The 144,179-nt window shown below is 35.3% G+C and overlaps 6 protein-coding genes, 1 long non-coding RNA gene and 1 pseudogene across 8 annotated transcripts; 5 read left to right on the top strand and 3 right to left on the bottom strand.

Moving 5' to 3' along the window:
* The first annotated feature begins 7,231 nt into the window (after positions 1–7,231).
* LOC128220638 (iduronate 2-sulfatase-like) lies at positions 7,232–11,016 on the top strand. Its single transcript, XM_052929116.1, has 3 exons — positions 7,232–7,501; positions 8,571–8,707; positions 9,202–11,016. Exons 1-3 carry the CDS (start codon positions 7,243–7,245, stop codon positions 10,333–10,335), a joined length of 1,530 nt encoding a protein of 509 aa, XP_052785076.1. The 5' UTR covers positions 7,232–7,242; the 3' UTR covers positions 10,336–11,016.
* Positions 11,017–16,621: 5,605 nt separating this feature from the next.
* On the top strand, positions 16,622–24,527 carry LOC128219343 (NFX1-type zinc finger-containing protein 1-like). Its single transcript, XM_052927152.1, has 3 exons — positions 16,622–22,938; positions 23,749–23,983; positions 24,154–24,527. Exons 1-2 carry the CDS (start codon positions 16,791–16,793, stop codon positions 23,946–23,948), a joined length of 6,348 nt encoding a protein of 2,115 aa, XP_052783112.1. The 5' UTR covers positions 16,622–16,790; the 3' UTR covers positions 23,949–23,983; positions 24,154–24,527.
* A 28,908-nt stretch (positions 24,528–53,435) lies between these two features.
* Positions 53,436–66,578, bottom strand: LOC128220650 (uncharacterized). The gene is made up of 4 exons (XR_008258826.1): positions 66,059–66,578; positions 60,892–60,965; positions 55,529–55,651; positions 53,436–55,121 (listed from the first exon to the last, which is right to left on the bottom strand). It is a non-coding gene; the product is annotated as an uncharacterized LOC128220650 (long non-coding RNA).
* A 2,872-nt stretch (positions 66,579–69,450) lies between these two features.
* On the bottom strand, positions 69,451–84,070 carry LOC128219342 (uncharacterized). Its single transcript, XM_052927151.1, has 7 exons — positions 83,867–84,070; positions 82,578–82,767; positions 74,453–74,579; positions 73,460–73,587; positions 71,740–71,866; positions 70,272–70,399; positions 69,451–69,631 (listed from the first exon to the last, which is right to left on the bottom strand). Exons 1-7 carry the CDS (start codon positions 83,958–83,960, stop codon positions 69,451–69,453), a joined length of 975 nt encoding a protein of 324 aa, XP_052783111.1. The 5' UTR covers positions 83,961–84,070.
* An 8,730-nt stretch (positions 84,071–92,800) lies between these two features.
* LOC128219341 (iduronate 2-sulfatase-like) lies at positions 92,801–96,345 on the top strand. The gene is made up of 3 exons (XM_052927150.1): positions 92,801–93,059; positions 94,123–94,259; positions 94,753–96,345. Exons 1-3 carry the CDS (start codon positions 92,801–92,803, stop codon positions 95,884–95,886), a joined length of 1,530 nt encoding a protein of 509 aa, XP_052783110.1. The 3' UTR covers positions 95,887–96,345.
* Positions 96,346–100,662: 4,317 nt separating this feature from the next.
* Positions 100,663–112,282, top strand: LOC128219941 (NFX1-type zinc finger-containing protein 1-like; annotated as a pseudogene).
* A 3,496-nt stretch (positions 112,283–115,778) lies between these two features.
* LOC128219942 (ras-related protein Rab-11B-like) lies at positions 115,779–120,601 on the bottom strand. The gene is made up of 6 exons (XM_052928128.1): positions 120,151–120,601; positions 119,806–119,917; positions 118,994–119,077; positions 118,088–118,284; positions 117,219–117,299; positions 115,779–116,932 (listed from the first exon to the last, which is right to left on the bottom strand). The coding sequence occupies exons 1-6, from the start codon at positions 120,233–120,235 to the stop codon at positions 116,787–116,789; spliced, it is 705 nt and encodes a 234-aa protein (XP_052784088.1). The 5' UTR covers positions 120,236–120,601; the 3' UTR covers positions 115,779–116,786.
* Positions 120,602–123,138: 2,537 nt separating this feature from the next.
* On the top strand, positions 123,139–141,367 carry LOC128220382 (protein FAM124A-like). 2 transcript variants are annotated; one of them, XM_052928753.1, is made up of 4 exons: positions 123,139–123,248; positions 123,912–124,160; positions 139,443–139,504; positions 139,914–141,367. In XM_052928753.1, exons 2-4 carry the CDS (start codon positions 124,054–124,056, stop codon positions 141,152–141,154), a joined length of 1,410 nt encoding a protein of 469 aa, XP_052784713.1. In that variant the 5' UTR covers positions 123,139–123,248; positions 123,912–124,053; the 3' UTR covers positions 141,155–141,367. The 2 variants fall into 2 exon arrangements, with proteins under 2 accessions (XP_052784713.1, XP_052784714.1); XM_052928754.1 differs by lacking the exon at positions 123,139–123,248 and adding an exon at positions 123,414–123,631.
* Positions 141,368–144,179: the final 2,812 nt, after the last annotated feature.

Here is a 144,179-nt window from a genome sequence, read left to right as displayed (position 1 = left end):
CGTATATATAGAGTATATGCAACTACACGTATATATAGAGTATATGCACGTATATATAGAGTATATGCAACTACACGTATATATAGAGTATATGCAACTATAGATACTATATGCAACTACACGTATATATAGAGTATATGCAACTATATATACTATATGCAACTACACGTATATATAGAGTATATGCAACTATATATACTATATGCAACTACACGTATATATAGAGTATATGCAACTATATATACTATATGCAACTACACGTATATATAGAGTATATGCAACTATATATACTATATGCAACTACACGTATATATACAGTATATGCAACTATATATACTATATGCAACTACACGTATATATACAGTATATGCAACTATATATACTATATGCAACTACACGTATATATACAGTATATGCAACTATATATACTATATGCAACTACACGTATATATAGAGTATATGCAACTATATATATACTATATGCAACTACACGTATAAATAGAGTATATGCAACAATATATACAATATGCAACTACACGTATATATAGAGTATATAAAACTATATATATACTATATGCAACTACACGTATATATAGAGTATATAAAACTATATATATACTATATGCAACTACACGTATATATACAGTATATAAAACTATATATACTATATGCAACTACACGTAGATATACAGTATATAAAACTATATATACTTTATGCAACTACACGTATATATAGAGTATATGCAACTATATATACTTTATGCAACTACACGTATATATAGAGTATATGCAACTATATATACTATATGCAACTACGTGTATATATAGAGTATATGCAACTATATATACTATATGCAACTACACGTATATATAGAGTATATGCAACTATATATATACCATATGCAACTACACGTATATATAGAGTATATGCAACTATATATACCATATGCAACTACATGTATACACCATATGCAACTACATGTATGTATAGAGTATATGCAACTATATACACCATATGCAACTACATGTATATATAGAGTATATGCAACTATATACACCATATGCAAATACATGTATGTATAGAGTATATGCAACTATATACACCATATGCAACTACATGTATGTATAGAGTATATGCAACTATATACACCATATGCAACTACATGTATGTATAGAGTATATGCAACTATATACCCCATATGCAACTACATGTATATATAGAGTATATGCAACTATATACACCATATGCAACTACACGTATATATAGAGTATATGCAACTATGTATACCATATGCAACTACATGTATGTATAGAGTATATGCAACTATATACCCCATATGCAACTACATGTATATATAGAGTATATGCAACTATATACACCATATGCAACTATATACACCATATGCAACTACATGTATGTATAGAGTATATGCAACTATATACACCATATGCAACTACATGTATATATAGAGTATATGCAACTATATACCCCATATGCAAATACATGTATGTATAGAGTATATGCAACTATATACACCATATGCAACTACATGTATATATAGAGTATATGCAACTATATACACCATATGCAACTACATGTATATATAGAGTATATGCAACTATATACACCATATGCAACTACATGTATGTATAGAGTATATGCAACTATATACACCATATGCAACTACATGTATGTATAGAGTATATGCAACTATATATACTATATGCAACTACATGTATATATAGAGTATATGCAACTATATACACCATATGCAACTACATGTATGTATAGAGTGTATGCAACTATATACACCATATGCAACTACACGTATATATAGAGTATATGCAACTATATACACCATATGCAACTACACGTATATATAGAGTATATGCAACTATATACACCATATGCAACTACACGTATATATAGAGTATATGCAACTATATACCCCATATGCAACTACATGTATATATAGAGTATATGCAACTATATACACCATATGCAACTACATGTATGTATAGAGTATATGCAACTATATACACCATATGCAACTACATGTATATATAGAGTGTATGCAACTATATATACCATATGCAACTACACGTATATATAGAGTATATGCAACTATATACACCATATGCAACTACATGTATGTATAGAGTATATGCAGCTATATACCCCATATGCAACTACATGTATGTATAGAGTAACTGCAACTATATACCCCATATGCAACTACATGTATGTATAGAGTATATGCAACTATATGCATCATATGCAACTACATGTATGTATAGAATATATGCAACTATATACCACATATGCAACTACATGTATATATAGAGTATATGCAACTATATATACCATATGCAACTACACGTATATATAGAGTATATGCAACTATATACACCATATGCAACTACATTTATACCCCATATGCAACTACATGTATATATAGAGTATATGCAACTATATACACCATATGCAACTACATGTATGTATAGAGTATATGCAACTATATACACCATATGCAACTACATGTATGTATAGAGTATATGCAACTATATACACCATATGCAACTACATGTATGTATAGAGTATATGCAACTATATACACCATATGCAACTACATGTATCTATAGAGTATATGCAACTATATACACCATATGCAACTACATGTATGTATAGAGTATATGCAACTATATACACCATATGCAACTACATGTATATATAGAGTATATGCAACTATATACACCATATGCAACTACATGTATGTATAGAGTATATGCAACTATATACACCATATGCAACTACATGTATGTATAGAGTATATGCAACTATATACACCATATGCAACTACATGTATGTATAGAATATATGCAACTATATACACCATATGCAACTACATGTATATATAGAGTATATGCAACTATATACACCATATGCAACTACATGTATGTATAGAGTATATGCAACTATATACCCCATATGCAACTACATGTATATATAGAGTATATGCAACTATATATACCATATGCAACTACATGTATATATAGAGTATATGCAACTATATACACTTTATGCAACTACATGTATATATAGAGTATATGCAACTATATACACCATATGCAACTACATGTATGTATAGAGTATATGCAACTATATACACCATATGCAACTACATGTATGTATAGAGTATATGCAACTATATACACTATATGCAACTACATGTATATATAGAGTATATGCAACTATATACCCCATATGCAACTACATGTATATATAGAGTATATGCAACTATATACACCATATGCAACTACGTGTATATATAGAGTATATGCAACTATATATACTATATGCAACTACACGCATATATAGAGTATATGCAACTATATATATACCATATGCAACTACATGTATATATAGAGTATATGCAACTATATACACCATATGCAACTACATGTATATATAGAGTATATGCAACTATATATACTATATGCAACTACACGCATATATAGAGTATATGCAACTATATATATACCATATGCAACTACATGTATATATAGATTATATGCAACTATATACCCCATATGCAACTACACGTATATATAGAGTATATGCAACTATATACCCCATATGCAACTACATGTATATATAGAGTATATGCAACTATATACACCATATGCAACTACATGTATGTATAGAGTATATGCAACTATATACCCCATATGCAACTACATGTATATATAGAGTATATGCAACTATATACACCATATGCAACTACATGTATATATAGAGTATATGCAACTATATACCCCATATGCAACTACATGTATCTATAGAGTATATGCAACTATATACCCCATATGCAACTACACGTGTATATAGAGTATATGCAACTATATACCCCATATGCAACTACACGTATATATAGAGTATATGCAACTATATACCCCATATGCAACTACACGTATATATAGAGTATATGCAACTATATACCCCATATGCAACTACACGTATATATAGAGTATATGCAACTATATACCCCATATGCAACTACATGTATCTATAGAGTATATGCAACTATATACCCCATATGCAACTACACGTGTATATAGAGTATATGCAACTATATATACCATATGCAACTACATGTATACACCATATGCAACTACATGTATGTATAGAGTATATGCAACTATATATACTATATGCAACTACACGTATATATAGAGTATATGCAACTACACGTATATATAGAGTATATGCACGTATATATAGAGTATATGCAACTACACGTATATATAGAGTATATGCAACTATATATACTATATGCAACTACACGTATATATAGAGTATATGCAACTATTTATACTATATGCAACTACACGTATATATAGAGTATATGCAACTATATATAATATATGCAACTACACGTATATATAGAGTATATGCAACTATATATACTATATGCAACTACACGTATATATAGAGTATATGCAACTATATATATACTATATGCAACTACACGTATATATAGAGTATATGCAACTATATATATACTATATGCAACTACACGTATATATAGAGTATATGCAACTATATATATACTATATGCAACTACACGTATATATAGAGTATATGCAACTATATATACTATATGCAACTACACGTATATATACAGTATATGCAACTATATATATACTATATGCAACTACACGTATATATACAGTATATGCAACTATATATACTATATGCAACTACACGTATATATAGAGTATATGCAACTATATATATACTATATGCAACTACACGTATATATAGAGTATATGCAACTATATATATACTATATGCAACTACGTGTATATATAGAGTATATGCAACTATATATACCATATGCAACTACATTTATACCCCATATGCAACTACATGTATATATAGAGTATATGCAACTATATACACCATATGCAACTACATGTATGTATAGAGTATATGCAACTCTATACACCATATGCAACTACATGTATGTATAGAGTATATGCAACTATATACCCCATATGCAACTACATGTATATATAGAGTATATGCAACTATATACACCATATGCAACTACACGTATATATAGAGTATATGCAACTATATACACCATATGCAACTACATGTATATATAGAGTATATGCAACTATATACACCATATGCAACTACATGTATGTATAGAGTATATGCAACTATATACACCATATGCAACTACATGTATATATAGAGTATATGCAACTATATACACCATATGCAACTACATGTATATATAGAGTATATGCAACTATATACACCATATGCAACTACATGTATATATAGAGTATATGCAACTATATACACCATATGCAACTACATGTATGTATAGAGTATATGCAACTATATACACCATATGCAACTACATGTATGTATAGAGTATATGCAACTATATACACCATATGCAACTACATGTATGTATAGAATATATGCAACTATATACACCATATGCAACTACATGTATATATAGAGTATATGCAACTATATACACCATATGCAACTACATGTATATATAGAGTATATGCAACTATATATACCATATGCAACTACATGTATATATAGAGTATATGCAACTATATACACTTTATGCAACTACATGTATATATAGAGTATATGCAACTATATACACCATATGCAACTACATGTATGTATAGAGTATATGCAACTATATACACCATATGCAACTACATGTATGTATAGAGTATATGCAACTATATACACTATATGCAACTACATGTATATATAGAGTATATGCAACTATATACCCCATATGCAACTACATGTATATATAGAGTATATGCAACTATATACACCATATGCAACTACGTGTATATATAGAGTATATGCAACTATATATACTATATGCAACTACACGCATATATAGAGTATATGCAACTATATACACCATATGCAACTACATGTATGTATAGAGTATATGCAACTATATACACCATATGCAACTACATGTATATATAGAGTATATGCAACTATATATACCATATGCAACTACATGTATATATAGAGTATATGCAACTATATACACCATATGCAACTACATGTATATATAGAGTATATGCAACTATATATACCATATGCAACTACATGTATATATAGAGTATATGCAACTATATACCCCATATGCAACTACATGTATATATAGAGTATATGCAACTATATACACCATATGCAACTACATGTATATATAGAGTATATGCAACTATATACCCCATATGCAACTACATGTATCTATAGAGTATATGCAACTATATACCCCATATGCAACTACACGTGTATATAGAGTATATGCAACTATATACCCCATATGCAACTACACGTATAAATAGAGTATATGCAACTATATACACCATATGCAACTACATGTATATATAGAGTATATGCAACTACACGTGTATATAGAGTATATGCAACTATATACCCCATATGCAACTACACGTATATATAGAGTATATGCAACTATATACCCCATATGCAACTACACGTATATATAGAGTATATGCAACTATATACCCCATATGCAACTACACGTATATATAGAGTATATGCAACTATATACACCATATGCAACTACACGTATATATAGAGTATATGCAACTATATACACCATATGCAACTACATGTATATATAGAGTATATGCAACTATATACACCATATGCAACTACATGTATATATAGAGTATATGCAACTATATACACCATATGCAACTACATGTATGTATAGTGTATATGCAACTATATACACCATATGCAAATACATGTATATATAGAGTATATGCAACTATATATACTATATGCAACAATATATATACATGTGTTGTTGCATATATATATGCAACTTTTTTTGGGGCGCATTTGTCAAAATCGCTCGACGTAACATTAACGAACAGGACATTTGAAAAATCCTCGATTGTCACTGGCCGTCACAAAAAATTCAACGCTATTATATTTTATAACATTATTTTTCTTGTTCAGTAGTCATTAATACCATGTTTTTTGGTTTGTTTAATATTCCAACAGTTATCTCCCGTAGATGAATTTAACGTACAATAACATAATTATCTTGTCTTCCGATTAAAGGTCAATAACAAGACCACAATGTCTTATCAACTCACATTTAACAACTCGTGGTCCTGTTTTATCGGCTAAGTTTAACAATGAATAGAGCACACACATTGTTATTCTTACTATACGGATTCTTCTTGCAATGTGGCGCCCGAAAGAATGTATTGTTTATCATCGTGGATGACCTCCGCCCTGACCTCGGCTGCTTCCGGGGCGCCGATTTCCCGACCCATGACGATCCGCCGCCACACACGCCCCACATGGACGCTCTGGCCGGAAGTTCCCTTCTCGTGCGCCGCGCGTATGTGCAGCAGGCCGTATGTAGTCCCAGCAGGACATCCTTCCTAACAGGTTACATACTACTTATTGTTTATAGGTTTTCGTCTTTACTTTATAGAGTTTAAACTCGATCGGGGGGAAATAACCAATAAAAACATTAACTTTTGCAAAATCTGTACGCCTAAAATAGGATTCAATCACCAGTCATTGAAATAAGAACTCCGTAACATACAATCAAAACTCGCTATGTCGATTTCTTGGGGACCTCGGGGAAAACTTCGAGATAACGAATATTTAATATAACATACAAATTACCAATCTCTAACTCATCCCAAACTATTCGAAAAAAGTTCGACATAACCACAACATCGAGATAACAGAGTTCGACATAACGGGTTTCGACTGTTACATAAACATATAGCAAAAAAGTGTTTTATCGGCTTCTTAATTTAATTTCTTTTTGTTCTTTTTTGTTCTGATGTTCAAAGTCAACAGATCAAGGTATTGTCAAAGCTTTGATTGTGTTCTAGGCTTCGTCAGCGGCGGTGTTCGAAACAAACTATAACCTAAGCCATAGCTCAACGTATGTTCAAGATATTCATATCAAATATGGGTGGGATGTTATGAGAGACCCAATGTACATGTAGTATAGTATGTAGTCCCTTTAATCATCGTCAAGTTAGGCCCCTTGTTAGACTGAGAAATAACATCAACAGACGAACGGTGGAGTTCGCTCCGCAGCGTTCTTGTCGTAAATTCAGTGTGTTGTTATAAACATAAAGAAAAATTGTTACTGCTAGTGTATCACAATTAGAGAAACAAAGGATAAAACAAATCATACATACTTTAACACTAATCCAATGTTGTCCGTTTAGCGAAGTGATTAGCTCACTCGCTTTTAACTATGGCGTCCCGGGTTCGTTTTCCGGACTTGGCGTACGTATAGATATGTGTGGTTCGTGGTTACTAAGCCAGACAAGTGGGCTTTCTACAGGCACCCCCCCCCCCCCCCCCACAACACAAAAATTCTCACGCAAAATATCGGATAAGAGTCTTTTATATTAGCATAAATTAATATTACTTTCTCTACAATCATTGAACTTTTCGAAACTTTTCTCCAATGACACTTGCATTTATCCAGGCCGGCGACCGGACACCACGCGCGTGTACGACCTGGAGACGCATTTCCGGTCTGCGGGCGGAAACTTCACCACTCTGCCACAGTACTTTCGGAATCATGGCCGCAGGTCTATCGGCATCGGCAAGATCTTTCATCAGGTAGTCATAATATCGATGATCGATTATAATAAAACAATCTACCGATCTATAATCGATATCTGATGTGTCAAAGTCATCTTGATTTGTGATTGTTGAAAGTTATCCGCACAGTTTTTATAAAACTAATTGTGTGTTGCATTTGTGTTATTGGTTCTTTAAACACAAAAAAAAAACATACAGTCGAAATTCGTTTTGTCGAACTCTGTTATTTCGATGTTCCGGTTATGTCGAACTATTTCAAATAATTTGGATTGAATGAGAGATTTGTGGTATTTTGTTTTTTAACGTGTGCGCGTTATCTCGAGGGTTTTTTCTTAGGTCACAACGAATTCGACATTGCAAGTTTTGACTGTATGTTCATATTCCTATGATTTGAAATATTCCATTGTATTTCATTTTTGAAAGGCATTTTTCGGAAATAAGCCCTTCAAGATAATATCTGACGTGAAAAGAGATTTGTATACATTATTTCTTACTTTTCATTGTTTCCACAGGGCATTAAAGACCCCCTGTCCTGGTCTGAGCCCGACATCTACCCCGGCTCTTCCAACTGGGACCGGCAGAATGCCTCCTGGCAGTTCGTGCCCGATAATCTTCTCCATGCCAATCCCCTTATCGACTACAAGATAGCCCAGAGCGCCACCAAGAAACTTGGCGAGTTCGCAACGGGCGGGAAATATGCGCACATCCCATTCTTCCTCGCCGTGGGGTTTATTCGCCCCCACTTGCCGTTTGTCTCGCCGGCATCCTTCGGTGACCTGTATCCCTTAAACACTTTGAAACTTCCCAGCAATAATAAAGCACCCGTGGGTATGCCAGAAGTCGCCTGGTTTAAGAGTAATGAGATTCGAACACAGTATGAAGATATTCATAGGTCAAGTTTTACTGGCGAAATCAACAATACGATACCAAACAATATTGCACTAGACTTAAGACGGGCTTACTACTCGGCGGTGAGTTGGGTAGACTCCCAGGTAGGTGTAGTTCTAGACGAGCTGAACAGACTGGGCCTCGCAGATAGCACAGTGATTTCACTAGTTGGCGACCACGGCTGGCAGCTGGGAGAACACGGCATCTGGGGGAAATCTACCAATTTCGAGCTGGCTACCCATGCTCCGATGATACTGAAGATTCCCGGTTTAACTGACTCCGGCCTTAGCACCAGGCGTATTGTGGAGTTTGTGGACCTATTTCCAACGTTGGTAGAGGCTGTAGGCTTGCCCAAAGTTTCCATTTGCCCCGAAAATTCAGCCCATGTGAGCACATGTACGGAAGGGGAGAGTTTCATGCCCCTCGTTCACAACACGTCAGCAGACTGGAAGCATGTCGCGTTTTCTCAGTACCAGCGGCACCAACACCGAACGAACATTATGGGCTACTCGCTCCGCACGGAGCGCTACCGCTACACTGAGTGGCCCGAGTTTTCCTACCAGACTTTCAAACCTGACTGGACCAAGCTGCATGGTGTAGAACTGTACGATCACACCGTAGACCCTGACGAGAATCACAACAGGGCTGACGACACCGCGTATGCCACGCTGCGGGCAAACCTTAGTTGGCGGTTACATGCCGGCTGGAGGCACGCCAGTCCGTCCCTACATCAGGCCGGCCCGGCGTTAGTTGGGTGAAGTAACAAGACATACTTTTGTGTCCATCTTGACTTAAATGTCATTGTGACTAGGGCTTCATTATCACACAAATTATTAAATCAGTTTACCCCATAAGCTCCTTTTCTACACCACACAGCACTGCATGATTCAAAATTTAACATTTTAGTCTTTCTCAAAGTATATTCCCTTCACATTCAGAGTTTTAAATGAAAATATTCTATAGCAAAAATTGCACAACAGTTTTCAATATTGATCTTATCATCATCCTTAGACATCAGCCTCAGTGACTCCATTCAGCCTACTGGTCAGCTAAATATACAGACCAATCAAAACACTTTATTTCTAATCTTAACTTTTAATTGAATCTAAGTTGCTCATTAAATAGGGCGCTGGTTAATTGTCTTACAGAAACCATACAATACGTCTATAAATAATATGTTTTATTATTTGTTAATATGTTTTGTCCGTTTGCATTATATATACTATTAAAAATATGTTCTCATTTGAGACAAGGCTTAAGTATTTCTGGAATTTCGAGGTATTGTAATTTAAAAGTCGATACTTTTGAGATGTTAATAAGTTGATATTGAATTGATATCTATACAATAAATGTATAAATCATACTGAAATGTTGCTATGGAAGGGATTGACAACTACGTCACTTAATTCTGCCATGTGTAACACGAAATACACATTATCTTGAGGGGTCGTACAAACATGTGTCATTGTTAGGAATCTTTATGTAAAATATTCAATTACAAATGATATATCCCCTTATTACCAGTATCTAAATTCCATATACTAATAAATTATTATAATTGTGACTTTGTTGTTTGGTATCCGAGGGAAATGATAATTAACCAGTGTTTCCCTCATGATTTATTTAAGGGATGTCGGGTGTTTTTAGTATTTCATTCACCGATGGTTCAATTATACGTATTCTTCAGATCTTTTGAGTTCAAATAGTGGCTGTTTGTTTGTTTTGTTTATTTGAGTTTATCAATGTCTGTCCGCGCCCATTGGCTGCATTATGGCTTGAACCCGCCGTGACGCCATCTCGACATAAAGTGTGTTTAAATGCCATAAGTGACATGAGATAGAAGTAACAGCAGTCAAATCCAGACATTCGAAGACTTGAAACAAAGTGAGATACAAGAGATCAGGGTGCGATACCTTAGCTCTTTGCGAAGAGACCGCTTGGTTCCTTAACGTGCTCGATGTAAAGCACCGATACACGGGATACAACTTTCCTGGGTTGAACCAGTACTGAGTACACCACTTTTCCAAGCGCTACCCTTTAAATGCCGAGCGCCCGGCAAGGGATCTACTTGTACCAACTTTTAACGTCTTTCGGTATGACGCGGCCCGGGTTCGAACCCACGAGCCCCGCTCCGTAGGCGGACGCCTTAACACTGGGCCTCGGAGACGGTATGTTCAAATAGTCAGTGCTCCAGCTAGGCCAGGATAGCAGGAAAGGGCACCTCACTGCTCTTTTCCGGTAGCCTGCTATCATTTCACTACTGATCCCTGATGTGCCCTTCTGTTTGACAGAGACAACTTTTCAGAAATGAGTATAAAAAATAAAATTATACATCATTTGGACACTAAAGTAGAGATAACAACTAAGGTGTTCATAACAAACTATAAGTATTGAGAACGGTTACAACACGTACATAATAAGAATTGAACATTGGCCCTTCCAAGTGCCCCATTAAGGATCATTGAATGTGCATCAGACGTGCCCTTTCTGACCTAGCAGCCTGTTTTATTTACGTATCGTCAACCTCTCATGTTGGATATCTCTGGTTTATCAGCAAATCATTGATTAAAGTAAATCAAACAAGTTCGTCATTTAAGTAGACAAAGGAAGATATATGTATGAGTTACAATAAGTAAATTACAATCTAAGAGTGTTGATAATAAATCAGTTTTAAAAACAGTGTAGATATAGATATTAAATTCAAATCTGTTCAGTTGCCCTGATAGTTATTACATTTTTTAAATATATAATACACATTTTTTGCCTAAATATTTTCTTATTATCATTTTCGTCATTACAATAATGAAACTAATGTCACGTTATAACTATCAGGCGCGTCTTAGCTGTAGCCGCAGGTGCCGCTGCCGCGTCCCCAATATTTGAAAAGAAGCAGCTCCGCGCTAAAACCTTTGGGGTGTTTAAAAAGTGCTATACCATGATATGCTATTCATATTGAACTTTATTCATTAAAATGACACTCTTATTTAAAATCAATACATACATATATGAAACAAATATAAATTTTGTGTAAAACACCCAAAACTACCTACTAAATATTGCATTTATGAAAAATATCAATTACTATAAACAATATTATAACCGTGTATTTATTTGAAGCTTAAAATGCAAAAATATTAAATGATTGGTGAATGCTAAAAGATTTACTGCGATCTACTATGGTCTGATAAGGTAGCAAGCAATATTGTGTTTTCTGCTCATTTCTTTTAAACTAAACTCGGTATCCTTCATAAGGATCAATGTTTTTGACATTTGTTCATCCTCTTTGGCATATTAAAACTATTGTATTAAATGTGTTAAATCTTATTTGGGAGTAATTGTGCATCTTTAAATGTTTATTATGTGCTATCTGTATTGAGCTTTTTTAAAACAGTACATATTTACTAATTTAATGCATAAATGATGACGTTTTTTTATTAATGTGATTAAATGAGGTGTCCTTTAATGAGATTGAAATCGCTTTAAACCTCTTTTAAAATAATGCTGCAAATTGAGTGTTAGAGAGGCGGCTTTTAAAAACAAATCGCGGCACGATGGAATGCCAAATCCACACCCACCACTTCCGCTGCCCCAACGTTCCGTGCCTTCCGACTAACCTGAACTAATCAAGTTGAAATGCTGTGGATTTGTTTTTCAATATATATTTTCTATTATACTTGACCGAAACAACTTTGTATTCTTGGACATGCCAATCTTCCTTGTAGTTCCTTACTGAACTTTTTTCACATCTTGTTCTTTTCCTCGGCTTAGCAATATTAGCCACATTGTTTTATTGGCAAGATAGTCTGAAAGATGGATCAATATATCGATACATTAGCGCGGTAGTAAAGACGGGCCAAGGATTTGTCGGCAGAGGTGACGAAATTTGGGACGAGCGCCAAATCCCCGAGAATGGAAACGAAAATAAAGAATAGACTCCTTCCCTATTATGGAAGAAAGGAAGTCCCTTACTAATAGAAATTTCACTAAATAAATTCGGCTAAATTTGTTTTACAATTGCGATATCGAGAGTTTTCTTAGTGCATATCTAATTCCATATTTGATAAATGTTTATTTGATAAAAACAGATCAGGTCGGTTCTCAACCATTCAGTAATCTTCATCATGACATGGGATTTCTGAAACCAGTTTGAACCTTGTTTTCCGATATAGATAAATCGTTGATGATAAAACACAATTGCATGACGCACACTGCGATAAGCCATATCATCGCCTGGCCGTCTGAAACATTCCCCTAGTTTGAAGTGAATATGGAATGTGTTACTTTTGTCCATATATAAATTAGTTAAGCTTTAATTTAATCTTGATTTTATATACATTTTTGCATAATCAATATATTTATGAATATGTGTTTATAGGAGACGAACACATTAAACTGAATATTAATAACGCTCGGGTCTGTTTTTTGGATAGATGTGGTGTGATCTTATTTCGGAAAATAATATTGTTGTTTTTTTAAAAAAAACCTAGTTTGTCGACGTTTTTCTAGTACGTGTGGAACCGATTCAGCACGTGCGCGTGACGTACGTTCCTACCAGTTGACTACTTTTAAAGCGGACGCGGAAAACATCTAGATATCTGACGGAAGCATCAAAGCTACATGACTGAAGCCTAGCGCAGCGGTTTAAAATGGTGAGCGTTCGTTTTAATTAAGCTTGTACTTAAGTTCTTAATGCGATTAGGGACTTACACAGCACAGTAGTTTGATTGAAAGGAATTCCTGCTTTAGTGTCATATGACGTGTAAAAAATAGTGACTTTTAACCGAAAACATTTTTATCAGATTTATCAAATGGGTCATTTCTTTTTACGGTCTTGCATAGAAAACTATGAATTACTGCAGTAACAATGTCAGAAAATCTCAGAATGCCTTAGTAAACTTACTTAAATCTCAACAAGCGATATGGTTCACTGACCAATACAACTACAATCATTCGAAGGGATTGTACTCCCGGTCAGAGAGACAGACGGACAAAGCGACAACTATCTTCTTTTAAATCGAAGAGCATAACAACCGAACGTTCGGTAGGGAATATTGGTCTTATCATTGAACAAATCACCGTGAACAGACTGTTTTCGCGTAATGTGGCTCATGTTTAGAAAATAATTCACGATTCGTTTGTTTAAAACGCCCTGATACTGTTTTTAGAAAATTGGAATCGATAAATTCAATGAAGTTATATAAGAAGCGCCTTCTATCTATGACGACATCGAGCCGTCGCGATGCGTTTAGTCAATCGTGCTGGATATGGCGCTTGAAATAAACAAGAAAGATTAGATTATGTCAAAATTGGTACGTATTGCTTTTATTCTAAATGTGTGATTACAAGAACAATGTTTTAAATAGCAAATTAAAGTTAATGTAATCTTCTAAGCCTTTTAAAAGAAAAACGATACAAATACAAACTTTGGATTCAATAATTAATTTGTATCGTTGACAATGTGAATATATAAGATAAATAGTTTCCATTAAATGCACTCGTTCGTGTACAAAGGGTTAGACATCGAATAAAATGATATCGTGTGAAACTTAAACGAAACGTTTGTATCAATAAATACACATTTTCACAAGTTCTAAAAGAGCTCTATTGTTAACATATATTGAACAATGTAATATAGAATGCACTGTATTGTCGAAAGGCGTTCGTAACACTATTGAAAATTGAAATATTTAATGTTAAAATTACCAAAATCCGTTTAAATGATTGTCTGACAAATGCTTTTCTGTGTTTATAAATAAAAGAAGGTAAATTCAATACGCTTTATATAAAGGTTTGAAACAATGACAGCAATACAAAATGATTAATTGCGTAGGTCACTAGGTCAAATCTAGGAGAAAAAATAATCCCTTATATAAATTCAATAGTTTTAATCATTTGTTATGCTTGGTCAGAATATTTGTCTGCATTTGTCTTGAATAATTACGAATATGGGTCACATCCGGTCATAAATTATGTCCCTAGATTTTATCTTAACAAAACACCGTCATAAATCAGTAGTTTTTATCGAATCGTTATACAACTTTTTAAACATCTGTACTGCTCTGGACGTTTAATAGAGAGACTTGTTATCTGCAGCATTTCTAACAAGCTGTACTTATTTTTTTATGAATATGCGAGCACATCATCAAATATTTCACGATTAAAAGTTGACAACAATGCCGATAACAATGTTGTTACGTTTAACAAAGAGCTGAACAATCGGCCCAAATTATTTGTTGCTCAACCTTATAAACATCAAGTATCGCAAATTTACCGTTTGATTCCGGTTGCTTATATATATTTATCAATGAAATAAAATTGATACTTCACTGTTACTAACAGCAGAAATATCAATTTATTATTCTGTTTTGAAATTTCTTACTTCTAAATCAAACACAGGGCTGTTACACGTCATTTGACATTACGTGCGCATAAAGTATGTCGCGTATTATTTTAAAATAAAATTAAATTTCTTTTAATAACAGCAACAGGCTTGGTTTAACAGAAAGAAAAAAATGTTTGTTTCATGTAAGATCGCCATATTCTACCCCGTGAACTCCAAAAGTGAATATTTAACTTGTGACAACACCACTTAAAAATATAGCTTTTGACTCTCATTCGGTGAAATATACTTCGTTCGCACACTGAAACAAACAATAATGTTTTGTATATTTTATTCTTGTTAGTGGTTAACGACACTTTAAAATTAATGATCTGATTTAAGTCTCAGGTCAATTGATATGTTTTCAAAGGAAATCTAGATAGCCATGCATGATAAAGTGATAATGATTTAGCTTATCAAGCGAATGTATTGCTTATGTTTATGACATATATAGACCCTAAGAACATGCTGCGTAATACATGTTATTTGAAACTATGAATCTGTCTAATTAAACAAAAGAGTAATCGCTTTTTTAAATATTGCTCTTTAACAGACACACAGCGCATAATGAAAAGACAAACTGCAGAAAATAAAACGACATCTGAAAGTAAAAGTTCTTCAAATAATGACAAAACAAAACCTAAACATTATACTTCCGAAGCCGAGATTTTAAAAGACAATGAAAATAGCACAGAAAACGAAAATCTATCATCCAGTTTTTTCTTTGATAGAAGAAAAGAAAGAAATGTAAGTATACCTTATACTGCAAACGATTCAGTACCAACATCGAATGAATCAGTGAGCCAAAATGAGAACGGAAGACATTTTAAAAGAATGCCAGAAAAACAACCTTTTCGTGGCGCCAACAAAGTAAGAGATTCAAAAACTAGCAAATATCCAGCAAACGCGAAAGATAATTATCGATCGAGAAATCCACCGGATTCTTCCGATTTTCGGACTGAACAAATATATAAGAATTCGCAAAACCTGGACATAGGGGAAAAAAGAAAGACACGAGTAAAGCCTCCTAAAGAAGCGGATACAGTTCGGAAAACCCCAGATACACCAAAGAAGTCTGCAAAAATACGCTCTGAAAAAGCGCCTTTGGACACGTGTAGGGAAAGACAACACCAACCACCGTCTGATAAAACTAAACTTGTTTATGTCCATGGATGCAGACCAAAGACCTTTTACAATCAAAACCCTAAAAAGCAATGGGAGGACAAGGCAGCCCAAAAGGTCGACAATGGAAATGGAGTCACATCAGTGATTCAACAGCTGCCCATACAGTCAGACATAGAAGAGAAAAGAAAACCCCACGCATGTGCACCAAAAGCACACACAATTCAAAGCAACACACGCCCCATAACGGTGCAATCAGACACGTATAGTAAAATACATCTCTTACAACCGTCAGATAAAACCGATTCTCGTTATGTCAATGAATGCAGACCAAAGACCACTTACAATCAAAATAGTAAAGGTCATTGGACGGACAAAGCTGCCAAACACATACCCAAAACGGTGCAATCAGACACGTATAGTAAAAGACATCTCTTACAACCGTCAGATAAAACCGATTCTCGTTATGTCAATGAATGCAGACCAAAGACCACTTATAACTTTGGTAAGCATGGTAAACAATCAGAAAAAGACCCTTTTAACCATCAAGATAAGGAAAGAGACAGCAATCCAAAAACAGCAAGGAGTATGAATTCTAAAGATTTAAGTATGCAAACGCTAAAGCGACTTCTTAAAGAACATCCACCACAGGTTAGCTTTAAATTAACCTCTTCCGAAGATAATCTCGTCGATGCAATTCAAAAAACTGCAGAGCAAACAGAATATCTTGAAGTGTTCTTAGAAGTAATTGCACATGCTTTCACAAGTCAGTCCAGCACACTAACAATGTTGTTTGAGGTACTTATGAAGGAACATTTCTTTACAACTCTACTGGACTACCTTCTAGATACACTTTCACACTTTCAAGATGAATCGGATTCAGTAAAACATGCGGTAAAACTTACAAGAGCTGCAATCAACACTTTCACGATCATCTGGGAGCAAACCGCCAGAAGCCTACTCTCATATCGCCAATTTTCCCGAGTGTTCACAGTAACTAAACAGATAATAGAAACACCTCAGCTATCGATGGAAATCCCAAAAAGGGTAAAAGATGATTGTGCAGAATATTCAGAACTAAAAAGGCAATTCGAAAGAGCTAACAAATGTAAGAACACAGCGCAATCGAATCGGCCAGCCGACGATTTCAGAATGATACCCGTTTTGCCAACGAACGATGAAATCAAGGGTTACGTTCTACCCTTTTTACGTAAGAATGTGACAGAAGGGGACTATATGGACTTAGACCATTACCTCGATGTTCAGTTTCGGCTTTTGCGCGAGGATTATGTTGGACCACTTCGGGAAGGTATTATTCAATATACTACGCAACTCCAAGATAAATCGTACGCTGAAAAAGGCAAACGGAATTCTGATTTGAAAATGTACGAACGCATACGAGTCCTCTCGCCTCACATTTCAGAACAAGGATTGTGTTACAACATGAACCTAGCGATGACAGATCGTTTACAAAATGTAAACTGGAAATTAGGAAAGCGATTAAAGTTTGGTTCTCTTGTTTGCTTGTCAGAAGATGATTTTGACACAATGTATTTAGCAACCATTATTGACAGCGACAAAATCGATGAAGGGCAGTTTGTTGTTCGGTTTGAAGATGACATCAAAACTGTCGACTTAATTCATAGGAACTTTAAAATGGCTGAAACGCCCGCCTACTTTGAATCGTACAAGCACGTCCTAGCTGGAATACAGACATTTCGAGATGGAGACCTTCCATTTGAAAGACATATTGTGTTTTGCGAGCAAAAAGTCAAACCACCGATTTACGTAAGTGATGAAACTACTTATGACTTTGGACCAATTGTAAGTAAAGAAACTAAAACTGATTCTCGTTCGAGGAATCGGAAAACAACAATTGAAAAGCCTGAACTGAGGGTGCCAATTTTGGACAAACAAAAATGGCCGTCTAGGCTATGTTTCGGTTTAGACGAGTCACAGATGAGAGCGCTTCAGAATGCGCTCACACGAGAATTTGCACTTATTCAAGGTCCTCCAGGAACAGGTAAAACATATATTGGCCTCAAAATAGCGAAGATACTTCTGCATAATAAGGCAAAGTGGGCTAGCTCCAATACAAATGCATCAACCACTTGCAGCCCAATGGTCATTGTATGTTACACAAATCACGCACTTGATCAATTTCTTGAGGGAATAAAACTGTTTTACAGGCACAACATCTTGCGAGTAGGAGGTCGTTCGTCTAGTGAACTGCTGAAAGAAGACACATTGAAAACACGAAAGAGAAATAAATGGTCAAATAATTCGCTTGTTGGCAAAATGCAAGACCTTCAAACTGACGCTAAATCTGCCATTAAAGATATTCAGTCAACAATACTTGAATTGACATTGTCAATTGATGTTTATTTGCGGAACATTATTCATGAAAATTCCCTACGCTCTGCAATAGCAGAGCCTCATTTCAGACAACTAAAGCAGTTCGATAACGGACGTTATCCGGCTATAGTTAGTTGGCTTGGCATAGAGACTTTGGAAACTCGATGTCGACAAACGGCAGCTGGTGCCGCACCTAAAGATGACGAAGTGACAGTCGATCTTGTGGATATTTCAAATGAAGGTATACAACGAAATCCGGCGTTGATGTTGAATGATATTCTCACAGACGATCCAATCACAATGCAGAAACGTGATGAGGTAATGCAGAAATTACAAAAAGAAAATGTTGCATACAGGGTAAGTAACAAGAAGGAGCAAGAGTTACATCAAGAATATACCACTTTGAGTAAAAAAATCGAAAGATTACAGAATGATCTTAAAGACAAAAAACGCATGCGGTTTCAAAATGAAGTTGAGGAAATTATTATGGATCTAAAGGACACACTCAAGCGGCTGCGACAGAAGGAGAAGATAATTGGACGAGAAATTAAGGTTGAAAAACGATTTCTATCAGAATTGAGGAAAGTTGTTCACAACCATATCCAGTCAGATGAAAAGATGAGACAAGATGAAGCTGCTTTCATACACGATATAAGTAAACTGAATTTAAACGACAAATGGAGTCTATATCGATTTTGGATACAATGTGCGATCGATCAAAATCTTGAACGCATTGATGGAAAGCGTGATGAATTCAATGCTGCCGCAGAGAGGCTTCGTGAAGCCACAATGTTGGTCGACATGGAGATAATGCGCAGTTCATCGGTTGTTGGTATGACAACAACGTGTGCAGCAAGGTATCTACCAGCATTGCGTGACATCAAACCAAAAATAGTCATTGTAGAAGAGGCAGCAGAGGTTCTGGAAGCACACATCATCACAACCTTAAGCAAAGGATGTGAACATTTAATACTCATTGGCGATCACAAACAACTGCGTCCAAACCCTACAGTGTACAAGTTGGCTGTAAAATACAATCTCGACGTATCTCTTTTCGAACGAATGATAAAAAATGGAGTTCAGTACGATTGCCTAGAACTGCAGCATAGAATGAGGCCAGACATTGCTGACATAGTTCGTCACATATACCCACAACTCCGCGATCATGCAAATGTGCAACGATACGAAGATGTGAAAGGTGTGGCAAAGAACATGCAATTCATCAACCACGGTCACCTTGAAGCGTTTGGAGATGAACTCAAATCTTACTCGAACGCCTTTGAGGCAGAATTTGCAACAAAATTGTGCAAACATTTTCTGCTTCAGGGGTACAGTCCGTTTCAGCTTACAGTTCTAACGACGTATAATGGCCAGCTTTTAGCTTTGCAAAAGCTTATGCCAAAAGACGTGTTTGAAGGGGTCAGGCTAACAGTAGTTGATAACTACCAAGGCGAGGAAAACGATATTATTATTCTTTCGCTTGTGAGAAGTAGTTCTGAAAACCGGATTGGATTTTTGAAAACGGAGAACCGAATATGTGTAGCACTTTCTCGAGCAAAAATTGGACTTTTTGTCATCGGAAATTTTGATTTACTTTCAAAATGTTCAAGGTTATGGCACAATATTTACACGGAAGTACAAAACAAAGGCGCTCTTGCCGATGGCATTCTGTTAAAGAGGGAAAACCACCCAGAAGAGCATGCAGTCCTGGCGAAAGACTCGAAATACTTTCTACAAGCCCCATTAGGGTGTTGCAATCGTGATTGTAATACAAGACTGGACTGTGGTCATCAATGTGCACAGAAGTGTCATGTTATTGATCCCAATCACGAACAATATAGATGCATGAAGATGTGCACTTTAGCATGTGAACAAAACCATCCGTGTAAGGCAAGATGCTATGAGAAATGCCCCAACTGCATGGTTCGAATTGAAAAGGTCATACCATTGTGCAATCATACACAAAAGGTACCATGTAGCCTTGACCCAGCGAAATTCTCGTGTGGTTACAAACCTTGCCCGGCAAAACTACGGTGTGGTCATCTCTGTCCAAATAAGTGTGGGGAAATTCACGAAGCAAAGTGTGTGGTAATAGTTAGAAAGTCATTTGAGTGTGGTCATTCGACAGAAGTGAAATGTTGCGATTATTCAACAGCTAAATGTCCATTTCCATGCCAGGCATTGCTCAAATGTGAGCATCGATGTAGTGGTACATGCGGCTCATGTCTGAGAGGAAGATTCCACAATCAGTGTAGTGTTGACTGCAAACGAATCCTCGTGTGTGGACACCAGTGCAAATCAGCTTGTGATGATTGTCCTCCATGCTCACGAAGGTGTGAAAACCGTTGTCCGCATAGCTATTGTGACAATCTTTGCGGCTTTCCATGTAAGCCTTGCATAGAACCATGTCTTTGGAAATGTAAACATTACAAATGCACGAACCTTTGCAGCGAACCATGCAACAGACCTCCGTGCAATGAACCTTGTCAGAAGCTACTGAAATGCAAACACCCGTGTATAGGTTTGTGTGGAGAGCCGTGTCCAAAACAGTGTAGAATATGCGACGAGCAGGAAGTAACTGAAATTCTGTTCGGAAGCGAAGATGAGCCCGATTCCCGATTCGTGTGCTTGAATGATTGCGGCCATATTATTGAACACAAAGCACTTGACAAGTATATGATGATGACAAATGATTCTAATATCATCAACTTTAAGGGATGCCCAAAATGCAAAACGCCCATTCGGAAGTGTGTCAGGTACGGAAGCGACATAAATGAATGCATCCGAAACATAGAATTGGTGAAACAACAGTATATAGGTGATAAAAAAAGAAAGAAAACATTGTCAACAGAACTGTTTCACAATTTAATGAAAGAGTATAAGACAAAGGATACGGCGGTGTACAAGAATGGAAAGCCATGCTTTCCTCCAACAACTAGGGGACGTGCCATGGAAACCTTAAACGATTGTTTGCTAGAACTTGAAATCGGTAGAAATATTGAGGCATGTGTACAACAACTGGAAACGTTAACAGAGCAATATAAACTCGCGGCATCAGTATTCAAGCAAGCTCAAAAATTTAAAAAGTTGAAATTGTCTGCAAATCAGGATGTAGAGATGAAGAAAGGTGTTAAAGTTTTGACTGACTTTCTGAATGAGACGCTCGAAAAGGTCATGATACCTAGATTGTTTCTCAGTGAACAGGAAAAAGAAGATTTTGAAAGAGAGCTTTATCGCTGTTCTTGGTATTGCAAAATACTTACAGTAGAACAGAAGCTAACAGCTAAACAAAGGGTTGAAGGAGAAAAGTACATCTTTGAGATGAAAGGTATCCTTAATAGCGAACAAATTCGCAGTGATTCGATGAGAGAAAAAATGGAGGAGACCAGTAAGCTTCTGAACGACGTGCTGAAGGTCGATGGTTTGGACATTACTGAAGAAGAAAGAATATCCATAGTGTCTGCCGTGGGTCTGTCCAAAGGTCATTGGTTCAAGTGTCCAAACGGTAGGGAATTCTAAATGAGTTTAGATAAACTGTAAATATGTAACCACTTACTGTCTAACAATTGGACTGCCGATAAGTATTTTCGTAATGATTTATCAACTTTGAAATACTATATAGCAAAATTATTGTCTTTGGGGTTTTCGATAATCGAATTTTGCACAATCGTCGCCTACAAAAGTATTTAAATGGCCGAACGTTAAGAAATGCAATACACATATACACTATTGTGGTAATAATGCACATTATTACACGATGCCCTATATAATTGTTATTCACTATTTTCGACTGTTTTAAAAATAGTAATAAACATTACAACGTCAGAGGTACGTCATGGGTTTTACCCAGATTCTAAAAATAAATTGCATATCGTTTAAACTCGTGAATTTCTTGTATTGGTTTTGTAACTTTATTTGGTTCACGGAGAATACTAAAGAAATTTAAGCGCTCAATTGTCTATACGATCAAGATCATTACCAGACGTAAACAAATCATTATCATATTTGTTTGTTGTGAAATTTCAGTAAATTCGCTTTACAAAGGTATTTGGTTTTTTTCGCGTTTGAACAAATATATGATCAGGTTATAAAACAGTTGTTGCATGGGCATTTGTGTAATAGTCAAAACTGTTGTCCCGAGGTAGAGGGGATGGCATTCTGAGCTATCGGCCTCGGGACAACAGTTCAGAAGTCATCCCCTCCACCTCGGGACAACATTTTTGACTGTTACACAAATGCCCATGCAGCAGTTATATAATGTTGTTTTTAAACCAATAACATGTAGAACATAACTTTATGTTATCTTTAATTAAAGGCCACGTGTACTGTATTGGTGAGTGCGGTGGGGCGATTCAGAAGTCAAAATGTCCCGAATGCGGAGTTGAAATAGGCGGCGAGAGGAATCAACTGACGACCGGCAACACCATTGCACCCGAAATGGATGGAGCGCGTTTTGCTGCGTATTCTGAGGAAGCTAACAACCTTGCCAATTTCAACTTTAATGACCTTTACTAAACGAAGTACGCGAGAGCAGAACATGCGTTTATAAGGTACATGAATAACCATATACTGTGCAAGTAAATAGTTCGTTCAATAATCAATGCATTGGATTAAACTTATATGTTAATGAATTCCTGCCTGAAAGAACCATTAGTTCATATATTATTTAATCTTATTACAAATCATGGCAAAACAGTCCGAATTGTAATTACCTTTTCAGATTGGTGAGAATTTAGGGTTCATGTTCCAGTCATCGTAGATGTTCACAGTTGTTGACCAGACTGTCTCACAGTTTCAAATACGGATGTTGAGATTCAATGAACTCCACTAGACTTTTCCATATCCTCGTGTTTGTTGATGGAACAGTGTGGACAAGTGTTCTGTATTTTAAACCATTTGGCTGGATGAATATTCGTAGTCGTTTCATTTTGTATATATAATCGTTCGCTAAGATGATTTATCTTACTGTATGTTCAAAGCTATAATATTAAACAGAATTATTGTGGCTTTCTATGTGACCTTTGTGTCCCAAGTATTAAATTTTGTTAAACTTGAGCCTCTTAATGTCTGCTTGTGGTTTGACAATGTGCTTGTGCTTGTCCTTGTTGTTCCCAATGATTTATTAATATTATTATATTGTTTGTAAATTTGTTGATGAAACTTGAAGGTTGAACCTCTGCTAGTTATAAAAGATAATTAGTTTTATAATGGGTGTACTTCCAAATATAATCGAACAATATGGTCATATTTAATAATATTGAATGCTTATGAAAAGTAAATTGGTTTTGATTGTATGTTGAATAAAATTTTAGTTGTCACATAGTGGTTCTTTAATGTTTCAGTTTGTTATGATTACTTGCAATTTTGTCGAACGCGATATATCTGTTTTGTACATCTTGTTAAGAGTTGCACCATTTTTTAAAACAATTTGGTAGGTATGGATTTTAATAGTGTCATGTAAATGCGTGATGTTTGCCATTTTATCTTTTTGTCCGTTATATATTTTTTTTAATTTTAACAATTGTTTAGGTTTTGCTGTTGTTGTTGTTTTTTTGTGTGTTTTTGCATACGAATACGTTTGAATTTGTATTTATCTGAATGCTTACATAAGTGTTGTTAGCATGTGTTTATTTAGAATATTAGACTGTTGATGATTGCCTTGTCTTATATGGGGGTTGGGGACCTACCTATCATCTTTAGCTGCCATATTTTTTCATTATTGTGCGATGGGAGACTATAATAAATGTATAGAGGATAATTGTATACTTTAGAGTAAAATCATAACGTATTTCACCAAGTGAGCATGCAAAATCACGACTTGTGTTATATTCACTTTTTCACGGTGTTTTATATATAGAGATCTTATTCTGAAACATACATATGTTCATTTTTGTTATATGCCTCAATTTGTAATAAATAAATTGAATTACATTAGAGGAATGCACCAAAATGTATGTCCACGTAACGTCGTTTCGGAAATGACGTCCTTCATATTGTGTTACAGCCCTGTTTGATTTTGATAGCAAAACGAGCTTAAACTTCAAAAAGAGTATTAAATATATCAATTTGATATTTTCATTGTTTGAAACTGTGAAAATTGTTTATATTTCACTGATATATCTCTGTAAACAACCTGGATATTATGACGGTTTATGGCTTTATGAACGTCTATATGTTATTTCCATTATGTAATGTAAAAAATAGCCCTAACGCACCAGTATTGTTCGCCACCCCTATATGTAATAGTTAGATGACATGAACTACAATCTTTATGATTGGGAATGGGCGGATTGAGCGTAGCGAACGAGCCCTTCTTCATCATTAAAATTTAATTCAGGTCATCTTACTGATTAAGAATACAACCTCATTGGCTGATGCATTGTCAACGCAAAATCTGACGTAGGGATTGTGGGCCGAATGAGTGACAGTAGGCTGACCTTTAACACCCACGAAAGTTGAAATTCCTAATGATTAACCCTTGCAGTACTGAATGATTGCTTCTCTGCATTGCATTGGCTGGAAATGTAGGTTGTATTCTAACATTTGTTTGTAAAACATGTGACAATAATAACTAGATAAATGATATTTTTACTTGCATACTAGATTGATGATAATGATTTATGATCGTGTCTATCTGATTATTGTTGTTGTTAATGTATTAACCATTTCTATTTACATATATGTACCTTTGGCTTTGAAATTGATTTTTTAAAATCCTACAATCATACGCTACTTTTTCTCTTTCTTATGTTTGGAATAATCAAACTACTTTTAAGAATTCCTTGATTTGACAATTGATTTGACATACATGTGTATCATAACCACTGTGTACGTCTGTAGTTAAAATGAATAAACTAATGATGAATATTCTATCAATCGTTTGTCAACATTGTATCAAGACATGGTACTTTGGCCGAAGCCTAATTTAAATGTGAGAGTGGTCATGTAGTAACGTGTCAGCTTCTCACCCCACACCATCCGGTCGTCAGTTCGAGGCCAATACTGGTTTTCATTCAGATAGAAGACAGTTTTACTATGCGCTTGTTAGAAACACTAGGTCGGAGGAGCAACAGAGGAAGGAGGAGAGGAAAGCCTTAAATGCTGAAAGACAAATTTTACATCAATATTAAAGCGACACTCGTATTTAAAATTAATACATACACATGTATTACAAGCATAATTGTTGAGCCTTTACTACTTACTAAATAATGCAATTATGGAAAGTTTTAATTATTGATAACAAGATTGTAAGCTGAAAACTAACAAATATTTAAGACTGGTGGGTCCTAAAAGGTTTACAGTAATCAACTGTCGCCTTAAAGGTAGAAAACCCGATTTTTCTGCAAGTTTCTTTCAAATTTAACACGGTATCCTTCATTAGAATTATTGTTTTCTATATGTTTTCATCCTTTTCGATAAAACTTATTTATGAGTACGAGTGCATCTTTGAAATATCACAAGCCATACATAATGGAGTAGCGACAACAGAACGGCCATTGCAGATTCAAATTACCTTACATAAAACAGCACAGACTCAACGTTACGTGCATTGAATACGTGTGTGCGAACAGAAATTGTTTAGGAATACTTTAGTTCTGATTACTTTGTATTGTAATTGAAATCATATTACAAAGAATATTCATATGAAAAACTACAGAAACAATCTCAGTAGTCGATAGTTTAAACTTAAACATAAACATAAACCCCGTTTAATGGCACAGGGTAAACGCCAAAGACATAGAACACAAAAACAAGCAATCAAAACTAGAAAGATAGAACAACAGCACAAAACTCCACAAACAACACAGTGCATACATACTACATGTATATAACAAATGCTTCGTCACACTTGGCCACATATGTTTCAACTACGTCCTCATAATTCTGGTAGGAGGCAGTCAGAACTTGATCAACGTAGAAGAAACAAAGTAGACATCTATAAGGACGTGGTAAGGTCTTTTTGGTCGTGAAGGACGTGAGCGGCCTTTGAACATGTTCAATAAAACGTAGTGACGACGTGGTCGAATCAGGACGTAGTAAGAACTTAATGAGAACGTATTAACGACGTAATGTTTGTAGTAAAAGCGTAAATAAAACCTAAAAGGAACTTTATTGACGTAGTACGAGCGTGGTACTGGTCGGAAAATATTGAATAGCGTTCTCATCGCGTTGTCTCTAGGTGGCATTGCGTTCTTGCTACGTCAATGGAGTTCTCACCACAACCTCTCCACGCTTTACTACGACTATGGTACGTTCGTGCCACGTTGAAGAAGACCTCATTCGGTTGTTTATACATTCTTTCGGTGCTTAACACGCCTAAGACACGTTTATATCAGGTTCTTACCACGTCCTGTCAGGTTCTGAACAGTGATCATGTATAAATACGGGATTCAACTCGCCTATAACTTCATTTTATACCAACACTAGATATGAATGAAAAATAGGCCAGTTATAGATAGAACACGATAATTCAATCTCGATCACATTTACAAATAAATTCAAGTCATAAGAACGTAGTGAGGACGTAATAAGAACTTGGTAAGCGCGTGGTGCAATCTTAATAGTCGTAGTAAAAACGTACAAAGAACGCATTGGACGTGGTGCGCGCATATTAAGAACGCATTGGACGTGGTGCGCGCATATTAAGAACGCATTGGACGTGGTGCGCGCATATTAAGAACGCATTGGACGTGGTGCGCGCATATTAAGAACGCATTGGACGTGGTGCGCGCATATTAAGAATGCATTGGACGTGGTGTGTGCGTGAATATGCGTGCAGTAAGAATGCATTTGGAACGTGTGAGCACAGTGAATGCCCGGCAGGGACTTAGTAAGGACGTAGTATGAACCTGATAATTTACCCGCTTTCTCGCTGCGTTCGTCGAATTTGGCAGAAGGTAGTGCGGTCTTCATGGTCTTCGTCTAGTGTGATGGGGGTATTACTTTTAAAAGTACAGTTACAAGCCCAGAGGCAAACATTTAACAAAGATACTGTTTAAATGCACAAGCATTATGTCCAGACAGACTAAGGACAAAAGTCCAAATGAGAGACACACGACAAACTAGCAAAACACATGAAATATTGTGGGACATTTTCTTTATAAATCACTACAGTCAAACCTGGTTGAACGGTCACCTGCTTTAAATAGCCACCTGCCTTAACGGGCCACTCCATATTCCCCCCGTACATTTTTACTATATAATGTACGTGCATTAAGCGGTCAACTGTCTAGCGCGGCCACTAATTTTTGTCCCCATGAAGCCATATAATCACTAATTAGCGGCCACTAATCCCTTATCACTGACACTTCCGCTTATAAGCTTTTTCCAATACACAGCTTTAATTGCATATAGAAGTTTACGGAAAAGAACGACTGCCTCGGGTATCTCCGTCATCCAATGAAAATGAATATTGCATCACACGATTGCCATGCTTGTTTACTCATCGAGAAATCAGGTTTATAACACGTCGGCGAAAGTTTTGATCAGAATTGACACAATTAATACGATAATTAAATAATTAAGAAGTTAATTATTAAATACCGACAAAAACACCGGTTATTATGAATTCACAGTGTGCATTGTTATTCGACGGCGTGAAACGAGCTACGATTTTTATTCACTTCAATATTATTTTTCTAAGTGCACGGATTTATATTTCTACGAACGGATATTTACAATGCATTGTTCTTGATATTTTTTTAACTTTGATTATGGCTGAAAAAAAAGACTAATCGAAAGTGTTTGACTCTAAAAGAACGTGTCGAGTGTATTAAGTTATTAGAAAACGGCTGTAGTGCAAGAAGTGTTGCCAAGGATTTTAACTGTGGACGGACTCAAATTAATTTCTTACTTAAGCGTAAGCGTGAAATTGTGGAGGAATATAACAGCAATGGAAATCCAAACACAAAAGGACAGAGTAAAATTACAGGAAATGTGTATGCACATGTAGTTTTGTAAATGTGTAGACTGATCTGTGGTGTGTTTTGTTTATGCTATGCATTAACATTTTTTTAATATACGGACTACTTTAAAAAGTGAACTAAAATGTGTATGTACATGTAGTTGTGTAAATGTGTAGACTGATATGTGGTGTGTTTTGTTTATGCCTTGTATCAACATTTATCTAAAGTATTTTATTTATAAAATTGAAATAAAGTGTTTTATCTATACACATGTATTTGTATTCAACCTTTTTCAATAATATTGATACAGATGTTATTGATTGTGGTGTGAGGTGGTGGTTAAGATACATACTCCATCTCTGAATAAAGCTAAAGTGGCGGAAATGTCAAACCTGGATTAAGTGGCCACCTGTCTTAAGCAGCCACGTTGATCATTTCCCAAGGGTGGCCACTTAAGACAGGTTTGACTGTTATTAACAATGTGTTCACACCTATTTAGGCAATTATATCATATTAACCATGAGATATACTCTATAAAAGGTAAATAATAACGCAGCAAGTATGATGATGTTTATTTTGCAAGGATTTCATTACATAAATTGAAATTTATCTTCATTTACCATTTTTTAACAAAACTATTTGATCAAACCCATGTTTATTTACATTTCTTTACACATCAAACAGGAGTGGGAGCGTAATTTCGGTTTATTGCAAACATTAAGTGAGAGAAATGATTCAGTGCAAACATGGAAACGTGCCGATTCTGGTACCAACTTTTGCCTTGCTTTAGATATTGAATAATTTATGCCGATCAGCATCTTAGTTTGGTATCATAACTTTAAAGATAGAAAAGTTATTGAACAGATTGCAGATTACAGGTTACGAGACAATGTTTACAAATAAATGTGTTGTTTTTGTCCACGTATTTTTAGAATTTTTTTAGCGAATGTGGCATTTCATTGTATCAATATTTCATGATTACTGCGCATGCGTCGGCTTGTTTACATCGTTCGAAATTTGCTCCTCATAAATTTCGGTTTAAAAACATTGCAAACTTATCTGATGTGACGATTTTCCATGTCAATCAGTACATTTTGGAAATATAACATTAGTTTCATTCAAAACTTTGCATAATTTGCTATTTTAAGACCAAAAGATAACTTTTTTCTGTCAACTGTGGCTTTGGCCTTGACCTTTGTTTTGTATTCCCGCACTTCCGGCGGTGAAAAATCGTCATCTTTACAGGTATCTTGTTACAATTTGTGCTGTTATCAGCAGCTATGTCTGTATGTCATACTCCAAACATCTTTCAAAATGCAAAATCCATACACACCTTGTCTCGTGGAGCTTCATACTGCTTACCATCCAAAAACTCACTCTCTTGTCGAACAATTTTTGTTGGTTTGAGATCGAGATTTAAATTCCATAAGCCACTTCCAATTCATATAAATAATAACAGAACACTTTCCCACTTGGCAATACTGCTTCTCTCTATATCCTGTGTCGTTGAGTTGAACCCAGGTCCAGACTTCCCATGTGGATCCTGTGGAAACGAGGTCTTGGACTCAGATCATGCTGTTGAATGTGACAAGTGCAACACTTGGTTCCACATTACATGTCAAAATCTAGATACAAACTGGTACAGCCAACTAGTTGAGAATGATCTGTCCTTTGTATGGACATGTACCCTCTGTGAATGCCTAAACCTTTCAAATTCCTCTAGTATGTCCGTATCGACAAATAATAGCTTCAGCTCTCTTGTTGACGAAAACTTTCCCACACAAAATTCCTTACCCACATATCCACAACAAAATAATAAATCCATACCAAAACAACCCAGATTTGTATCAAAACTTAAAATACTCTGTATAAATTGCCAGTCAGTTGTTAACAAAAAAATGGAACTTCAGAATCTTATATATAATGAAAATCCAGACATAGTTGCAGGCACTGAGTCCTGGCTAAAAAAGGACCATTATACAAGTGAGTTTTTTCCTCCGTCCTTAGGTTATACTGCCTTGAGAAACGATAGATTGAAAGGTAAAGGCGGGGGTGTGTTTCTTATTGTTAAAAACAACTTGGTGGTCTCTGAGCAATCAAAATTACAAACAAATTGCGAAATTGTGTGGGTTAAACATGAAATAAAGGATTGTAAACCCATGTATATTTCATCCTACTATAGGCCACATGAGTCTGACCTTCAGAGCCTTCTTGAACTTGAAAAGTCACTGGACCTGGAGATTTTAACTTTCCAAAGCTTACCTGGGATTCAGAACATATGCCACACTTAAAACCAGGTTTCAGTACCACAACTGTCTATGGAAAATTCCTTGACATCATAAATGATCAAAACATGACACAGATGGTCAGTGAAAACACTAGAAATGATAACATCCTGGATCTTTTTCTAACAACCAACCTTACATTTGTAGACAAAGTAAATATCATACCTGGAATTAGTGACCATGACATCATTTCAACCATTGTTAATGCCCGTCCAAACATACTCAAACAAAAGCCAAGAATTGTACCCCTTTATCGAAAAGCAAACTGGGATGACTTCAAACAATTCATGAACACTACCAAGTCTGACATCCTACAAGGTTCAGTCAGTCTATCAGTTGAGGAGACCTGGCTTAGATTCACAGATGCTATCAAAAAAGGTATTACTCAATTTATACCTGTCAAGAAAATTGGTTGTAAAAGAGCACTGCCTTGGATTACAAAAAAATTTAAGAGACTTATTCATAAAAGAGATAAACTATATACAAAATTGAAAAAGAATCGCACTGATTCAAAGATTAGTGACAAATTCAAATCATTAAAGGCAACCATCAAAAGTAAAATAAAAACGTCTCATTTAACCTACATTGAAAACATCCTTGATATTGCTAATAATGAGCAATCGGTTGAAAAACCAAGCAAGTTCTGCACCAAAAAGTTATACTCATTACTAAAAATCTCTAAACAAGACTCTCAGAGTGTGTCATCGCTCAAAGATCCCGTTACAGATAGCCTGTAATCTGATAACACGGAAAAAGCAAACATTCTGAATAACCAATTTCAATCGGTATTTTCAAAAACACCCCCTCTATCTTTAAAACAAGCTTGTTTGCAGAAATTGAGATCCCTTGTACCACAAAATTATTGCAGTTACCCCCAGATGAGTGATATAACCATTCACAGAAATGGCATACTGAAACTTCTTGCCAATTTAAAACCCAACAAAGCTGCAGGGCCAGACCGTATAAGCCCTCTTGTCCTTAAAGAGTTAAAAAACGAGATTGCTGATATTATAACAGTCCTCTTTCAAAAGTCACTAACAACAAACTCTATCCCTGTTGCCTGGACGAAGGCTTTTGTATGCCCACTATTTAAAAAGGGTGATTCCAGCAACCCAGCAAACTATCGACCTATCTCACTTACATGTATTGGGGATGAACCTAGGTTCTAAAAATGTACAGAATAAACCAGCAAGAATTTTCGTAAATGAGCCGATTTAACTCCAAAAGTGGCTGTCTGCATTCGGAAAACAATAGCAATACTGTTATTGTCCAAAACAAAGCATCGGGTGGGGTTTATATGCAAGAGAACGGTATTAAATAGTTGTTTTGAAGCAAAAAATACATTGAGTGAGTCGGGAAGCCTAGTAAGAACGTGCATTGTTTTCACGAGATATTTTAATACAGACATTATTTTTATCTAAAACAAGCGTCTTCGTAAACGATCAATTGCTCTACATTCGGTGCACAGGGTCGTTTCTAAAAATTATCGTTGAAACATATACAAAACAGTGGTAATACTCACCGAATCGAGGACGTTTATCACTCAAAACAATGAACCGGTAAGCATGGACGCACCTGATATTACTGCCCTTGATGCAGCTTAAAGAGACCCGCCTTCGTTTTGATACTTGAATTTGCTTTGGTGATTAGTTTCCATAAACACGTTGACAAACCTCTTTCCGAAACAATGTTTGACAAAGTTTCATCAGGCGGCCGAAGTGTTTGAAGAAACTAAACTCTCAATCTAACTCTGGTAAACACAGAATGCGGGGCTCCGTAAGCGGCGTAGACTGTACTTAATTTCAATTAAAATGGTAAAGAAATAGTTAAGATTATTCTTTGTTTTAAGTCTTCAATCGAAGTAAAATGTTGCCTTCCGAAGAAGAATTTATGACGTAATTTATCACGTGGTATAAACACACTGAATAAGTTGGCCCCCATTTGATCAACACATGCTATCTTACGACGTTTTATTTCTTTTTCAAATTGATATTTCTGAAGAGTGTTAATATCCGTCTCGAAAATAAGAGCTTTTAATAAAGGTTTGGGCAAATATCGTTTGATTTTGTAAGTTAAAGTTTTAATTTGTTACATTTACTCAATATTTAACTGAAATTCTTCATTTTACTATATTTGGTCGTACGCCCGATGATAAAGTGGACCAAATAACCCCATCTTATCAATGATCGTATCTTACTATCCCTTTTTCAAATAAACATAACTGTATTGTGATAAGATATATTTTTGAAACAAACCTTTAGAATTGAAATGATAGACTGTTTTTTTCTTCTTAAAAATAAAATCTTTATTCGATTTCTCCCTCTTAGTCAATTAATTGAATTTCCTAAGAAAGTTCATATGATGACCCCATTCAGTGCATATAAAATCAAAGTCAACTCTGAATACATTCATTGAATTTCCTTAAATCGCGCTAAAAGTAAAATGTAATTGTTTTATGCCATGTAATCTGCTACATATTTAAACAAAATATTTGAAAATATAGATACCACGGCACGTATTTAGGTCTGAACAACAGAGAAATGTTAACACAACCATCGTATAGAATATTATTAATTACACTCCTTTTCATTTTGTTTTTGTTCTTGTCATTTCAAAGAAGTAACAACAACAACATCAAAGAACAACACCACCAACAACAGCAACAGCATCCTCTTGTATGCCAGTAAGGTCAATGTGGTGAACTCTGACGTTTCTGTGCCATTTAAATGTCATCGTCAGTATCAATGTTCTTGCCATTAAACCACAGTGTGCAGACGAACGCTGAAACAAAGGCATTGATGATTGAGCCACAAGGTGCAGACGAACATAAATTGAATTCTAAACGTCATTGTGCAGCAACACGCTGAAACAATACCAGGAATCATAAAATCACGGTGTGCAGACACACGCTGAAACAAAGTCATTGATCATTAAACCACATCGGCAGACGAACAATGAATCAAAATGAGTGATCATTAAACACTTGTGTGCAAACCAAAGCTGAAAGAAAGTCAGTTAGTGATAATTAAATACAGTGTATAGACGAACACTGAACAAAAATAAGCGACCATGTAAAACTTGTGTGCAGACGAAAGCTGAAGGAAAGTCAGTGTTCATTAAACACAGTGTGCAGACGCACGCTGAACCAAAACCAGGGTAATTAAACACCAGTGTGCACACGAACGCTGAAATAAAATCAGTGATAATTAAACACAGTGTGTAGACTAATACTGAAACAAAGTCATTACTCATTGGACCTCATTGTACAGACGAACGTTAAAGCAAAAGTCATTGTTCATTGGACTTCAGTGTACGGACAAGTAATTGTTCTTTGAACGACAATTAACAGACACACGCTTAAACAAAAGTAATCGTCCATTGGACAGCGTGCAGACGAAAGCAGACACAAATTCATTGTTAATTGGACCACAGTGTAAAGGCGAGCACTGAAACAAAGCTGACTGTTCATTGAACCACAATGTACAAGCGAACGTTGACACAAAATTAGTTGTTTATTGAACCACTGTGTACAGGAAAAGTCCGAAACAAAAGTCAGTGTTCATTGAACCACAATGTACAGGCGAACGTTGACACAAAATTAGTTGTTTATTGAACCACTGTGTACAGGAGAAGTCTGAAACAAAAATAAACGTCATTGTTCATTGAATCACAGTGTATTGGAGAGGTCTGAACCAAATGTCATTGTTCATTGAACCACAGTGTACTGGAGAAGCCTGAAACAAAAGTCATTGTTCATTGAGCCACAGTGTTTAGGAGAAGTCTTAAACAATAGTCAGTGTTCATTGAGCCACAGTGTATAGGAGAAGTATAAAACAAAAGTCAGTGTTCATTGAACCACAGTGTATAAGAGAAGTCTAAAACAAACGTCAGTGTTCATTGAACCACAGTGTATAGGAGAAGTCTAAAACAAACGTCAGTGTTCATTGAACCACAGTGTATATGAGAAGTCTAAAACAAACGTCAGTGTTCATTGAACCACAGTGTATATGAGAAGTCTAAAACAAACGTCAGTGTTCATTGAACCACAGTGTATAGGAGAAGTCTAAAACAAAAGTCAGTGTTCATTGAACTACAGTGTATATGAGAAGTCTAAAACAAACGTCAGTGTTCATTGAACCACAGTGCATATGAGAAGTCTAAAACAAACGTCAGTGTTCATTGAACCACAGTGCATATGAGAAGTCTAAAACAAACGTCAGTGTTCATTGAACCACAGTGTATAGGAGAAATCTAAAACAAACGTCAGTGTTCATTGAACCACAGTGTATAGGAGAAGTCTAAAACAAACGTCAGTGTTCATTGAACCACAGTGTATATGAGAAGTCTAAAACAAACGTCAGTGTTCATTGAGCCACAGTGTACATGAGAAGTTCAAAACAAAAGACAGGGTTCATTGAGCCACAGTGTATATGAGAAGTCTAAAACAAACGTCAGTGTTCATTAAACCACAGTGTATATGAGAAGTCTAAAACAAAAGTAATTGTTCATTGAGCAACAGTGTATATGAGAAGTCTAAAACAAACGTCAGTGTTCATTGAACCACAGTGTATATGAGAAGTCTAAAACAAACGTCAGTGTTCATTGAACCACAGTGTACATGAGAAGTTTAAAACAAACGTCAGTGTTCATTGAACCACAGTGTATATGAGAAGTCTAAAACAAAAGTAATTGTTCATTGAGCCACAGTGTATATGAGAAGTCTAAAACAAACGTCAGTGTTCATTGAACCACAATGTATTGGAGAAGTCTAAAACAAACGTCAGTGTTCATTGAACCACAGTGTATAGGAGAAGTCTAAAAAAAAAGTGAGTGTTCATTGAACCACAATGTATTGGAGAAGTCTGAAACAAACGTCGTTGTTCATTCAACCACATTGTACTTGAGAAGTCTAAAACAAAAGTCAGTGTTCATTTAACCACAGTGTACTTGAGAAGTCTAAAACAAAAGTCATTGTTCATTGAACCACAGTATATAGGAGAAGTCTAAAACAAACGTCAGTGTTCATTGAACCAATGTGTACACGCAATCGCTATAAAACAATTTACTAAAACAATATTCAGACAAACGCTGAAACAAAATAAAATGATATCGTCCATTTCACAAATGTGTACAGACAATCGCCAAAGCAATGTCATTGCTTATTTTTTATATCCGGAACATTAAAATCGTTTTTCTGAACGAAAACATGACAGATACGATTTATATTTTAGACATTTATAAATGGTCACAAAGGTGTAGCACTTAATTATTATTTACATTCAGCAAGAACTTTGTTTGATAATGGCTAGAAACTGTAGCTATACTTAAAACAGCCGCGCACGTTCTTTTCGTTCAATACTGAAACCTAACAAATAAAGTATACATTATTCGCCTTTCGAGGTATTCATACAACACAAAATCCCTGAGAAGTTGTTGTGCTAGTGTTTTAATCTCACATGGGTGGTCACTGGACTAAATGTTCTGTTCTGCTTTGTCAGTCCGCTTGCCTTAGTTGCGTCCCTTTGAATAGGTAGGCTATTACTTGGTTATCAATGCGCTTTTATTAAAATATGATAAAAACAAAATTAGAAAATATAAACTTCGTGTTAGGCTAATCACACGTATAATTTTAGTATGGTATCGATGGTGTGATCTCGCTAGAGTCAATTCAAACTAAGTATGTTTCTATGGATGGGTCAAATATTCCAGATTTATTAATGGCACAAAAACGACCTATGGATAATGGCTGCAGTCTATAGATAGGAACAGTAAATCGATGGATTCGGCGTTGTTCTCTGACGGCAAGTGGTGTTATTTCCTTAACAGAGGCTGAAGTTCATGGATACAGGTCTGGAAGTAGCCAAAAAATGTCACGATACCCTGTGTACAACTTTGAGTTAGCTGTGTCCTTAAACGTTTCGTGTTTTCGTGAGGATATATTCCTGCTCGACGCTCATCTCAAGCCCGACCGATGCATCTGTTAAACTGAGGTGTGTCCTTTTGGACACTGTTGAAGGTAGGTGTTGCCAGCGTTAACTTTGGCCATTAAGAATATTCATTAGTTTCAAATATGGACTAACATCGAGACACTCAGTCCAATGATGCTGGATTGGAAGCTTGGTTTTGGAATGTACATACACATTTTGAGGAGAGGTCAACCTTATCCTTATGCGATGTATTGTCCTACGCAAGTTGATAACATATAAATTACTTATGGTTCACTTTGTATCGTCCTATGCTTCGGAGAGGATGACACATTATACATTATACTCTTAGGATGGTCATTTCATCTTTGTTTCGTCATGTAGTTGGTTGGTTTGGGATGTACGTTTATACGATGACTTTTACAAGCTGTTCGCCTTGCATTTACCTTGGCTTCGAAGAGTACGAGGAGGAATACATTTCAGTCGTATAATGGTTATGTCACCTTTGTTTCGTTATATAGATGGTTTGTTTGGGATGAACGCTGATAAGATAGACATAACTAATAGTTCGCCTTGTATCGTCCTTTGCTTAGAGGAGGACGACATATTATACATCATTCTCGTAGGTTGATCTTAATGATGCACTCTTACTCCCAAATAAGATTTAACATAGTTAATACTATTGTTTTAATTTTCCAAAAAAGGGTGAACAAATGTCGAAAACAATGGTCCTTATGAAGGATATCGAGTTTAATTTGAAAGAAATGTGCAGAAATATTTCTACCTTATGTGACTATAATAGATCACAGTAAATCTTTTAGCATTCACCAATCATTTAATATTTTTGCGTTTTCTATTATTACATACAGGGTTACAAACTTGTTATCAGTTATACATATTTCCATAAATGCATTTATTTATTTAGTAAGTAGTTTAAGGTTTATCAGTCAAAATGTATGTTTGTTATACATGAGTATGTATTGAGTTTGAATAAGAATGCCACTTTAACACCTTTCTTCCTTCATGTAAATTGGTTTAAACATATTTTATTCAATATATCTATATATACATATAATACACGTGAAATATAATTTAAGTATTTGCATTAATATATTGAATCGGATTGAAACGAAAGCATAGCTTATAAAGTTTCTCTCCGTGAGAATTAAGTTACACGTTATGCAGAGTAATGAGAAGGTTAGACAATTTTAATTATATGTATATATGTTGTTAATGAAAACATGCAGAATATTAACTTAAGAACGAAAGAAAGCGTTTGAAATAGTGTATAAAAATGATGATTTCGGTAACAAAAAGAAGAAAAGAGAGCATGGATTAAAACAAAAGAAGACAGAGTGAGAATATATGCAAGTTTGATGGTAGTTAGATTGATGATAGTTGGGTACCTGTACCGTTTGGTAGAAATGGTCAAGTCTGGGAATAAAGCATAATCAGAAGCGTTTCGAGTTTTGTAAGAAGTTATGAACAAAACTGAAGATTTTTGAGTTGCTCTCGTTGTTAAGGGTGGGATCACCGTTGAGAATGATATCAATGTCAACACGTGTGATTCTAGACATATCACGAATTAAGGTTTGTCGAATATCCGTATACAAGGGACAATGCAGGAAGAAGTGAGTGCTACTTTCAACTTCACCACATTCGCATAGAGCAGAAATTATAATGTTTTTGCAAAAGAGGTGATAGTTAAGGGCACTACAACTAGTACGCAGTCGAGCGTGGAGTACCTGCAAGCGACGGCTACCGTTGTAATAGTATGGAGGGCAGAATGAAGATTGATTTGAAATAGATCTCTTGAAAGAAGCAATAGAAAGGCTGTCCCGCACATCCCGAGAAAGTACAATGCACGTACAAGAGAAGGCATGCAAATTGATGGTTTGGGTTGTACATTTTCTTAAGATGGCTATTACTTATCCTTCGACTTGTATCGTCCTTTGCTTCGAAGAGAAGGATACATTATACATTATACTCGCAGGATGGCGTTATCACCTTTGTTCCATTATGTAGTTGGTTGGTTTGGGATGCATATTAATGAAACTTCACCAGTGGCCTTTACATCAGCCCCATAACGATTTTCAGTCCTGGTAAGTGCCAAACTGGCCCCAATATCACGAAAATACTTAAGTCAAATCTCAAACTCATTCTCAACACATTTTATCACAAATCATGTATTTTTTTACAGTTTTCTAAGTGCATAATATCATAGAATATGCTGATAAAAGCCTTTGGTCGAATTCCAAGGTAAATATATTTTACAGCCAAACAATGTATTTGAGTACAATTCTGTACGCTTTATAAAGTACTCAAGTATACATTTTGCTCTAGAATTATTATTTTTTAAATATTGACACAATTTTTTTATCAACACATTTTATGAGAAAATACGTTTTTAAAAGTATAAAACATGCAAGATTTATTAAGAATATTATGCTTCTATATGGTGAAATGAGTTGAGAGTGAGTTTGAAATTTGACTTAAGTATGTTCGTACTATTGGGGCCTGGTTCCCCAACGTGCGCAAGTGTATATAGCTCTGTCACACGCGATCCACGTTATTCCGTCAGTCTTGTTATGTTGTGTTCGGTGTGTTCTTTTCAATATCGGGTATAACTCGCAGCATTATTCTGGACATCAAAATATATCTGGTGACTCAGTGTTGTAGCTCTAAGTGGAGTTACTCATTCTGGAAAGTTATTCCCGAGTGCAAGCTATGACGAATTGTGTTCATCTTTTTCTCCCTGAGTTGACAGTGCAATCAATTTTTGTTCTTAATCGGTGGATGCTACCAACAGTACTTCTTTTCAAGCCAGGTGTTAATAATGTGTTACCCCACTCAATATGACCGAGATGGCAAATGACCTCTCCGTCAACCACGCTTGAAATCAACGACATTGGATTGCGGGAAGAAAATCGTCCTTGTTCTGAGGATAATCTCTTTCACTGAATAGTATTACCACAACTAATGCGCGTGAATATATAACAGTCATTTTTATATTCTATGTAGATAAGGCTCCGGAACTGAATTCTTTATTTTTTTCCAAATATATATATCATGTAATTTATTTTGACAAAATATGTTTGCCTGTTGTAGAACAAATTAATTATGACAGACACAGCTTTTTTGTTATCCTTTCTCATGTAATATCAATTATAATTTATAATAAAATAAAAATAAAATGCCCAAGTGTAAAACTCAAATTCAACACATTGTGAATATGGGTCCTCTGCCATCAGCATTAATAAAAATTGCATTTGAACACACAGATATGAATGTCCACGATAAAACCTACGAACATTTCTGATTGATATTTCTTCTTTACCATGTAGGCTTCTTATTGAATTGACCATTTGTCATGAGTTTCGGTTTCATCTTTGCTGGGACAAAAAAAAGATAGTTTTAAGTTTGTGGACAACTGGATTTGTCCCTACCCATACCGCAGAGGTAGAATGTTTCATCTCACTTTAGCCTTGCAATGGAGCCCATACCTATGTAGCTATTGGGTATACAGGTCTAGGAGGAAAGAGGCAAATGTATCCAACTATTATACTTAAGTTGAAATTATTTTCATTCGTATTGTGGAGCTGAGAAAAGTAAAGTTATATCTTGGGGAGCCCCGTTTTTTATGTTGTTTCTGATGTGGTATGTCACCAGTACGAAGTCAATGGACCTGTTTTTAATGCAACGTTCCCGGACAAGTTTATTATAAATGTATACTATCTTGTTAGAATTTAAATGCTTCTAAAAATAAGAATAGGTGCTCACCTGCAGCGTCCATGGTGCCAGCGAGGATGTACATCCAGTGCCAGCCTATTATATTCTTCAGCCATAACCCAGCGGAGTTCCCAAGCATTATACCGATCCCCTAAAAGCATATCGAAATGATCGAAGGAACGAAGATCTATTGGAATTAAAGGTCTCCAGCCCATTATACATGCTATATATCAAATATCAAAAGAAATACAAAAAGGTGCATATGTGCATACATAAGAGAACTGTGCTAATTTAAATTGTTTCTATACAACCAATTATTTTCGGCAAATGCCATCAAATCTGAGCCATTTGAAAAATACAGGGTACTCCTCTTCTGTAACAAGTATATCATTATTTGTAACAGGAAATACAACATCGATTATGTTTATATACCTTTTTCTATATTATGTTCTAAATTTTGCAAACGATTTCTGTAATGGGAATAGCAAACTCATTTAAAGGTGATTTTTTAATTTTCAATAAAGTCTCAAATCTTTTTATATGTATTCCAATGTGGTGACTTTAATCATCTTCATACCATTTTCTTCTACAACAATCAGATTATTTTGTTTTCAAATGAATCATAAATATAGTTATATCTCAAACTTCATTAGCAATCAATCTCATTGTTTATATTAATAAATGTAGTTATAGTTATATCTCAAATCTTAGCATAACCAAAACCAAATAAAAGGTTTTCTTCATGTAAGTTGCCCACGTGTGTCTACTACAATTATCAAGGTTTTCAAAAATGAAATATGATCTGTATTCAGGCATATGCTCTTATATAACACATTTTTAGACATAGACAGAACACAAGGCAACACAATGCATTCACCAAAGGCAACCCAATTATTTATTGAATTGAAGCTGCATCTTTTCACTTTCGTTACATTTATTGAACCCAATATGTCTAATCCAAATTCACTAATGGTGCAACCATTGTATCGATATGTTTGAAAACATCGTTGTAGGTAGGAAAACCAAATTATGGCTTAAACAAAGCTTTCATCGCTTGAACTGCTAGCTTACTTCAGATGAAGATTATATAGGGGTAACCAATAGATTTATAAATCGAAGTATTCCAATAGTGTTACCATTAAATGTTTAGTTTTCATATCCCCGTTTCTAAAAACTATAATTTAATTTAAATGTTTATGCGTACAACAGTCGACTTGGAAGTTTGAAATGATGTTTACTTTCAGCTTGATATTCATAGCGGTATCCGCACAATTCGCATCATTATTCGCGAGTAGCTTACACAATATATTAGGAATATCTTCTGAAATAAAAATGCCCTTATAACAATTAGATCTTGAAAGTATTGGTAAAGGTTTTTAAAGATAAAAAAATACATCGGCGTGTACAGATCTCCTTACCTGGATTTATTTGTTAATTACTTCATCATTAACATTGATGTCATTACCTGACCTACAATAGCTATCTAAGTTTACATTTTCTTTGTGTTTAATATACATCATATAATAAAACTAACAATAATTAAATGAAATCTATAGTGACAAGTCCAGTTGTCAACAATTCAAATGTAAACCATGGAGGCACAAGATAAGGACACTGAACGAGAGAAACAAACGTAAAATCATAACAAACAGACCATGCACCGTATCAAAATAGCTTTATCAAGAAATTATGAAACTGTCAGTGGAACACGAGGTAAAAGGGATACGAGTTCACTTGAGGTTAAAACTAGTTGAGAAAGACATAAATTTCAAATTTCCAACTAACTCCTTTCTTTATTACATTTGTTCAGAGTTTGTAATGGACAAATGAATCAAAGGCCCTTTGGAAATCAACGTATCACATGTATAATGTACCATGTACCGTGATAATAACTTTTCTTTTAGGTATTATCGAAAACGGAATCACCTGCTCTAAAGCAAGTTTGCGACTCACTTATGAATCAAATACAAGTATAGAGACAGGCAGTATTATATAACCTCAATCTCATACGCAGTGACCTCCCTTGACCAGCAGGCAGATCTCTGCCACCACATAGGTAAATATAGCTTTATTTCAGCAATACATGTATGTCTTTTTTGAAAAATGGATTTTTAAACGTATTTGTGCAATATTTTATGATTTTCCATTATTGCCGTTGTTTTTAAAGTAAACAATCAACTATCCTTTGTAAAGTTTAAGCAAATTGCAATTTTGTAATGATGACACGTGTCTTCGGTCATCATCACATGACATGTGGGATTACTGTATGGCAAAATAAATTTACCGATGTTTGAAGTTCGATATTACTTTTCAACAATTTAATTAATGGTACCAACTGTCATTTATAAAACATAAACGCTGAAATCATTCAAATATCATTATTTTATTTTTTATTGTGTAGCCAAGTGTTTTTCTGATTAAATAGATTGATCATAAATGGATTTCCTTGTGCTACACACGACAAGACATCACAGATCGAATGGAAGAGGCAACTAAAAAGGAAGAGGCGACTAAAAACATAATCTGCAAAGGTGCCACGTCTTTTAACAAAATCAATATCCATCAGTTGTTGTTGTTGACATAGTTATATCGATACTAGGTATTAATAATTTAAGTAAGTAGTAAAAATATTCACCATATCTGACTGATATTGACAACAAAGCACAAAATACGACAAAGTATCAGCATAAGTCACACAGTTGCAATACTTTGTAGGAAAAATAATTGCAATTCATTGTTGGCGTACAGTGCCAATACATTGCAGCCATGCAATTGCATTACCTTGTTGAAGTACAGTTACAAAACATTGCAGCTATGCAATTACATTACCTTGTTAAAGTGCATTACTTTGTTGATGTGCATTTACAATATATTGCAGCCATACAATGACAGTACTTTGTTGATGTGCAGTTACAATACATTGCAGCCGTGTAATTACATTACCTTGTTAAAGTGCATTACCTTGTTGATGTGCAGTTACAATACATTGCAGCCGTGCAATTACATTACCTTGTTAAAGTGCATTACCTTGTTGATGTGCAGTTACAATACATTGCAGCCATACAATGACAGTACTTTGTTGATGTGCAGTTACAATACATAGCAGCCATACAATTACATTATTTTGTCAATCTATGGCAACAATAGATGCAGCCATCCAATTACAACCCTTTTTCTAAAAAGGAAATCCATCTGTTTGAGACAATACAAACCAGCGCAAGGAACTGAAATCCCAGGCACACTGCCATGTTGTTCGGACCAAACAGTTTACTGTAGACAGTCGGGCATACGGACCACAGACCTGACAAACAGAAGAGCATGTGTCAGCTTACGTTTTTGTTTTTCTTTTGTTCTCGCAAGTTCAATTTCGAAAGATAGAAAGTGACACAAATACTCTGTGCTGTTGTTTAGCCTGATTTAAGGTGACAACTGTACTCTGTGTTATTTTTAGCCTGATATACAGTATCAAAAAATCTCTGTGCTGTTGTTTAGCCTGATTTAAAGTGACACAAAATACTCTGTGTTATATTTTAGCCTGATATAAAGTAACAAAATACTCTGTGTTGTAGTTTAAGTATGATTCATAAAGGCAATAAAATACTCTGTGTTGCGGTGTCTGACAGTTAGCCTGATATTTAGTGACAATAAAAGAATCTGAGGTGTAGTTTGAGTCTGATATTAAATGACAATATAAGATCCGTATTTTAGTTTAAGCCCGAAAAATAGTGACAATAACATTCCCTGTGTTGAAGTTTAAGCCAAATATATAGTAACTATATGACTCTGAGTATAATAAATCGTGACAATAAAATACTCTGTGTTATAGCTTTAGCCTGATATTTAGCATCTATTGAACAATATACTTAGAAATAACTTGAAACAACTTCGGTCATCGTATTGTATAATATGATTATGTTACATAACACATTCAAATAATATTTGTAACCACTGTCCCCTCACTATGATTAAGCTGTAGTCTATGTGAAATGTCTATGTACAATTTGTGTTTCCTTTTTAGCAGAAATACTTATACATATATTAATATATGTTATTACCAAGGATCGACAGAATTGCATATATAATTATATATTATGAATTACATTGATGTATGCTTATGGACATATAGCCTTTATGCATTTAAACAAACTATGAAACCATAAAGTGTATCCCTGTACCTGCAAACATGGCGTACATTCCACATATCCAGATCATGAAGCAGGCCTCCCCGAAGGCCTGGTTATGGGCAGTGATCTTTTCAGTATACATGATGGTGCAAGACAGCGTTACGTATATTGCCAAGATGATCGTCATGGTGAACTAAATGTGGATAGTAAGGGTGTTTTTTGTTGGTTATATACTAGTTATGGTTATGTATTGTTTTTAATTCAAATAAATGATAACAAGTTTAATTGGTTGTTGTACAAAAACCGAAACTGGTTTTTGAAAGTATTGAAACCCCATTTGGAGGCGGTATCGTCTGTTCGTTCCATCCGGAAACTAATTCACTTTGAAACAACAACATGGCTTGACAGTGATCCAAGTGTTGAAACACCATTTAGCTAAAACAGGCAAACGATCATCGGCGGTTTCATTATTTTGAAGAAAATGAGAAATACTGGCTATATGCAAAAGCTCAATCATGTTGTTGAAGTTGTACACAGAACCATATGTGTTACTTCAAGCAAAAGTCTTGAAACTGGTTCCCAAACCGCCGAAACCCGCCGAAACCCAAACTTAAACTAATTCGGTATCAACAAAATCGCCATGAATGTCATAAGCACTTATTAAAACTGTTTGAATACTGCACTTTGTTGATGACAAATATTTTCTTGGTCAACATGTTTGAGCAGTTAGAGGTGTTCCATAGCTGAAATATTCCGATTTAAATTTATTTCCATTCACATGTACTGGGATGGTCAGTGGTGACGAAATGTACATTTGCCCTTTTTTGAATTTATAACCGAATAATAATGCAGCGTGTTTGATTTTCTTTTTTCATTATCAATTATTAAAAAAAAACGATAAACGAAAAGAGGGTTATACAAGGACTTGGAAACCCGAAATGATTATGCAATCAGCTATACAGTAACGTTGATAATAATGGGTGCAACACAAGATGGTCCTACCTTAAAACCTTTCTTGTCAAACACGACTCCCCAGAGCGGTCTACAAAAACTGTTGAACACGGATGCTATGGAGCCGACTACACCCAAATACGTGTCGTTCTTGATAAACGTTTGTCCATAGATCTGCAATATATTGACGGAAAAGACGTGCCTTTAGTTTGGTTCAAACCGTTTTTAACTTACAAAGAAATGCAAATGTTGTATTTAAGTAGTAGTATTGTGGACGTTTGTTCGATGCCAAGACCAAGCAGTGCCAATAAAGTCCATGTATATTGTAGAGGACAGGGGTGCGGTGACATGATACTTAGTTGTACATTATAAACCGCTAATATGCCAATGCAGCGGGCTATACAAGATACAGGAATCTTTATTTAAATTCGGGTATGTGTTAACAAGAAACATTAGCCCAATGAACTATTTCCGACATGAATAACAAACATACATAAAACATCAACAATACAACAATAAGTTTGTGACCTGGAAATAAAAGCATATAGGTTGAAATAAACAAATATTGGAACAAATATTTACAAAGCCGTTCGTTATCTTTTTATGCATACAATAACAAATAGTAAATTGGCTATGGTACATTGGGAACTCCTCGCCAATTTTTATCGAAAACAACCTCGGATGTGTTTGGACGGTTTACATACTCAGAAATAGGTATATTTAAGCTCGCTGCAAGTAGATCGCGTTGTAATTTAATTTTAACAGCATCCGGATTAAGTTTGCAAATCCGGAATTTTTGCAAACTTATTTTTTTTTATTTTTCACCCAATGTTTTTTTATTTTTGTATTTTTAAAATGTGTTAGGTAATACTAATAAGAGATATTTTTTGTTTCCTGAAATTTAATTTAGAAATATGTTTTTTTGGCATTTAAAGTCAACTTTTCCAATGGGAGTCCCATTGGAAAATGGCCTTCCCATTGGAAAATGGCTTTTTCAAGCTTTTCCAATTGGAAAACTGGCTCTATTAAAATTGTGGGAGAATTTGGAACATAATTTTTAAAATTGAAATTGACTGTTTAATTAAGAATATTTTACACTCACTACATGAAAAATAATATATTCATAAAAAATGAAGAACCGATAGATTCATTTAAGGCATTTGTTTGCGAATCCTTCCCATGAGTGAATCTTTCCAATTGGAGGATTCCCACATTCAAAGTGGGAAAGTATGAACATTGGAAAATTCCAATTGGAATATTTGGTTAATGGGAACATTCCAATTGGAGAATAAAGTTCAGTTTTAAAATGGGAAATTTCCAATTGGAAGGACAGGTAAGATTTTGTAATGGGAACATGTAGGAAATGGGAATAAAGAAAAATATTGCCATATTTAAAGCAAAAATTAGCAAAATGACACTTCTTACAATGTCCTTACCTGTCAACTGTCGACTTATCCATATTTCTCATCGCTGCTATACTATACAATGGTTAGCATGACGTCTAACCATCGTATTGCTTCATTAACCCTGTATCAGATACTAGTACAATTTTTTATCCGATTGAAAAAAAAAGACAAAAAAAAAAAATCCATCTTTCATCAATGTCACAAAAACGCTGTCGTTAAGCTTGATTACAAACATCTTGCCATTTAACCGATTATTTTCAAGGTTAAAGGCAACTAAATTTGGTCAAGAATTAGCATTAATGAAGTTCTTTGAAGTCGAAGATATAAACTTTTTTACACTTCTATCTTTGTTAAAGACCACATGATTATGTTCATATATTTACACAAATTATAAAGGAGTCGGAGAGGTGATGGAGATCTATTGTATGAAAAGGCTTAATTTATGGTATTTATGGGTAAAAATAGTGAAGGAACGACTCGCCATACTGTCATTATTTCATGTACATTGTGCTATATGAAATTATTCTCGTTCACCAGAGTGATGGTGCCATGCGTTAAACATTTGATTTATCACTATCAAACCTCTTGTAAATGAGAATGTGTGAATATGGTGTTGATAAATCAATGAATGGTTAAAAAATAAACATTTTGAATTTTGAAAAAAAGAAGCCTGAACTTGAAGAATACTGCCATGACTAATGAGATGCAATGTGCCAGGCCGCAAAAGTTTTATCAGTGAACATATTAACAGACAATTAAGATATTACATTCAAACATGGAAAAAGTAATATGAAAACCTATCGCTGTCGCTAAAGTAATGCACCAGTCAATGGTAAGCATCCCCCCCACCCCAGGTCCGGGGGGACAGTCGGTGGTTTTGTGTTCGCGCCAAAATAGCGGGGAATTGGCCTTGGACCGACTGTGTAGCTCAGGGAATTTGGTCGAAGCGCTAGCGGTTTAAGCGCCCGGCGTGCGCCACCTCTAAAATAATCGAAGTTTACTGTTTTCATCAATATCGGAGAAACAAAGGTAATAAAATAAGCTCATAATGCACCATTTCCGACTACATACATGAGGGAGTAACCCCAAATTCCCGTAAAACAGTTTATGCCATATACTTTCGGTTCTGAGGGAGGAGCACATGTCAAAAGTTGCGCCCCTAAGTTACTACCCCTCTAACATCAATTCCTGGATCCGCACCTGCGATGTGCCATGTTTCCGCAACCTGGGAGATTTAATAAAAACGCTTCTGTTTCTGGGGCTGTGATTACGAAGTTCGTAATCACTGGTTCTGCTGTAATAAACCAAGATGATACTTGACTTCTACTACTACAAGTTACCTAGATTCACGTGCATTATTTAGCACGTTATTGCTATGTGTTTCACAAGATTTATACCCTGTGTACTGCTAATATTTAGCATTCTAAAACATTTATTGTTGAATAAGATTTTAGCTGATAGCTATTTTCTATTTGTCTGAAGATGATGAAAAACATAATCTTATATATTCAACCTCAAGTCAGTTTCCTAGTCTGAATTTTGAGAGGATACAAAAAGTATTCCTGGTGGGTACAACCTTTAAGGTAAAAGACAGACACAAATACATGCATGCCATACTTTTGAGAGGCTTTGCAGTGGATTTTAGTCTGAATTCCAGGGAATATTGGTCTAAAGTCCAGCGGATTTTGGTCTTAACAATATCAACATTTATTATTTAAGACTAAATACAGAAATTTGAATGCATATTTACTTATATTTATTTAATGATCTAGAATACATACAATAAAAGAATGAATAATATATTATGAAATTATAATCAATTGTCAATGCATATGATAAATAAATAATACATAAAACAAGAGGGCCATGATGGCCCTGAGTAAAAGAGTTTAACCTTTGTTATTAATATAGCTTGTTTCTCAAAGAATATTGAACAAGAGCTGTCAAAGTATGTGACAAATGCCCCCCAATGTGACATTGATCTATGAATAAGTACATAACAAGAGCACCGCGAAACGGAGCATTATACGCCCGAAGAAGATTCGGCTTGAGGTCCTTTTAATGTAGTGATGATTTGTATAAAGTTATTTGAAAATCGCTTTATTAGTTACCAAGTTATGGCCCGGACACGGAATTGCTAACGGACGAGTAACAAAGATGTGGCCCGGACACAGAATTGCTTATGCCCCCCCATGGTGATTCTAGTCTTTGAGGTATGGACCTGGAAATTGCGCGCAACACATCCTTTTAATGTAGTGATGATTTGTATAAAGTTATTTGAAAATCGCTTTATTAGTTACCAAGTTATGGCCCGGACACGGAATTGCTAACGGACGAGTTACAAAGATGTGGCCCGGACACAGAATTCCTAACGCCCCCCCATGGTGATTCTAGTCTTTGAGTTATGGCCTGGACATGGAATTGCTAACGTCCCCCCCATGGTGATTCTAGACTTTGAGGTATGGACCTGGAAATTGCATGTGACATCCTTTTAATGTAGTGATGATTTGTATAAAGTTATTTGAAAATCACTTTATTAGTAACAAAGATGTGGCCCAGACACAGAATTGCTAACGCCCCCCCCCCCCCATGGTGATTCTAGTCTTTGTATAAAGTTATTTGAAAATCGCTTTATTAGTTACCAAGTTATGGCCCGGACACGGAATTGCTAACGGACGAGTAACAAAGATGTGGCCCGGAAACAGAATTGCTAACGCCCCCCCATGGTGATTCTAGTCTTTGAGGTATGGACCTGGCAATTGCGCGTGACACATCCTTTTGGACACGGAATTGCTAACAGATGAGTAACAAAGATGTGGCCAGGACACAAAATTGCTAACGCCCCCCATTGGTGATTCTAGTCTTTGATTTATGGCCTGGACATGGAATTGCTAACGTCCCCCCCATTGCTAACGGACGAGTAACAAAGATGTGGCCAGGACACAGAATTGCTAACGCCCCCCATTGGTGATTCTAGTCTATGAGTTATGGCCTGGACATGGAATTGCTAACGTCCCCCCCATGGTGATTCTAGACTTTGAGGTATGGACCTGGAAATTGCATGTGACACATCCTTTTAATGTAGTGATGATTTGTATAAAGTTATTTGAAAATCACTTTATTAGTAACAAAGATGTGGCCGGACACAGAATTGCTAACGCCCCCCCCCATGGTGATTCTAGTGTTTGAGGTATGGACCTGGAAATTGCGCGCGACACATCCTTTTAATGTTATGATGCTTTGTATAAAGTTATTTGAAAATGACTTTATTAGTGACAAAGTTGTGGCCCGGACACGGAATTGCTAACGCACCCCCATGGTGATTCTAGTCTTTAAGGTATGGACCTGGAAATTGCGCGCGACACATCCTTTTAATGTAGTGATGATTTGTATAAAGTTATTTGAAAATCGCTTTATTAGTTACCAAGTTATGGCCCGGACACGGAATTGCTAACGGACGGACAGACGGACAGACAGACGGACAGACGATGGAGGCCATAACATAATACGACCCTTCGGGCGTATAAAAAGTTTATCTTGCCTGTATGTGTCAAATACATATTGCAAGTTATATTAAATTGCCTCTGAGCAAAAAAAAAACAATCATACTAAATGACAGCCAACACTCTTTATGTCCTCATATTCAGCATTCCATTGTGAATAAACACTTAGTGTATCTTTCACCTTAGAGGTAGGGACATGGGTCTTGCACACGACACATTGTCTTGGTATGTTGAAAACATATGGCATTTTCATTTTAAAATCTGTCCAAGAGAAAGTCACAGCGCGGACACGACAGCCTATAATTTCCTTCAGGTTGCCATGGCAACCAGAGTTCTGCAAGGAATTAATTTTTTTTAACAATTTTGAAAAAGCACCAACCAAGGATCATTCCTATGAAGTTTCATCAAAATTGTCCAAGCGGTTTAGGAGACGATGATTGTAACCAATTGTTGACACTTTTCCTTTAGGTTGCCATGTCAACCAGAGTTCTAAATGGAATTTATTTCTTTGAACAATTTTGAAAAAGCACCAACCAAGGATCATTCCTATGAAGTTTCATCAAAATTGTCAAAGCGGTTTAGGAGAAGAAGATGATTATAACCAATTGTTGACATTTTCCTTTAGGTTGCCATGGCAACCGGGCCAAACAAAATTATGTGAACAAATTTAAGAGAGGTCCATGCAAGGACACTTCAAACCAAATTTGCTGAAGATCTATCAAGGGGTTCATGCGAAGAAAATGTTAAGTTTTTTTACTAATTTTAGCTCTGGTGGCCCTTAAAAGGGCCCAAACAAAATTATTTGAAAAGACCTGACAGAGGCCCATGCTAGGATGCTTCAGACTTGAAGATCCATCAAGCAGTTAATAAGATCAAGTTGTTTAAAGGTTTTTCTATTTTTTGCTCTGGTGACCCCTAAAAGGGGCCAAACAAAACCATTTGAACAAAGTTGAGAAAGGACCATGTAAGGATGCTACATATCAAGTATGGAGTCATTCTGACCTTTACTTTCAGAGGAAAAGATGTTCAGTGACAAGACAATGTAAAAACAAATGACCCCTGAGCAAGGCCAATTTGACCCCGGGACAATAATTTGAATACCTTTGGTGTAGGTCCACTAGGTAACACTATATACCAAATATGAAAGCTCTAGGTCTTATATTTTGGAGAAGAGGATTTTTAAAGTTTTATTATATAAGACTATATAAAAACAAATAACTTTCAGGGCGGGGCCAATTTTGACCCTGTGGCAATAATTTGAACAACTTTGATAGAGGTCCACAAGATGATGTTGTATACCAAATATCTAATCTCCTGGCCTTACGGTTCTGGAGAAGAATATTTTTAAAGATTTACTATATAACACTACGTAAAAACAAGGACCCCCTAGGCGGGGTCAATTTTGACCCTGTGGCAATAATTTGAACAAATCTGGTAAAGGTCCACTAGATGATGCTGTATACCAAATATCTAAGCCCTGGGCCTTACAGTTTCGGAGAAGATTTTTAAAGATTTACTATATAACACTATGTAATGAAACTAGTGACCCCTGGGGCGGGGCCATTTTTGACCCCAGGAGAATAATATGAACAAATTTTGTAGAGGACCACTACATGATGACACATACCAATTTTCAAGGTTCTAGGCCTTGTGGTTTTTGAGAAGAAGATTTTCCCTATATAAGTCTATGTAAAACAAGTGACCCCCGGGGCAGGGCCATTTTTGACCCCAGGGGGATAGTTTTAACAATTTTGGTAGAGGACCACTAGATGATGCTATATACCAAATATTAAGGCTCTAGGCCTTGTGGTTTTGAAAAATAAGATTTTTAAAAGTTTTTCCTTTCCGTTGCCATGGCAACCAGAGTTCTGCATGGAATTCAATTCTTTGAACAATTTTCAAAGGGGACCACCCAAGGAACATTCCTGTAAAGTTTGGAAGAAATTGGCTAAGCGGTTTATGAGGAGATGTCGTTTAAAGTAAAAGTTTACGGACGGACGGACGACAGACGGACGCCGGACAAATTGTGATCACAAAAGCTCACCTTGTCACTATGTGACAGGTGAGCTAAAAACATTTACTTATTAATTATTATAGCACTGCGCATAGTAATATACTTTTCATTTTTTCATTCCCCCCCCCCCCCCCCCCGGGAATATATATGGCATACACAAACCAAACTTATACTCTCAATTGTTTCAAATGAACATTATTATTTATTAACTATTTTGATTCAATTAGCATTCACATTTAGTCAAGTCACCATGATTTGCATTTGAATTTTTGCTATTTGTAACATTAGACATACCTTATATACTTCATTTGTACCAAAATTAAACAAATAACGATCTGTATTATAAGATAGCATAATTTGAAAAAAAGAAAAAAAAAACTTTTATTACTTAATTAATTGCTTAAACAATAAACATACATTTTTCCATCCTTTTTTATGAAATTCAAAAGCCATTGCATTACTCTTCATATTGACAAACAAGAAATAAAAATAGTTCATGTATGTAATCATCTATTTTATTTAATTTAAACAATCATTTGATATCATTATAATTTAGTTCTTACAAATCATGTAAGTAATTTCACTTTCAATAAATTGAGAGTTAATAAACAGTCACATGACAAATTCCTTTTATTGGATCTTCAATGTCAGATGGAAAGCTATTATTAAGGACCCAAGTGATGTTTGTTCCTGCATCTGAACTGCCTAAATGCAGCCAATTAGAAATTTTGCATTGAATGTTACATATTTGGGTTAATTAAGGGCTATAATCCCTGTCCCGACAATTTTGAAGATAGAACTTAAGAAAAGTTATTGACTGGCTAAAAGAAAAATATAAATTGAGGAATATAGGCAATGTAATCTTTACAGATATACAAAAATGATTCGCAGATACATATTTAGACTTATCGACATTTTACTTAATATCAGGTTCTTACAAATTATTTATAATATTATTCTTCATATACATACACATTATTTAGTAAACAGTACTGTTTCAACAATTCAAACAAATACATAGTTACAAATCAAATGTTGCTGTATTATGGCAAACACTTGGTGTTCTATCAGTACTTTAACTGAACTGGAACCTCAGATCAACCCATAAAGAAATGGAGTCTAGTAACTTCCCACTCGCCTGCCTCTTGGAACAACTGGGCCATGATTTTACCAGTTACCAGTAAGTGTTCTTTTAGACCATCATGTTGGTCAAAAATGTAATCAGACAAATCAAGACTGTCCGTAACTGGAAATCGGACCTGTTTCAATACATAGGCCACACTTTTTTTATCCAACTCCTTCCAAATGATGGGTAGTGACATGGACATTCCTCAATCTAACTTCTGCAGTGACTTCATTCATTCCTTTAGTCAAATACGGACAGTGTGAGCTGTTGAGATAGACAGCTCCTGTGACATCACATTTTATTGTGAAGAATGTCCAGCATAGATGGCTTGTCATCTAATGTAGCTAATATGTCCGCCCGGTCAGCTCAATCGGTAGAGCGTTGGACTCTGAATTGGACATCCCGGGTTCGATTCCCGGGCGGACCAGGTCACCTCTGTTGTGATTGGTTATGAAATCCTTTCTACGACCATTCGCACTGTACCACTGCACCTGGCATGTACAGAAGCTGTCAGTTCCTTGCAGAGGTGAAGGCACCTAGTACTGGTTCTGCCCAGGATAGGTGTGCGGTGGTTGAACTGTCACTCTGGGACCCTTCAATGTGCTCACGCCGGGACCCGGAGTATAAACTACTAACACCACCACCTGGCAGCCTGCTCTGAAGCTTGTCCATAGCCCCATATGTGTGGCCAGTCATCCATTATCCCCATTTTAATGATAATCTGAAAATAATCCCAAGCACATTTATATGCATATTTATTATATCATATCCACTTCTATACACTTATCTTCTCTAGGATGTTCAAACAGGCTTGATGTGACAATACAAAATGTGAAGACAAATAAACAGCTGAGATACAACAAGTATATTGAATTTTCTGTCTGATTTAAAATGATTTGTAATATAAACAGGACAGGTGAAACTTCCTATTCGACAAATATCTTTTTTTTATTGTCATTTCCAAGCATTTTTTATGATTAGATTATTTAATATTTCACAACTTAAATACTATCAGGAAGTCATAAGATTAACCATCTATATATATATAATAAATCATATATATATATTTAATATATAAAAACAAGTCATTATACAAATGATATACACAAATTAAAAAGGTATTTATACTTCTGAAACACTGTTGCACAAGCCACTGGGCACAAAGAGGTTGATGAAGGTTTTCCTGATGCCCTTTGAGGTTTCCCCACAATAATGAGAAAGATGACCTCTGAGAGAGATGGTGGTTATTTCCTGAAACATTAAATTTATACATGTTGTATATAATTTAAAAAAATGGACACTTGACAATATACAGAATGCTGTACATAAAATTCATAAGTCCTATAAATAAATGCTTTTGAAAAATTCCAGAACATATAAACAGCAAAACCCAAAACCTCTTGATTTTGTTCTCAATTGGCCAACAGGGAAGTATTTTTTTTTTCAAGAATCCATGAAAACCAGTGATATAAAACTGCTGACAAAAAATTAGATCATGCATTTTTCTTTAACTGTTAGTAATAGTTTAACCCACAAAACATTGGCTTTCAAACGAAAATATGCAAATCTGCGATATGATCTATGTCAGCAGTCTTTTATCATTGGTTTGCAGATACTATTAAACCCAAAAATTTGCTCTTTCCAAGACAAAAAAAAATAAAAAAGTTGTAAAAACGGTAAATTTGTGAGAGTGCATGCAGCTTTAATAATAATTAATATATTCTTGTAATGAAGCTGTTATGTGCTAAAAATAGAACCCAATGAAAAATAAGCATATCCTAATAAGCCTAGCTTTAATATTATGAAGTATTTACTGAATCAAATAGACATATATAGGCAAATGACTGAAAAGCTACCATAATTAAAGCTGTACTATCACAGATTAAACATTTCGACAACTTTTTAATTTTTGTCTTGGAACAAGCCAATTTTTGCTACAATCCATGGAAACCAGTTAATAAGACTGCTGACAAAAAATTAGATCGCGGATTTTTATATTTAAGTTCATAAATTGATGTTTTATGCATTTTTCTTAAACCGTTAGTAAGGTTTTAAGCTCTAACATTTTCGAAAATATGAAAATCTAAGATCTGTTTTTTTATCAACAATCTTACATCAATGGGTTGCAGATATTTACGCAAAAATTTGCTCTTTCCAAGACAAAAATAAAAAAGTTGTAAAAATGGTAAATCTGTGAGAATGCAGCGTTAAGAGTATTTTTTAAACTTATAATGAAAGTCATTTGCATTTATTTTACATAAGCACGAAAACTAATGTGTTATTTATTCTGAACTCCTTTATAAAAATGTAGGACAAAACATCCCATGTCATTTTTGACTAAGGGGACAAAACACGTCCAACCCATTTAGACAGGGTTGACAAAACAACCCAGATCATTTTGACATGGTGGACAAAATAACCAGGAAAATATTGGCAGTTCAAAAAGTTAAGACCCCCCTCCCATCCTACCAACACTTGAAAGATTAAAACTAATTGGCCATTATCAAGATGTGTTTTATTACCCCCAATAAACACCCTTTTTCACTTAATTTATTAGGTTTAGAAATGTTACTATGGAGATCTTTATCACAGCATAAGGAAGACACAGTGACTTTAATCATAAGGATTTGCTACAAAGCTACAGTACAATATTAAGTTCAGCATTATGATAATCCTTACTTCAAAACACTCTTCTTAAAAAGGTGTTCAAGGCCAAAATCTAATATTCATATTCATTACAGGCTGCTTTGCATGACAATTATTAATTTCAGATATTTGCTTTAAGCAATTTATTTTTAATTATAAAAACACTTTCTCATAGTTTTCATCTTCTTTTTGATATTGACATGTTAATATTAAAGGGGCCTCATTTGTTTTTAATATTTACGTTAGTCTTATATTAAAGCTGCAACCTCACAGATTGAACGTTTTGACAACTTTTTTTAAAATTTTTGTCTTCGAACAAGCGAATTTTTGCGTAAATATCTGCAAACCAGCGATAAAAGACTGCTGACAAAATATCAGATTGCAGCTTTTCATACTTCCATCCAAAATTGATGTTTTATGCATTTTTCTTAAACTGTTAGTAGCAGTTTAAGCTGTAAAACATTAAATTTGGAATGGAAATATCAAAATCTGAAATCTAATCTTTAGTCAGCAGTCTTTTATCACATAAGCAGGTATTTACACAAAGAAATTCTAATACATAAAGTTTAAACAAAAAATAAAAAAGTTGGAAATCAATACATACACAAGTTGACTAACATATATTTTGAATAATAAACCTTAAATTACTTTCCAAAGAATGCATTTAAGGAAAAGTTACTTACTGAAAACAAGACTGTAACAATGCATGTATTTTAAAGTGAAAACGCATATATATTATGTATTTTAAAAATGTAATCCTTTATACTTTTTACTCTTTCTGTTTTTAAAAAGGATGTAACCCTAACCAAATCATTTTATTTTTGGCCCTACTATAACACAATCAAGAATTTAGCCCCACATTCCAGAATGCAGGGCTTAATTGTGTTATCATTTTGATCACTGACATGACATCATTGACAAAATAAGGATTCAAAAATCTTTGTTTCCGCCCAACTGACCCTATTTTTATCCTTCTGATCCTTTTTTGTTTTTGGTGTTTTGATCAATATGTGCTTTTTTAGTAAAGACCTTAATAATTCCCTGATATAGGTCAGTTTGCCAAAGAAACATGGTCCTAAAAAAAACAACAGTTACCGTATGCCTACCTTTTTTGATATTTAACTGGAAACTATGAATACTTTTTTTTGGCCTAAGCAACAATTTTTGTTTGAAGCCAGTGTGCATGTGCATACTGTGTATTTTTTTACTTAATTACATTGTATTGTCTGCGAATTACCAATATCAAATCCATTGTCCTATTTAACAGGATAATGGTTTTGATATTGGTCCCATGTATTATCATTATAAAAAGTGTAGGAATTTTATTCAAGACCATTTGCAAGATGTGTCATGTTTGGTGTCAATATTATGCTTGAATGATCATATTTTATATTTGTCATTGTTAGATATTTAATTTGTATAAAAAAATGAGCAATAATAAAACCTCTAAAGTTTTTTCCTCAGTTGGTAAGAATTACACCTGTTGTTGTTGTTGTTGGGTTAATAAAAGTCTGCTTGCCTATGGCTCCATTATGGCTTGACCCTGTCACACCCCCTAGTGTGACTGAAACATATTTGTGAGGCCAAAGGGGGATCTATCTTCATTGAATGTCAGTATTTATTTTAGCTCCACCCCTTTTACTTGACCTGGCATCGCCCCTTTCACTGAACCTGACATCTGATTGGCTGAATGAATATGCCTTTTAAAGGTTTCCTTATGACTGACAGCCCCCACCCCCCACAGAGAAAGACTGGTCATTTGAGACAATCACTATCATATTTTGAAAAGGCGGCTATATGCATGACTATGAATTGGCTTGTAATTGATTTAAGATAATGATCATTATCTGCAGTTATGCACTTAAATTCATAAAAAATTCATGTTCCTTATACTATGAAAATTTTGGAAGAAATACATGACTGTCAATTTAGAATTGAACTTAATTTCCATGTAAATATCCTTAAATTGTATAACATGTCGAAGGCAAAATGTAGATTTTCACAGATTGATACAATTGCTAAAAGGCATGTTCATTTTTTCAAGATAATGACATTAATAGAAGGTTTCTACTTTGTGTAAGGTTTTCTGAATTTAAACATTTTTTTTTTGTCTTCAAGTCTCTTAACATTACCAAATAAAAAGAACTGTCCTCCAGTTTGTATTATGTAGAATAAGATGTAATTTGGAAGTAACTGTAATTTGTTACAAAGATGGTTTAACCAAAACTTAATGAAAATCCCACATTGATTTCGTGCATTTATATATATATATATATATATATATATATATATATATATATTAATACATATAGCCCGGAATAGTTGTAGCCCGGAATTATAGCTATTCTAGTTTTTCCGACCTAATCCTCCGGTACAAACAAAATTAAACCGTTGTAATATACACACATTACTTCGGAAACAATAGAGTCATTGGACTGTTACATGAATTTCAATAGCTCGAAATTCACCTTTTATTTGTTACTTCCGGGCTATATGTATTAACATAACAGGGTTTTCCCATGCTGGTACAAATAAAAGGCGAATTTCGAGCTATTGAAATTCGTGTAACAGTCCAATGACTCTATTGTTTCCTACGTATAATTCCGGGCTACAACTATTAAGAGCATATACTATCACACTCATCTGATATATTGGGGATTAAATTTATGTACTGTCAGTACATTATCTTACAGAATGATAGTGATAGTCATTATCAAATTATTATCCTGATTAATAAGTAAGTTGTTGAGTGAAAACTATTTTTAAATTGAGACAATAAGGTGGATGACATGTTAAGTTATTGAAAGCTTTGAAGATTTTATACAAAAGTTATAAGTTGTCTCAATTTATGATTTCGAAAACCATTAAATTGGCAGGCCTAAGCATCATGAGCCACTCACAGACTTTGATGGAATTGGTAAAAGACAAAAAATAAATATTTACTTTCTTAGTGTTGCAATGCAAAAGATACTGGGCCTACTTTCTATCGAGTAAAACATTCTTAATATATATTTAGCTTTTTTCCATTTGCCAAATAATGGAAAATTATTTGAACTTGATTTTGAAAAATAATTATTTTTTATCCTGACTATATAATTATTTAGTCTTTAAAACAGACTCTCTTCCTTTTAAACTCTAAAATATCTTTAAAAATAAAATAAAATACATTTAAACCCATTAAGATTTAATTAATTATTTAAACAGGCCAGTCTGCACTGCCTTTTCAGTAAGGATTTTAGTCAAAATCATATCTTCGTAAGAACAAGACAGTACACCATAGGTAATTATGACCCCCCCCCCCCCCATAATTATGCATATTATGCATATTTGTATACATGTATTAGCTAGACAATATACAACGATAAGTGTATTGTATATATTAGTGAGCAAATAAATGCATTAATAAATAAATAAATACAGATTTATACTGGTAAATAGATTTATAAATATAAATATTTTAGGAAAGATAAACATTAGATAAAAAATATTATCAAAGCCTTTTTAGCCATATTGTATTGGCTGGTGGGGTTACTCAAAATTACCGTGCATGGTCCGCTTACAACCAATTAAATATTTTCAATAGCTCTGAGAATGATTCATACAATCTTTGATATGATGTCAGTTTTTTTTACATGGCATGGCTTGACTTGATCAATATAAATTTTATATTATATGACTTGCACAATTCACATGACTTTTCGTATATATCCTTTAAGTTTTGTGTGATAATAGATCTTTGATCTAAATTTGTGATTCAAAACTTAAAGATACATATATATATATATTTACTGCTTCGGAATCACACTTTACACACAAGACATGTTAAAATAGATTATTGTACTCACTGTTTTTTAATTTAAGTTTATTCATCAAACTCTGTCACTCTAGCTGTCTCTGTATTATCAGCATCACACATCAACTAAAACAAAAAATAATAAGAATTATAACAAGAAAGGTTCAAGTAGTTAGAAAATATATGGGCTGTCATTGGACATATAATATAACAATTTACCATGATTCCATGAAATATTTTTACAAACTAGCAAACCTGAACTCCTTTGTATTTTTTTACATCTTTGTGAGATTTTGCATAAAGCATCTATCTAATTCTTTGTTAATTTACCACATTAAAATTTATTGATTAACTGTACTTTTATTTATTTTATAAATATCTTATATGTTGTGCACCAGTCAATTGTAACCATGGCGCCCCCAGGTCCAGGGAATAGCGGGGACTTTGACTTTCGGTCCAGCCAACCCTGGGTCTAATCCCCTCCCCTGCGGGAACGAACTGATGGTAAAACCCCGGCCAAATGCCCCTGCACACCAGAGACTCTATATAAGGCCCAATCTCAGCTAAATTTGGCTCAAAGACAAAACCACTGCGGTCACCCGGCCCTGCGTGGCCACATAGAAAGTAAAAACACGGCCCATTTCCCGACTATTCCCAGTATACCCCCAGACCGGGGGGTGTGCGTGGTTAGTAACCGTTACAATTGACTGGTGCATTGGTTATAATAACTGAGAGGCCTCAAAGATGCTCACATGACTGTGACTTTTTTGACCTTTTAGCAGATTAGAACAAAGAAAGGATTTTTAAGAAATATACTCAATGAAACAGAGTGAAACTTTATTCAGGGGCTATACACCGTATGATGAAATAGCGAAAGAAGAGAAAATTGTCGAATACTGACATGAATTTGGTATCAATGTGTACAATGCATTGAAACTAACTAACTGAAGTACCACATAGTTTACAATTAATTGATTTTTCACATTTTTTTTCCATTAAAAAAGATTACTAGGTGGGTATACCTAGTATAATTAATTTTTTATGTGTGATTGGCTAGTCGATGTTATCACTTAATGTTACCAAGCTAGGTATATATTAAATCAAATAAACAAATGTTAACTTTCATAGCAGTGGATACAACACTGGACTGCAATTTTGGCGACCACAGTTTGAACCCGGTCTCTGTTATTTTTTCTTTACATTTTGATATTTTTTTACCAATTATGATATCAAAAGGATAAACATTTTATTGAATAATTGTCCTGTATACTGGGACTGACCCTACTGTTTGTATAGTCCATTGGTTAAAGAAAATAGATTAAAAAAGAGAAAAAAATAATTGTAAAGTGTGTGTTTAAGGTAGCACTACCCTAATGAAAACCTCCACTTGAAATGCTTCATTTTAATGTTTTATCCTTTATTGTTAAGCACATACCTACACATCTTTTGTGGGTTCATGTGAGCAGTTCAACTTCAAAGCAACCCAGAAGCTGACATACATGCCATATCCCCCGGAGGGGGAAAAATCCCCCGGAATTTCGACCCATCCCCCGGTCTCCCGGAGGGGGATGAAAATCCCCCGAAATTAAAAAAAGTGTGTTTAAAATTACGCAAAATTATCACAGGGTTTAATTATATATGCCTGTTTGCAGTTATAATGCCCTTCTTGTCTTAATTGGATTATCAACTGATGGTGTGTTTTAACAACACCAATTGGGTGACACTTAATAAGTCAGCAGGGCACATTTCATGCATTGTTTTGATTGAAACTGTCAGAATTTGCATAAGAAATGTCAATTAGACTGGTCAGATAAAAGGACGATTTTCATTGGTTAAAACTATAGGTTTTATCCAATCAGAGAGGATGTAACAAATTAAAGTGTTTAAACATGTGTCATTGTCATCAAAATGATTTATGATTTAAAGGTGACAGTACATTATTTGGTAAAGAAAAGGATTAAAATAACTAATAGACAATGCTGTTCTTTGTTATGACCCACTAATATGTTTACATACATGACATGACCTTCATCTCAAATATCGGAAAATAACAGAACTTCCAGAAGAGAAACTGAAAGTAGACAATTCGGATGAAATGACTTTTATTTATTTTAATATTATGGTGGTGATGTTTTTTATTTTTTGATGAATGCCAAAAGATGATATGTTTATGAACTTAAACAATAAATTATGCATTTGCTTTTTATCAGAAGCAAACAAATCTGACTATTTGGGAATTGAAATGAAAAATATTGATAAATCATTCCATTCTCTCTATTAGTCTGAAAGTCATCATTTATGATCATAATGAGCAGATTTTGTATCCAATTTTAGAGGAAGGTAAGCCCATTAAATTGTCTCTGAAACATATTTTTCTGTGAAGTATTCTATTTTGCAAGTGAGTGCTTTTATTATGCAATATGGCTGTGTCTCATTAAAATATAGATGAAGTGCTGGAAAAAGGGGTAGACAAGGTAAATTGGCACGTGTGTCATGCCCGTAATGCTACATGGCGATGATGAAAATTCTCTGGTATGTGACCCAAATCCCCTTAAATTCTGGACATAATCCCCTCGGGAGTCTTTCAAAATTATGGCAATTTGTTTTTTTGTACTTGCGTCTTAAAATACTCTGAAATTTTGTCAAATTAGACCTGCTAAAAAAAAACCCTGAATACTACCAAAATCCCCCTGAATTTTCAGACTTTTGAACATTAATCCCCCTGAATGGTCTCAAGAAAATATGGCATGTTTGGAAGCATCTTTTTATTTTCCATTTCATTAGCTTACATTTTTCAACAGTAGTTTTATTAGAAAATAGTTATTTTCTTATACCGAAGGTCAAACATACTGTTGTTTTTTTTTGCATAATGTTCCTAAAAGTTTAAAGATATTTCATATTGATAAGGAACAGGTCATGAGTATTTTTTTAACTTGTTGATTTCGCTGTAAAATGACATTCACAAGCTAAATCTTAGTAGACCAAAGAATTGTACGTTTACGGATTTTTGTATCTTTTTTGATATGGCAAATCCTTCACATACAAATTGTTTAGTATCAAAAGTGGGTAGTTATTCCGATCGGGATTCTGGGTTAAAGCATTTAACATCTCAAAAATATCATAAAACAAGAAATATTACCAGATTATGTAATTTTATATCAGTTCCATACATAAAAATGTCATATCCTATGAATAATTATGAGTTTGACGTTTATTTTTCATTTCTTGCTGTCAAAACATAGCGATATATACATGAAGGGCACCTGCAAGGCTTCAGGGCACAATTTTTAAACAATTGGAACATTTCGGCCATGGCTGAGTTGTTACGATTGTATTTACGAGGTCTATCTAGAAGCTTGTCAGTGGTGGCCGAGTTATTACGATTGGGTCGAGTTGTTCCGCTTGGCATAATTGTTGTCTGTGTCAGTCAACTTTTGTTTTATTGGAAAGGTAAATAATGTGTTTTAATGCAAAATAACTTTTCACTTACATGGTAAAGTATGAATATAAACCTTTATGATCAATTTAAACCATAAAATACTTCACTTAATACAATTTCAATATTTTTCAAAACACCCCCGGTTTTTGCACAAGCCCGTTTAGACGTTACTGGCTAAGGTCACAAATCCGAACACTTTTTGATGTTTTTTACAATTATCTTGGAGAGTTTATGTTGTAGTAAGTTAAACTTTCGTATGAAACATCTTTGGTTCATGTGAAAACAGCTGTCAAAGTACAGATTCACGATCTCGTCAACATTATGTCGAAAATCGTTCAATTTTATGGATAGTAAATCACCCTTCAAAATACGCTATGGAGGGCACAAATACCGAACACTTGAAAAGCGAAAATACATGGTCATACAATTATAATAAAAAAGTATGCTATAATAAATAAATGGCATTTTTTAGAAAAATGCTTAACAAAACAAGATGAAACTTCGCAAGTGTGACCAAGGCAAGCCTCTGTATTGATCTAGATCATCGAATAATCGATCACGGTAAACAAACGCGTGTTTTAGCCGGTGTTCAGGATTTGTGCCCTGTTAGGAAATGTACCGTCAACCAGTAAGGATTGGAAGAATGTATTACACGTCTATAATTTTAGACTGGGGGGCGGGGCGGGGGGGGGGGGGGGGGAGCTACAATAATAAGCGAGTAGGGATACTTTTTTTATTATTTTGACATTTCATGTGTATCCCTGTAACTGCCATAGTCTTAAAATCGTCAAAAGACCCATTGACGGTCATTTAGGTGGACTATGGGGGGGGGGGGTGGGGGCATGGTTACAATTGACTGGTGCAACCACTGGGACACCATTTTTTATTATTTTGATATTTCTTAAAATACTCGTTGACGGCTATTTAGGCAGAGTAGCCCCACTCCCTGTCGAAGTGTGGATAAGAAGAGGACTGTTTCAAGTGAACGTTCTTTACGAGATGTCCTAGTCCAAATAATTGTACGTTGGCGGATTTTTTTTAGATTTTTGATATGGCAAATCCTTCACGTACAAATTGTTTAGTATCAAAAGTGGGTAGTTGTTCCGATCAGGATTCCGGGTTAAAGCATATAGAGTCTATAAAATATCATAAAAACAAGAAATATTACCAGATAATGTTATTTTATATTAGTTCCGTACACAAAAAATAAATATCCAACTTATAATTATGAGTTTGACGGCTTTTTTTCATTTCATTCTGTCAAAACAGAACGATATATACATGAATGGCACCTGCAAGGCTTCAGGGCACAGTTTTAAATCGCTCGGAATATTTCGGCCATGGCCGAGTTGTTACGATTGTATAACGAGGTCTATCTCGAAGCTTTGTCGGAGGAGGCCGAGTTATTACGAGTGTATCGAGTTGTTCCCCTTCGCATAATTGTTTTCTGTGTCAGTCAACTTTCGTTTTATTCGAAAGGTAAACAACTAGTTTTAATGCATTAAATGCTTGTTTAGTGCAAAATAACATTTCACTTACATGGTAAAATATGAATATAACTCTTTATGATCAATTTCAACCATAAAATACTTCACTTAAAACAATTTCAATATTTTTAAAACACCCCCGTTTTTTGCACATTCCCGTTTAGACGTTCGGGATTGGAAGAATCCCGTATAACACGTCTATTATTTTAGACTACGAGATGTCCTACTTATTGACTGTTTATATATTCAAAAATCAAGACAAAAAATTAAATGGAAAAAAATAAATGACTTACCAATGGGTGTTTGAGATATCCATTTGGCACCACTTTAGTGCCATTCATCGCTCTTCAAAGCTCCATAAAACAAAATCATTCGTCTAACACATTCCCGACATCTTAACACAGATGGTATTGATTACTGTGACATGTTGGTGTTAAACCGGTTTGAAGGTGCATTCACTCGAGTAATAAAGTCAAAGATGCACTCTTAAGTACTGCCAGATAAGGTTTACCACAATTAATAATGTTGTTTCAATATTCCTAAAAGAATGAATAAATGTCGAAAACAATGGTTCTTATGAAGGATATCGAGTTAAATTTGAAAGAAATGAGCATTACACACGGTATTTCTACCTTATGAGACTATAGTAGACCACAATAAATCTTTTAGCATTTACCAATCATTTAATATTTTTTGCGCTTTCTGCTATTAAAAACACGGTTACAATCTTGTTATCAGTAATAAATATTTTCAATAAATGCATTATTTAGTATGTAGTTAAAGGTTTATCAGTCACAATTGATGTTTGTTATATATGTGTATGTATTGATTTTGAATAACAGTGTCACTAAACAAAAAATAAACAAATTTACGCAATTTCACAACCTTTTTTCCAGTTCTTCTGGATTACCCTGTATCCCCTGCCTTGAAACGAAAAGTTAACTTGGACGACATCGGTACGTTGTGGTTGGGGGGGGGGGGGGTCACCCCCCCCTCCTTCTGGCCACTAGTGCAATTGCAAAATTAATTTTGATGCGTGAGGGATATACTTAAGCGACGATGTTAACCATTGCTTCAATATTTATGCATGCATATATGTACTTGTTGGCATTTTGGGTGCCTCATTTCTACATCAAAAATGCTCAACCAGGTATGAGTTTATTGTATAAGTTATAGCTCGTAGTTTGTAAAATGTGGTTCTTTAGCAAATTTGTTTTAAATACGAAATAAAAGGTGTTGCTTCCAAGGTATGCATGATCAAAATATCCATAAATTATGTATGAGTCCCTTTTGCTGAGTGGTTATGCTATTTATTTGTCCATGACGTAAAAAGCGTAGGTTCACCCCTGATTAAAACAAGACTTTATTTTCATACTTTCATTGTATTTTGTTCTGCAATTTCAGTATCAAAGAGTTAACTAATTATTTCAGACACATTACCTGGAAAATGATTATTTGGTGCCAATGAGGTACGAGTCCCTTTAAGAATGACAAAGTGTTTTTACAATCAGCTAGATAACAAGTTCATTTTTTCCACATATACAAGATGATTTACAAGTAATCATCATATGTGTATTTTTGCTTCACTGCTATCTTGTAGGATGACTGGCTTATATACTACTACCGGGTATGTAGTAAAGTGACAACATGGCATTAATTACCAATAGCGTTTATTTTGTAATGCAAAATTCACCAGCCTTACATGTTTTTACAGTTCGATATTTTTTTCTAAAACATATACTAGTATTACTGTTTGAGGAAGGCATTGGCACATGATGCATGTTAACATTCTAAAATGCCTTGCAGCATTTTTAATGGTGTTTAGCTTGGACCAGCTCAAAACCAAATAATAGGGGTTGGAAAGTCTTTGGTTTAGGAGTTAAAAAGTCTTTAATATGGTTATTAAAATAATTCAACTAGGGGTTGAAAAGTCTTTGTTATAGGAGTTAAAAAGTCCAAACAGGTAGGGGTTGAAAAGTCTTTGAAATAGGGGTTTAAAAGTCTAAGGGTTGAAAACTGAAAAGTGTTCTTTTTTAGAAGGGTTAAAAAGCCTCTTGGGGTTGAAAGGTCCTGCTCCCCTGCAGAACAGTGTGTATGAAATAAACTATTATCTTAGGTAAAACATTTCATATGGATTTCCATCAATTAATTACATCTTCATTAAAAATCAAGAAAATGGTACATTTTCTGTGTAAAGGTACTGACAACCGAAATAACATTTTCAAGCGTAAAAGTGAGTATAGCTTCAAATGAAAAAATGAATAAGTTCTTAGTCGTTTGTAACCACAACTTAATCGATTAAAAATGGCGTCTGAGGAGATGAAACTAGTGTAAAGATATTTAAAAAATGGAATTTGTGTCACTGATTGAGTAAGAATACTTCAGGTAATTTTTGATATGATTTATTGCATTCAAATTCATTAAAAGATGCTTAAATCTTATCGCTAAGATATCAGCACAGAAGTATTAGCTTGGAATTGGATGGATACAATGTCAGGACACAGGTAAACAATAAAACAAAACTTCAAATATATTCCTAAATAAATAAATAGGTGTTCTTTTAAGAGATTTAGGAAAGTTGAAATATTTTCCCATTAAAATTTATTGCCAGAACCTCCAATTGGATTAAGCCCATTGCCAATGTTACCAATTGGAAGATTCCAATGGGACAATGTTCCAATTGGAGTTTTCCAATTTCCTGACTTTTCCCATATTGAATTGTGGGAAATATCCAATTGGAAAAAATGGTCGACGGGATTTTTTTTTACAAAAAATGATAAAAAGTACTATAAACGCACTTTTTCTAGATAACATTATAACCATTAATGATAATGATTGTTATTAATCACTAATTCCTTTTTTGAAAATGTGGGAGAATTTTCCAACAAAAAATGTTGGGCTGATTTTCCAATTGGAAAAACCATTTTTCCAATGGGAAGGCCATTTTCCAATGGGACTCCCATTGGAAAAGTTGACTTTAAATGCCAAAAAAACATATTTCTAAATTAAATTTCAGGAAACAAAAAATATCTCTTATTAGTATTACCTAACACATTTTAAAAATACAAAAATAAAAAACATTGGGTGAAAAATAAAAAAAATAAGTTTGCAAAAATTCCGGATTTGCAAACTTAATCCGGATGCTGTTTTTTAAAGTTTAGGGGAATGACTTAACTCTAGGTTATCTTAATTATGTTTGCAATAATACACTTCAATGGCAATCAATTTAAACTTAGATTAACAAAGATAAGCTTAACTACTACATTAGATTAATGATATAATTCAAAATTTTACGAACTACTTCTACTAATGTACCGGCATACATCCGAGGTTATTTTCGATAAATAAGGGCCGAGGAGTTCCGAATGGGCTATGGTACTGTTGCATATTATATTGCTTTCAATGAACAATCGCAATGGAACCGAGAACGCTGATCTCAGAAGCATACATACTTTATCGGCAGAATACTCTCATTATCTCGGAGTGCTCATAGTCCGCGTGAAATGCCTTAGGGCCAGTTTTCAACTTGGTTTTCAACGGGGTAAAATATTAATGTAACACCAGCCAAAAGCTTACAAAATTTACTCTCGGTCTTTTTAAATTCAATAGCTCCAAGGGTTTGTACCATTCTTAGTGTAATGTACTGTACTACCAATGCATATTCCATTAATTTTTCAATTTGAGTTCACACATTTGATACTTCCCATAATCCAAAATCATCTGGCGCTATCTGATACTGAAAACATACCTTGTAGTAGCTATGTACGACTTGCATTCCCGCATAAACAAATAGTATGATGAGATGGATCTTCCACGCGTCCTTGTTCACAAAGATCTCTTTCACGGTTCCCCAGACTGTCTGCGCCCTGCAACGAATACGTAGCAAACAATGAAGTAGACAGCGATATTATAAACAGTTTGGCTATCGAAAATATGCCCTCTGGCTGATATAACATATGTTGCGAGGTGAAGTACCGTCGCATGTTTGGTATATACATAATCGCACCGAATGAAAAAACAGTAAATGCCAAAATGGTAAAGAAAACATACACTAAAAAGTGAAAATCCCGAACCTGCACTTTTTGGCAGGTCGGAATAAACACAAGCTCGCAAGCATTAAATACATTCACCGTTAAAACAATTTGAGACCATCTCGCAAATATGTTGTTATTCACCAGTCAATTGTAACCACGGCCCCTACCCCAGGTACGGGTGTATACCAGGGATAGCCGGGATAATGGGTCGTGTTTTGCGTTCCAAGTGGCCCCAAAGTGCCGGGTAAATGCGGTGATTTGTCTTCGCGCCAAAAAAGCGGGGGGGGGGGACTAACCTAGGGTTCCTGGGGTGCGGTGGCATTTGGCGGGGATTTTACCAGCAGTGTGTACCAGCCGGGCGGGGATTTTACCCGGGGTTGGCTGGACCGAAAGTCAAAGTCCCCGCTATTTCCCGGACCTGGAGGCCTAGGTTACAATTGACTGGTGCATTAATTTTCCAAAAACGCGTTACTGGTCATTGTTATGATGTTCATCGCCAAAGATATTAACAGACTCGTCAAAACCGGCTCTGTCTGACGAGGCCGCCCCATCGTCGACTGCACCTGACGGTTGATCTTCCCGCATCCGTGACACTCGTATCTGTGGGCAGACACATATGCACGTATTTTAGAATGGTATATTATGCCCTCGTATTCTCCGTAATAGAAAATATTTTCTTAAAAGGACTAGACACCAGATGGTCCCAAAATCGGCAAATACATTTTTTCCACAGACTTAGCCTAGAATTGACAATATAAGCATGGGACCGATAACACATAACTTTACTTGATTTATGGTTTCCCAGATAACAGTGTGTATATTTAGCATGTGTAAGCCACATAACTAGTACAGTTATATGTACCGACGATTTTTTCAATTAACTTGGCTTTAAGTGGTAGACAAAACCTGTAAATGTCGTTTTGGAAAAATACGCAAAAACTGCTAAAGACGCATGTGTCGTAACTGATGTGATTCATCAGTAAGAAAGATCAAATGAGTTGTACAGACCGATATCAATTTAATATTAGTTTTTGAAAAATGTCTCTGTTTTTCTTGCAATTGTATCAGCTGGTGTCTAGCCCCTTTAAAGTCGGTGTCCCATCAACGCTGTATATAACTTTCTGGGCCGATTTTTACCTAATTTCAGATTTTCAAAACTTAAACGCCTTTTTTATTGTATGATATAGTTTAGAAAACTTATGATGGTTACAATTTATGCGTTTATTATTATTCCAAAGTTTCGTAAGTAATCAACCGATTTCTGAAAAGATAAATGTAATATATAATGATTTGTTAATTTCCCGTCTTTCGCGTTAAGCGGGAACCACGTCAACAATATATGCGTTAGTTTGGATATTAATAACAATATATTTGGGGCGGTCGGAGAAGGGGCAACCGGCTAGTTCAGTCGGTAGGACCAATGTGGCTCACTTGTAGGCGCGTTTATTGCATGGGTTGTGGGTTCAAGTCCTGGTAGGCGCATTTCTAAGTACTAGTATATCAAAAAGGTTCTCCTGTTCCGGGCGGTTTAAAAAGCAAAGACTCTTCCACATTGAGAATTATCAGAATAAGACGTAATACAATCTTGCAAAACAATGTCCCGTCTTCTCATTCTAGACGTAGGACATCAACTTTATATGCTTTGGTAAAGCTATTTTAGGTGACTGTTCGGCTAAGTCAGTCGGACAGATCGTCGTCGTTTCATTGTAAAGCGAGTCCATTTCACGGGTTGTGGGTTTGAGTCCCGGTCAGGGCATTTGTAATATATTGTATTAAGAATGATTCTCCTAGGCTTGGTTTAAAGATTTTCGTAAACATGGATCCTGACATTTAATTACACGTCACCTAGTCTGAATGTTAAAGGTAATTTATACAAATACGAAAGGTGTTCTCTTCAATATGGCCTTCAATTGTTATCATATTTAGACATATCACCGTACATGGTCGTTTTCCGGCGGAACTGGTGACGTAAGAAACACTCCAATGACTTGCAGTGCGATGTAGATGCCGGCAAGCAGGAAGAACACGCGTGGTACCCGGTCCAGCAAAGCCTGGTCAGTGAAGTAGCTGTAGAAAGGCTCAGATGTCTTAATTCATTTAAAATTACACTCTTATTTAAAATCAATACATACACATGTAAAACAAACATAAATTTTGAGTGATACACCCTCAACTACTTACTAAATAATACATTCATGGGAAACGTTAATTACTGTTAACAATATTAATTTATAACTGTGGATTTAATAGCTTAAAACGCAATCATATTAAATGATTGGTGAATGCTTAAAGATTTCCTGCGATTTACTATGGTCTCATAAGGTAGCAATACCAGGTGTTCTGCACATTTCTTTTAAATTAAACTAGGTATCTTTCATAATCATCATTATTTTCATTTGTTCATCCTTTTGGGTATATTAAAACAATTGTATTAAATATGTTAACTCTTAATGGGAGTAATAGTGCATCGATAAATACATGAAATACATTCTCAGAAAAATGATAAAAATCAAACTACTTTTCAATACGATTTACAGTTCTATCTTTTTAATATAATAGACGAGGCCAACATTTTGCGATTATTTCTTGGCGTGCTAGGGGTTCTTTCTGCTGACTAGTGTATTGTTTCGGTATTTTGTAACTGAAGAATATCGCCCTGTCTGCATTGTCTTCTAATGCCTATAAGTGTGTTTCAGAAGAAAAAAGAACTATGTAGAAGTAACCAGATGTGAATTTCAAGTGTAATTGTTAATATAAAAAGAAAATGCTAGGGATTTTTAAGAAGTTGAAGGACTTCTTTTGATATTTATTTTTAACTTTATGAAGTATTTAGATCAAGCTTGGCTAGTACAATCACTGCCACGTCCGTTATCAGCTAGATTGAGCAAAATACTAAATTTGTCAGTCTGCTGTGCTGCTGACTTCACGCTGCCAGGCTACCACGCTGCCAGTCTGCTAATGTACGCTGCCAGTCTGTTGGGCTGCCAACTTCACGGACATAATTTGCACTATCTTTTTGTAAGATGGGCATAAAACGCTGGGACGGCGTACGACACATAACGATGTGATGATGTTAAATCATGCATGGATATTATTTATCAACCATATTTTGTCCATGTATTATGTATGTGATATATCAGTTTTATGCCAGGCCCCAATTTTTAGAAACATCTAATGTCTCCTATAAAAGGAAGCTAAGCTCACAATTTTTCTTTCAATATATATTTACGTTATATATACATTCTCAACAGCCAGAAGGAGATCCATTCCTGATAAAAAATCTCAGAGAAAGAAGTGATTGACATAAGGTTCTGTGCTACAAAAGGAATCTCGTCAACACGTTTTGCACTTTTTAATGTTATTTCTGCATAATCACAGAATTGAATGCTTTAATATGCTAAGTATTATTCCATACTAGGAAACAACAATAGTAATTTATTTTCTTTAAACAATTTGAAGCAGTATTATCAACAAAGTGATACAACTTATTGAACAATCATTTTGACTTTCGCCACATTGAGGCATCAAAAATGGAGGTTGATTTACTAAAATGAAAAAATGTGTCTAAGTAGAATAATGGCCTTGCTTAAAATCTACACAACAAAATAAATATGAAAAAAGTCAACGAACTTCTTGTACATGCATCGTAAAAATACTCACTCGTTGTCGTTGATCTGTATGTTGTCGGGGTTAATGTAGTATGTTATAATGAGATTAAACACAAACGCCCCGAGCCCAAACCCGCCCACAATCAATCCAACGGCGAGTGCTGGACGGGCGGGCATCCACTGCAAGAAATCAAGCAACAAAGGGATATACGAAGTTTAGGGCTTGGAAACAGCTTCTGCGAAATTTACAATTCATATTTTTTAAAGTCTCCAGACGAAATTATGAAAAATTGGATACTTCCTACAAATATGTTGAACGTTTGTTAAATTGCAGTTTTATTGTGATGAAGGTCACAAGCTGACATGTTTGAAATAAAATAAGTCATGATATGTAAAGAAAAGACAAAGGCTGTCGGTCAGATTTACAACATATATTTACCTACATAACTAAATAACAAATAACTCCCCAACATTTAAGCCACATTAGGTGTGGCAAACATACACACCAGCATCCTGCGGCCTGGTACTGTATCTGATAGATAGCATGGGCAAGCGGAGCGAACGCCAAAGCTCGACCGTGTTTTGTTTCTATTAAAGCTTTAATTTTGGGTCTTACTGTGCATGAACATTTAGTCATAGCCAACAATTTTCTACACAACCAAAATTGACGACGCTGAATACACTTGTACCGAACAAACCATGAGCGAAAACTCACAATTATTCACTGTAAAGGACATTATTTGAAGGTTATGTGAATGAAGGTTATTTGAAGATCCGAATGTTGGTTCCTACAGCCTAGTGGTTGAGCGTTCATTTCAAGTGCTGATAGTTGGGCGTTCAACATTTGCCACACCCAGACCACGGTGTACCTCATTCCGCTTCATTCACTCCTCTACTTTCTGTACTTGACTAAGAATGGCAGTCACTCTTATATAATGCCACTAATGATATGTTTGCACAAATTTAGGTCATATGGCATCATGGCGAGGTCAAATGGAAAGTGGCAGATAATTACAAAGTTTAACAAACCCGAATGTTTACGAACCTTAGCAGCGTTCTGTACCGGAGGTCCATACGCCATAAAGGTTCCCAAGTTGGTAATGAACCCGTATGTGAGAGCCACTATGTACAGCGACCGCTGGATTGCGAAATACGTCAGCAGTACACCAGAGCTGAAGACACAAGACAGCGAAACTAATCGGTGGAATGGCTTGATAAATGTTGAGACAAGTGTAAGATTATTGCCATACAAACATTTTTAAGCCACTAGTAGACTCGTTTTCCAATGAACTCGTGTTCAACTGACCGTTCAAAACGGTTATCCCATCATTTATCGGTCAAGCTATTTTTATATATGATTGGTCTTCTTCTCTTGTTTGTATTTGTGACTTTTTCGTGTACGTGGTATTTGTACGGTATTATGTACCATGTTCAGTGTAGTTCGGTCGCTAAAATTCTGCCTCTTAACAGGGCTTGATTTTTAACTTTGGCTACTAGGCTTGTCCCTGTAGTTTTCATTGCATGATTGTTAAACTAAGCCAGCCCTCATTTGTGTACAGCGAATTTTGAATGGCGAATTACGTCTTCGTCACACCAATGCAGTAATAAACAGAAGGGATAAACTAAACGGAATACACGCTTGTAAAACTCCGTCACCGCAACTTAAGTACAGCGACTTCTGAATGACGAAATACGCCAACACTGCCTAGCTGTGAAAATAAACGGCAGAGAAGAAAAATAAGCGGCAAAATAGCTTGGTATATTTGATAACCGCATTTTTGTTCGATAATGGCTATATATTTTGATAGTTGTCACAGCGGGATTGGAAATTGACTTTAATAATGCTTACGGTAAAACAGCAGGTTCAAGAATACATGTAAAGCACTTATTTTATTTTAATTTTCAGGCATTTTCTTTTAATTGTCAGGACCATGGGATCGGAGCCATACCGATTGGTCCTTATACAAGTTACATTTATAAAATAAAATAGCATCAAGTAATCAGAAGTTTCCACTCATTCTTATGTGAATTCTTACAACACACGAAAAGCGCAGATGGAAGCATAATCTAGGTAATTTGATGGTATAGAATTTGATTAATAGTTTGACAAAGTAAAGAGCAGATAGTGCATGAAATACTTACGTGTGCACATTAATCAAGTGTTGTCTCCCGTATAAATCCTGGATGGGATACACAGAGATGACGGATCAGGGGTTTCCATTTATTATCAACCAAGCCTTAGTGTTTGAAAAAGTTGAAAAGTATCGTAGAATGCCATGCCAAACCTATTTTTATAATATATGTAAAATGTGAATCATTTAAATTTATGAAATAGTTTCTTAAATATGTGTATTTTATATTTACTTTAGGAGAGGGAACATGGAAAATGAAAAACAGAAGGGCCAGGTGCCCAATGAATAGTGGGAAGCTTTCGAAAGTTAAGAGGCCTTTAATCTGAACAAATTTATCCGAAAAGGGGAACTTTTGCAAACCTTTCAATTATCAATTTGAAGATTTGTAGCACAAACACTGCAATTTGAAAAACGATTTAAAAAAAAAGTTAATGAACTAAAACGAAAAAGGAATTAAGGTGTAACAAGTTGTAAGGAAACAACAACAAAAAGGAAGTGTGTGATGATCGATTGCGACAATAGTATACATGACATATGGAACGTTGATGAGATCGATCAACAGATTGACATTCCAACCCGAGTAACCTAAGAGTCAACTGCTGGCTTTTAAAGCTGCGCTCTCACAGATTGAACGTTTTGACAACTTTTTATTTTTTGTCTTGGAACGAGCCAATTTTTGCGAAAATCCATGGAAGGCAGTTATATAAGACTGATGACAAAAAATTAGAACGCAGATTTTTATATACATGTTCAAAAATTGATGTTTTATGCCTATTTCTTAAACCGTTAGTGACGTTAAAAATCTGCTATCTGATGTTTTGTCAGCAGCATTATATCATTGGTTGGCAGATATTTACGCAAAAATTTGCTCTTTTCAAGACAAAAAATAAAAAAGTTGTAAAACTGGTAAATCTGTGAGAGTGCAGCTTTAACATAAAGTCGAACAATGCTTTACTGGGGATTCGAATTCCGGTGAATAAGTCAGTGAAAAGGTTGCTAAAACAGTAAACAAAGCATTGAGATCGTCAAGGACAAATGAAAAATGTATTCGAAAAGAATAAAGGACCGGGAAGCAACAACAACTTACAGGAACCACTGGTTGAAATTATGATGTATGAGCAATTAAAAATACCACAAAAATTGAAGACGCCAAAAAGCAAAATCAGAATTTTATGATTAATCAAGCCATGTATGCAATCCAGAACGACAAACATATAGTTACTCAACAAGTGGCCGAGTATGAAGGGGTAAACTTTTAAGATAATGGCAAACAAAATAAACATTTGGAACGGCCAAAGGAAATATATAATTGAAAAAGAACTGGTTTGAAATTTCTGAACGTTGTGCGACTCGGAAAATAACATCAGCGGAAAGAGACTGTTCGGGGAAGAATTTACTGAAAAAGTAAAGACACTGAATGCCACACAGGTCAGTTTAGTTCTCTAACTAAGCGACTCCTTTTTAGAGAAACGCCATGGCAATAAACAGTTGCCCAACCTTAACCAATACAACAAGAAACCCCATGTATCAAAACAAACAACAATATCATGCCGCACATGCTTCGAAAATATCAGGAAATGCTGCCAACAGCTTTCGAAAGCAATATCCAAAACAGCAATTTCCTCGGAGTTAGCCAACACTGGACCAAGTGTTATAAGTACATTTCGATCAAAATAAAATTTAAATTTTCAATATACATTGACAAAAACATTGACAATTTCAAAGCAAGAAAAACTAGGATATTAATTAACAACTGGACTAAGACAACGAACAATAATTGGATTTTTAAAAATGTTTATGGGAATTCATAAGAACTCAATCGATATCCATTACAATCCAGTGTTCACAAACGTTTAAAGTTTTCGGACACTGAACAGCAAAAAATCCAATCCAATATAAATAGATTGGCACTGATGTTATTGACATGGTTTAAAATCTTCCAAACCAGGTTAATTTATAAGTAATATTTTTATTTGGGAAAATAGCTTATTGAGCTGATGTTTCTTGTAAGCATATACCCCACTTTAAATAAAGATACTTGTATCTTGTATATTGTATTTTCTTCATTGCAAAGAACGATTACAAAATAGAGTAATACAAATACGTCTCAAGATATCCCGACGCTGATGCTTTGCAATTGATGCTCTCTCATTGAAATAGAAAGATCGTTGCTTCTACTGTTTTCCTTTCCAGTCTCATTCTCAAAGAGCTGCAGAAACTGAAAATGTATGTCGGGGAAGCGGTTCTACTGGCTCCAATTGGGAAAACAAATAACTAGTGGCCAAAAAAGTTGGGAATTCTATTGAAACCATACATGCAACTTACGACAGCACGGCGAATTCTCAGAATGACACAACAATCCAGATGCCCGGCATCCATTGAAAATTATGAAACTGGCAGCGTTCCTATAGTATCATGGATATTTAAGGAAACAAATTTAACTGCAGATACTAATGGTGTAATTTTATGTTTGTGGCGAAAATCTACATAAAAGACATAAGCATATTTCTCAACAAATGGTTTTCTTTAGTTCTCAACGAAATGTTGATCCATTAGCACCTACTAGGATTACTTTTATTACATTTCTAACCAGCATTTAAATCAATGAAATATTCAGCCATCTATATTGCACTATCGGCAGTTAATCAGTTTTAACTATGTGCAAAGGGGGACATTTTTGCTAGTTCACATGTAGTTAACAAATGAAATGTATATTTGAACTGAGGTCGCTTATCCCTGAACTGAATTGCAAAACATTAAAGATGCACCCTTATTACCAATTAAGATTTACCACAACTAATAATATTGTTTGAAAGAAATCAGGATAAAACTCGGTATTTCTTTCTAATAAGACTATAGTAGACCAATGTTAAGCTTTAACCATTCACCAATCTTTTAATATTTTTGCGCTTTCTGTTATTCAATACACGGTTACAATCCTGTTATCAATCATTTATATTTTCCGTAAATGCATTATTTAGCAAGTAGTTAAAGCCTTATCAACCAATATTGATGTTTGTTATACATGTGTATGTATTGATTTGGAATAAGAGTGTCACTTTAAATCTTCACACTCTGATAAAACATTGCTGACAAGGATATTATGTGTGCTATTTTTAGTATTAACTGCCCATATATGTCAATCCTTACATATGATGAATGATAATGACACATCGTTTATTAAAACAATCTAGACCAGGGTATCACTTTCCTCCAATTTAACTAATTTCATATCCGAACAATGATAAAGTTTGCATTGTGACGACGTTTAAAGAATATCTATCTAGAATACAATAATTACGGGGTTCACGGTTAGTATTTCAAAAGCTACACAAAAGAGTTTCAATAGAAACAATCGCTCGCTGTACAGAGCAATTCTTAAATAAGGCTGGATTGGCATTACATTACAAAAACTAGAAGCGCCGCAATGCGACGAAACCAGGTTTTTGTTATGGGCAATCAGAAATTATAGCCAATTAATTTGTTGTATGAGCAAGTTCAATCTGGAGCTTCATATAAGCTATATTCACACTAAGATTCATCACTATCCATCAATTCTTACTAAGTTGATGGGCAGAAAAACATTTTTTCTATTTTTAGGAACAGTGACCTTGACCCCACCTCCCAAGCTAGCTCTTTACATCAGCTACCTTCGCTCTAAGTTTCATCAATATCTATCAATGCTAACTAAAGTTATTGGACAGAAACCATTTTTCTATTTTTAGTAACAGTGACCTTGACCCCACCCCCTCAAAAGAAATTCCAAGCTTGCTCTTCACATAAGCTACTAGTACCTACACACAAAATTTCGTCAATATCTATCAATCCTAACTAAAGTTATTGGGCAGAAACCATTTTTAATTTTTTAGTAACAGTGACCAAGACCTTAGCCCCACCCCCCTCAAAAGCAATCCCAAGCGAGCTCTTTACATAAGCTACCCACACACCAAGTTTAATCAATATATATCAATACTATCAAAAGTTATTTAGCAAAAAACATTTTTCTATTTCAAGTAACAGTGACATTGACCGTAGCCCCTCCCCACTCAAAAACAATCCCAAGCTAGCTCTTCACATGCTACCTACACACCAAGTTTCATCAATATCTGTCAATCCTAACTAAAGTTATTGGGCGGAAACCATTTTTCTATTTTCAGCAAGGCCTAAAAAAAATACATTTGGTTCGGGTTACCCGACCCTGTCTACAGAATAGGCGCCGACCCTACCGTTTTTAAAGTCAATTTGAAAAAAAAATGAAAAAGTAAAAAAAAAAAAAAAAAAAATCTTTTTTTTTAATTGCTTTTCACTTTGTAGTTTAACACCTTAAATGCTAATACAGAAGATAACTTTAACACCATTATCCAATGATAAAAATTACATTCTTATATAAAGCCTAATAAATAAATAAAAAAGCCTACCTACCCTACCTGTTTTTGAAAAGGTTGACCCTAACCAAACAATTTTTTTAGGCCTAATTGTGACCTTGACCTTAGCCCCTCCCCACTCAAAAGCAATTCCAAGCTAGCTCTTCACATGAGCTACCTACACACCAAGTTTCATCAATATATATCAATGCTAACTTACGTTATTGGGCAGAAACCATTTTTCTATTTTAAGTAATAGTGACCTTGACTTTAGCCCCTCCCCCCTCAAAAGCAATCCGAAGCTAGCTCTGTACATAAGCTACCTACACACCAAGTATTATCAATATATATCAATGCTAACTAAAGTTATTGGGCAGAAACCATTTTTCTATTTTAAGTAACAGTGACCTTGACCTTAGCCCTCCCCCCCTCAATAGCAATCCCAAGCTAGCTCTTCACATAAGCTACCTACAAACCAACTTTCGTCAATATCTATCAATCCTAACTAAAGTTATTGGGCAGAAACCATTTTTCTATTTTTAGTAACAGGCGACCTTGACCTTAGCCCCACCCCCTCAAAAGCAATCCCAAGCTAGATCTTCACATAAGCTACCTACACACCAAGTTTCATCAATATCTGTCAATGCTAACTAAAGTTATTGGGCAGAAACCATTTTTCTATTTTAAGTAACAGTGACCTTGACCATTTTTCTATTTTAAGTAATAGTGACCTTGACCTTAGCCCCTCCCCACTCAAAAGCAATCCCAAGCTAGCTCTTCACATAAGCAACTTACACACCAAGTTTCGTCAATATCTATCAATGCTAACTAAAGTTATTGGACAGAAACCATTTTTCTATTTTTAGTAACAGTGACTTTGACCTTAGCCCCACCCCCACAAAACCAATCCCAAGCTAGCTCTTCTCATAAGCTACCTACACACCAAGTTTCATCAATATCTATCAATGCTAGATAAAGTTAGTGAACAGAAACCAATGTTTGACGACCGCCCGCCCGCCCGCCAGCCCGCCCGCCCAACGACAACCTCATTCTAATAACCCGGTTTTCGTTGAAACCTGGTTAACAATTATGTACGGGCTGCATTCACTAGCATTGCAAAACAAAGAGGTTTAACACTGAAGTCAATCATTGATACAGCATGTTTTACATTTATTAAGGATTGTTGGGATAAGAGTGAGGTTTGTGCACACAAACTGGTTTAAACACCCAGTAAATTTACATTTTACTGACCGTTCCAAGGCGGTACCTAACAATTATAATATAATATATATGTAGTATGTATGCATTGTGCTGTTTGTGGAATTTTGTGCTGTTCTTCTATGTTTCTTGTCTGTGATTTTGTGTTCTATGTCTTTGGCGTTTGCCCAGTGCCACTAAACTGGGTTTATGTTTAAACTTTTTGCTACTGAGCTTGTTTATGTAGCTATTGAGTTCTGCTTCATCATTTGCACGGTTTCATAATGAACCGCTACAAAAAGAGATCATTCATATGCTGAAAAGTTGCTGCAATTATTTCAAAACAATTAGAATTTACAAGTGGAGAACAATACATTTTATGTGCTTTGTTGTCATTTCCATTGAATTGTGCCTTGCATGTTATGTAATCTAGAATAAAAGCCATATGGTGCTGTTTTGTTTTGTTTAGCATATACAGTAGAAACTCACTAAACCGGACAAGGTCCGGACTGGGCAAAATTTCCGGTTTAGTGAGGATTCCGGTTTAGTGAGGATTTGATGTACGGAGTACGTTTACTCAAAATTTTAACTGAGTTAACCTTTAGACATGATTAAAGCACATGCAAAAGTGATAAACATAATTAAACATTTCTGCGTTTTTATAATCATCTTTTTTTCCAAGTCTTAGAATAAAACAACTCACGAAAATAACCTGTAGTACAATATTTTACACATTAACTACTCTAAACTTCTGTGTATTCCATCAAGGAGTTATACGGGAGACACAATTGAAGGGTTAAACGATGCTTATCGACAAAGAAATATGAAAACTTCTGGAAGAATATCATACCTCCCCACCCTTCTCTGTATATGGGGTGAGTTCATTCGCTTATATTAAATATGTTGGTGTGGACTTTAAAGTGGCACTCTTATTCAAAATCAATACATGCACATGTATAACAAACATCAATTTTGACTGATGACTCTTTAACTACTTACTAAAAATGCATAGATGGAAAATATTAATTACTGATAACAAGATTGTAACCGTATAAAAGCAGAAAACGCAAAAATATTAAATGATTGGTGAACGCTAACAGATATTGTAGTCTACTTTAGTTTTATAATGTAGAAATACCGTGTTTTATGCTAATTTCTTTCAAATTCAACTCGGTATCCTTCATAAGAACCATTCTTTTCGACATTTATTCATCCTTTTTGGAATTTTAAAACAATATTATTAATTGAGGTAAATCTTATTTGTGAGTAAGAGTGCATCTTTAAATATTTGGTGTGAATTTTATAGATTGATTTGCCTTATCAGTATAGCTACGTGATCTCTGTGTAATCCCTCCAGTAGCTTAGTTTAACCTTTCAAATTACCAGGAAAGAGATCATACAGTATAATACCATTGATTAAATACACGTACATACATTTATGATTTATGATTGACCACTAAACCAAAACAGCCCTTACCAAAACAGCACACACCCAATTCCAACAGCGATTCTCACGCCGTGGTTCCGTTCTATGTAGCTTCCAGTGATGGATCCTATTGGCGCGGAAATGGCGGCTGCGTTCATGATCCACGAGTTCTGGGTGTTTACTAGCCAAGTCTCTTGTGTCCGGTTTCGCAGGTAAGACATGATGTAAGGGCTGATATTGCCTTGCAAATCATGTTTAAAAAAATTAGGACAAGGAATTAGACAATCTCAACATAGCGATTACTTCCTTTAAAGGCCTAGTTTAATCCTTCTATAAGTGACCCCACCCCTCTAACCGTGTATTATACACAAACGCTGTGTATTGATCTTAATCTAATTGCCTAATTGTCTTATCAGATCTCCGATCTGAATACCTTCCTGTGCAGTTTTGGAGGTTTTATTAAAGAAATGAACCCTAAATGGCCCTGAACCAATAAACAAATAAACAGGAAATTGGCCCTTAATGTGACATCAGTGCAATTAGCATGAGATGCACAGCAGGGGATTGTCATGCCAAACATTCTTCAAACTAGGCCTTTAACTGTACAATAATCACTGCTGTCACGCATTTCACGTGACGATGGTCGATTTCACGTGACTTCCTTCAAACAATTTTTTGTTCTTTCATTTTATTAATATATATATATATATATTAATTCATTTTAACAACGTTAGTTAATGGAACTTGTTAAAATACTCTTTAAAAACGTGTAAAATAAACAGTTAAGAAAACTTATTTTAATGAAATCCATGTATTGAAGGCAGACATCTTGGCTGCCCTTTTAGGGAAATAGCTGTATGGAATATTGGGGTGAACGAAGGGTGGGATCGTTGATAAGCATCGGGTGACTTGTGTTGATTGTCCGAACCCATCGGTCAAACATAACATTGTATGGAATGATATTGCCTGGAAATTACCTTTGGGTAGGGAAAGCGGGAGCGGTACGAATTCAAGGGTACATGTATTTGTTATTGATTACAAACTGATTTGTTCTTGTCAAAACATACATAGTTACATCGGGGCCTACGGCAGCACAATTTGACGAAAGTGCTCGATATTCCTTGTCTTATTCAGATCAGGTCTGTTATTGCCTGCAGATACAATTTTAAGTTTTTTTAACTGCTGTTAATGATAGACATGCTCTTTATGTTGATTTGTCTGGTTAATTGGCGTAACAAATTTGAAAGAAGCGCTGGGATATAGGGAAAAGGGGATATGGAAAGGGTTAACAATACACGAGTTCTTGTTGCACATGCGTAAACTTGGTAGAAAAGACTTACCGAATGCATAAAAACTTCCTAGACAAAGGTGTATAAGGAAGCCTCCGAAAATAACAATATTCCGTCGAGCCGTGTACGTCATACTTTCAAACATTTTAATTTAGCTCACGTTCGCCTTTATTTATTTCCCCACTTTTTATTTCATATAATGTTTATTTCTCAAAGTTTATTTTTACGTTATGGACAAATAATTGTGTGCGCTTTAATAACAAACGCATACGATTTCGCATGAACATTCAATGGTCAGGGGCGTAGCTAGACCTCTATTCATGTGGATTCATAATTGTGTTACGAGGTTTTGGGGTATGCCCCCCTCGGAAAAAAAATGAAAACCATTGTGCAATTTGGTGCATTCTGGGCGTTCTGATGTGCTTTATTTAGTACTGAAAAATGAGCAGTTTTAGGATCATGTAGTACAGTACGCATACTGCAACTTTGGCTGTTTTTTTATGTTTGTTTGTTTTTTTGTCAGAATCATGTGGACTAAGCCACGTGCTCGCGAATATGCAGCTTCGCATACTGCAACTTTGGCTGTTTTTGTTGTTATTCTTTTTGGGGGCAGAATTATGTGGATTCAGCCGCGTACTCGCATATAGGCAGCTACGCATACTGCAACTTTGGCTGTTTTTTGTTTGTTCTTTTTGGCAGAATTATGTGGATTCAGCCGCGTACTCGCATATAGGCAGCTACGCATACTGCAACTTTGGCTGTTTTTTGTTTGTTCTTTTTGGCAGAATTATGTGGATTCAGCCGCGTACTCGCATATAGGCAGCTACGCATACTGCAACTTTGGCTGTTTTTTGTTTGTTCTTTTTGGCAGAATTATGTGGATTCAGCCGCGTACTCGCATATAGGCAGCTACGCATACTGCAACTTTGGCTGTTTTTTGTTTGTTCTTTTTGGCAGAATTATGTGGATTCAGCCGCGTACTCGCATATAGCCAGCTACGCATACTGCAACTTTGGCTGTTTTTTGTTTGTTCTTTTTGGCAGAATTATGTGGATTCAGCCGCGTACTCGCATATAGGCAGCTACGCATACTGCAACTTTGGCTGTTTTTTGTTTGTTCTTTTTGGCAGAATTATGTGGATTCAGCCGCGTACTCGCATATAGGCAGCTACGCATACTGCAACTTTGGCTGTTTTTTGTTTGTTCTTTTTGGCAGAATTATGTGGATTCAGCCGCGTACTCGCATATAGGCAGCTACGCATACTGCAACTTTGGCTGTTTTTTGTTTGTTCTTTTTTTGGCAGAATTATGTGGATTCAGCCGCGTACTCGCGTATATGCAGCTACGCGCCTGCACTTGTTAAAGGTTTTGCAACCTTGCAGTTATCATCAACTATCTAATCAATACGTGTAGCGTATCAATGCAACAGGAAGTGGACAGTGTTTGTCAACACAAACTGCACGTACGAATAGTTTGTTTTTTTTCAATAGGAATGTAATAATTTAATGGATTTTTACTTAACTTTAATACTTTAGATTTTATTACAAGTTCAGAATTTATTTACAGAATATCCAGAAGGTCATAGACCCTGTGAAAAAAATAAATACACTATAATTTTAAAAATTCAGTTATCAAACAAAGTATGTAATTTTTGTTGTATGTATATGCTGCCTTTAACTACTGACACTAGTCTAGCAAGATAGCCTTGTTGTTAAATTTGACTGATATGCAACTATATATACTATATGCAACTACATGTATATATAGAGTATATGCAACTATATATACTATATGCAACTACACGTATATATAGAGTATATGCAACTATATATACTATATGCAACTACACGTATATATAGAGTATATGCAACTATATATACTATATGCAACTACACGTATATATAGAGTATATACAAGTATATGCAACTACACGTATATATAGAGTATATGCAACTATATATACTATATGCAACTACACGTATATATAGAGTATATGCAACTATATATACTATATGCAACTACACGTATATATAGAGTATATGCAACTATATATACTATATGCAACTACGTGTATATATAGAGTATATGCAACTATATATACTATATGCAACTACACGTATATATAGAGTATATGCAACTATATATATACTATATGCAACTACATGTATATAGAGAGTATATGCAACTATATATACTATATGCAACTACAAGTATATATAGAGTATATGCAACTATATATATACTATATGCAACTACACGTATATATAGAGTATATGCAACTATATATATACTATATGCAACTACACGCATATATAGAGTATATGCAACTATATATATACTATATGCAACTACGTGTATATATAGAGTATATGCAACTATATATACTATATGCAACTACACGTATATATAGAGTATATGCAACTATATATATAATATATGCAACTACACGTATATATAGAGTATATGCAACTATAGATACTATATGCAACTACACGTATATATAGAGAATATGCAACTATAGATACTATATGCAACTACACGTATATATAGAGTATATGCAACTATATATACTATATGCAACTACACGTATATATAGAGTATATGCAACTATATATACTATATACAACTACACGTATATATAGAGTATATGCAACTATATATACTATATGCAACTACACGTATATATAGAGTATATGCAACTATATATACTATATGCAACTACACGTATATATAGAGTATATGCAACTATATATACTATATGCAACTACACGTATATAAAGAGTATATGCAACTATATATACTATATGCAACTACACGTATATATAGAGTATATGCAACTATATATATACTATATGCAACTACACATATATATAGAGTATATGCAACTATATATACAATATGCAACTATACGTATATATAGAGTATATGCAACTATATATACAATATGCAACTACACGTATATATAGAGTATATAAAACTATATATATACTATATGCAACTACACGTATATATAGAGTATATAAAACTATATATATACTATATGCAACTACATGTATATATAGAGTATATAAAACTATATATACTATATGCAACTACACGTATATATAGAGTATATAAACTATATATACTATATGCAACTACACGTATATATAGAGTATATGCAACTATATATACTATATGCAACTACACGTATATATAGAGTATATGCAACTATATATACTATATGCAACTACGTGTATATATAGAGTATATGCAACTATATATACTATATGCAACTACACGTATATATAGAGTATATGCAACTATATATATACCATATGCAACTACACGTATATATAGAGTATATGCAACTATATATACCATATGCTACTACATGTATACACCATATGCAACTACATGTATATATAGAGTATATGCAACTATATATACCATATGCTACTACATGTATACACCATATGCAACTACACGTATATATAGAGTATATGCAACTATATATACTATATGCAACTACGTGTATATATAGAGTATATGCAACTATATATACTATATGCAACTACACGTATATATAGAGTATATGCAACTATATATATACCATATGCAACTACACGTATATATAGAGTATATGCAACTATATATACCATATGCAACTACATGTATACACCATATGCAACTACATGTATATATAGAGTATATGCAACTATATACACCATATGCAACTACATGTATATATAGAGTATATGCAACTATATACACCATATGCAACTACATGTATGTATAGAGTATATGCAACTATATACACCATATGCAACTACATGTATGTATAGAGTATATGCAACTATATACACCATATGCAACTACATGTATGTATAGAGTATATGCAACTATATACACCATATGCAACTACATGTATGTATAGAGTATATGCAACTATATACACCATATGCAACTACATGTATCTATAGAGTATATGCAACTATATACACCATATGCAACTACATGTATGTTTAGAGTATATGCAACTATATACACCATATGCAACTACATGTATGTTTAGAGTATATGCAACTATATACACCATATGCAACTACATGTATGTTTAGAGTATATGCAACTATATACACCATATGCAACTACATGTATCTATAGAGTATATGCAACTATATACACCATATGCAACTACATGTATGTATAGAGTATATGCAACTATATACACCATATGCAACTACATGTATGTATAGAGTATATGCAACTATATACACCATATGCAACTACATGTATATATAGAGTATATGCAACTATATACACCATATGCAACTACATGTATATATAGAGTATATGCAACTATATACACCATATGCAACTACATGTATATATAGAGTATATGCAACTATATACACCATATGCAACTACATGTATGTATAGAGTATATGCAACTATATACACCATATGCAACTACATGTATATATAGAGTATATGCAACTATATACACCATATGCAACTACATGTATATATAGAGTATATGCAACTATATACACCATATGCAACTACATGTATATATAGAGTATATGCAACTATATACACCATATGCAACTACATGTATATATAGAGTATATGCAACTATATACACCATATGCAACTACATGTATATATAGAGTATATGCAACTATATACACCATATGCAACTACATGTATATATAGAGTATATGCAACTATATACACCATATGCAACTACATGTATGTATAGAGTATATGCAACTATATACACCATATGCAACTACATGTATGTATAGAGTATATGCAACTATATACACCATATGCAACTACATGTATATATAGAGTATATGCAACTATATACACCATATGCAACTACATGTATGTATAGAGTATATGCAACTATATACACCATATGCAACTACATGTATATATAGAGTATATGCAACTATATACACCATATGCAACTACATGTATTGATAGGCCCAAGGCCAGCCCGTAAATTTGAGTTCTTAAAATATCATTAACATTAACAATAACAAGTTGCATTTTACAATTTATTTGAATTTATATGGTAAAAATGGGACTTACCTGTGATATATGATATAATCATTATCCTCGATTACTTTGAAACACAGGTGGGGTAGCACAAACTTTACAGATATGAAAACATCTTATTGCATTACCCCACCCGTTGACATTTATGGTAGTTTCACAGAAATTACACTATTTTCGTATATGTTTACCGACTAGTAAAATTAAAAATCATAATAAGCATCACCAGTAAGACTTACTGGTTAACTATACTTAATTCACTATTCGTTTTACCCTCGATTAGTCGCTTATTGCAAGTAAATTCCATGTTTTTTATGTTGAACTTTCACATTGTCAGCCATCTTGTTGTTTACATGTATGCACTTCCTTTTCGCTCAAGGTCACAAAGTACATCTACGCATAATTTCACGGTTAGTGATTTGCAGCTACCACTGTTAAATTCCATAAGCCTGCTCAGTTATACTAACATTCCAGTCTTGTTTACATCACAGTAAAGACATTGATGTTTCTATTTTTAGAATTAAAAGTCGTAGACAGTGTCGGAAACGATCGATTAATTTCGATAGCATTTCCATCGCATTTTTAAATCGATCAAGTTGTTCGACACTTTTCGATTCACTTTTCGAGTCTTTTCGATCAATTATTTGATCGATATATTTTTCTGAGTATAAAAGGGCTGCGATTTTTCAGTTCAGGGTTGAGACATTTTTTGCCATTATTGAGTATAGCCGCAGTATTGAAAATATTGATTTAAAGCTTTACGCAAATAAAAGTACGTTATAGCGGCAGTATTTGAATTATTTAAAACGGCTAGACTTTGTTTTATACAAATTTATACTAGTTTGTAGTAACTTTATGAAAATACGATTTATAACTTAAAGCAATAGAATTCTTTAACCTTTATTATGATATTGTTGAATGTGGAAGTGAAGGCTGACTTAAATGAATATTAATTGTACTGTATACTATAAACTATACGCAGCGACATATAATAACAGTTTAACGCGATAATCGAGGGGTATATTGTGTTGGCGTTATTTGAAAACATTATTTCTCCGTCCATAGAAATAAAACATATAAACGTTTAAAGTGTCTTTCTTTGTGTTGCACATACTATAAACTGAAGGAAAGTCATAAAGCCAATTTAAGGTGTCAAGCGTATAAAGTAATGTCAGGAAAATTACTATGAACGTAAACGGTGTATCACAGTTTTAAAGAGGAACAACGTAATATTCTTAGTGTATTTACTGAATAGTACCGGTGTTACAGTTTAACATGATTTGTCTAGTCATTGTTTGTCCCCGTCCTTAATACAAGCCAGCCCGATTAACAGTACCCTAGGTGCCCCGGACCCCCAACAGTATCTATAGAGTATATGCAACTATATATACTATATGCAACTACATGTATGTATAGAGTATATGCAACTATATATACCATATGCAACTACATGTATGTATAGAGTATATGCAACTATATATACTATATGCAACTACATGTATGTATAGAGTATATGCAACTATATATACTATATGCAACTACATGTATGTATAGAGTATATGCAACTATATATACTATATGCAACTACATGTATGTATAGAGTATATGCAACTATATATACTATATGCAACTACATGTATATATAGAGTATATGCAACTATATATACTATATGCAACTACATGTATCTATAGAGTATATGCAACTATATACACCATATGCAACTACATGTATATATAGAGTATATGCAACTATATACACCATATGCAACTACATGTATATATAGAGTATATGCAACTATATATACTATATGCAACTACACGTATATATAGAGTATATGCAACTATATATACCATATGCAACTACATGTATACACCATATGCAACTACATGTATGTATAGAGTATATGCAACTATATACACCATATGCAACTACATGTATCTATAGAGTATATGCAACTATATACACCATATGCAACTACATGTATGTATAGAGTATATGCAACTATATACACCATATGCAACTACATGTATCTATAGAGTATATGCAACTATATACACCATATGCAACTACATGTATATATAGAGTATATGCAACTATATATACTATATGCAACTACATGTATATATAGAGTATATGCAACTATATATACTATATGCAACTACATGTATGTATAGAGTATATGCAACTATATATACTATATGCAACTACATGTATATATAGAGTATATGCAACTATATATACTATATGCAACTACATGTATATATAGAGTATATGCAACTATATATACTATATGCAACTACATGTATGTATAGAGTATATGCAACTATATATACTATATGCAACTACATGTATATATAGAGTATATGCAACTATATATACTATATGCAACTACATGTATATATAGAGTATATGCAACTATATACTATATGCAACTACATGTATATATAGAGTATATGCAACTATATACACCATATGCAACTACATGTATGTATAGAGTATATGCAACTATATATACTATATGCAACTACATGTATATATAGAGTATATGCAACTATATACACCATATGCAACTACATGCTTGTATAGAGTATATGCAACTATATATACTATATGCAACTACATGTATATATAGAGTATATGCAACTATATACACCATATGCAACTACATGCTTGTATAGAGTATATGCAACTATATATACTATATGCAACTACATGTATGTATAGAGTATATGCAACTATATACACCATATGCAACTACATGTATGTATAGAGTATATGCAACTATATACACCATATGCAACTACATGTATGTATAGAGTATATGCAACTATATATACTATATGCAACTACATGTATATATAGAGTATATGCAACTATATACACCATATGCAACTACATGTATGTTTAGAGTATATGCAACTATATACACCATATGCAACTACATGTATGTTTAGAGTATATGCAACTATATACACCATATGCAACTACATGTATGTATAGAGTATATGCAACTATATACACCATATGCAACTACATGTATGTTTAGAGTATATGCAACTATATACACCATATGCAACTACATGTATCTATAGAGTATATGCAACTATATACACCATATGCAACTACATGCTTGTATAGAGTATATGCAACTATATACACCATATGCAAATACATGTATCTATAGAGTATATGCAACTGTATACACCATATGCAACTACATGTATGTATAGAGTATATGCAACTATATACACCATATGCAACTACATGTATATATAGAGTATATGCAACTATATACACCATATGCAACTACATGTATATATAGAGTATATGCAACTATATACACCATATGCAACTACATGTATATATAGAGTATATGCAACTATATACACCATATGCAACTACATGTATATATAGAGTATATGCAACTATATACACCATATGCAACTACATGTATATATAGAGTATATGCAACTATATACACCATATGCAACTACATGTATGTATAGTGTATATGCAACTATATACACCATATGCAAATACATGTATATATAGAGTATATGCAACTATATATACTATATGCAACAATATATATACATGTGTTGTTGCATATATATATGCAACTTTTTTTGGGGCGCATTCGTCAAAATCGCTCGACGTAACATTAACGAACAGGACATTTGAAAAATCCTCGATTGTCACTGGCCGTCACAAAAAATTCAACGCTATTATATTTTATAACATTATTTTTCTTGTTCAGTAGTCATTAATACCATGTTTTTTGGTTTGTTTAATATTCCAACAGTTATCTCCCTTAGATGAATTTAACGTACAATAACATAATTATCTTGTCTTCCGATTAAAGGTCAATAACAAGACCACAATGTCTTATCAACTCACATTTAACAACTCGTGGTCCTTTTTTATCGGCTAAGTTTAACAATGAATAGAGCACACACATTGTTATTCTTACTATACGGATTCTTCTTGCAATGTGGCGCCCGAAAGAATGTATTGTTTATCATCGTGGATGACCTCCGCCCTGACCTCGGCTGCTTCCAGGGCGCCGATTTCCCGACCCATGACGATCCGCCGCCACACACGCCCCACATGGACGCTCTGGCCGGAAGTTCCCTTCTCGTGCGCCGCGCGTATGTGCAGCAGGCCGTATGTAGTCCCAGCAGGACATCCTTCCTAACAGGTTACATACTACTTATTGTTTATAGGTTTTCGTCTTTACTTTATAGAGTTTAAACTCGATCGGGGGAAATAACCAATAAAAACATTAACTTTTGCAAAATCTGTACGCCTAAAATAGGATTCAATCACCAGTCATTGAAATAAGAACTCCGTAACATACAATCAAAACTCGCTATGTCGATTTCTTGGGGACCTCGGGGAAAACTTCGAGATAACGAATATTTAATATAACATACAAATTACCAATCTCTAACTCATCCCAAACTATTCGAAAAAAGTTCGACATAACCACAACATCGAGATAACAGAGTTCGACATAACGGGTTTCGACTGTTACATAAACATATAGCAAAAAAGTGTTTTATCGGCTTCTTAATTTAATTTCTTTTTGTTCTTTTTTGTTCTGATGTTCAAAGTCAACAGATCAAGGTATTGTCAAAGCTTTGATTGTGTTCTAGGCTTCGTCAGCGGCGGTGTTCGAAACAAACTTTAACCTAAGCCATAGCTCAACGTATGTTCAAGATATTCATATCAAATATGGGTGGGATGTTATGAGAGACCCAATGTACATGTAGTATAGTATGTAGTCCCTTTAATCATCGTCAAGTTAGGCCCCTTGTTAGACTGAGAAATAACATCAACAGACGAACGGTGGAGTTCGCTCCGCAGCGTTCTGGTCGTAAATTCAGTGTGTTGTTATAAACATAAAGAAAAATTGTTACTGCTAGTGTATCACAATTAGAGAAACAAAGGATAAAACAAATCATACATGCTTTAACACTAATCCAATGTTGTCCGTTTAGCGAAGTGATTAGCTCACTCGCTTTTAACTATGGCGTCCCGGGTTCGTTTTCCGGACTTGGCGTACGTATAGATATGTGTGGTTCGTGGTTACTAAGCCAGACAAGTGGGCTTTCTACAGGCACCCCCCCCCCCCACAACACAAAAATTCTCACGCAAAATATCGGATAAGAGTCTTTTATATTAGCATAAATTAATATTACTTTCTCTACAATCATTGAACTTTTCGAAACTTTTCTCCAATGACACTTGCATTTATCCAGGCCGGCGACCGGACACCACGCGCGTGTACGACCTGGAGACGCATTTCCGGTCTGCGGGCGGAAACTTCACCACTCTGCCACAGTACTTTCGGAATCATGGCCGCAGGTCTATCGGCATCGGCAAGATCTTTCATCAGGTAGTCATAATATCGATGATCGATTATAATAAAACAATCTACCGATCTATAATCGATATCTGATGTGTCAAAGTCATCTTGATTTGTGATTGTTGAAAGTTATCCGCACAGTTTTTATAAAACTAATTGTGTGTTGCATTTGTGTTATTGGTTCTTTAAACACAAAAAAAAACATACAGTCGAAATTCGTTTTGTCGAACTCTGTTATTTCGATGTTCCGGTTATGTCGAACTATTTCAAATAATTTGGATTGAATGAGAGATTTGTGGTATTTTGTTTTTTAACGTGTGCGCGTTATCTCGAGGGTTTTTTCTTAGGTCACAACGAATTCGACATTGCAAGTTTTGACTGTATGTTCATATTCCTATGATTTGAAATATTCCATTGTATTTCATTTTTGAAAGGCATTTTTCGGAAATAAGCCCTTCAAGATAATATCTGACGTGAAAAGAGATTTGTATACATTATTTCTTACTTTTCATTGTTTCCACAGGGCATTAAAGACCCCCTGTCCTGGTCTGAGCCCGACATCTACCCCGGCTCTTCCAACTGGGACCGGCAGAATGCCTCCTGGCAGTTCGTGCCCGATAATCTTCTCCATGCCAATCCCCTTATCGACTACAAGATAGCCCAGAGCGCCACCAAGAAACTTGGCGAGTTCGCAACGGGCGGGAAATATGCGCACACCCCATTCTTCCTCGCCGTGGGGTTTATTCGCCCCCACTTGCCGTTTGTCTCGCCGGCATCCTTCGGTGACCTGTATCCCTTAAACACTTTGAAACTTCCCAGCAATAATAAAGCACCCGTGGGTATGCCAGAAGTCGCCTGGTTTAAGAGTAATGAGATTCGAACACAGTATGAAGATATTCATAGGTCAAGTTTTACTGGCGAAATCAACAATACGATACCAAACAATATTGCACTAGACTTAAGACGGGCTTACTACTCGGCGGTGAGTTGGGTAGACTCCCAGGTAGGTGTAGTTCTAGACGAGCTGAACAGACTGGGCCTCGCAGATAGCACAGTGATTTCACTAGTTGGCGACCACGGCTGGCAGCTGGGAGAACACGGCATCTGGGGGAAATCTACCAATTTCGAGCTGGCTACCCATGCTCCGATGATGCTGAAGATTCCCGGTTTAACTGACTCCGGCCTTAGCACCAGGCGTATTGTGGAGTTTGTGGACCTATTTCCAACGTTGGTAGAGGCTGTAGGCTTGCCCAAAGTTTCCATTTGCCCCGAAAATTCAGCCCATGTGAGCACATGTACGGAAGGGGAGAGTTTCATGCCCCTCGTTCACAACACGTCAGCAGACTGGAAGCATGTCGCGTTTTCTCAGTACCAGCGGCACCAACACCGAACGAACATTATGGGCTACTCGCTCCGCACGGAGCGCTACCGCTACACTGAGTGGCCCGAGTTTTCCTACCAGACTTTCAAACCCGACTGGACCAAGCTGCATGGTGTAGAACTGTACGATCACACCGTAGACCCTGACGAGAATCACAACAGGGCTGACGACACCGCGTATGCCACGCTGCGGGCAAACCTTAGTTGGCGGTTACATGCCGGCTGGAGGCACGCCAGCCCGTCCCTACATCAGGCCGGCCCGGCGTTAGTTGGGTGAAGTAACAAGACATACTTTTGTGTCCATCTTGACTTAAATGTCATTGTGACTAGGGCTTCATTATCACACAAATTATTAAATCAGTTTACCCCATAAGCTCCTTTTCTACACCACACAGCACGGCATGATTCAAAATTTAACATTTTAGTCTTTCTCAAAGTATATTCCCTTCTATTTCAATTTTTAATGGAAATATTCTATAGCAAAAATTGCACAACAGTTTTCAATATTGATCTTATCATCATCCTTAGACATGCCTCAGTGACTCCATTCAGCCTACTGGTCAGCTAAATATACAGACCAATCAAACCACTTTATTTCTAATCTTAATTTTTAATTGAATCTAAGTTGCTCATTAAATAGGGCGCTGGTTAATTTTCTTACAGAAACCATACAATACGTCTATAAATAATATGTTTTATTATTTGTTAATATGTTTTGTCTGTTTGCATTATATATACGATTAAAAAATGTTCTCATTTTAGACAATGCTTTAGTATTTCTGGAATTTCGAGGTATTGTATTTTAAAAGTCTATACTTTTGAGATGTTAATAAGTTGAAATTGAATTGGTATCTATACAATAAATGTATAAATCATACTGAAATGTTGCTATGGAAGGGATTGTCAACTACGTCACTAAATTCTGCCATGTGTACCACACATTATCTTGAGGGGTCGTACAAACATGTGTCATTGTTAGGAAGCTTAATGTAAAATATTAAATTACAAATTATATATCTCCTTATTACCAGTATCTAAATTCCATATACTAATAAATTATTATAATTGTGACTTTGTTGTTTGGTATCCGAGGGAAATGATAATTAACCAGTGTTTCCCTCATGATTTATTTAAGGGATGTCGGGTGTTTTTAGTATTTCATTCACCGATGGTTCAATTATACGTATTCTTCAGATCTTTTGGGTTCAAATAGTGGCTGTTTGTTTGTTTTGTTTATTTGAGTTTATCAAGGTCTGTCCGCGCCCATGGCTGCATTATGGCTTGAACCCGCCGTGACGCCATCACGACTTAAATTGTGTTTAAATGCCATAAGTGACATGAGATAGAAGTGACAGCAGTCAAATCCAGACATTCGAAGACTTGAAACAAAGTGAGATACAAGAGATCAGGGTGCGATACCTTAGCTCTTTGCGAAGAGACCTCATGGTTCTTTAACGTGCTCGGTGTAAAGCACCGATACACGGGATACACATTTCCTGGGTTGAACCAGTACTGAGTACACCACTTTTCCAAGCACTACCCTTTAAATGCCGAGCGCCCGGCAAGGGATCTACTTGTACCAACTTTTAACGTCTTTCGGTATGACGCGGCCCGGGTTCGAACCCACGAGCCCCGCTCCGTAGGCGGACGCCTTAACACTGGGCCTTTGAGACGGTATGTTCAAATAGTCAGTGCTCCAGCTAGGCCAAGATAGCAGGAAAGGGCACCTCACTTCTCTTTTCCGGTAGACTGCTATCATTTCACTACTGATCCCTGATGTGCCCTTTTGTTTGACAGAGACAACTTTTCAGAAATAAGTATAAAAAATAACAAATTATACATCATTTGGACACTAAAGTAGAGATAACAACTAAGGTGTTCATAACAAACTATAAGTATTGAGAACGGTTACAACACGTACATAATAAGAATTGAACATTGGCCCTTCCAAGTGCCCCATTAAGGATCATTGAATGTGCATCAGACGTGCCCTTTCTGACCTAGCAGCCTGTTTTGTTTACGTATCGTAAACCTCTCATGTTGGATATCTCTGGTTTATCAGCAAATCATTGATTAAAGTAAATCAAACAAGTTCGTCGCTTAAGTAGACAAAGGAAGATATATGTATGAGTTACAATAAGTAAATTACAATCTAAGAGTGTTGATAATAAATCAGTTTTAAAAACAGTGTAGATATAGATATTAAATTCAAATCTGTTCAGCTGCCTTGATAGTCATTACAATAATGAAACCAATGTCTTGTTATACCGATCAGGCGCGTCTTAGCAGTAGCCGCAGGTGCCGCTGCCGCGTCCCCAATATTTGAAAAGAAGCGGCTCCGCGCTAAAACCTTTGGGGTGTTTAAAAAGTGCTATACCATGATATGCAATTCATATTGAACTTTATTCATTACAATTACACTCTTATTTAAAATCAATACATACATATCTGAAACAAATATAAATTTTGTGTAAAACACCCCCAACTACCTACTAAATATTGCATTTATGAAAAATATCAATTACTATAAACAATATTATAACCGTGTATTTAAAGCTTAAAATGCAAACATATTAAATGATTGGTGAATGCTAAAAGATTAACTGCGATCTACTATGGTCTGATAAGGTAGCAATATTGTGTTTTCTGCTCATTTCTTTTAAATTAAACTCGGTATCCTTCATAAGAATCAATGTTTTCGACATTTGTTCATCCTCTTTGGTATATTAAAACTATTGTATTAAATGTGTTAAATCTTATTTGGGAGTAATTGTGCATCTTTAAATGTTTATTATGTGCTATCCGTATTGAGCTTTTTTAAAACAGTACATATTTAATAATTTAATGCATAAATGATGACGTTTTTTATTAATGTGATTAAATGAGGTGTCCTTTAATGAGATTGAAATCGCTTTAAACCTCTTTTAAAATAATGCTGCAAATTGAGTGTTAGAGAGGCGGCTTTTAAAAACAAATCGCGGCACGATGGAATACCAAATCCACACCCACCAAATCCGCGGCCCCAACGTTCCGTGCCTTCCGACTAACCTGAAATAATCAAGTTGAAATGCTGTAGATTTGTTATTCAATATATTTTCTATTATACTTCACCGAAACAACTTTGTATTCTTGAACATGCCAATCTTCCTTGTAGTTCCTTACTGAACTTTTTTCTCATCATGTTCTTTTCCTCGGCTTAGCAATATTAGCCACATTGTTTTATTGGCAAGATAGTCTGAAAGATGGATCAATATATCGATACATTAGCGCGGCAGTAAAGGCGGGCCCAGGATTTGTCTGTAGAGGTGGCAAAATTTGGGACGAGCGCCAAATACCCGAGAATGGAATCGAAAATAAAGAATAGGCTCCTTTCCTATTATGGAAGAAAGGAAGTGTCTTACAAATGGAAATTTCACGTAATAAATTATGCTAGATTTGTTTCACAATTGCGATTTCGAGAGTTTTCTTAGTGCATTTTTAATTCCATATTTGATATATGCTTACTTGATAAAACAGATCAGTTCGGTTCTCAACCATTCAGTAAACTTCATCATGACATTGAGATTTCTGAAACCAGGTTGAACCTTTTCCGATATGGATAAATCGTTGATTATGAAACACAAGTGCATGACGTTCACTGATGATAAGCAGTATTATCGCCGGGCCGTCTGAAACATTCCCCTAGTTTGAAATGAATATGGAATGTGTTTCTAATGTCCATATCTTAATTAGTAAAGCTTTAATATAATCTTTATTTTATTTACATGTTTGCATAATCAATATATTTATGTATATGTGTTAAGGACAGGTATTGTGATAGAGTTTTTGCAAAGAAAATAAAAATACTGAATGAGAGCACATAAATTGTACAGCAAAAAAAATGATATATTAAAATAATCATTTAATTGCTGAGCTAATTCGAAAACGTGTTTTGTAGACCTACACGTTCATCCGAATATGAATAACACTCGGATCTGTTTCCGGGATATATGTGGTGTCATCTTATGTCGGAAAATTGTGTAAAAAAACGAAAATTTTCCTGGTTTTTCGACGTTTTTTAGTACTCGTGGAACTGATTCAGCAGGTGCGCGTGACGTACGTTCCTACCATTGAATACTTTTAAGGCGGACGCGGTAAAAAATCTAGATATTTGTTTGAAGCATCAAAGCCACTTGACTGAAGCCTAGCGCAGCGGTTTAAAATGGTGAGCATTTGTTTCAAGAAGCTATAACTTCAACTTCTTGAAGCGATTAGGGAGTTGTTAAGCACAGTTGTCTGACTGGAATGAATTTTGTGTCATAAAAGTTAGTGGCGTTTAACCGAAAACATTGTTTTCTTCAGATTTAAGAAATGGGTTACCTCTTCTAACGATCTTGCATAAAAAACTATCAATTACTGCAATAACAATGTCAGAAAATCTCTTAATGCCTTAATATCAGAAAGTAAATAACTTAAATCTCAACACAGCGATCCGGTTTACTGACCAATAGTACTACAGTCACTTTGAGGGAATGAACTTCCGGTCAGAGTGATAGACGAACAAAGCGACAACTATATTATTTGAAATCAAAAAGAATAACAACTGAACGTTCGGTAGGGAATATTGGTCTTATGCACCAGTCAATTGTAACCTAGCCCCCCCCCCCCCCGGTCCGGGGAATAGCGGGGACTTTGACTTTCGGTCCAACCAAGCCTGGTAAATTCCCCGCAAATTGCCCCCGCACCCCAGGGACCCTTGGTAAGGCCCATTCCCCGCTATTTTTGTTTTGCGCGAAAAAAAACCCACCGCATTCACTCGGCAGTGCGGGCACCTGGAAGGTAAAAACACGGCCTATTTCCCCGGCTATCCCAGGTATACCCCCGGACCTTGGTGGGGGGGGGGGGAGCGTGGTTACAATTGACTGGTGCATTATCATTGAACAACTCATCGTGAACATATTGTTTTCCCTTAATGTGGCTCATTTTTAGAAAATAACTTATGATTCATTTGTTTAAAACGCCCTGATAATGTTTTCAGAAAATTGAAATGATTAATTCAATGGAGTTATATAAGAAGCGCCTTCTATCTATTACGATATCGGGTTGTCGTGATGTGTTTAGTCACTCGTGCTGGATATGGCGCTTGAAATAAACAGCATAGATTAGAATATGTCAAAACTGGTACGTATTGCTTATATAATAAATGTGTGATTACAATAATAATATTTTAAATCATAAATTAAAGTTAAAATAATCTCATTAGCCTCTTTAAAGAAGAACTATGCACATATAGACTTATTAAATTTGTATGGTTGACGACATGAATGCATAAGATAAATAAACTAGTTTCCAATTAATGGACTCGTTCGTGTTTTATAGACATCGAATTAAATAATATCGTGTGGAATTTAAACAAAACGTTTGTATCAATGTGAAAATATTTCCACCAGTTCTAAAAAGAGCTTTATTGTTAACATATTTTGAACAATGGTCCGATTATTCAGAACTTTGTCAAAGTTAACAATGTTCTTTAAGTAATCGTTGTTGACTTTAAATATTTACACCTCAACTTCCATTCCTTAAATGAACGTCATTTCGGCAATTGCGTTCATTAATCGATGAACGCAATATCTTCGGATATGTTCGGATCGCAATTCATTGCATAACAATTTACATAAAAAATATTAATCTTGTTATTGTTTGTATTGTGTCAGAAGGTCCCGTAAAATATAAATCAACATTTTAGAAAGTGTTAGTTTTTTAAATTTTAAATGTGTATTTGTCATAACTGTTTGAATTTTACGTTTAAAAGTGATTGGAAGTGGTTGATCTTTTCCCGCGATATTGTGACGTCATTTAAAAAAAAATGTTTCCGGTTACAGTCGGGTCGTTCTATTTACAGACTGATGGGTAGGAATGGGTTAGTGAAAGTTTTTTTTAGATGAAATTCGTTTTTTTTTTAACAATTCTTGAATGAAATTATGAACTATTGGTGTAAATATAAGTAATGAATTGCGGGCTTGATGTCATTATCGGGGATATGAACGCAATTGGGCTAGTCAAAGTACTCGGACTCCACACACTTTGACCAGCCCAATTGCGATCATACCCCGATAATGACATCAAGCCGCAATTCATTCCTTAAATAAAAGGTGAAACATTTTATGATGTACCGATGTGTTAAAGTAAAACATGCATAGCTGAATGAGTTGTCTCAATATTTGTAAATAGTATCGGCACAATGTAAAAATCAAATGCACTGTATTTTTGAAAGGCGTGCGTAACGCTATTGAAAATTGAAAAATTTAAGGTTACAATTCCATAAATCCTTATGAACGAGTCTCTGCAAAATGCTTTTCGGTGTTTATGAATATAAAGTAGGTAAATTCAATACGCTTAAACAAAGGTGTGAAAATATGACAAAAATGTTGAATTGCGTAATTTGACGCTTTTTTAACAAGCATTTTAGCCTCATTATTCAACGAAAAATCACAGATTATAAATTGGCGAAAACCGTGTGGGCGGGCGGTCAAGTGTCGTTTACTATGGCTATGGGTCACCTCAGGTCGGTCAAAACATAGGTCACTAGGTCAATCTAAGTGAAAAACAATCCATTACATACGTTCAATAGTTTTAATTTATTTTTTATGAAACTTGTCAGAATATTTGTTTGCATTTGTCTTGAATAATTATGAATATGGGTCAACTCAGGTCAAAAACTATTTCAGTAGATTTTTTCATAAAAGTAAACAAAACACCGCAATAAATTCAGTAGTTTTTATCACTCTTTATGAAACTTTTAAACATCTGTACTGCTCTGGACGTTTAATGGAGGTACTTGATATATGCAGTCTTTCTAACAAGTTGTACTTACCTTTTATGAAAATACCAGCACATCATCAACTATTTCACGATTAAAAATTGACATCGATGCCGATAACAATGATGTTAATTTAACAAAGTTCTGAACAATTGGCCCAAAACATGTGTTGTTCAACCTAAAAAACATCAAGTAACTTAAATTTACCATATGCATTCCGATGGCTTATAAAGATTTATCAGTGAAATAAAATTGATACTTCACTGTTACTAACAGCAAAAATATCTTCTTTTTTTCTGTTTTGCAATTTGTTACTTCTAAATCAAACGTCGGCGAGCACAGGGCTGTGACACGTCATTTGACATTACGTGCCCACACATTTTGTCGCGTTGTTCTTTTAAAATGAAACTAAATGTTTTTAATAGCAGCTACAGACATGGAATAAAAAGTAAAACAAAATTATTGTTTCAGTGTAAGATCGCCATATTCTACCCCGTGAACTCCAAAAATGAATATTTATCTTGTAACAACACCACTTAAAAATATCTTTTGACTCTCATTCGGTGAAATATACTTCGTTCGTACACTGAAACAAACAATAATCTTCTGTACATTTTATTCTTGTTAGTGGTAAACGACTCTTTAAAATTAATAAATTGATTTAAGTATCAGGTCGATTAATATGTATTCAAAGGGAATCTAGATAGACATGCATGATAAAGTGATATTGATTTAGCTTATCAAGCGAATGGATTGCTAATATTTATGACAAATAAAGAGCTTAAGAGAATCCTTCGTAATACATGTTATTGAAACTATAAATCTGTCCAATGGAACAAAAGAGTAATCATTTTTTTTTAAATTATTGTTCTTTAACAGACAAACCGCGCACAATGAAAAGACACACTGCAGAAAATAAAACGCCGACTGAAAGTAGAAGTTCTTCAAATAATGACAAAACAAAAACTAAGCATTATACTTCCGAAGCCGAGACTTCAAAAGACAATAAGAATTGCACAGGAAAAGAAAATGCATCATCCATTTTTTTCCTGGATAGAAGAAAAGAAAGAAATGTACCAAACGATACAGTACCAACATCGAATAAATCTGTGAGCCAAGGTGGAAACGGAAGACATTTTAAAAGAATGCCAGAAAAACAATCTTTTCGTGGCGCCAAAAAAGAAAGAGATTCTACAACTAGATATTCTGCAACCGCGAAAGATAATTATCGATCGAGAAATCGACCGGATTCTTCCGATTTTCGAACAGAACAAATAGATCAGAATTCGCAAAAACTTGATATAGGGGAGAAAAAGAAGACTCGAACAAAGCCTTCTAAAGAAGCGGATACAATTCGAAACCTGGATTCACCAAAAATACGCCCTGAAACAGCGCCTTCGAACACGTGTAGGGAAAGACAACACCAACCACCGTCTGATAAAACTGAACTTCTTGGTGTCCATGGATGCAGACCAAAGACCTCTTACAATAAAAACCGCAACAGTCAATGGAAGCACAAAGCAGCCAAAAGGATAGACACTGTAAAAGGAGTCACATCGGTGATTCAACAGCTGCCCATACAGTCAGACACAGAAGAGAAAAAAACTACCCACGCAACAAAAGCTCACACAATTCAAAACAACACACGCCTGAAAACGGTACAATCAGACACGTATAGAGAAAGACATATTTTACAACTGTCAGATAAAACCGATTCTCGTTATGTCAATGGATGCAGACCAAAGACCTCTTACAATCAAAATCGTAAAGGTCATTGGACGGACAAAGCTGCCAAACAGGTAAGCATTGAAAAAAGAGCTACACCTGGGATAAAACAGGTGCCCAAAACACAACATAACTTTGGTAAGCATGGTAAACAATCAGAAAAAGACCTATTAAACCATAAACAAACGGAGAGAGCCAGCAATTCAAATACAGCAAGGATTATGAATTCAAAAGACTTAAGTATGCAAACGCTAAAACGACTTCTTAAAGAACATCCACCACAGGTCAGCTATAAATTAACCTCTTCCGAAGATAATCTCGTCGATGCAATTCAAAAATCTGCAGAGCAAACAGAATATCTTGAAGTGTTCTTAGAAGTAATTGCACATGCTTTCACAAGTCAGTCCAGTACACTAACAATGTTGTTTGAGGTACTTATGAAGGAACATTTCTTTACAACTCTACTGGACTACCTTCTAGATACACTTTCACACTTTCAAGATGATTCAAGTTCAGTGAAACATGCCATAAAACTTATAAGAGCCGCAATCAACACTTTCACAATCATCTGGGAGCAAACCGCCAGAAGCCTTCTATCATATCGCCAATTCTCACGTGTTTTCACAGTTGTTAAACAGGTAATAGAGATACCCCAACTATCGATGGAAATTCCCCAAAGAGTACAGGATGATTGTGTAGAATATTCAGAACGGAAGAGACAGTTCGAAAGAGCTAACAAATTTAAGGACACGTCACAATCCGATCAACCACCCGACGATTTCAGAATGATACCCGTTTTGCCAACGAACGACGAAATTAAGGGTTTCATACAACCTTTTCTGCGTAAAAATATAATAGAAGGAGATTATACTGACTTAGATCATTACCTCGATGTTCAGTTTCGGCTTTTGCGGGAGGACTATGTTGGACCACTTCGGGAAGGTATTATGCAATATATTACGCAACTTCAAGAGAGATCAACAACTGGTAAAGGAAAACCGAATTCCGACTTGAAAATGTATGAAGGTTTAAAGGTACTCTCGCCCTTGGTTTCAGAACAAGGATTGTGTTACAACATGAAACTAGCAATGACACATCGGTTACAAAGAATTAACTGGAAATTAGGAAAACGTTTGAAGTTTGGTTCTCTTGTTTGCTTGTCAGAGGATGAGTTTGACACTATGTATTTAGCAACCGTTATTGACAGCGACAAAATCGAACAAGGGCAGTTTGTTGTACGCTTTGAAGATAACATCAAAACTGTGGATTTAATTAATCGACAATTCAAAATGGCTGAGACACCCTCATTCTTTGAATCGTACAAACATGTTCTGGCAGGAATAAAGACATTTCGAGATGGAGACCTTCCATTTGAGAAACACATTGTGTTTTGCGAGAAACTAATAAAACCGCCACATTACTTAAGTGTGGAAACTACTTACGACCTTCAACCAATTGTAGGAGACGAAATAAAAACTGATACTCAATCGACGAATCGGGGAAACCTGATTGAAAAGCCAGAACTCAGGGTGCCAATTTTGGACAAACAAAAGTGGCCCTCTAGCGAACGCCTTGGATTAGACGAGTCACAGATGAGAGCCCTACAAAATGCGCTGACTAGAGAATTTGCCATTATACAAGGTCCTCCGGGAACGGGAAAAACGTATATTGGCCTCAAAATAGCGAAGACGCTTCTGCATAATAATGCAATATGGGATGGCTCCAATACAGATGTATCAAACACCCATAGCCCAATGGTCATTGTATGTTACACAAATCACGCACTTGATCAATTTCTTGAGGGAATAAAACGGTTTCACAATGGCAAAATTTTGAGAATGGGAGGTCGCTCGTCAAGTGAATTATTGAAAGGAGATACATTGAGAAAACGAAAAGAACATCTATGGCCACGAACTTCGTCAGTTTTTAAAATGAAAGTCCTTCAAAAGGACGCTAGATTTGCCATTGGACACCTTCAATCAACCCTACTTGAACTGACATTGGCAATAGATGTTTACTTGCGAAACATTATTAACGAAAATTCACTCAGCTCTGCAATACATGATCATCATTTCAGACAATTAAAGGAGCTCGGTAAAAGAAGTGAATCAGCTATGTGTAGTTGGTTGGGTATATATAATATGGAAAACCGATGTCGACAAAAAGTGACTGGAATCGCACCTACAAACGACGAGGAGATGTTTGACCTGGTTGATATTTCAAATCAAGACATGCTACGAAATCCGGCATTGATGTTGAATGATGTTCTCACAGATGATCTTAAGACAAGAAAAGAACGCAATAGACTCTTGAGGGTATTGGAAGTGAGGCATGCTGCATACCTAATAAGCAACGAAAGGGAGCTAGCATTACATAAAGAATGTATTGCTTTGAATGACAAAATCGAAGTATTAGAATGGGATTTGGAAAAAAAAGAACACATGTGGTTTCAAGATGAAGATGAAGAAATAGTGATGGGACTGGCTTACGACATAAAAATGTTGCGAAAGAAAGTTAAAACGTTGCGACGAGAAATAAAAGACGAAAGAAGATTTCAATTTGAAATGAGAAAAACTGTTCATAACCACATACAGTCAGATGACAAGATGAGGCAAGACGAAGTTGCAGTCATACGCGATATACGGACACTAAATTTTAACAGCAGATGGAGGCTATATCGCTTTTGGATACAATGTGCGATCGATCAAAATCTTGAACACATCGATGAAAAGCGCGATGCATTCAAAGCTGCCGCAGAGAGGCTTCGAGAAGCCACAATGTTGGTAGACATGGAAATCATGCGCTGTTCTTCTGTTGTTGGTATGACCACTACGTGTGCGGCGAGGTACCTGCCAGTACTGAGTGACATCAAACCAAAAATCGTCATTGTAGAAGAAGCAGCTGAAGTTTTGGAAGCACACATCATTACAACCTTGAGCAAAGGATGTGAACATTTGATACTCATTGGCGATCACAAACAACTGCGTCCAAACCCTACAGTGTACAAGTTGGCAGTAAAATACAACCTTGAAGTATCTCTTTTCGAACGAATGATTAAAAATGGAGTTCAGTACGATTGCCTAGAACTGCAGCACAGAATGAGGCCAGACATTGCTGACGTAGTACGTCATATATACCCACAACTCCGTGATCATGCAGATGTGCACCAATACGAAAATGTAAAAGGTGTGGCGAAGAATATGCAATTCATCAACCACGATCACATTGAAGCTTTTGGAGATGAAATTAAATCTTACTCAAACTCCTATGAGGCAGAATTTGCAACCAAATTGTGCAACCATTTACTGCGCCAGGGGTATAGGCCGTCACAGCTTACAGTTCTTACGACGTATACAGGCCAACTTTTAGCTTTGCAAAAACTTATGCCAAAGGCTGACTTTGAAGGTGTCAGGGTGACAGTAGTTGATAACTACCAAGGCGAGGAAAACGATATCGTGATACTTTCACTTGTGAGAAGCAGTACGGAAAACCGGATTGGATTTTTGAAAACGGAGAACCGAATATGTGTTGCACTTTCGCGAGCAAAAATTGGGTTCTTTGTCATCGGAAATTTTGATTTACTTTCAAAATGTTCAAGGTTATGGCATAATATTTACACTGAGGTTCACAGCAAAGGTGTTATTACCGACGGCATTCTTATAAAAAGGGAAAATCACCCAGAGGAGCATGCCGTCTTGGCGAAGAGCCCTAAATACTTTCTACAAGCACCATTAGGATGTTGCAATCGCGATTGTCATGCTAGACTGGACTGCGGTCATCGATGTATGCAAAAGTGCCATGTAATTGATCCCGATCACGAGAATTATAACTGTATGAAAATGTGCAGTTTAACGTGTGAACAAAACCATCCGTGTAAGGCAAGATGCTATGAGAAATGCCCCGACTGCATGGTTCAAATTGAAAAGGTCATACCAGTATGCAATCATACACAAAAGTACCATGTAGCCTTGACCCAGCGAAATTCTCGTGTGGTTACAAACCTTGCCCGGCAAAACTACGGTGTGGTCATCCCTGTCCAAACAAGTGTGGGGAAATTCATGAAGCAAAGTGTACGGTAATGGTTAGAAAGTCATTTGAGTGTGGTCATTCGGAAGAAGTGAAATGTTGCGATTATTCAACAGCTATATGTCCACATCCATGCCAGGCTCTGCTCAGATGTGAGCACCGATGTAGTGGTACATGCGGCTCATGTCTGAGAGGTAGATTCCACAATCAGTGCAGTGTAGACTGCAAAAGGATCCTCATATGTGGACACCAGTGCGCATCAGCTTGTGATGATTGTTCCCCATGCTCACGAAGGTGTGAAAACCGTTGTCCACATAGCTATTGTAGCAAACCTTGCGGCGTTCCGTGTCAGCCATGCAAAGAACCCTGTCTTTGGGAATGCAAACATTACAAATGCACAAATCTCTGCAGCGAACCATGCAACAGACCGCCGTGCAATAAACCTTACGGAGCTACTTCAATGCAAACACCCATGTATAGGTTTGTGTGGTGAGCCGTGTCCAAAACAGTGTAGAATATGCGACGAGCAAGAAGTAACTGAAATTTTGTTCGGAAGCGAAGATGAGCCCGATTCCCGATTTGTTTTCTTGAATGACTGTGGACATATAATTGAACACAAGGCACTTGACAAATACATGCTGATGACAGATGATTCTAATATCATCAATTTTAAGGAATGTCCAAGATGCAAAACTCCAATTCGGAAGTGCGTCAGATATGGGAACGACATAAATGAATGTCTTAGAAACGTAGAATTGGTAAAACTACATGTTATAGGTGATAAACAAGAAATGAAAACTCTGTCCACAGAACTGTACCACAACTTGAAAATAGAAGGTGAGAGAAGAGGCAAGAATGGAAAACAATGGTTTCCCCAAACAACTAGAGGACATGTCATGGAGACGTTAAACGAACGTTTTCGGGAACTCGAAACCAATAGAAATACTATAGCGTGTGTACAGCAGCTGCAAACTCTAACAGATCAATACAACCTGACGGTGTCCATTTTCAATCTCCATCGAAAATTCAAAGAGCTGAATTTTCCTACAACTCTGAGCTACTTTGAGAAATTAAAGATGAGGAAAAGTGTTAAAGTTATGACTGACTTTCTTGATGAGATGCTAGAAAAGGTCATATTACGTAGATTGTTTCTCAGTCAACAGGAAACAGAAGATTTTGAAAGAGAGCGTTATCGATGTAGTTGGTATTGTAAATTACTTACAATAGAAAATACGCTCTCAAGTAAACAAAGGATTGAAGGGGAGAAGTACATTTCAGAGATTAAAGACATTCTCTTCAGCAAAGGTAGTTTTAGCGAAACGATGAAAGAAAAAGTGGAGGAAACTAGCAAGCTTCTGAATGACGTGCTGAAAGTCGACGGTTTGGATATAACGGAAGAAGAAAGGGTCTCCATAGTGTCTGCCGTGGGTCTGTCCAAAGGTCATTGGTTCAAGTGTCCAAACGGTAGGGAATACTAAATTGCTTTTGATGAATTGTAAATGTTAACACTAACTGACTACTATACCACTGCTAATCCGTATTTTCGTAATGAATAATCAACACGTAGAACAGTTATTTTTCTTTAATTATAGGTCACGTGTACTGTATTGGCGAGTGCGGTGGTGCCAATCAGAAGTCAACATGTCCCGAATGCGGAGTTGAAATAGGCGGCGAGAGGCACCGACTGACGACCGGAAACACCATTGCACCTGAAATGGATGGAGCACGTTTTGCTGCGTATTCTGAGGAAGCTAACAACCTTGCCAATTTCAACCTTAATGACCTTCACTAAATGAAGTACTCGAGAACAGAACATGCGTATATAAGGTACATGAATACCCATATACTGTTCTAGTAAATGATCAATGCCTTGGATTAAACTAATGTGTTTATAAATCCTTGCCTCAAAAAAACAAAAAATTCTTATACCATTTAATCTTATTACAAACCATGGTATACCAATCCCAATTGTAATTTCCTTTTCAGATTGGTGAGAATTTAGAGTCTATATTTCATTCACATGAGATGTTCACAATTGTTGACCAGACTGTCTCACTGTTTCAAAGACGGATGTTGAAATTCAATGAACTCCACTGGATTTCATTATTTCCAGTTGCTTGTTTTGTCTCAAACTTTGCAACTTCTTCATGTTATTGATAGAACAGTTAATTGGACAAGTGTTCTGCATTTTAAACCATTTGGCTGGATGCATATTCGTAATCGTTTCATTGTGTATACATACTCGTTCGCTAATACGATTTATCTTACTGTATGTTCAAAGCTATAATATTAAGCAAAATTATTGTGTCTTTCTATGTGACTGACCTTTGTGTCCCAAGTGTTAAGTTTTGTTAAACTTGAGACTCAAAATGTCTGCTGATGGTTTGACAATGTGCTTGTCCTTGTTGTTCCCAATGAATTATTATTATCATATTGTTTGTAAATTTGTTGATAAAGTTTGAAGGTTGAACCTCTGCTAGTTATTAAAGGTATTTAGATTGATGTTGGGTGTAATTCCAAATATAAACGAATAATATGGTGATGTTTGATAATATCGAATGCTTATGAAAGTTTAAATTGGTTTCGAATGTATGTTGAATATAATTTAAGTTGTCACATAGTGGTTCTTTGTTTCAGTTTGTTATGATCACTTGCAATTTTGTTGAACGCGGTATATCTGTTTTGTACATTTGTTGAGTTGCACCAATTTTTTAAACAATTTTTTATGTAAACTTTAATAGTGTCGAGTTAATGCGTCATGTTTGCCATTGTATCTTTTTTGTTCGTTATATATATTTTAACAACTGTTTAAGTATTGCTGTTGTTGTTCTTTGTTGTTGACTCCTTTTGCATATAAATACGGTTGAACTTGTATTTATCTGTATGCTTACATAAGTGGTTTTAACATGTGTTTATAAAGAATATTAGATTTTCCTCTTGAATATTATTTTTACATCGTGTTAGAAGTGATAGTATTACACGTTTTTCGTGGGGTTTGTTGGCAATAATTGAAGTAAACGTACTGATGATGATTGCATTGTTTTATATGAGTGATTGGGGACTGACCTGTCATCTTGACCATACATTATGTTTTTATTATTGTGCGATAGGAGATTATAATGAATGTATAGATGAAAATTGTCTACTTCAATCAGAGTGAGATCATAAAAGGTTTCACCAAGGGAACATGAAAAATTATATGTCACGACCTGCGTTATATTCACACACAAATGTTACAGTGTATATAGAATCTTATTCTGAAACATACAATGTTGATAATTTTTTGTTATATGCATCAATTGGTATTAAATAAATTAAATTTCATAAGAAAAATGCACCAAAATGTATGTCTACGTGACGTCGTTTCGGAAATGACGTTCTTCATATTGTGTTACAGCCTTGTTTGATTTAGAAAGCAAAACGAGCTTAAACTTTAAAAAGAGTACAAAATATCAATTTGATATTTTCATTGTTTGAAACTGAGAAAATATTTATATTTCACTGATAAATCTCTGTAAACGACCTGGATATTATGACGGTTTATGGCTTTATGAACGTCTCTATGTTATTTCCATTATGAAGTATAAAAAATAACCCTAGTATTGTTCGCCACCTGTCTTTGTTATAGTTATATGACATGAACTAAAATCTTAATGATTGGGAATGGGCGGATTGAACGTAGCGAACGAGCCCTTCTTCATCATTAAGATTTAATTCAGGTCATCTTACTGATTAAGAATACAACCTCATTGGCTGATGCATTGTCAACGCAAAATCTGACGTAGGGATTAAGGGTCGAATGAGTGGCTGTGGGTGGACCTTTAACACCCGCGAAAGTTAAAATTCTTAATGATAAACCCTTGCAGTACTGAATGATTGCTTCTCTGCATTGCATTGGCTGGAAATGTAGGTTGTATTCTAACATTTGTTTGTAGAACATGTGACAATAATTAATAGATAAATGATCTTTTTACTTGCATACTAGATTGACCATTATGATTTATGATCGTGTCTATCTGATTATTATTGTTGTTAATGTATTAACCATTTCTATTTGCATATATGTACCTTTGGTTTTGAAATTGATTTTTTTTAAATCCTACAATCATTCGCTATTTTTTTCTCTGTCTGATGTTTGGAATAATCATATTACTTTTAAGAATTCCTTGATTTGACAATTGATTTGACAAACATGTGTATCGTAACCACTGTGTACGTCTGTAGTTAAAATGAATAAACTAATGATGAATATTCTATCAATCGTTTGTCAACATTGCATCAAGGCATGGTAACTTGGCCGAAGCATCATTTATATGTGAGAGTGGTCATGTAGTAACGTGTCAGCTTCTCACCCATGCCAACAGGTCATAGGTTCAAGCCCAATACTGGTTTCCATTCACACAAAGGACAGTTTAACTATGCGCTTATTAAAAACACTAGGTTGAAGGAGCAACAGAGGAAGGAGGAGAGGAAAGCCTTAAATGCTGAAATACAAATTGTATGTAAAGTATCATTAAGATGAAAAATACATTTTGTAAAGGAAAAAAGAGGTTATTAACGCTTTCTGAGAAGACAAATGGAGTTTTGCTTCCTCCAGGTAGCCTTTTTTGAGCAATCCATGGTCTTGTTGAATCCATGGCCCTTGCCGAGAACGCTGGAAGGGTGGAAAACTCTGGAGCGGCACTCTCATTCATAATTAATACATACACATGTATTACAAGCAGACATTTTGATTAGCCTTTGACTACTTACTAAATAATGCACTTATGGAAAGTTTTGATAATTGATAACAAGATTGTAAGCAGTAAACGCAAAAAATATTAAAGACTGGTGGGCCTTATAGGTTTACAATGATCAACTATCGCCTCATTAGGTAGACAAATCGTGTTTTCTGCAACTTTCTTTTAAATTAAACACGATATCCCTTCATAAGAATCAATGTTTTCAATACGTATTCATCCTTAATGGTAAATTAAAACAATTGTGGTACATCGTTTTGGGGATTACGAGTGCATCTCGCAAGTCATACATAATGGAGTAGCAACAATATAGCGACCATTGCAAATTCGAATTACCTTCCATAAAGCGGCACAGACACACGTTACATGCATTGAATGCGCGTGTGCAAACAGAAAATAATTAGGATAACTGTGGATTGTTATTAAAATAGTTTAACACTGAATATTAATATGAAAAACAACTGAAACAAGTTCAGTAGCCGCAGGTTTAAACATAAACTCCGGTTAATGGCACAGGGCAAACGCCAAAGACAAGAACACAAAAACAAAACAATCACAAACAATAAACATGGAACAAAAGCACAAAACTCCACAAACAACACATTACATATATACTATATAACAAACTAGGTATGTTTATCAAGAATTGTTAGGTACCGCCTTCGAACGGTCAGTTAAATGTAAATTTACTGGCGGCTTAACCCAGTTTGTGTGCACAACCTCGCTCTTATCCCAACAATCCCGAATATAGTAAAATGTAAATGGTAAATCTTATCAAAGTATACATTAACGTATTTGTAAAACTTATTTGTATTAACTTACTTGTAAAACTACAGGGACAAAACCTGAAGCAAAACACTTAACCAATATACTTTTTAAATGCACGAGCATAAGTCCATACAGACTAAGTACAACAGTCCAAATGAGAGACACACGACAAACTAGCAAAGAACCTGAAACAGTGTGTGCCATTTTCTTTATAAATCACTAATTAACAATGTTTTCACACCTTTTGAGGCAAATATAACATATTAACCATGAGATATGCTCTATGACAGATAAATAATAAAGCAGCAAGAATGATAATGTGTTTAATCATTATGAAAAATCATTACACATAATAAGATATATGTTAATGTATATTGAAAGTTGTCTCATTTACCATTTTTACAAAACCATTTTATCACACACATTTCTTTTTTACATTTTTTACACTATCATTTCATCAAACAGGGTTAGGCCTAGGGGCGTTATTTCAGTTTATTGCAAACATCGAGAGAGAGAGAGAGAGAGAGAGAGAGAGGGGGGGAGAGAGGGAGGGAGGGAGGGAGGGAGAAAGAGAGAGAGAGAGAGAGAGAGAGAGAGAGAGAGAGAGAGAGAGAGAGAGAGACGTTTCACCGCAAACAAATGGCGATTTTGTAAGGAATATCACCGATTGTGGTACCAACTTTTGCTTAGAACGTGGGCTTTTTCTTCAGATAAAAACGTATGTATGCGTCCGGTTCGTGGTTAAAAAGTGTATTCTTCAATCGGCATCTTAGTTTGGAATATTAAATTTAAAGATAAAAAAGTTATTGAATATATTGCTGGTTACAATGCAATGTTTAAAAATAAACGTGAAGATTTTATCCATGTATTTTTAGATTGTTCTTAGCGAATATGGCATTTCTGCGGATGTTATTACGGTGATTGCATGTATATATTGCTATCTTCCAAATTTGATTGTTCATGTTTTACCCTAACCAAAAAAACGTCTGTAACAAGGTCATATTTTACTATATCTGTAACATGAACTCTTACTTATCCAATTACTAATTTTAGTTATCATTATCTCCCTTTGACCATAAAGTAGACTGTTTCGTCATCATAATGCAACAACCAATCAGGTCCGAAATGTTTCCCGATGTTCTTCTGAAAACCCTCGATTTTATAACCATGTGATTGTCATTTCTATAGCTGTTCTGAAGGAGGAAGTGGAATGATTTTCTGCAGAAAAAATAAGGTTTGTTTGTAGGATTAATTCATATTATTTTTTGTCTTGTGGCGTTATGATAGAGCAATGCATTTTTAATATTTAACACTCTTGAAGACGAATATCACTTTTTCTTGAATTTTAATTGTATGCCAATGCACCAGTCAATTGTAACCACGGCCCCCCTTGTTAGGGGAAGAGCAGGGACTTTGACTTTCGGTACAGCTAAGCCTGGGTAAAATCTTCGCCCTGCAGGGACGAACAGGTGGTAAAACCCACGCCTTATGTCCCCGCTCCCCAGGGATCCTAGGTAAGACCCATTCCCCGCTATATTTTGCGCGAAGACAAAACCACCTAATTCACCCGGTACTTCGGGGCCATCGGGAAGGTACAACCACGGCCCATTTCCCCGGCTTTCCGCGGTATACCACCGGGCCGGGGGGGGGGGGCGGCGTGGTTACCATGGACTGGTGCATAATAAACTACGAGAAATGTATATCAAACCATATTACTTAAAAGACGGAATATGTGTAAGTTTATTGAGTTGATGAGAAAGCTGTTGTTCATAGAAATTTGGCGATGTATGTGTATAAAGGGTTCGAATTACGAAAAACTTTTCATATATATTTTGAGTAGAAAACATCTATCCTGTTTTCGCTGTTAATGCATTACGTCTTACGACCTATGACTTATTTGTATATTAATGTACCTTTTATAATGTTTATACTCATGGACATATTGTCTAATGTTTTATGACATAAACTTCTTCATTTAAAGATTGCCAGTTGTGTAATGGTTTATACATATACATTTCAATAAAGCGGCTTTATAAAAGCCTTATTTTTAATTTGATTTTGTATGAGTTTGTTTCAAAGACTACGTCACAAACATCCTAATTCCTGCCTATATTTTACCATTTATTTGGAGGAAGCTTTCACATAATTATCGTGCCAACAGGTCATATACAGTACGTCCTCCCACCTGTCAAAATCATATCTATATACAATTTTTTAGACAATTATAGCATCAAAATCGTTTCTAGTACAATTCTTTAAACAAAAACATTCTCAAATCCATGTATATTCGCAATATTTAACACAATATTTCATCGTTAACATACATGCATATTACTACAATTCTATAAGTCTTTACAACATATGTTCATTTTATTTACAATTATTAACATAATATTTCTATTTACAATTCTGTTCAAAAAATTATGTTTATAAATCTTTACAATACATGTTTATTTTCAATTCTTTACAAAAATGTCTATTTACAATTCTTCACTCAATCGTTTCATCAACACTTTTATTTACAATTCCAACATATATATTGGAATATATATATATATATATATATATATATATATATGGCAGCAAATTTAAGTTAAAAAAAAACATGTAGATGTGCTTGTACTTCAAAAACATCATTTCAGGTTAAACTCAAATTATAACTAATAGTTAAACAGAGACTGACTATGTAAGTTCATACAGGTTTAACAAAATAACACCAAGAAATAAATCACTGTAGTTCGCCCTTACACGAAGAAATCGTGGTTCATATTCTCTTCGATGTTATGTTCGATAATTGGGCGCAAATCAAGATCAATTTCTTCCAAAGATGTTGCGTAGTTATTTCCCCTGTATATATGGTGCAGAATTGTAAGCGGCCAGGGGTGTTCTAAAATTCATTGATCTTGAAAAAGTCCATAGTTCAAAATTCACATGCAAAGGAAAGGTAATAACTTTCACTTTCCGAATAAATAAAGGTCAAACCTAAAAAGAAGTTTTTCACAATTTAAAACAGGCTTAAATTACTCTCGAACTTATCCATTTGGTCTACGACCGGTGCGTGTTTGGAACACTGGAATATATCTTTTTGAAACAAATTGTCCCAAATCACAGCGGCAGAACTCAGATCTTACAGCATGGCAAGAGCACAGATTTGCCGCGCTTTTCGTCTTCTGTGGGCTTAATTGGCGTGGTCAGACCGCCCAGGGTCAGGGCCCGGGGCTTCTCCGGGTCAGCTAGGGGCTTGGATGACGTCCTCCTTAAGATTTCTGAAATGCGCATGTGCGAAACGAATGCTATAATAGATAAGTATTATTGCAATTGGTTATTTCTGACCAATGCATGGTTATTTCTAACCAATGTCAAATATTTTTTTCATTTTATTTCGTAACGTACTTTGATGTATATGTTTAGGGTTCGACACAATAGATATTATATACAAATTATTGTTTTGAAACTAATTCTTACAAACATTCATTCAAAAGTCTGAAGAATATAAAATCATATTTCGCATTCAAACAAAAAAGTCATTATGTGGTGTGAACGTGTAGGTACCTGTTAAAATGTTTTCGAACGCGATATGCACGTTACTGGCATCCAGAGCTGACGTCTCGATAAAAAACATCGACTCCTTTTCTGGAAGAAAATTCATCAAGTTTCAAAGCGGATTGGCAATTAAACATAACTTGCCTTAGGCCATTTACAAAATGTAACCACTATGTGGCAAAGACAAGACATACATACATTACAATTATCATTGGTGCATATAGTATAATAAAGACAGCATGAACATATACAAACACGCACGCACAAACGCACACACAGTCACACGCACGCACGCACGCACGCACGCATACACATACACACATACAATCATAATGAATAATTATATCACAAAACAATTTTAAGACATTGGATTTTGTTAACTGCATGTCTGGATATATTTTCACCTGCCTGTGATTATGGTTCATAGAAATTATATATTTTAGAGAGTTCAATATGCATATAACCTGTTACAATTTCATAGTAAGCTGAAGTTTTTGAAGAATGTTTCATTAGTATTAAAATAGTTCAATCCAATAAACATCGAACTTAAGAAGTTCAACATCTTAACCGAATCACTTTCAATAATGCTACTAAATTGTTCTGAACTAAACTAAGCTTTTTTAGCATTAAGTAGGTTAAAGTTAGCCGTTTATCATTTTTTATTTGTTGTTTTCTTATCTGTTTATGTGTCCTGTACTGCATGAAGGACTTTGCACATATTTGTGAATAAAGTTTCTCTTTTTTTCAAGTTTCGAAGTGTTAGGAAATCTTTCAAAGCTCCATCAAAGCTAAACGCACAATTGAACTTTCTAATAAATCAGAAGAGAAATCGACAAAAATCGTCATAACATTGTGGCGGGAATTAATTAATAATTTACCTGCGAATGTCGCTCCCTCGTCCGTACTGACGGCCCTAAGGTGTCGAAGGTCCGTCTTGTTGCCGACCAGCATAACAACTATGTCCGGGTTATCCGCGTGCGCGCGCATCTCGCGCAGCCACTTTGGCACGTTGTCGAATGACATCCGGTTGCCAATATCGTAAACAATAAACGCCCCGACGGCACCTCGATAATAACTGTAACAGTAGATGAGAGTTAAAGGGACTTAACACCAGACGGTCCAAAAATTGGCAAAAACAATATGTCCACAAAACAAGAATTGTGAGTGCTAGCTAGTAGAAGGCCGCTAATACATCATTTTACATGATCTTTTGAATAATTTTATGCAACAACCGTGTTGCTCAATAACTGAGTTTCCCCGGTTTAAAATAGCGTAGCAAGATTTCCCAGTTTAAATCATATCTGTAAATGAGTACGGATAAATATACCGACACTTTTTTTTAATCTAACTGGGATTTCGATTTGGAAAAATGTGCAAAGCTGCGAAGATGCATATGTCGTAAGGGATGTGATACATCAGTAAGTAAGATTCAATACAATGCGTTGTACTCAACGATGTCAATTTTATGTAAGTTTTGACAATTTTCTTGTTTTTTTCTTGCAATTCTATCGTCTGGTGTATAGTCCCTTTAAAAATCATTTAATAAATTTTTAAAACGCTTTTTTGATTTTGCTGTTATGACAAAGTGTTTCAAGGCGAAAAGGGCCATAAATCAATTATAACATGTGATTACTTTGAAATGTATTTCTAATATTTGGCAAAGGTTAACGATATGCGCTCCAAGGTGATGTCAAAGACACCAAGGCTATCCAAATGCCTGAACTATATTCTTCGCAAGAAAAAGGAGCTTATATAACATGGAATCAAAATACATGTGTACGTACGCGCGAGTGATGGCCCTGTAACGGTCCTGACCGGCCGTGTCCCAGACCTGAGCCTTCACCGACCGCCCCTCGATATCCACTGTACTGTAGAGAGAAATGATACAGAATATATACATCAGGTATAATACATACGAGACGGAAACAGTAAAAGACTTAGTGTCTGCAGGTCATGGCCCTATATCGGCCCTGTCCAATACCTGGTTCCACAACATCAAGAAGGACTGAACTCATGGTATCATACATTTAATGCCTTATGACCTGAAGGATTAAGTGACATGTGACTTTCAATTTTCTCCTTAAGTGACACTCAAATTCAATACAAACAAATGTATAAAAAACATATATTTTGAGTGATAAACCTTTAAATACTTACTAAATAATGCATTGATGGAAAATATTAATTACTGATAACAAGATTGTAGCCGTGTATTTAAACACTGAAAACGCAAAAATATTAAATGATTTACTGTGATTTACTATCTCATAAGGTAGAAATACCGTGTTTTCTGCACCTTTCTTTCATATTAGACTCGGTATCCTTCATAAGAAGCATTGTTTTGACATTAATTCTTAATTCTCATTTATTAATAATTTTAAGTATATCTTAATTGTATTAATTGTGGTAAATCTTATTTGTGAGTAAGAGCGTATCAATGTTGAATACATCTCTTGATTTTCTGACATTCTTAAAATGTTATAATTCATAGTTAGTTCATGGTAAATCCTTGTAAGGAGGGTCCACCTGAAAAAAAATACATTATGACCACTGATTGTATCAATGGGTTCTACCACAGGACTTGTAAGTGTCTTACCGTGTGGCGAATTCCACTCCGATGGTTGATTTGCTGTCCAGGTAGAACTCGTTCCTTGTGTATCGTAGTAGCAGGTTTGACTTCCCCACCCCGCTGTCTCCCACCAGCACCACTGCACGGGAGGTAATACAGACATGTTAATGCAATTATATGACTATCATCCTTATAAATAAGGGGACATAATAGTGACATATTCAAAACACATTTATGACTCAAACCGATACCACTCAAGATATGAGAATGGCCGATAAAAATATAAAACAAAAATGGCCAGGCGATTGCTTAATATGCGAACTAATTATGTAACTATTAATAATCTGGGAAAATATTGAAGAGAAAACACACCTTTAAAGATGAACGCGTACTCGTCCTCGCAGAAGTGACTCGCCATTCCCGCGTGGGAGCACTTACAGCGTCCGTCTGTCGTCATGGAAACGGTTTAAACAATCCACAAAATGAACGATATAAAATTTGTTTGCTGTAGTTCGAACGCGAACTTTTTTCTTAGATATCAACTTTGACCAATAACTGCCAGATATTAAGCTCAGTTCAAAAGCTAAATTCCGATTATCTGATTTAAAATAAACAAAATCCAAAGTTCAAAATTCCCAGTGTTATATTATATAAAATAATATTTCTCGAAGTATTGTATGCATTTAATATATAGTATTTTAAACGGATTAAATTGTAAACAACTGCAAATAAACTTAAAATGAATATGGTAGTTTGTTCATGCCGCGTATATATACCAATATTTAAGATGACCAAATTGTAGAAAATAAACATTTATATGAGTAATCTGGTTTCGCCTAAAGACGAAATATGAAATAAATGTGATCATATTGGTTAAAAAGATCACCTGTTAAAACGAAAATGAGTCACGCATTAGTGTATATAACTTAACAAGCAATAGCTGACAACATGGCAAATATGTTGCAATATCTATATATAGACTTTATATTTAAACAGTTCAATTCAAGGGGAGCAAGTTCGTATAGCTAGTTTTAGGTATGAAAATAAAGTTACTTCCCTTTTCGTAATGTTCATAACAGGGCGATGCACTTAAGTTTAAACATATTTATTCAGTGCAATTATGTACATAATTAAAATGCACAGTGTAAAAGTAAATAGAATTGAATGGATCAGATTATAACAAGTAATTGAAAACAAACTTTTGCTTTTAATCATTTCTTCACAATGAAATTATTGAAACGTACATACGTATTTGAATAAGTATTTTATAGAATACTCTTAATAATGCAGTTTATGGGTTTTTTTTGTTATTCAATAGAGAAAAAACAGAATTATTAAAAAAACGTAGGAAACATTTGCCTAATAATAATGGAAAAATAGCTCTCAACATTTTTTTTTTCATATTTTATTAAATATAAGGAAGCAACAAGTATTTTAAACCTGTTGGAAATAGAGGAAGTGGGTATATTAATTTCAAACGTTCCTTTACTGATTAAGCAAATATAAACACGCATGGTACGTAAATCCATTAGATTAACTGCAGTATGACATCGTTTTATCATCTACTTATGCTTTGAGGGGAACTATTCACATATTTAATGCGGCAAAGATTTTGTTAAACTTTGATAAAAAATGAGTTGATACGCTTACTTTGACAAACAAATACTTAACAGCAACTTGTCGATATTCATTCATATTTTAATTACAAGTATAATTTTTTTCGGCAAACTGGAGAATTGTCACATACAGTCCAACTTCGTTAGCTCGAGCTCCCAGGGACCGGCGAAAATACCTCGAGCCTCGGAAAATTCGAGCCAATGAGAAATTCGAGCCATGCGAGTTCGAGCCAATGGGGTTCGACTGTATGTCAATGATTATTAACAATTTTGTGACCAAAAATATCCATATGCATTACTTATTTGTTACATGCATGCTATTTTTCTTTTTGTGTTTATAACGATGAACTGTATATGCTGAAGTTAAATAACATTCTGTTCTTGTCTGTTCTGTTCTGGGTTTACATGAAATCAATGTTTTCGATGTCTGACAAAACGTGAAAAGAACAGAACAGAACATATTTTATTACAAGTAAACTTTACAGTTTTGTATGTTAAATTTACATGTAAATATATCAACATTTCAACTATACTACATGTATGCAATGAGTGACCTATTTTATTGATGTTTAGCGGATGAACTGAAATTAGTTTTATTGCAATCCATCAAAGTAAGTACAAGAATATTATTTGACTTTCGTATACGTATAGATGTTGGAACAATCATTTTCAATATATGACTTACTACCATGACAAAAATAGTATTAACTATCTGAAAATACAGGTAAAACGTGATTTAAATATTCTCAATGTATATGTAAAAATACGAACGTGAACGAGTACCTAAAATTATCGTGGATATTTAAGGTAGCTTAAAGGCCCAATTATTGAAAATGCCATATTGTTATAATATACACAAGCCACTATAATTCATATTTTCCAAACGCACTAACTGACATAATTTCTTACTTAAGTGGACAACATTATATTTTGTCAAATTAAGTTTTCTGTCACATTTATTTCAGTAGATGAGCAGTCAGACCTACTAACTTACATAATTTCTTACTTAAGTGGCCAACAGTATTAAATTAAATCAAGTGAAGCCGTTCATTTATAGTGGCTGGTCCAGTAGGTTTACACAAAATAATGTAGAACACTGAAAACTTTGTTAGATTGTTCGTATCACTCGCATAATCATTTATTTTGGGAGAGTGCATACTTACGATCTTAAATCAATACTTAGTTATAGTTTTCTGTATAACCATTGAATGGCAGCCATGATTAAATAACTTTTTACTAAACCAACTCCAGTCATATTAATACAATATTGCAAATCACCAGGTGTTTTAGTGAGTGTATTATACTTGATTGAGGAAAGTGAAAACAAGACATGTTTTTGTTGAACTTAACAAATTAGTTTTTCTAATCTTGCTAAATCCGACAAAATCTTTGTAATTACAGTGTTCAACTTTATTAAAATTTGTACACTCTTTTGTCAACGACATTCTTATCTTCAGATTTAACGAGATAAATATTGTAAAACAAGAGAAAGAGCGTGATAAAACCACAAAGGTAATTTTATCTATTGAATTATCTTGTGTTAATTTTTAATGAGCGGAACTGGAAGATAAAATTGATAACAATGTACAAAAAATAGTTGCGCGCGCCTGTGGCCGGGTTGATTTAAGCGTGGCGATAGCTATACAGTAAAGTGAACCCGGTTTACCCTATCGGCGCGCTCGATTTACTGAACGAGAGAGATATAACCGAATATCGATATTATTGCCATTCAAGGCATGAAAGCCGTAAAGAGTGCATCGTTGAATATTGAATTAATAAAAAACACTGGATTAATAAAAACACTTTGATTTATATTTAATGTGTTTACCTATACTGGATTTATAATTTGATCAGGTGCGTGAAATTAGTTTTTAATGTAAACTTAGGTGTATTTAAATCAAGTAAATATTATACTTAAAAATCATATTAAAAAGAGTGCGGTGTTTGATAGATAATTATTTGAACTGAATATTAGCAAATTATAAAACGAATATTTAGTGCAGATACATTAGTATTTGATATGGTTTTATATTTCATTGTTAGCATAAATCACAAGATAACGAAACTTTAAAGTAGTGTTTAAATCAGCGCAAAAAGACGAGCGTAGATGGAAGTCACATTTGTGACATCAAATTAAAATGTCAAACAGGCTTAAGGAATTATTTTTGCATTTGTGAGGTTTGATAAATGGATACCATCGCTTATAAGAAGTAATGTGAAGCACTATGTTAGCAGATGTAAGCATAAACACGGTTTTTGATTTGTGTTTGTGCTGGGTTTGATGGTTATAAATTATGCAATTTTGTACAAAGTTTAACAACCATGCTTATATACGTTCAAATTACGATATACAGGAGATAACAGGTGTTTATATCAGCAGCTTTACTTCGGTGGTTAAACATGAAGATGTGAAGTATAAATTGCAAACTTTAGTGTAAAATAGCCAAATTTCACGCATGGACTTTAAATGGTATTTATTTTTGCGTATTTATGGAAAACATTGTTGTTGTTTTTCAGGACGTTCATTGATATCAAGAATAATCGCCACACAGTCGACAGCTACACGTTAAAAATCACCTTACTGGGCATTTGAATAAAAGGGAAATTCTATACTTGAAGTGCACGAACAAAAATTAACGGTAATGTGCGAGGGTTTCCGATGACACAAGGACTATTACGCTCCATTACCATGGATACCTACCTCAGACGGACGTACGCGCACAAAAAAGCGGCTGAAAAAGATGACTTTCCATTCTGGGATTACAGGTAAGAATTTTGTCGACTTTCGTTAATTTTTATTCGTTCTTTAGTGATTTAGTATTTCATTCATTCATTAAGTACTGCCATGCAAGTATTCAGCTTGCCTTTATGTAAAAGTCTACTACGATAAATAAAATACTACATGTCCATTCGATTTGTCTCTGATACTTGCTTATGAAATGGTACAACTTCACACGGTAGCAGGTTATAATGCGAATTGTGTTTAAATCGCCAAAAGTAAAAGCGCCAAGTAAAAACGTCCATATTTGTCCAAACATCCTCGTTAAACGTCAAAACGTCCCTATATTAGTCAAAACGTCCCTGTTTTTACCACACTACATTGTTCACATGCAGAGATATTTCAATAACATCAAAGACTGTTGTGCAGGTGCTTTCCTTTACATTTTGACAGTGTCATTGACCTGACTTTTATGATGTTAAACTTTAGTCAACGTTTCATAGCACTCGTGGAACGCAGTAATTGCAAGCGGAACTTTTGGCACGTCATTTAAGCCATGATAGTGCGGTCATTGTTGCAAAGAGGAAAACATGTTACAACCATAAATGGCTTATCAGTGTTTGTATGACAGTAGGGGCAAACTTCACTGTCAATTTATGAGGCCCAGCAAAGTAAATGCCCTTACTGTTTGCACATACCATCGGATCCAAAAGATCTGAGTTCAACAGTACAATGTTCTAATTATCTTTATTTATAAGAGAAGATACCACAGTTTAACGTGATGTGTTGAAATGATCAATATCAGCTGCATTCATATAAAACTCCATTTAAATTGCAGTTATCTTTGACTGAAATGCTTTCTGCTAAGGATTAATTATCAATATTATGTCCACTGTAATAACCACATTTCATGTATACCCCAAAATCCATACTGACCAGTTATATCTGTTAAGCGATATTCATTGAAAACATGGAATATAGTTCATGCAAGTAAGAAATACCACATGCCCACAATGGAGTTATAAAACAGTGCCATTTTTTGTAAGTAGCTCTTACAGGGCACTTACTGGGTAGACTATGAGATAATTTGAAGATCTAGATAGATGTGTTAATGCACGTGCAGTATTTAGGCCTAGTTTGCTACTTTCATTTATCTTAATTCGTTGAGTGGGGTATGAACAACGATGACAAAACTTTAACCTTGATTTACATTCCCTAATAATTTGACAGATATGATATCAATAATTTGTTTGAGTGTTGATAGGAATGAGTTGATCAGATCAAAGCATTGCATAAAATATCGATTTATTATCGATAAACTGTTTACTGGCAGTCGGTATCTGAAATGCTAAGGTCGTGAATGTTTAGCGTTGGGTCTCAGTTATCATTATTAGGGTGATAGCCAGGTTACAAAAGGGACAGGGTGCTACAGAAAAGGGACACTCCATAGGGTGCTGAGGAACAAAAAGACACATTGTATCGGGCAGTAAATAATCAAAGCATTATGATTTCCATAGAAAATGTAAGAAAAATGCTTATTTGAGGTAATTAGGTTTCAACTACTAAATATGTAAAATTTGTTTGAAATCATAATCATATTTAAAGTTTTAATAAAAAATAAAATATTTCATTAACTTAAGCATTTAATTCTTTGAAGGGAGGAGGGTGCACATTCAGGTCTCCAAGTGTGCAGCACCCTCCCATAACCCTCTAGCTTAAACCCTACCCTTATTACCCTTATTACCTGTTGTCTGCCTCGAGTGGTGTGCTCCACCCCCCTTCACCCAAATACCCACATTTACTTTAACTGACCCCCCCCCCCCCGCAATACCATTATAAATTGTAGCGTTTACATATGATTTGTTTCATAAAGATAACTCAATAATTATAATAGCATACACCATTTGTTGGCCGAAAGTAGGACTGGTAAAAAATAGCATAAAAATTACTCGGATTTTGCTAAATAATTGAAATTATAATTATAATAATAATAATAATAATAATAATAATAATAATAATAATAATAATAATGATAATAATAGTAAAGTTATTTTGTTCTCCATGGCTTAGATTTGACCTTAATGCACAGCTTGTGTGCCTGTTGGTACCTGTTTTAAAACATTGGAACTCGTTGTTTACATATCATTTCAACTCCCTTAAGTTACTTCTATTACTCAAAGATTCATGTAGTTTACGTAACTTGGTAACGTAATTTAAGTAATCGCACTCAGCTTCATTAGCGTGTTTAAAACGTGCTAAATGACGCGTTTAAGTCAAAAATTGACATTAACTGAAATGATATACGAAAACAAGAAACATATAACCCACTTAGTAATACCATATCAGCGTTTAACATCGAACAATTACGTGCATTTGTTACTTATATTCTTTAATGTTCAGAGCTCAATGGAGCAATTGTTTGATAGTTAAACTTTATTGCTGCAGTTCTGTTTTCAAAACGTGATCCTTTCATTGAACGAAACCATTTTCTCCATTTGATCTGATTATTTTACCGACTATAAAGCGTATGACATGCAATAGGATAATAAAGCACGGACAATGATCAAACCAATGTCTATTTTACTTTAAGAAATCATGCAACAATATAATGGAAGGGTGAAGAAAGAACGCAAAATGCTTACGACAGATCTAAAAAAAAACGTGATTTCCCGCCCATTACCAAAACAGTCTTAAAGCTGCTCTCTCATAGATGGACTGTTTTGACCTCTTTTAGTTTTTGTCTCTGAAGCAGCTGATTTTGGCTTTAATGATTTCAATTCAGTCAAATCAAATAACTCACAATAGAACAGATCCCAAATGGTTGGAAAACTGTCGAAAAAAAATCAAAAAAATCTTAAAGCTGCACTCTCACAGATTTACTGTTTTTACAACTTTTTTTTATTTTTTGTCTTGGAAAGAGAATGTTTTTGCGTAAATATTTGCAAACCAATGATAAAAGATTGCTGACAAAAGATCGGAGCGCAGATTTGCATATTTCCGTTCGAAAATTAATGTTTTATGACATAAACTAACGGTTTAGAAAAATGCATTAAACATGAATGTTTGAACTTAAAAATTAAATTCTGCGATCCATTTTTGTCAGCAGTCTTATATCACTGGTTTCCATGGATTTTCGCAAGAATTGGCTCGTTCCAAGACAAAAAATAAAAAAAGTTGTCACAACTTTCAATCTGTGAGAGTGCAGCTTTAAAGCGTTCGTAACGATATTAGCCATAAAACATCAATTTTAGAACATAAATAGGAAAACTGCGATCTGAACTTTTGTCAGCAGTCTTAGATCACTGGTTTCCAGACATTTGCGCCAACATAAGATTATTTCAAAACAAAACAAATAGAACAAAAGTTGTCAAAACAATCCATCTGTGTGAGTGAAACTTTAAACTAGCGATGACTCGAGCTCGACTTAATTACTCTTATTAGAATATCCGCTTATTTCTTTTTTTCCTTTGTTCAAGTAGTGAAAATTACATTTTAATTACTTCGAAATTAGTTCATAATGTCAGGTTTCTTTTTGTCTTTAAATGTTAACTACTTCAGCCGTGTTTACAGGATTTCCGCTCTTTTTTCTATTTTTGCAAATTACTTAATTTCAAAATTGTAGTTAAAATGTGAAATGACTAACCCTTGTTATTCATCTGTTTTGTAAAATGGTGTCAAGTTTAAAAGAAATTGAAACATTATTTGAAAACAGACAATTTAAAATTGACCCTCTCAAAAGACATTTGAATGTAGCATTTGTGTTTAAAGTAGAATAATGAGAGAGCGGGTTAAATTTTCTACCTACCAATTACTGTACCATTTTATTCAATTATCTGCAGGTGTCAGATCTGATCGAATCGATATGTTTAATTTTGGAAAAAAAGTGTATTTTCTTTCACAATGACTACCGTTTAGTGTTCTTATAAAGATCGCACTAATTATTATGTTTGTCAAAACAATGTTTTGCGTTTAAATGATTAAGTCTCTCATATCATGATAATAGAAATCTTCGAACAACATTACGTTATATATCTTTATTACGTAATGTATTTCGATTTTTATTTTCTAAACTGTTAAGTCGGCAGACCCGGCGCAGCCCGACGCCAGCTGCTCGTTTAGAATGCCATACATACTTTCTTAGTATTAAATGGAATGCCCACCCGGTGCAAACATCTAGATAACCCATTTATTGAAACTTATTAATTACTTAATGGAAATATGACGGCTGTTTTCGTTTCTATATTGATATTTGGCAGTTGTAATCTGGCTAATGTGTTATTCTTTATTGTTAGAGCTCTTCTAAATGATTTTATGTGATTCTGTCCAGCGATTCCATTGGCACAGGCATAAGGCTGTACACTAATTATGAATAACACTTAGAACAACATTACTTTTTATAAATAAAAGCTTCTAAGTGCTTTAATCGTGGCGGCTTCGTGGTCTAGTGGAAACACTACATACACTACGGCCTGTCAATCCAGAGATCGCATGTTCGATCCCCCAATCCCACCACGAAACAATATTTATCGTCTTCCGGGGGGGGGGGACGTTAAATGGGGGTCCCGTGTGACAGTGCTATACACTGGTGCACGTTATAAAAACCAGGGTAGCTCTAACCAGGGTTTTATTTCTGCCTGTGCACTATGTTCCAAAAACCTAAAATGACTTACAATCTTATCGGAGCCCACGCTGAATGGGCAAGGCCCTAGTGCGAGTATAAATAAGCTTAAACACCCACTAGTGCTATAATAAATAAAACATTTGCATTTCTAAATAATGCTATGTGTTTTCTTTTGATTTGCATTCAGAGATTTGATCTGGTACCAAGGGAAATTATGTATGGTGTACAACAGTGTGCAATGGTTGTAAATGCCAGGCTTGTTAGCTATTCAAATTCAAATTCAATCATTCATAAGTTTACATAAGTCGCCAGCCATGAGAACCAAACACAAGAATAGAATAAATATAATAGAAATTGAAAAGACCACCAGCACTTACCACATGTGTGAGAAAAGTTCATAGTTTTATCAAATGCCCAGCTATTCGCTAAACATGGTCATTTACGATTGCCGGCGAAATGCCTTTGATGTTAAGGTGCTTCATCATTCTATGAAAGGTCACATTTGTTAAGTAAATAAATTTAATTGAGGTTTTCATAAAATCTAATAAAAATCCATAAAAACAACTACGGAATAGTTGTTCCTCTTGAAGCCACCTGTATTCGGAGTATGTGTGAACTATCAGTGAAAATAAGAACAGAAAAAGGGCAATATTTGAACAAGTCGCCCATACAAATACTTGCAAAGTTTCCCATATTTGTTGAATGGTTTATTATTACTACGACTATTGGACCACTTGACTTTCCTTTTGGAAATTGAAAAAGAAAAAAAAAGGTTTGTAGAAATCCGCTTTCATGTATTCCGCAGATAATCAAATTGGCGTAATTGTAAATACTGACGTATTTCTGGCACAGATTGATTCTGCAAATAAATCTGGTTGCTTGAATTTTTGATATCATGGTATATTATTAGCTCTCTAAGAGAAATAGTCTAAATATTGTAATACCATTGTTGTCGTTGGTGGTGTTGGTGTCGACGTCGGCGTTGTCGTTGTGCAAACAACACCAATGTCGACTGTAACTGAAAACACATGTATGATATACAAATAAGACATTATGTCTTAGTCTTTGTACAACAAGGCCCATAACTCTTGTTTAAGTAATTATTGAGTTGTGCTCGGTGCCCGATTGGAAACAAACAAACAGACGACCGTTGGCAGTTGACCCGCGGCTAATATGATACGCCTATATTCACACCTCAACTTACATTCCTTAAAGGAACTGCCTTTCGGCAATCGCGTTCATCAATCGATGAACGCAACATCTTCGGATATGTTCGGATCGTAATTAATTGCATAACAATATACCTGAAAGCGATTGATCTTGTTATTGGTTGTATTGTGTCTGCAGGTCCCGTAAAATATAGATCAACATTTTTAAAAGTGTTAGTTTATTATATTTTAAGTATAATGGTACCAGAAGTGTTTCAAATTTACGTTTTAAAGTGATTTCAAGTGGTTGATCTTTTCCCGCTTTATTGTGATGTCATTTGAAAAAAATGTTTCCGGTTATAGTCGGGTCGTTCTATTTACAGAATGGGTAAGAACGGATTACTGAAAGGTTTTCTTAAATGTAATGAAGTTTTTTTTAACGTTTCTTGAATTAAAGAATGGACTATTGGTGTAAATATAAGGAATGAATTGCGGGTCCATGTCATTATCGGGGATATGAACGCAATTGGGTTGGTCAAAGTACGCGTGGAGTCCTTCGGACTCCACACACATTGACCAACCCAATTGCGTTCATACCCCGATAATGACATCAACCCCGCAATTCATTCCTTAAATGATTAACACATTTGTGCACTGGCCCGGATTTTCAAATTCATTCATTCTTTTCAAAGATCAAAACTTAGTATATATATATATATATACAATACAAAATGCAAATTTATAAAAAAATGTTTCAATATATATAGTACAAAATGCATACTTACAAAAAATATTTTCACAGTTTTGGTATCATAATATTCAGTTTGTAATTATAATATTTTTTTTTAAAGATGATTGAGTTTGAAAACCCGGTGCCAGCGCTTTTGTGTAATACAATCACTGCGATTTTGATGCACTTTTCGCCATTCATTTACAAGTTAAAAAAGCCATAGAACATTTTACAATCGCGGGAATCCCCGTCAATGAAATTTGACGTAAAACGAGAGGTCTTTAAATATTTCAAACTACCATATTGTTTGCCTTTTCTATCAAACAGCAATCAATAAGTCGACTTTTATGGTTTTGTGTGTATTTTGGGCGTGATACGATCCGTTATTACTTATAAGGTTTACATACCATATGATTAGTTCTATATAATAAGGTTTCTATATTTGGAAGGCTGTAAAGTATGTACGCCAATGGCTTATTACGACAGTAGAGTGCTCTGTGACGCAGCAGATTGCTTTCTGTGACGCTGTTACCACAGTTATGGGTTTGGTTATTGATGTTGTTTGATCGGTCTACATTATAGATCTTATTTAATGCTCCATACCTATAGTCGACCAATAAATAAACTATGGTATATTGCCAAAGTCATATTTGATTAAGTATTTATGGGATTTATATATCTCCAAAATGAGAAAATAAAGGGTTGAGAAATCTGTATATGACTCACAAAGTCTGTGTCAAATGGTGATGAATTAAAGCCTGATTCCCATAACAAGTTCCAAATGTTTGACATTCAATCTGGAGTATATCTGAATCCGAATAAACGAGGTTTTGTCTGTGAATGGGTACTTACCATTAGTAATACTCAGTAGAAAAATAATAACAAGGGACCAGTATTAACGTATAAGCCCAGATGCCAATGAGGGCTATTGTTTCATATACCCGGTATTTCAATCCACGGGTTTTATATTCAACTCTATGCATAACGAGGACTTGAATTTCTTGTTTGGGGACACCGCGTTTTGTAAATAATTCAGAACCTGTTCTTGTTTAACCAGTCGTGCTTAACGATGGTTTTAGATGATAAGTTGTGATCTATTCGATAACCAAGCCCGTGCTGAAATACCCAGTGTTCATGGCCAAGAGAACATACCTTAATTTAATTGCCGTGGTTTTGAATTTGTTGAAGATGTTAATTACCTACTGTCGAAGTAACCGCTCTCACAGTGACCAGGTTGGCATCCCAAAAATGGACATACTTCCCATGCAAATATTGGTCACCTCAATGGTTGAACTATTACTCATTTGGTCAACAGATGATACGACTGTTCAATTCTATTCAATTCATCCTTTATGACTAACAACGATCCATCGGTTTGTTCTAGAACAACGGACTGTCCTTAGGGAAAATGGTATCTGTTTATTGTCTCTTAACATTGCCATTCGTTTAGTGTACTTTTAAATATTGCCTTTCATCTGACCATTCTGATGTGAGTACCCTGGGTTGGTATTCATAAAATATATTTTGTCCCTTCTATTATTAAGACGAATTTCTATGTTATTATACTCAATTTTTAAGAAAATCATAAGCTTTTTTTACCAAAATAATTGTATTTAACATACAATTAATGAAAATAAAGCAATTTAGATATCATTAAGTTATTTAACGGTATGACCAGCGAGATACTTAACTTAAGAAAATGACTTCAGTTACTAAGATGTTTTATGAATACCTGTCCAGATATTGGAACTGTTGTTTTTTTTAAATAAAAGTGATTTGTTCGAGATGTTCAAGAGGCCGTTCGTCGCTCTGATGTAGTTTATGACCAAGTTGTCTGTGGGCTATTTGTGTCGCTCAGTCTTAGGCACATTAAAACGTTCCTTAAAGTGACTTGCTCATGTGTTTTGACCAAAAATTAGTTTTCCCGGTAATGCATCTGAAAACACCTATTTTATCATTATTTTACTCTATGCTACCGAAATTGCAGAAAAAATACAGTTATAGGATTAAAAAGTAGTTTGGTTTTAGTGGGGTTCGAACCCACGCCGGTAAAGTCAACAAAAAATAGAAAACATCCGGTTAGTCCACACGGCCACCGGAACTTTAACAACGTGATGGATATGTTGACCTGTTAACCTGATACATTGATAACATCACGTGCTAATGTCAATCAACCAATCACGCAACACCACAGCCGTAATTAATTTTCAATCGCGTTATTAACGCTTATAAAAATTGTGGTCTTCAAAGACGATATTTTAGCAAATATCAATAGTTGCTGAAGGGTTCCAGCTTTTGGTATTTTTGTTTTAACGTTCCTAACGATTTGCCACACTTTATTTATTTTTTTTAAGTGCATTTTACAGACCATTAGCGAGTTACTGAAAAATGGTATGTAACTATTCTTTCAAGAAATGCTTTTGAAAATAAAAACAATGCTGTCTACCTAACACTTAACGCAGTCAACATCTTTTCAAGTTTGTAGATTTTATCATCATGGAAGAACGGTTTTCAAAAAACACGATAAAGTTTCACTAACGCTGAATGCGCTATTTTGGTAAGAGATACACATTAGGAAAGATACTTTCACGATATTTTCAAAAATGAGAAATAGATACTTTCTCTATTGTAAGATTGCTTTTAAACACCGAAGAAAGGCTGTCTTGTAGTAAACAAGATTTATTGTAACGTTTAAACATGTACAAAAGATATTCGACGAAGACAAGAGATATTATTCATTGTTGGAGAAGATCTTTGAATACCCTTTTTATGAACTGAAGAACATTTCGGTTGAATTGAATATATCAGTGTCTGATCTCATTCGGAACCCCTCGGCCATTTTCCATCGAATAAACGAGGAGTTCCGAATGTATCTGATCTAATACTTCGCAACTACCGAGGGATTGTTTGAAAACAGTTTAACACATGTATATACCTTAAGTCCCTAAAATGGCGCAATGCCACAGTGGGTGAAAGTTAAATGTCCAATTTTTTTGTTATAATCGCCTTAAACTGACTAAACTGCTGTTTATCCAAGTAATTGGCTTCGCATTTTGGAACTTGCGAAACTGTGACAAAGCTAATATAAGCACAAGTTTTTGGTGTCTAAAATGCATTTAAAAAATCGTTGTATAACAAATTTCACAAATAAAAAAAAATCAGAATAAAGAGCTCATATTCGTATAAAATTAACATCAACCATATGCTTTTAGCCTAGTAAACATTAAGAAAAACAAAATGTATCGAAACTCCACTTTATATATACATTGTAAACTTTCTGGGCATACATACCAAATACATTGACCTTAAGAATTAATTCGCAGTGAATAACAAAACAGTCCGTAAAATGAACAAAGCCCTATATTTGTCTTGGATTTTCTTTATTTAAAAAATAATACACTTTTTTTTGACACGGATTATATTAAAACCCGACTTTTTGCGATATATTTGTACAAGGGTAAAATTTCAACAACCTGTTCATATTTACACCTGGATGGCAGTCAAGCGCCTAATAATTATTTATGGTATCTGTCAGTAGTTTTACTTGAATAGCAAGTTTCACTTTTACAAACGAATGAGCGAATAAATGAATGTAGAAAAAAGCTGCACACGTTAATAGGCTAACTCTAAGGTTAATTTGAAAATTGCAAATGGCGGATCAATAAATCATTCAGATGCTTTGTTGAAGTTGAGCGTTTCAGTGATTCAGATCAGAAATGGTATAATCACTTGCATCACAAATTATTTCAAGATGATTTAGCATCTGGGCAAAATGCCAGCGTGAAGAGATTAGAAATTCATATCCATGAAATATACGCAATTTGATACTTAATATTTAGCGGTTTAAAAATGTTTGCTAGTTAAACGGATGGGGGATTTCTAAATTGCTCACTGTATCCTAATTTGTCCAGGCACGCATTTGGTCAGCGATGGTGGACCCCACACCTGGTTATCAATAAACTCATCTTTAAGCGAAACTAATTAGCTGAATGTGAAAACAATCACTCACATTTAGGGCAGAAAGTAAAATGGTTAAACAATAGTTTTCTCACCGAATATTTTACCCTTTTCAGTGAAACTCAGACTCAATGCATAAGTGATTATAGACCCTGCATACAATTCAACGTCGGACATAGATCAGTTATTACATGTATAAACAAAACGAATGTATTATTCTAATAGCGGCCGCTTCATAAGACTACTTAGTGTTCACGCGCATGTCTCCGCCAGTAGGATCGCCTCACAGATTCATATATTATCATGTAGAAGAGACTGATAACTAAATATCCATCTAGCATATTACAATCGCCAATGTTCCAATACTTAAATTTTCATTTAGTTATTAAGTGGTTTTATTAAGAGAATTATTAAGAAGCTCGCGCATGCGCACTGGCATATCGCAGTATGGTGTGAAAAACTATGAGATGACCGAATTCGAAATAAGGATTGATAAATAGGTGTGAAATACACATCGGGACCGTATTTTTTACTTCGAAATAGCTATTATTTCGAAATAGCGATTTCGGATTATTGATTATAAATTTAGCTAAACAAAGGACGAATAAAATTGGGACCGAACAATAATTTCGAAATAGCGATTATTTCGGATAAACGGTGTTTAAATGTAGAAGCATTCCCGGGACTGAATGATTTCCCATTGAACACTGTAAAAATAGCTTTAAAATAGTTTTTACGTTTGGTCTTCTTATTATGTAACCGGCGGCCGGTCTGCCGACTTAAACGTTTGGAAGATCTAAAATAGACAATTGCTATTACATTATTCATTCATTTAATTGATAATACATGAACTATAACCTACACCTAAAGTTTGATTTCTCGCCGTATAACCGATTTCAATCCGCTATACAACATTCATCATTACCAGTGTATTCACTTGTCAATATTTGTTTGTCAGCAGGCGTCAAATGTCTCTGTAACAAACCCCTGAAAGGCAGAAAATCAAAGTTGTATCTCGGCCCACTTCTGATAGTTACATTAAACCAACAAGATCCATGTCCAATTCATTAAAGCCCTCTTCAATTTGAAACGTAAACATTAATTTAAGTCCATAGTAGTCCGTATATTTATTATGGACAGTTGTAGCACTGTTTGTATAAAAGCTTCGCAGAGAATAGAGCACTTCAACATCGCAATGTATATATGCTATTAAATTGTCCCCAGAAAAAAATACATATTTATAATCTACCTATAAATTAAGTTCTCAAATATTTACTTTCGCTCTTAAGATTTTATCTAATTTCAATAAGAAACAGAAGCTTAACTCAGTTCTTCAATGTTAAGTCTGGTCCAAGTTTTTACCTTGTTAAGTTTTGTTCGTGTCTTTAAGCGATCATTATCTTTAAATTCCATTTTATTACTAGCTATTTTCCTTCCTTTCTTTTTTATGTTTGGTCTGCGACGAATCGCATATTGTATATATAATAGAAATTGAGAAAGAAAGTTATTTCAATTGGAAGAATATCATGTTTTTATTCTCAAAATGTTTAGGTTAAAAAAATCAAAATCCAGACCTCTAACAATATTCCTAGTGTGTTATGAATTATCAAAGACGAACAGGTGTTCATTTCAAACTCACAGAAGAATTCTCAATACTGATTTTGTTTTCTTCTTTTTAACCATTACCCTTTGTTATTTCTTCGTTTATAATCTTTTCAAATGTCTTTCTCGTGTGTTTGTGTTTTTATTCCCTTTCCACAAAGAGATTTAATCATATTGTATGCCTATCAATGTATTCATAGTAAGTTTAAAGTACATCTCACAACTCAACTCAACTTATAGGATACATAAAGTAGTAAAATAAAATGAATATGCAATTTTATAATGTTTTTGTGTTTTTATTCTTTTTGCCAAAGATATTTCATCATATTGTTGCCTATCAATCATTTCTTAGTAAGTTTTAAGTACGTCTCAACTAAAATTAACTCAATTCAACTCAACTCAACTTAAAGGATTCATAAAGTAGGGTTGTTGATTTGTTTATCTAAATTAACCGGTGAAGCTTCAAATGCATGGGATACTGAAAGATAAATATTCGTTGCGAATGGTCCAAAAATGACGCCCTGTACAGAGGAAGCATTTGTCATAACTGCTTACTGCTAGTAGCTATTTTCTCTGCATACAACTGTTTGGTTTTGATTAATGTACGCAGGGGCGGATCCAGGAATAGACTTTAGAGGGGGCGTACGTTAGGGGTGTTCCCTTTTGACTTGCGCCCCTCCCCCAGAAACGAAGTTTTTATTGTTTTAAAGTGTTGGCAAGAACGTTTTAACACTTTCTAATCCGAAATGGTGCATTTTTTGCGTATTTAATTACCTTATTTCTCCTATATTGAAATAAAAAGGTTAACTTGGACGATTTTAGGGGGGGGGCGCCGGGTGCCCCCTCCCCTTGAATCCGCTAGTGGTACTTCCCTAAATCATCCCAGACAGTTTACAGTATAATATATCTGTCGTATTTGTAATCCAGTGTCACTTAATCAAAGGCTTTGGGAAAATCGAATAACTTCAAACGCTCCTTTTACAGGCCTATAAACGGCCATTGACAAATTTGTTTGAAAAGTCAATAACTCAGCTACAAGCTGATTGAAACAGTCTTTTCATTATGAAGTCATTTTTCAAAATTAATAGGACAAGGGACATGAAAAGATCGAAACAAATATTGTGGTGTCTTTAAAGATGAATAATTTATGATAGCACTTTTAAAAGCGGAAAAAGGTCTTTTGAAACCACGATGATTGCATCCACAAGATCTTCAGATATGAAAGTCTGTTTTTCTTGTACAGATGGCCCCATAGACACAGGCAGTCTTTGATATGTATTGACCCTTAGACGGTGTACAAATATACCATCTATCATTTAGGTTTACATCTGGGTATTGTTTGTTATATTTCGGTATTTTTTAGAAAACAACTGATTTGTTTCTATTGGGAAAACTATTCAAAACTCGTTTCTGTTCGAGATGAGTTCCTTGTACATATCAAACTGTGTTAGAACGTTATGACTTTAATTTGAAGTTTGTGGTCAACATTATATTTTGTCCAATACTAAGGCAGTATTTTTCAAGTTGTTCAGTGCAATTTATTCACTCAAACAGCACAGCTGTTTTGTTGCTTTTAATCAGCTAAAGCGGTATATATAAACAGTGGCTGGCCCAGTTAGTGGGTAGTTTACTCAGCATAATTTAGACCACCAAAAAACTTAAAGATTGTAAGTATGCATTTACTAATATAAATGTCCGGTTAGCGCAGTGGTTAGATCGCTTCTCACCAAGTCGACCGTGGTTCGATTCCCGGCATGGGCGCATGTGAGTTTGGCTAGTGGTCACCAAGCCGGACAAGTGGGTTTTTCTCAGGGTACTCGGATTTCCCCCACAACATAAGACCACACTCTCGCGCAACATCGTGCCAACGAGAGTGAATTAGTATAAGTTTGCATAACCTTCTTCACAATCGTTGTAAAATATATAATGTTTAAATTAGATATAAATGTTATGCTACTGTGTCGCACTAACCCATTTATTTTTGTAAGTAAATACTAACAATCTCTTACCATTATAATATTTGTATTATCAATCTTTACAGACATAGGGCGCCGTAATTGTTTTACTGTCATCTATAAAACAATACAAAATCCCGAAAATAATACTTATTTCATCTTTAACATAATACAAAAACAGTGCATCTCGGTGATACAACGCTGATAGCGGAGTTCACTATAGTTATATCTTGTCAAATCAACCCTCTGTCCGCCCTTAAACAATAGCTTAATATGGCATTGATTTACCTGCATTGTAACAATTATTCCATCAATTATTTACAAATGAAGTTATTCGGTTTGATAATGCGTGCCATTGGGTTTATTTTAGTAACAAATTAAGCATCTAAACAATGGGGGCAGTTTATCTGGCGCCGGGGAGAAGGCCGTCCTATAGTCAGAGTTCCTGTATCAGATTCTGTACAGAACTTTGGGACCACTTTAGTTGTCTTTCATAGCAGGTATCGCGGCATTTTGGGTACATTCTAGTGGCGAAAACCCTCTTGCGGCATTGACTTCAAAATTGTTTTTAATTAGTAACACAGGGTGGGGGATATATGTGGTCAAGCAATAATGCAACCATTATAAGGCGCGGGCAGACCTTAATAAACCCTTAAAGAAACAATTAGTCGAACTAAGCTCAAAACCTCTTGACTCGATTCCTAGTTTTCTCCATATGTATACATGGAGCCGAAATATTTTTTTGTAAATAAATGTTTATGCTGAATAAAATACTGACAATAAACAAGAAAGAGAGAGTGTGTGTGTGTGGGGGGGGGGGGGGTTAAAACTTGATTTTGCCCTGTTGACATATGTTGTACTAAATGTGTCTATTGAGAATACAGTATGTCTTGCACTGACGTTTATGATCAGAAAAAACCGCCCGTAAACATTAAACCCGGGGAGACCTTTGTAAGCTCGCCGTTCGCTAACCCGCCGTCCGATCGAGTCGAACCAGGTACCGCCGGATAGGTCTCGGCGGGCCCCGTCCAAGCAACTGAAGTTCCATAACAAAAAATGAGCTATATAATATTTATTTTACAACCATTTTTAGTAGCTAAGTCATAATAAAACAATGGGCGAGTTATCTGCAATAAGTTGAATGGACATGTAGTTCTCTAAAAACAATTAGTGTCTTATAAAATGTGTAAAAACACTCTAAGTAAGGTCAACTCATTTGATCATAAGAAACATTCTTAATATATTCTTAATATATTTTATCATTTTCATACGTGATACTGTATAACTCTTGTAACACCACTGTTCCTCTCCTCCAGGTCTCGCCGCGGCCCGCTGTCCTGCTCCAACTCCAGCTACTCTTCAACCTCCTCGTGTGATGGTGAGTTTCCGGTCACTTTAAAATCTATGGAACAAAATAAGGACCAACCCATTGTTTATTAGATGTAACATAAAACGATAAAATCGAGTACATGCGTGTATGGTGTACTTTCCATACATATGGTGAAACAAAAGGGCCACCATACTAAGTCTTGTTTACTAAATCTTTAATTTCATTTATATCAATGTTTCATCTAAACATTCATCGCTGTTAATAATCTACGGCGTACTATTAGGGTCGTAATGATGTAGGGTCATTATCGGTACGATTCGAGCTTTTTTAAAATGATTCCTCGATTGATACAGTTACTTTTTCATTCCAGCAGACAAAAACAAAATATTTGCTTAGTGCTAGTTACATGTCAATATTTTAAAATCGATTTTAATGTTTTCGTATGTTTGTCTTTTAGGCAGCAGCATCTCCTCCATAAGCTCCCGATCGGAGTCCGGAAGTGAGAGTATCAGTCTCTCGGAGCACTCGGACATTGACTCCCTATCCCCCTGTGATCAACACAAGATGTCTATCCAGTTTGTTACGGACTCAACCGAGATTTCCTCACTGGAGGAAGTCTATCAACCAATCGTAAACTGGATTGACCCAGATTTGCATATTCTAAAAATAACTGACAAATCAGAATGCGTTGACAATGAAATTACGTCATTTGACAGAACAGGTGCGCGTTTGCCGAGTGTGGCTATGATGGTGTTCCTTCAGGAAGATGGAATGGTAGGGTTTGAAAGAATACAGTCAGTAAAAAGATACTTTGAGAAATCCCCTTGGAAGTTCCACCATTCCGAACAAGTTAATAAAGGTGCTATAAACCCTTATCCATATAACAGTCGGGATTTCTATTACACAGCGGAGGAACTTCCATTGTGTGCAGTGCGGCAGGTGCACACTGGTAAGGAATTCTTCCGCACGGTACTATTCGTTAGTGAATCGAACTGGACACAAATGATGCAGTTCTATAAACTAATTCTCGGTTGTGAACCGGACATGAAACGAGACGATTTTTGTCTATTCACGGTGTCTTCGTATCCAAACTTTGACATTCAGCTCGCCCTAAAGAAGCTCCAAGGAGACACGAAACCGAGGCCACTAGAATGTGTTCGTTTACAGTTCCGTGTTGGTGATATAAGCAACATTATGTCTCTTTTGCCAAACGTCTGCAGGCCCTTATCAGATACGCGATGGCAGACGACAGATAACGACGGTAACGTCGTCATTCTTGAGACGCCACGTTACTTAACCAACAGTACGTTCATTGACAGGTGTTCATTATCAGAGCGAGGCTCTATATCAGGAAGAAGTTCTAGAACTGACTCGTTCTCACAGCAGACGAGAAATCAAAACGAGACTGGAATTCAGCGCGAACGTGTGCGCGCGAGTTTGGAAAGCAGACGAAAAACTAGCCCTCAAACTCAGCGATCTAGGTCAGTGCTGGTTGACCAGAAACTTGTGGATAAACTAAAACAAGAGAATCTAGCGTTTAGGCAGCAGACGATGGCGGCAATCCGGGAGCACCACCGCCACCTGGACCGCACCGTCACAGGAGAAACAGCGTGCTCGCCTTCCGCTACATGTGACCCATATGTGACTAAAACTGACACCGAGAATGTGCCGGAAGTGGGACAAAGCTTCTATGTGTAATAGTTCTGTGGAGTTGCATGACATTCTGTTTAAGTGCTATACACGTGACTGTTTGTCCGTCGATCACGTGATATCTGATATTAAAGACTGCAACGTTACGGGTCACTGTAAAACTGATATACAATAGTCTGTGATATATGTTAAGTATTGTTATAAAGTATAAAAACCGGAGTGCAATATACATGAAAACAAAGAATAAAACTGTTCATCATAGTTCGTGTTTCGTACTATTAATAATTTTTAAATGAGTACCAATGTATTCATGCAAGAATCTATACGTTTTAAGACCTCTTTGTCCCGTCTTACCCGCACACATATGTTTCCAGGGGTCGGGGCATACCCTGGTGACACATATTATACGTCAACATTTTGAGCATAAGGAAATGATGAGTGCATGCGTAAGCAGTGATAAATGCACTTAATAACAATATTGGTATAATTTAACCTTATCAAAATACATAGTTATCGCCCTTAAAGATACGTATATTTTTTATTTTATTTTTTTTTTTGGTGGGGGGGGGATTTTACACACGTGTCCTTAAACACTGTCTTTGAATTTAGTATACCTTTATCGTCCCACGCATACATTTTATTTATTTTAAAGAACAATGGGATAATCTAAGATTCCAGTATATTGATAGCTGTAAAAAGCTATATATGTTTCTCAAACACTTTGTCGTATATTTCGTAATCTGAGGACTCGGGGATCGTTTCATCAAACACCATTGGCGCGAATTAGTTTCTAGCAGAGATTTAAACAATGTCGTACAACTGTTTGATATTTTACCTTACATAAATATGTCCCTTCTTTGTATTTATAAAATATATCGTATATCAGTGTATTTAAGTAAAAATCCAGTTTTATGACGTCAGCGGTCCAGCCGGTCTTGACCACGGCAAACATAATAATATGGACCGCTGACGTCATATCATATAGGCCGCTGACGTTCAAGAACTGGCGATTGCGGCTTGCGATTTTTCAACGGCGAAATACTGTCGTAAATAGTATTTGCTTTGTTTAATAAAACACATCAAGATCGCTTTAAAAATAATAAATGTTAACTTAAAATGTTTGGATATATATGATATAAAAAATACAATACATGTACACGACATCGGGCCGTATGAAATTATGAGGACCGGCCAATCAGCCCCCGAAGGTAAATGGACCTCGGCAAACGGCTCGGTCCATATCTACCTTCAGGGGCTGACTGGTCGGTCCTTATAATGTCATATGACCCTCAGCGATGTGTAAAATTTCTTTAAAATCAGGTGCAAAAACTATTCTTAGGGTTGTAGGTGAAACGGTCCCATGGTGTAATGTTTCGGGACCGACGTATTTTATGAATAAATGCGACCCCTCAAAGGCCTTTTCGACTCCCTCAATCATTTCGAATTTAAGTGAGAACCATTAATACATTAGTTATTACGCACCAAGAGACCTACTTGATAATCTAAAGCATGCAAAGTGAAAAAGGGTAACACTAGAAAGATGGTGTCTATAAAAAAACATGTAGAAGGTATAAAAATGGAACATCTAGTTATATAAGTATTTAAAAAGGCGACTTCTATTTGCCACCCTAACACAAACCCAACCCGAGTGACGTATATATTACGCCTAAACGACATGTCTACGTCCGGTTCTAGATAATAAGGGCATATCATAATCTACCTATGTAGCTTGCAAACCTCAACCTGAGCACGCAATTAATAACGGCGGGAAAATCAGCGGAAGTCCTTTCAAATAAAGGGTAAAAAAATAAAAAAAACTGGCCGCAATAACACTGATGTTAATACGCACCGGCGTAATGGCCGATGCGCTAACAAAATGCCACATTGACTTCTCTGTCACCGATGTTATACCGAAATGCCGCCGTTGTTCTACCGCTGTATCACTGCTGACCGGAGTTAAATAGCGGAGTGATGCCGTTGTTCTACCGCTGTATCACTGCTGACCGGAGTTAAATAGCGGAGTGATGCCGTTGTTCTATAGCTGTATCACCGCTGACCGGAGCTATATAGCGGAGTGATGCCGTTGTTCTACCGCTGTATCACCGCTGACCGGAGCTATATAACGGAGTGATGCCGTTGTTCTACCGCTGTATCACCGCTGACCGGAGCTATATAGCGGAGTGATGCCGTTGTTCTACCGCTGTATCACCGCTGACCGGAGCTATATAGCGGAGTGATGATTTGTTCTACCGCTGTATCACCGCTGACCGGAGCTATATAGCGGAGTGATGCCGTTGGGCTACCGCTGTATCACCGCTGACCGGAGCTATATAGCGGAGTGATGCCGTTGTTCTACCGCTGTATCACCGCTGACTGGAGCTTTATAGCGGAGTGATGCCGTTGTTCTACCGCTGTATCACCGCTGACTGGAGCTATATAGCAGAGTGATGCCGTTGGGCTACCTCTGTATCACCGCTGACCGGAGCTATATAGCGGAGTGATGCTTTGTTCTACCGCTGTATCACCGCTGACCGGAGCTATATAGCTGAGTGATGCCGTTGTTCTACCGCTGTATCACCGCTGACCGGAGCTTTATAGCGGAGTGATGCCGTTGTTCTACCGCTGTATCACCGCTGACTGGAGCTATATAGCAGAGTGATGCCGTTGGGCTACCTCTGTATCACCGCTGACCGGAGCTATATAGCGGAGTGATGCTTTGTTCTACCGCTGTATCACCGCTGACCGGAGCTATATAGCTGAGTGATGCCGTTGTTCTACCGCTGTATCACCGCTGACCGGAGCTTTATAGCGGAGTGATGCCGTTGTTCTACCGCTGTATCACCGCTGACCGGAGCTATAAAGCGGAGCGGTGCCGTTGTTCTATAGCTGTATCACCGCTGACCGGAGCTTTATAGCGGAGTGGTGCCGTTGTTCTACCGCTGTATCACCGCTGACCGGAGCTATATAGCGGAGTGACGCCGATCTTCTATAGCTGTATCACCGCTGACCGGAGCTATATAGCGGAGTGACGCCGATCTTCTACCGCTGTATCACCGCTGACCGGAGCTATATA

The sequence above is a fragment of the Mya arenaria genome, chromosome 15, assembly GCF_026914265.1.
Source record: "Mya arenaria isolate MELC-2E11 chromosome 15, ASM2691426v1".
NCBI classification, from domain to species: Eukaryota; Metazoa; Mollusca; class Bivalvia; order Myida; family Myidae; genus Mya; species Mya arenaria.
This window is presented reverse-complemented; position numbering and strand designations above follow the sequence as displayed.

Excerpts from the sequence above, each read along its gene's own strand:
- LOC128219942 (XM_052928128.1), bottom strand. The coding sequence starts at position 120,235 with ATGACGACAGACGGACGCTGTAAGTGCTCCCACGCGGGAATGGCGAGT. Across the intron at positions 119,918-120,150 it reads GTACGCGTTCATCTTTAAAG|TGGTGCTGGTGGGAGACAGC; the intron begins GTGTGTTTTCTC and ends CCTCCCGTGCAG. Across the intron at positions 119,078-119,805 it reads GGAGTGGAATTCGCCACACG|TACAGTGGATATCGAGGGGC; the intron begins GTAAGACACTTA and ends TTCTCTCTACAG.
- LOC128219342 (XM_052927151.1), bottom strand. The coding sequence starts at position 83,960 with ATGTTTGAAAGTATGACGTACACGGCTCGACGGAATATTGTTATTTTC. Across the intron at positions 73,588-74,452 it reads CGGTACAGAACGCTGCTAAG|TGGATGCCCGCCCGTCCAGC; the intron begins GTTCGTAAACAT and ends GATTTCTTGCAG. Across the intron at positions 69,632-70,271 it reads GAACATCATAACAATGACCA|GGCGCAGACAGTCTGGGGAA; the intron begins GTAACGCGTTTT and ends TATTCGTTGCAG.
- LOC128220382 (XM_052928753.1), top strand. The coding sequence starts at position 124,054 with ATGACACAAGGACTATTACGCTCCATTACCATGGATACCTACCTCAGA. Across the intron at positions 124,161-139,442 it reads TTTCCATTCTGGGATTACAG|GTCTCGCCGCGGCCCGCTGT; the intron begins GTAAGAATTTTG and ends CCTCTCCTCCAG. Across the intron at positions 139,505-139,913 it reads TTCAACCTCCTCGTGTGATG|GCAGCAGCATCTCCTCCATA; the intron begins GTGAGTTTCCGG and ends TTTGTCTTTTAG.
- LOC128219343 (XM_052927152.1), top strand. The coding sequence starts at position 16,791 with ATGCCAGAAAAACAACCTTTTCGTGGCGCCAACAAAGTAAGAGATTCA. Across the intron at positions 22,939-23,748 it reads TTGGTTCAAGTGTCCAAACG|GCCACGTGTACTGTATTGGT; the intron begins GTAGGGAATTCT and ends CTTTAATTAAAG.
- LOC128220638 (XM_052929116.1), top strand. The coding sequence starts at position 7,243 with ATGAATAGAGCACACACATTGTTATTCTTACTATACGGATTCTTCTTG. Across the intron at positions 7,502-8,570 it reads CAGGACATCCTTCCTAACAG|GCCGGCGACCGGACACCACG; the intron begins GTTACATACTAC and ends GCATTTATCCAG. Across the intron at positions 8,708-9,201 it reads TCGGCAAGATCTTTCATCAG|GGCATTAAAGACCCCCTGTC; the intron begins GTAGTCATAATA and ends TTGTTTCCACAG.
- LOC128219341 (XM_052927150.1), top strand. The coding sequence starts at position 92,801 with ATGAATAGAGCACACACATTGTTATTCTTACTATACGGATTCTTCTTG. Across the intron at positions 93,060-94,122 it reads CAGGACATCCTTCCTAACAG|GCCGGCGACCGGACACCACG; the intron begins GTTACATACTAC and ends GCATTTATCCAG. Across the intron at positions 94,260-94,752 it reads TCGGCAAGATCTTTCATCAG|GGCATTAAAGACCCCCTGTC; the intron begins GTAGTCATAATA and ends TTGTTTCCACAG.